Consider the following 144,179-nt stretch of genomic DNA (forward strand, 5'->3'; position numbering starts at 1 on the left):
GATGGGTGCTATCCACAGATGCATGCTGACAGAGGGGCGTATTGAAGTTCAGATCAAGCTGAAAGTGGCTATTTGAAAAATCCATTCTCTCTCATTCTGTTTTCTTAATATTGCATAGGGCAATTAAGCATATATTGGAAAATGGTGATTAGAGCACAAAAGTAATTTATAGCCAGTCAGACAATAAATAAAAATATAAGAACACAAACTAGGTAATGCTGTTGTAAAATGGTTTTTTTAATGTCATAGGACAGGGGTGTCGAACATGCAGTTCAGGGGCCAAATCAGACCCCTGGAGGGCTCCTTTCAGGCCCCCAAGCAATTGGCTATCATCTGCTTCCTTCTCCCTATATCATGCTTCCTTCTGTATAACAGCTTGCTTTGCAAGGCTTGCTCAATTGCACAGGAGCAAAACCTCTATTTTCTCCATTGGCTGAGACTCTTCCCTTGGGGAGGAAGGGGGGAGGAATAGTTTGTTTTGCCAGGTTCTCTCAATTGCACAGCAGAACTACTGGGCCAAGCCTCACTTCCTCCTATTGGCTGAGGCTCCCCCCCCAGTCCCCTGGGGAAGGAAGGAAAGAGCCAGAGCTTCCTTTGCCCAGTTCCCTGGATCCCATGCGAGAAATAAAAAGAAAGCTTCTTTAAAACCAGTGAGTGCTAACATTTTAAGCATGTTTTAAGTTTTTTTAAATATATATTTGGGTTTGTCTGTGGTCTTTATAAAGTTTATATCTCTGCTACCTAATCTTATATAGGAATGCACATGGCCCGGCACGGCATGGCTCAGCCCAACAAATTATTTATTTATTTATTTATTTATTTAATTAATTATTTAATTTACTTTAAATCTCTATCCTGCCCTCTCCGCAAGCAGACTCAGGGCAGCTAACAACATTCATATTTACAAGTTAAAACTAATAAAATATAGTTACAATTTAAAGCCATTACGTGATGCTGTATCACTGCAATATGAGTGAGTTCTTCTTTTCTGATGGTGATCACATGATGTGGGGTGGCAGTCCTCTCCCCGCTAGATATCCAAGGTCTGTTGGATCAGTTCAGTCTTGCAGGCCCAGCGGAGAGCAGAAAGATCTCAACAAGGTCTCATTTTTGTCAGATCTGGCCCTCATAACAAATGAGTTTGACAGCCCTGTTATAGGACATCATGCAGAACAACTGCCAGGTTTTTTTTAAAAAATTATTTGGTTGATGATCCACAGCAGGTTATTCTACTCTGCTGGTGTTCTCTGCAAATGATCTGGACAGCTGAGACCGTGAAATTGATCCAGAGCCAGAAAAGGGTGACTCTCCAGCAAACCTTGATGCCCTTAATGGCCATATATGCAGACAATGTCAAAACTTGCACTTGTTTTGCTACTGTGGAATTACAAAAATGCATTTGTCAAATGGGCAGATATGGATTTTCAGGTGCTCAACACATAAAAGCAAAATGTTGTTTGCAGTTTCAACTATCCTATGGAGCTTTTTTCCCATCTTTGGATTTTATGCATATAATATAAGTGCAGGGGTGGCCAACGGTAGCTCTCCAGATGTTTTTTGCCTACAGCTCCCATCAGTCCCAGCCATTGGCCATGCTGGCTGCGGCTGATGGGAGTTGTAGGCAAAAAACATCTGGAGAGCTACCATTGGCCACCCTTGCTATAGTGGGCTTAACGCAAGGAAGAGGCGAGGTGGTAGTGACCGTAGCTCTTAATATCAGTATAGTATAGGGCTGCACTCTAAGGCTGGAGAACTGGGCCAATGGGACCAACTATGTGCAACTAAGGGTTCCTGTGCAAGCACATTATTGGATCATTCAAACCAGCAGGGGGGCCATGAATGCAGCAGGGCAGCAAGGATTTGGATCCTACTGCCATTGTTCCTGAGTCCCCTAGCTCAGTCCTTCAGGCTCCAATGAGCCAGACAGGAACATCATTGATATCTATACTTTAGCTCACATACACAACAATGCAATTCTCTGTGGCATGAAACAAACAAACCCATAAAGAGGGTTGTATTTTGCCATGACGATGTATTTTTAAACCATGGATACCTTGATTCTACTAGTCAGCTTTATACTAACTGAGAATCTACCTCTTTTGTTCCATTGCTCGGCTTCTAAATTATTTTATTGACATAATGCAGCTGTCTTTGGGTGCCAACATTAGGCTTTCCAGTGGAAAAAAATAGGTGCAAAGTCAAACCACATGTACCACATAAAAATAAGTGAGGTGTGATTTGGCAAGTATTTTTCTCACACAACAGTTTGAAGGGAAAGGGTACATACTGTATTGTGTGGCTGTGTGATCTACATTTAACTCTAGACCTGATATTCCTTTGTAGAAGTCTAAAAGGGCAAAAGGTTATGCTGAGCTCATTACTGCAGACAGCTTTTAAATCAAAATGATAATATGGCCATTCCATACAGTAACGCATTCTACTAATGTCTCCCAACGTTCCTGTTCTCTCCGCAGCATCCATCGAATTTCCCATTATCTGTGCCGAAATTACAGGAAGTGCCGCGGCTTTTGTGTAGCAAACGTAAACTGCTAAAACCCAGTTTACATTTGCTATGCAAAAGCCGCGGCACTTCCTGTAACTCCGGTGCAGATAATGGGAAATCCGACAGACACTGCGAAGAGAACAGGAACGTGACCACGTGGTAAACTGTGTGCGAAAACGGTCCTAGTTTCTTTATATGAAACAAAGTTCTCAGGGCCAGATGAACTACATCAAAGGGTTCTAAAAGAGCTTGCAGATGTAATTTCTGAGCCTCTGGCCATTATTTTCGAGAATTCTTGGAGAACAGGAGAGGTGTTGGAAGATTGGAGGCCGGCAAAAGTGTCCCCATTGTAGGACGTAGATTCAGTTTTGCACTTGAGCATGGACAGGTGCCAAATAGAATTGCATATACAACAGTTGAAGGTTCCACTGAGATTTAAAAAAAATTAGGGGAGGGGGCTCTGACTTCTGCCTGGACTACTGAACCCCCACAGGACTGGGGAGGGAAGACTGCCTTTGAACTTAAGTGCCAAGAGCAGAGTTAAGCTCATCCAAGGGCGCTCAACCACCCCAGGCCGGGGGAGACGGCTTAGTGTACCGGCTGAAGATGAAGCCAAGAAACCAGAGGTGGAAGAATGGATCTGCAGATCAAAAGGAGAAGTCAGCTGACAGGTAACTCTTTGGGGGTTACTTTTGGGAAAGGGCTGCACTTCCCCAGGCAAGAAGGGGTGCCAGAAAAGCCCCTGGAAAGATTGGGCGAACCAGAGAAATCCCCGGGAGGGTTGAGGGTTGAGAAAGTCCCAGGAGAATGGGAAAGAGAAGGCTAGGAGGGCTCTTGAACTGTTTGAATTAGTTTGTCTGTGTGCCAAACATTTAGAACTGGATCCCGGGGCTGCAAGTTCTCCTCATAAGGAGGGATTTAGCACTCCAGTAGGCAGAACCTAATTTTCCTATCTAATCTGTGGAATCTCTCCTCAGGCTGTAAAGCAGAGAGAGAGAAAGAGATATTGGGCTGTGAAGCGAAGCCAGAGTCCACAGAAGTTTAATTGCCCCTGGCAGAGAACTAATAGTACACACCCTTGAATGGGCAGGTGTTGCAAACCCTTCCCTCCCTTGTCTGTCTTTTGGCACTGTTGGAAAGCTTTGAATTCTCCTGAGGGTCAGTAAAGTAATTAAATGGTTAAAGGTAATGAGCTCAAGAGAGATAGACTTGCTTCACTGAAAGATTCTGTGAATTTGGTGCCCTTCTCAATGCCACAGCCAGGCAAGAACTCATCATTTGATTTTTTTCAGTCAAGCAATGAAAGATTATTGTGCACATGAGCAATTTCTATGTTGATATTTGGTACCATGGATGAAAGAAATCTGAATTGTTTGCAAGTAACTGTATTTAGGTAGCAGGTGAGAAACCAGAAAAGAAAGCGGGGTGGTGATGGTTGAGACTTTTCACTGGGATGCATTCTGAGCAATGGGAGTCTGAGCCATAAAACGTATTCCATTGAGAAGACTCCTTTACTCCTTGCCGGCAGGAGTGATTGGCAGAGAAGGAGATTCTCAATGGGATAACAGAAATTAAGAGATTGTTGCCAAAACAGAGTAATGATATAATGTGGCGTAATGTTGTAAAAAAAAAAAAACAGGGGAAAAAACCAGAGTTGAAAGAGTCTGCAGACTCCTAACACTGTCAGTCTGACAGACTGCAGAGAAAGTTATGCTAGACCCCTCCTCGAAACTCCAAGGGAAAGAGCCCCAGGAGGGAGGGGAAGGTTGCTCACCTAAGTGCAAATGACTTATCAGAGCCTGCTGGAAGGGAACTCAAATCAAGGTGGAGAGATTGGCAGAAACAAAGCAGAGAAGGGCAAGTGGGAACGGCGTCACGCACACACACACACCCCCTCGGCAGCTGCAAAGAGACAATGTTTTTTCTGTCTGGAGACCGAGGGAGAAGTGGACATTAATGGGAATTTGTTAGTCCCAAATACTCATCAAGGTTTAGGAGTACCAAAGGAACTTTTGCCTGTTTTCATCATCTATGGGGAAAAGAAGCAGCAGAGCTTCAGAGAAAGAAGTTACATTTACACTGACATAAACTCATTCATATAAATGGAGGCATTCAGAGACAGCATTCAGAGATGGCTACAGAAAGAATCAGTCCACACAGAGGCACACTCGCTGGAAGGTCAAGAAGAACACATGATAGCAGATCTAGCCAGAGTTCCCCCCTCCCCAGCACAAAGAGGAAAGGGGAAAAAACATTAGCTTTCCAGCACACCTCACATGCTTAAGGGGGAAAGGCAGTGGGAAGGCAAATACAAGAGAAGAAAACCCGTCACACATGTGCACACAATCACAGACCCGAACACAGATGCTTCAGACACAAAAACCAACCCCATGAGGTAGGCTCCCAAGAAAAGGGAGGGAGCAGGACCAAGATGGGGAAGAAGTGCTGAGGTTGTAGCTCCAGGATACCCCAAGGATATTTAAAACAACCAGTAGTGAGACCCAAGTCACCAAACCAGTGCCTGCATTGTGAAGGGAGAGGCCCTTTTGTTTTGCCCGTTTGCCGCTGCCTCCTGTGCAAACCACCCCACCCCCTCTGAGAGTCTGGGCCATGAAGAAATTGCAGGCAAGGCTCATCAGACACAGAGCTTAGAGTAGACACAGCAGACGCAGCTTGTTTCTCGGCAGCAAAGCAACATAGCACTCAAAGAGTGAAAAGCTTGAGAGAGGAGTGTCCAAGTATACAGAAATTCTTTCAAGAATGTGAAATATCTATAGACGGCCATTTGACATTTCTGTATTTGGTTTTTTTTAACACATTTGTTGCCCTACAACACTTTTGGGAGGAAAATTTGCAGTTTATTGAAAAGAGAGTCACTTTAGGCATTTAGATATGCCTTACTTAGCAGCTCTCCCAGCCGCAATAGACCCAGAGAACAATAAGAAAGAAGAATACTGTCAAGCATGTTGTTTCTAAATACTGGTTTTATTTGTAACTAGTAAACAGGCCACATTTACAGCGGAGTATCACCTTTGTCTTTTCCCCTTTTCTTATTCTCCCCCCTTCTCTCCCCCCCCCCCCGGATGCATAATAAATCCATCTGTTTAGAGTAACCTTGTATTAACGGTGTAGAATGCCTCTCCCCCAGATTCACACAGCCATGCCTTATCAGCTCACATAGAATTTGTGAGAAATGGAGATGTTGTTAGTAGCTAACATTCCTTAGTCATAAAAGAGATAATAGAAAGTAGCCTTTGAACCCTTAACTCAATTTGCATCTTTATGTTGTCCTTTTGAAGTTATCTGTAACCCTGCCTTTTGAAGTTGGTCTATAAGATACTATTCAATATTATGTAGGCCATTACTTCCAAGGAATCCGTCCTTGGAGCAAGCTATGGGGTTTTACAATAAAGCAAGTTTTTTATTAAAGAACAAACGCTTGATTATTGCAAAATATCGATGCTTGACAAATACTGATACCAAGGAACAGCTTGGGGCAATAAGTCAGAGTAAAAGGCAACAGGCATCCCAGCAGGCATTGTTTTTCTGGCCTGAATAACAATTCAATTAGCTTGGAAAAGACCTACAGTGTGTGTGGGGTGGGGGGTGGGGAACGACCCTAGTATCTGGATGCAGAGAGGGATCCCCTGAAAATTAGTGTCAAATCAGAAAGGGGCACTCAGTCCTCTGCTATATTTAGGAGTTGTAGATGGTTCACAGCAGCCTTTAGTGCACATACACACACACCCCTTCCTCCTCGCCCCTACCACACACCTTTTGGAAACAGCTTGGCTCAAAATCTGAGAGTATAGCAGTGGATCAAAAAGAGAACAAAAACTATATCAATACCTAATCAATATGTTTGGCCTAGCAGTGCTTGGAATGAGAGAGGCAAAATGATAGTGCTTTTAGAAAATGATCTTTGTGTGGCATCAGCTTGCTGGGGCAAGAGGGAACCAGCTAGCTGACAAAGGGTTATTGACCTTTTGTAAGGCTAACCACAGAACAGCTGGGGCACCAGCAGCAAGCATGAAAAGAAATTCCGCTTTCTGCAGAAGGTAGCATAGATATACGCAAGTTGGTAGCAATTTAGCAATAAGGAATGTGTGTGATAATATCCTTAATAAGGAAACAGGGTGCAGATGGCACCAAGGAAAGGCCCATATAAGGTAGACGAACCTAGGAAGATGAAGCAACAGACTAGTACATCACATAAATTGTGGTTGATGCATGTTTTTGTCAGTGTCCCAGGGACCTGGGAAGCTGAGATGTGTTAAGGTAGTGAGTGGGTGGAGACACCCCATAAAAGACGGCAGGTAACTGCAGTCATTGCTCAGATTTTCTCTGAAGCCCGTGTACAATGGTCTAGGTGCACGTTAAATAAAGAAGCTGTTTTCCTGATCTTGCCTCAGACCTCGTTTGTAAGTATGGTTTACTATTAATTGGACAATACAGGACTTTCCCTGCTACAAGAGCATGGAAGGAAAAAGAAAAAGTGGGAGATGCTACGGGACTACATAGTATAAAAGTGGTTTGCTTTTCTTTTGAGGGCCAGGATTAAAGCTCAATTAGGAAAATAAACTATCTATAAACTATTAAGTATTTAGGCATTTATACATAGATAAATAACTCATCTTAGGCCCAGATGGCATTACCTTAAAGTCTGCAGCAGACTACCCTGACACTAAACCCCAAAATACACGGAACCCAGAATACAGAGAAGGAACCCTCCCCCCCAACATGAGGCAGATAGAATTTTTAGAACTCTCTGATGTACAGTTAGACAAACAAACTAACAATTACACAGATTTACCATGTGGAGACCTTGTCTAGTATTTCAAGAAAGACAATCCTAAGATTTCAGGATTTCCAGTTATTTATACATAAGGGGAAAAGGCCAAATGAATGTGGTGCTAAATCCTACAGCATTCTATGCATTCTCTGGCATTTCCTTTACAGCTAGTGGAACAAAATGGCTGACTCATGACATCACTTTTGAGGCTGCACCCGACAGAATCCTGTTGTCAGAGGGAGACTTGACACATGACGGGAGGTAACATGACCTAAGAAAAATCCCTATCCAGAATGCAGACTCTATATTGATGGAAGCAGTTTCATGAAAGATACACTGTTACATGGCAGGGACAGAAAGACACTTCCCCCAACAATTTCAGCATGGGCAGCAAAACCTGGGCTTAAAAACCTGGCCCTTCAAAGGACTATAGGGAAAAGAGCAATGAGTATGCCTTTGGGTGGTTCATGGTTTTGGGACACTCTGGAAGGGGAGAAAGACCTTCTAAATGCAAATGGGAAACCAATAGCTTATGAGAAACAGATTTTAGCTATTTTTAGAGAATGTGATGCAGCAAAAAGGGTCCATGTAAAAGAACACCAGTGCATAATGACACCTGAGGAACGAGGAATGCACCAAGCCAATGCAGCAAAGTGAGAAGGTGCAGAGAAGGACCAGAGGATGGTTCATGGGACAAGAGGTTCATGTTCCCTTCTTAGAAAGGTAATACATGGCTTTCATGCATTCACACATCTGGGGAGACTAATATGGGAAAGACACTGTCATGAACATTTGTAACCACAGGGCTATACCAGGAAGCAAAAAGAGTTGGGGCGTTTTCGCACAGGGCTTACCCCGGAGCGACATCCCTCTTCACCGCGCAGCGTCTGTGCGGATTTCGCACCAACTGCTCCGCAGAACCAGGAAGAGCCATGAAGTGCCGCAGCTTTTGCGTCGCAAATGTAAACCACCAAAAACCAGTTTACATTTGCGACACAAAAGCCGCGGCTCTTCGCGGCTCTGCGGAGCAGTTGGTGCGAAATCCGCGCAGACGCTGCGTGGTGAAGAGGGACGTCGCTCCGGGGTAAGCCCTGTGCAAAAACGCCCTTTGTTTAACATGCCAGTTGACAAATCCGAAGAAGGGTAGAGTAGTACCAGGAGCATTGCCCTTGCTTCTTGTAATCAGCATCCGACAATCCCAGGACTTCTTCGGCAGACTTCATTGAGATTGGTTCTCCCCCCTCCCCTCCGCATCTGGGGGCTGTTTTCACCTGGGACCTTTCGCCATCAGCAGTTACTGACTGGGGATTGAGGGGCTTTGCATCAGTCTCAGGGTAATTGGGTTCTGGGGGAAACGGATTAAAAGGGGAAGGCAAGCAGAGGGACGCAAGTGGTGCTGAGATTCCTGGGGCAGGATTTGGGTGAAGCGGTGTTTTTCCACCCTATAACCCCCCTTTTTGTGACCATTTGCAGTGCCCAGTTAGCCATTTAAAAACAAACAAATAAAACAAAAAGTGGAAATAGAAAGGGGGGAAGGGAGTGCTAGCTGCCCAGCATTTTGTTATTCTGATCTGGTTTTCATCAGGGATGTATTTGGGGACAGCCCCCCCCACCCATTCTGTGCAGTTCAGCTTGGGAAGAAGGGACTTGTGTTTTTGCAGGGCTGTTGTATGCTCAGAGACCCTGCTTGGGTATATCAGTGTGAGTTGGCAACACATCTAACATTGTTGTTTGTGTTTATTTGTTTCCTGATTTTTTTTCCTTCTGGAGGGGTGCCAATGTTAATTAGTAAATAGATATTGAAATAATAATAATGTTTATATAAAAAAATTGTAAAGAGAGTGTTTATCTCTCTGTCTGTCTATTGCTCTATCTATATACACACACACAATTTTGGCTTCAAGGTTACTTCACTGTAGTGTGTGTAGTGGGGGCTTTTATTTGGCAAATCTACCATGCCTTCCAAAAAAGTGAGCAATAAAAAGAAGGCAGCTCCTAGGCAGCCCAGGGCTGGCAGCCTCTCAGGACCTGCTCCCCTCAAGTAAAAAACAGCTCCAATGGCACCCCAAGGGGGCTTGTGCTCCATCGGGGGTGCTCCCTATAGCACAAGGGAAGCAAAAGGAAGGGAGGGGGCATATGACACCACCCCTTCTCCTTTGGTGCCCCACAATGTGGTGGTACCTTCTACCCAGCCACAGGGGATACCAGTGGATAGCGTGTAATCTTGCAGGGCATTTCACAGACTTTAGTCCAGCTCTCTAATTGAATGGAGCAGCTGGGGGCCTTAGCAGTTCCACGTCAGCAGTCAGCTCTCCCTGAGAATAGGGCACGTAGAAGACCACGATCTTCAGTAGACAATGGAACATCCAGTGACTCTGATGCTGAGAAGTCCAGTCACCCCTCTCGAGGTCAAAGGCATCACACAAAACACAAGAGATCCAGTAGGTCAACCAGGAGATACAGGGAGGCAACTGACAGCAGCTCAACCTCAGGTGAGTCGTCCTCTGATGAGGACAACATACATCAAGGGGGTGCTTACTGGTCTGCTAGGGAAACAATGCCTGCTCTGCCATCCTGGTTGAGGAGGCACAGGCTCCGGGAAAGCCACAGTGAGGTGTGGGGGATTGAGTAGCTTCAAGTGGATCCCCCATTGACTCATAGTGCTGACACTGATGACCCCCCAGGCCTTCATTTGACACGCAAACTCAGGGAGAGGATACTGGATGGGTATTACATGGATATATTTTCTCGACTTAGGCCAGAGGGGGCTGCTGGCAAGTCCAGCCCTAAGAAGGAAAAAAATGGGATGAACCGCAGTGTGGAATGTACCTTCCAGAATTGGCTGAAAGGATATACAGTATATATTGGCCTAGTCTCTGCTGCATACCCGGAGCAGGGCTGGCATTTGGCCAATCACTTAGGGAATGTGCTCAGAGCGCATTCTATGCTGGGGAGGGGCCTGCCATGGATTATGAGAAGGTGTTTTGAAAAAGTCCTCACATAATGATCTATTTCGGTGGGCCCTGGTAAACAGCAGCGTTTGGCTAGTCACTGCGGGCCCTTATGTGAGACCCAATCGGGTAATGGACAGAAAAAAGACCTCCTCTAGGAGGGATGCAGCCCGGCGCATCTGCTGGGAGTTTAACCAAAGCAGATGTCACTGTCTATGGTGTAAATATGAGCACCTGTGTGAGGCCTGTTTAGGGGCACACCCCAAGCTTGCATGCCCCAATGTGGATGGGTCCCAGCAACCCTTTCGCGGTACCCAACCCTCCAGCAACACCAATAGTAAATGGGAGGGAGGGTTGGATTCTGCCGGAACCTCTACATCTTCTTTAGGTTAATTAGGAACAGAACTTGGCCAGTACTCACATTCTAGTCAAGGCCCTTTCTCCCCTCCTTAGTAAATACTCTAACAAGACTGCAGCTTATTATATAAAATCAGGCTTTCAGAGTGGTTTTCACATCCCCTTTTTGGGCCCTAGGTTTGCTACAGACTACATTAACCTCAAGTCCACTAAAGAACTCCCAGAGATAGTTGCCAGGAAAATAGCCAAAGAATGTGCAGCGGGTAGGATCGCAGGTCCATTCGAGGTGCCGCCACTTCCTAACCTGCGTGTGTCCCCTTTGGGCATGGTCCCCAAAAAACCCCTGGGGAATTTCATCTTATACATCATTTATCATACCCAAAGGGTACTTTAGTAAATGATGCCATCCCCCCCCCGAGCTTTGCTCAGTTCGTTATGCTTCTCTAGACCATGCAGTGAGCATTGTCCGGTCCTGTGTCCCTGAGGCTCTGCTGGCGAGATGCGACATTCAGTCCGCCTTTCACTTGCTACCAGTCCACCCAGATGATTTCTGCCTTCTGTGTTTTAATTTGATGGGAAATGGTTTGTTGACAAGGCTATGCCAATGGGTTGTACTGTGGCATGCACTGCCTTTGAAAAGTTCAGCACGTTCCAGGACTTCTGGAGTTGGATCATGGAGAATTGAGCCACTTCTCAAAAGAGGAGCAGACTGGAGCATCTGTTCTGGGTGGAGAAGGTGATCCCAATGCCTGCTGCCTACTTTTCTCAGTGAGGGAAAAGGCCAAGACATGCATAGGAAAATTCTGAGGGGATTTACTTTGGCTGACGAGGAGTTCCAGTGGGGTTCGTTTTAGGCTTTGAAGAGTCCCCGGTGGAGAATCGCATTCCAGCATCTACAGAGGATGTCCATGGTCATTAAATTGACTTAAATTCATCACAGTTCAAGCTTTCTTTGAACTATTCTAATATCTAAACATCTATCTCTGGAAAGAACGGTGTTAAGGAGGATATATTGGGTTGCAAGGTAAGAAGATCTTTATCATTCCGGGACTAAAATCAATATTACTTGAGAAAAAGATTAAGATTTGGACTTAACTACAATATTCTAAAGTTGTAAAAAAGAGAAGAGGGTAATTTCGGAACTTTTGGAAATTAAGAAGCAAAGTTAAAAGACAAAAAATAATTATTGTTTGAAATACTTGTGATTTCTGCAAAAAAAACCCATTGTCACTGAGTTGCTGAACTGGAAGACGTCACAGGAAGTGGCGTCATAAAAGTATCGTGAGATCTCTCAACCATCGAGAACGTGAGTTCGTGGCAAGAAAAGAAGGAGTGAGCCATTGAAATAAGGGAATTTTTAAACCTCCTGGCCTTCTCTAGAATTTTAAAACCATAGAAGAATTGCGGCGGCCATTAAAGGAAGGTAAAAAAACTTTAGAAAAAGTTTTAGAAAAAAGAACAGGACTGTAAAAATCAGTGGAGCCGGCAGATATTATAATTATAGAGTGAAACATTTTGGATTATATAACTGGAACTAATTTTGGTGGTCTTTTGGAAAAAAAGGAAAAATTCAAAAGGGTTAGAAAAATCACGGACGCCATTTTGTGTATTTTAAAAACTTTAAAAATTAATATCTTGAGTTAGGAAGTTAGGTAGCCCTGAGAACGGTGATTTTTGGGCTCATTGAAAAGGGCATCTTCTAATTTACAAGACTCTGTGGTTTAATTCTAATTTGGAGAGATCAACTTAAGAGCCTATTTATGCAATGGGAAGACAGTAATGTCTGAACACAAGCCAGGACCGAAATTGACGTGTGCAAGGACCAGCTCACTGGAGGAAGGGAAAATGTCTAAAATACAAGACCAACTGGATGCCATGGGGGCAAGACCAGTTAAAGTGATGAAAGACTTAATAACTGATAATAAGAAGCAATTAATTAAGGAATTAAAAAAGATATAGAATCAAGTGCAGAAGTGGTGAAGACAGAAATTAAAAAAGAAATTGAGGATCTCAGAAAGGACTCACAAGTAACATTAAATAAAGTACATGTGGTTGAAAATAAAGTGAAAGATCAAGATTCCATTATTAATAAATTGCAGGAGAAATTAGTTCTGCAGGACTGTAAGTTAATGGAAAACCAGATACGTCTGAGAGGAGTACCTGAAAATGAAGGATCTGATTTAAGGACATATATAATAAGAATCATTGCTGAGTTTCTGGAGATGGACCCTGATGAATCTAACTATTTTTATGACTATATATACAGAGTCAATGAATAGTTTTTCAAGAAAAATAAATTACCAAGAAATGTGGTAATGATTTATGTCAAGAGAGAAAGATCTTAAGTAAACAATTTGAAAAAACATTGGAAGTGGACGAAAGCAGAGTAAGAATCATGAAAGAGTTGCCAACAAAGGTTATAAATGACAGGAAACTGTATAAAAAACTAACTGACAAGCTGCGGGAGAATGAAGTGAGATACAGATGGATATTGCCAGAAGGTCTAAGTTTTGAATATGGAGGAAAGAGGATTGCAATTACAAATGTACAAGAACTGAGGAGGTTTTTGGAAGAAAATAGGGGTTTGGGGGTTACAGAATAAAAAGAAGAATAGCTATGGATTACAAATTAATATCTTCGAATGTAAATGGACTAAATTTACCGCAAAAAAAAAAGGCTACATTTCATTGGATCAAGAAACAAAAATGTAGCATAATTTGTTTACAAGAAGTACATATTAAACAAGTGGATTACAAATTTTTATGGAATAAACAATTGGGCAAAGAATTTTTTTCATTGGCTAAAGAGAAAAAAAAGGGGAGTGATGTTCTATATTAAACAAGAATTAGATCCAAAATTGATTTTTAAGGACAATGATGGAAGATATTTAGCTGAGGAAGTGATGTTGAATGACAAAAAGACCTCATTGGGACTGTATGCCCCAGATGGGGCAAAAGACTTTTTCTTTAAAGATATTGGGCAACAATTAGACCAAGTGACTTATGAACAAATAATGGTAATGGGAGACTTCAATGGAACAATCATAAATACTTTGGATAGATCAGGAAAAAGAAATAATGAGGGGAAACTACCAAAGTCATTTTTTGATTTAGTGAAACAAGAAAATTTGGAAGATATATGGAGGTAATTTAATCCTAAAGTGCATCAGCTAATATTGACCCATTCCTATGTGTATAAGCTGAAACTAAGTTGGAACCCTCAGCTGGGCCAACAGGGAGAGGGCCAATTTCGCCGATCTCATGCTCCTCTAAAAAACGGTTAAAATGCTCCCCAATTACAAGGTCAGGTTTAATTTGATGTTGGGGCGGAATATAATTAGCATCCCGAGCCAGCAAATCACTACTTTGCAGGGCCTCTAATAGTTTACCAGGCCTTACTTCTAGCTGCATTTGGGGCATTACTTCCATTTCAGCCTTCGTAACAATTGGGGGGACAGGTATAGGCTTCTGAAGAAGCTCTTCTAAGTCCAATAATGTGTTCCTTGAGTGCTCAAGCCTGTCCAGCTCCTCTTTCCCCCAGTGTGCTTGGTGGACTTCTTCCAGCCTTTTATATACCCCACCCAGTCTAGAGAGTATGGCAGTTTGATCCCTCTCTGGGAGAAACACAAAGTTCTGGAGCAGTGTTTTTTCCTCGGCGTTCTCGAGCCAGCCATTTCCTTCTTCACAACAGGTTTCTGGACCTTCCAAGCTAGTTAGAGTGATGATGTCTCAGTCTCCATTTTCATATCAGAATGCTCATTCACAGGTTGCTTGCCTATGGCTTGTACGCCAGTAGATGATGAATTCCTTTGGCCTGAATTAGAGGAGCTGGCAAAATCCCTTATCTCAGTTCTGGTTTTTAAGTCTCAGGGAATATAGGTCCCGTACTATATTATCTTTGAATACACGGACTGGAAAAACTCCTCTTGTACTCAAGTTCATTTTTCCCTTGTGGAGCAGGGAGGGGACCCTGGCAGAAAAGAAAGAAAGACTTTCTGCATTTGGTTCTGATGGTTAAGCGGCTCTATTGAAGCGAGATCAATTGCAGCTGTATTAATCCCCAAGAGTTCACTGAGACGTCTCTTGGCCATGTATTTGCTTCCCCAGCTTGGGTATGATCCCCTGTATTTACATATCATCAGGCCAATTTTGTGTGACTGTAGAGTCAGTTGCTGCCGGCTCCCACCACTCTCTCTCTGTAACTTAGACTGCCAAGACTTCCGTGAGCTGCTATAATTTTGAGTAGTTGCTGAGTTAGTAGACAGGTGTTGACTGTTATGTTCTGAGAGAGACAGCCCTGCAATCGTTGTTGTGAGAGCTTTGAGTTGGGTTATAATCTCCCCCACTCCCTTAAAAACACAGTCAACAGTTCTTGCAATTAAATCCAGTATACTGCAGCTTATGAGTGGGGGCTCAGCCTCTCCCAACAGTTGCTGGCTAGGAGGCTTCCACACCCCAGCATCATCCACAGCCAACGCCCTCCTCTCCAGCCGAGGAGAAAGCCGAGAAGGAAAGCCACACTCCCCCTCCTCCTCCGGGGAATCCGAGTCCTCCACAAGAGGAGAAAAGCGGTTTGTTATCTTAACATTATATTCCACAGAATGTCCAGCTTGCTTTATCTTGGAGGGGGAAAAATCCTTAATTTTCGTCTGCTTGCATTTTGGTGAGGCTCCCAGCTCATCAGCGTCCGTGTCTCTGGGCCTCTTTGTCGCCATTTAATGAGGTTTAAGTTTCAAAATATAACTAACCTCCGCAAATAATATCCTCATGGAATATAGTAGGAGTAATTATGGCAACAAATAGGAAAGTACCAGTATAAATCAGCAGCTAAGCCTTGTCTTAGGTCTTTCAGTGCCAAGGCCAGAGATAAGAGCCACAGAAGCTGAAATAGCAGCTGCTGCCTTTATAATTCATAAACAGTTTTGAGTTAGAGAACATAGAAACCATTTATCACATCCACTCTCTAAGAAGTAAATTTTAAAGAAGGTCGAGAGGAGTGAAAAAAAAAAAAGAAGCCAGATAAAATCTCACGGACCACAGCAATCATGCAGCCTCCTCCACACAGGTATGCAGGTCCAGCTCGGCAAAGAAATTGTTGACCAAGAAGGAATAAAAAAGGAATTTTATAAATACTATGCTAAGTTATTTCAAGGTCAAAAGGTGGAGAAAAGGAAAATAGATGCTTATTTACAGAAAATTCAAGTAAAACCCTTAACAGAAAATATGGAAAAGGTCTTAAATGAACCAATTGAAAAAACTGAAGTTGAAGCTTCAATAAATTCAATGAAAATGGGAAAGGCACCAGGTCCAGATGGTTTTACAGCAAAATTTTATAAAGTCCTCGTAGAGATGTTAGTACCAAAACTTCAGAAGTTGATGAATACTATAAGGATTGATGGGAAAGTACCAAATACATGGAAGGAAGCAGTAATTTCGTTGATACCGAAAGAAGATAGAGACACTACAAATGTCAAAAACTATAGACTAATTTCATTACTTAACAATGACTATAAAATATATGCTAGGATACTAGCAGAATGACTCAAACAGCATTTGAATAACTTTATTAAAGAGGAGCGAGCAGGATTTTTTCCCAGGAGACAAATCAGAGATAATATTAGAACTGTTATAGATCTTGTTGAATATTATGAAAAACATCCTGAAAAAGAAGTGGCATTATTCTTTGCAGATGCAGAGAAGGCTTTTGATAATGTGAATTGGGACTTTATGTTTGCAGTGATGAAGAAACTGGGATTAGGAGAAGACTTTATAAGAATGGTTAAGGCAATATATACTGAACAACAAGCAAAACTCTGTATAAATGCAGATTTGACAGAAAAAAATGGTAGTTAGTAAAGGAACAAGACAAGGTTGCCCTCTATCTCCATTGATATTTATAATGACTTTAGAGATTTTGCTTATGCAAATACAAGAAGATAAGGAAATAGAGGGACTGAAATTAAAAGGTTTTTTCTTACAAATACAGAGCATTTGCTGACGATGTAATGTTTATCAATGAAAATCCCATATATGTAACACCATTGCTGCTTCGTAAGATACAAGAATATGGAGAATTGGCTGGTTTCTAGGTAAATAAAAAAAATCAAAAATTTTGTGTAAAAATATGACAAAGAGCCAACAGGAAGAATTACAAAGGATAACAGAATGTGAAGTTGTGGCAAAAGTAAAATATCTAGGCGTGGAAATTACCATGAAAAATATAGACTTGTATAAAAATAATTATGAGACGCTTTGGCATAAAATTGATGAAGATTTAATTAAATGGAATAAATTGAACTTGTCTATGCCGGACAGAATTGCTGCAATTGAGATTAATGTTCTACCAAGAATGTTCCTATTGTCAAGCTCGACTGATTCTGATCAATAACTGATGGGTTCCTGGCCTGCCACAAGCAGGCCTGGGTAAAATCATAATGAACCAAATGCTGCTAGTTTATTATCCTTTCCTGGCCCCTCTCTGCTTTATGACTGGTAATTACTGAGAGCAAAGCAATCAGCACCTTCCCATGAATCCTCTTACGGGAGGAAGCACCATCTGGGTGATACGATGCCAAACGTCTGATAAACACCCTGGGAATGTATCTTTGTGGCTATGTGTGAATGCTCCCCTGCTTCCCCTCCCCATAGGAATTCCTTTGAAGTGTACCTTAAAACTTATGCATCAATGTATTGGTTTCATTCTTCTCAAGCCAAGGTTTGAGCCAAAGTAGCGGTCTATCAAGAAACGTAGTCTTTGTAGCAACTTCGACTTGTCATTGAATCCGTCTGCTTGACACCTATTTCAAACAATTCCAATCGTGAAGGACAAGAAACAATTTAGTAAATGGCAAAGGAAAATCTCAGAATTTGTATGGGCCGGGAAAAAACCAAGAATTAAAATGAAAACTTTAACTGTTGCAAAAGAAAGAGGAGGTTTTCAATTGCCGAATTTAAAATTGTACCATGATGCTGTATGTTTGGTGTGGATCAAAGAATGGATAATGTTATTAAATAAGAAATTATTGGTTCTAGAAGGTCATGGAAATGTTTTTGGTTGGCATGCTTATATGTATTATGGGAAAAACAAGATGGATGGTTTTTTCACATCACTATATAAGAAGAAACTTAAATACTTGGTCAAAATATAAAAAATATGGAGATGAGAGAAAGCCATTATGGATTGTGCCAACGGAAGTAATAAAGCTGTCATTAGATACTGAAGATGAGATGCGGTTAACATTTAAACAATTATTAAAAATAAATGGAGGAAAAGTAGAATTAAAATCGGCTGAAGAACTACAGTATAAATATAATTAGTTTCAACTGCAACAAATTAAGAGCTTGGTGGAACAGGACATCAAAAACAAAGGTATAAGACAGGAGCAAACAGAATTAGAAAGAATGCTGTTGGGGGATAATGAAAAGTTGATTTCAAGAATTTATAAATTATTATTGAAGTGGACTACGGAAGATGAAGTAGTGAAATCTCAAATGATAAAATGGGCAATCAATTTTAATAAAAAAATAAAGATGGAATCATGGGAGTATCTGTGGAAGAACTCTGAGAATATTGACGTTACAATATTAAAGAAATTGCTTTAAAATGCTATATAGGTTGTATATGACACCTAAGAAACTGGCAAACATGAACAATCAGGTGTCAGACAGATGTTGGAAATGTAAAAAAAAATGAAGGTTCTTTCTACTGTATGTGGTGGACTTGTGAAAAGGCAAAACAATTTTGGCAATTGATTCAGAAAGAAATGTCAATAATTTTAGGCTATGACGTTCAGAGGTCTCCAGATATATTTTTGTTGGGATTACAAATGGAACATTTTCTGAAACATGACAGAACGATTGTGTGGTACCTGCTTTCAGCTGCAAGGACATTATATGCGCAGTTATGGAAGCAAAATAAAATACCAGAAAAATGGGACTGGATTTTGAAAGTTTTGTCTTGGAGTGAAATGGACAAACTCACAAGAATCTTAAAAGATCATGATTTGGAGAAATTTAAAAGTGAATGGAAGAAATTCCAAAAATATGTGGAAAAATACTGGAAAGTAAAGGGACATTTAGTGATTTTTGACAGCAGTTGAAAACCTGTGGACTAATGGACAAAAATACAAAGAAATAATTTTCTTTGGGTTTTTCTTTTTACTGTGTGATTTGTATTTTTTTTTCTTTTTTGATAAGGGTTAAAATATAAAAGTAAGGATGGACTATAACGTATCTATAGGGTTTGGTTTTCTCTTTAGTTTTCATTTTTTTATGTTGGTTATAAGGTTTTTAATATGAAGATTCTAGGATTAGAATTACTTTGGGGTTTTTTAGTAAATTTAGTAAACACCAGCGGGGGTCTGGAAAGGATGGGAGGAGAGGAGGGAAGGGAAAAAATGTAATGCATTGGTGTTAGTTTCATATTAATTTTTTAAGAGTATTATAACAATATATTGCAAAATAAAATTGTTTTACACTAAAAAGAAAAGTTCAGCGCGTTCCTGGAATTGGCTGCTAAGAAGCGCACAGGATGCCCGCACTTTAGTCATTACTTGGATGATTTTTTGATAGTGGGTCCCGCAGGCACACTGGCTTGCACCAAACGCCTTGTATTGTTCAAATCTCTTGTGGCAGAATTGGGGATCCCCCTGGCACCAGAGAAGACAGAGGGCCCTGCCTCTAAATTAACTTACTTGGGGATATAACTGGATTCAGTGATTGGGACTTTCAGCCTTTCCACCGATAAGCTGGTTGCCTTGAAAGCATTACTGGCAGGTGTCTTGGGCAAAAAGAAGTGTACCTTGAGGGAGATTCAGGCCATCTTGGGACATCTAAATTTTGCATGCAAGATGGTTTCTCCAGACAGGGCTTTTTGTGCCAGGCTGGCACGCTCCACAGCAGGTGTCACTGCACCACACCATTACATATGAGTGACAAGAAGCTTGAAGGAGGATCTGAGGATTTGGCTAAGATTTTTGGACCAATTTAATGGAGTAGCTATTTGGCAGATCCCATGGACTTGGGAGGATTCTCTGCAGGTTCACTCTGATGCTGCTGGCAGCCTGGGTTTTGGGGTCTTTTTCAGAAATTGGTGGTGTGCGCAGTGGTGGCCACCTCACTGGAAAAGACTGGAATTCTTAGAAACCTCACCTTCCTAGATTTCTTTCTGATTCTAGCAGCAGTCTGCACATGGCAGGACCTGTTTAAGGACAGGAGGGTGTTATTCTGATGTGATAACCAGGCTGTGGTCCAGGTCCTCAACCGTCAGACATTGCGCTCAGAGCAGGTCATGCGCTTGGTCTGTAAGTTTGTCATTACCTGCCTGGTCTTTAACATATCCTTCTCAGCACAGTACATTGCAGGAGCTAGAAATGGCATTGCAGACGCCTTGTTGCGGTTTCAGGAGGACAACTCTTTGGATATGTTATCTCTTTGGATATGTTATCCTCTTTCGCAGAGCTGCTACTGTGTATATGTTTTTCACCTTTTGAAGTTTTATTGTTCAGGACAGCCTTTTTTTTAGCATTCTATGGCGCTTTTCACAGCCATGAACTGCTGGCAGCCTCACGCAGTGACCCAGGCAATCGGGCTCTCATGTTACAGGATGTCTAAATTAACAAGTCGATCCTGACCATTCACTTGTGCTGGTCTAAGACAGACCAGTTGGCCCAGGAATCCTGCATTGTGCAGCATTCAGCACCCAGAGACCAGCCTTGCCCAGTTTGCTTCACATCAGAATACCTGACTGTCCAGCCAAATAGGCCTGGGGTTTTTCTAACACATGCTGATGGGTCATGTTTGTCTCATTTTCAGTTCACCTGTATCATGCGTGACTGCATTAGTAGGCTTGGCCTCTCTCTGGGCAAGTTTGGTACGCACTCCTTCCACATTGGGGCAGCCACATGTGCTGCTTTGGAGGGCTTCACTTCTGATCAGATAAGGGCGTTCATCAGCTTACAAGCTCTATGTACACAAAGGCCTTCTGTACTGATATTCTGACTTCACGCTTTCTACATTCATTACTTCCTGTGTCTTGTGTATCTCCTTGGTTGGGTTGTCTTTTAACAAACTCTCTTGTAGTTTCTTTAGGTCCTCAGTGGAAGGTCTTGATAGTTGGGCACAGCATCGTTTTTTGGACTGGCAAGTATGCCTCATCATCTGGATGGGACTTCAACTTGGGGCTGGGTGACCTTCTACACATTTGATGGCTCGGGCACAGAGGAATGAAGTAGTCATCTCTCATGCCTACCATCTTCAAGGATGTTCTGCACTGTGGCTCTCCAGATGTCATTATCATTCAGCTCGGGGAGAATGACATTCCAGCAGGAAAAGGGGTCACCTTGTCCCAGGCCATCATCGCTGACATCCAAGCCCTGCACATCAGGTTTCCTGGCATGGTCCTTCTGTGGTCTCAGCTGCTGGAATGGCAGGTGTGGAGCAGGGCTGTGTCCCCTGATAGAGTGGACTTTACATGGAGGAAAGTGTGTAAGGCTGCCTCAAGAGTGCTCCTGGGGGGTGCTGTGATTGAACACCCAGACATTTCCTTCAGGCAGTTGGCCTTGTTCACAAAGATGGCATCCATTTATTGGAATGGGGGATGGATGTGTGGTTGCATGACATTCAACAAGCTTTGCAGGATTGGTTACAGGCTTAGGAGCTTGGGTGGGAGCAGAGGGGCCTGGCAAGTCCCCCTCTTGCTCTTTGGCGGTTTGGGCATTGGGATGGATCCTTTGGGAGGAGGAGGCTGTGCCTGAGTGCCTGCTTCTTCCATTCTGGGGGCCTCCATAAGGAGCCTTGGGGGTACAGCCTCTCAGCCTTATGCCCAAGCGGGGGCTGCCGGCTGGCTTGCATCACCAGGTGGCAGGAGGGGGCCAGGCAGAGCCTGGTGCCCATCTGTGTCCCCAATGTCTTGCCACTCCTCGGTTTTCCTGGCAGGTGGGCCAGATAGTGGGTTCATTGTGTGACAGGCGGGTCACCTGATGTTTTGATCCATCCCTATGCTGTGCCCCCGCTCCTACTTCTGTGTGCTAATAAATAAACTGTGGCCCTGTTTTTACCAAAAGTATGCTTATAAGTGTGTTATTTCCCCCCCTCCAGCTACATCGCCCTACTGCCCTCCTTGAGACCGCAAGCCCAGCTGGAGCACTCACCTTCGCTGTCATTTGCGGTTCCTGGAGGTGGGCGATGGGGGGGGAGCCTGTAGCCGGCTTTCGCGCCGCAACCAGGGAAGTGGGGAGCCCAGCCACTCCAGACCAATCCACAGCTGCCACGGAAAGTGCTGGGATTGGTTTGAAGCCAATAAATTACAATAAAAGGAACTTTATAAAGAATAAAATACTTTTTATTTGGGAGATTGTGTCAAGCAGGCAGATTCAATGACGAGTCAAAGTGGAGACAAAGACTACATTTATTGATAGACCGCTACTCTGGCTCAAGCCTTGGCTTGAGAAGAATGAATCCAATACATTGATACACAAGTTTTAAGATACACTTCAAAGGGATTCCTACGGGGAAGGGAAGCAAGGGAGTGTTCACACACAAAGTATCAAAACTACATACATTCCCAGGGCGTTATCAGGCATTCAGCCTTGCATTGCCTAGATGGCGCTTCCTCCCGCTGGAGGATTCATGGGAAGGTGCTGATTGCTTTGGTCCCTGTAATTAACAGTAATAAAACAAAGAGGGCCCAGGAAAGGATAATAAACTAACAGGATAATAAACTAGCAGCATTTGGTTCTGTATGATCTTACCCAGGCCTGCTTGTGTCAGGCCAGAAACCCATCAGTTATTGATCAGAATTAGCCCTGCTTGACAGATTGACATAGAGTCAAATCTCCATGGAGCAGCACTCTCCCTCGGCACAGACCCTCCAGCCAGAATGCTAGAGGAACCAGGATCCAAGAAAGAAGTAGAAGCTGCCCCCAGCAATCACGGTGCCACCAACGACAGTTGGCCGGGGGGCCTCGGAGCAATATCAAAGATGGTAGCTGTTTGAAAACATGAGCGGGACAAGAGGAGAGGGGGTTTTTTTACTCCTCAGGCATGGCAGCCTCAGAGGTCCACAACCAGGCAAGAACGCCAAACCCAACACCTCAACCTGTTGTGGGAAGGTGATCCACCCGACCCCAATTTCAAGGAAGTCGAGGGGGAAGAATTGAAGCCACTGGACGAGGAGGGGCTGGCCACCAGTCAGAGTGGCCAAAGTACAACACATCCGGTTTGAGTTGAGAGATGCGGTGGGGCAAATATGGGACATGATGCACTTCATGAGCGACTTCTTTCTGCACAAATTACATCTGCAGCTCCGGTACTGCCATAAGGTCCTCCTTCAGCCCCAGCCCCACCAGCAGGGCAACCACTGCCACCACAGGGGCCACCTCACCTGCAGCTGCCACAACCACCACCGCCTGCTCAGGCAGCCCAACCGCCACCGGCTGCCTCACCAGGCCAACCAGCATGGTTACCTGTCCCACCACCAGGGATACCACTGGGGGCACCCCAGCCAGCACCCCCAGGCCCATCAACTCCCCAAGGGGCCCACTGCCCAACATGTATGGACCCACTGTTCACTTCAATGGAAACACAGGGAAGTTGCAGTTCATCATCCAAGCCCAGAGCTTCTTACGCTGGTGGGTTGCCTCATTCCTTTCGGAACAGTTACTCATCGATGCTATAGGCGCATGTCTAGAGGGCCCAGCAGCTGACTGGTTTGTGGCGCTATATGAAACCAACGTGCTCAAGAATTCCTGCAATCATTACTGCGGCAGTTCAAGGATCCTATGAAGGAAGCCAATGCCATCGCCCAACTAGAAGCCATAAGGAAAGGCAAATGGCCAGTGAGGGAGTACGCCCATGAGTTTCACCTACTCAAGGCCAAGCTGTGCAGTTGGGATGAGCAAATAAAAGTAGATGCGTACAAATGGGGGTTGTCAGCAAATTTGCTCCGGTGGGCATTGGTGCAAGACAACCCTGACACCCTCATGTGTTGGATACAATTAATAAATGAGGTTGACACCTGCTTACGACAAGTACAGTTACAAGAGGAGAGAGAGCACAGCATCTGAGAGAACTGAGTTAAACCTCGACCCCCACGGAAGTGAACAAATGTGGGCATGAGTGAGAGGCTGTGTTTCCAGTGCGGCTCTCCAATGCATTTTGCAGCCAACTGCCCATGTGAACAGAGTCCGCCACCACCCGCCACTCCCAGACACAGAACCAACCCAAAAATGGGGAAAGGAAGCAAACCACCTAAACCCTGGAGGGACTGGGGAGCAGCTAACTCTGGAATTATCCCACTTTAGCACTACCTGCAGGAGGCAGAGGGGAGATCCTCCCCATCCAATGACAATCGTGGAGCCCTGGCAGGGAGAGAAACTGCAGGCATGGTAAGAGTCAAAACTTCAGGAAAACTTTTATAACTTCCAGTATCTCTTTTCAACCCAGATTTAAAGCGCTACACTCACATGCAATCATTGCTGGACTCAGGCTGTACTAGAGATTACACCTAACCTGGTGGAGGCTCTGGGGCTAAAAACGATAGCCTTACCCCCACCCAATGACATTTGAGCAGATGGATGGATCCCTGATGAGGGGAGAACCGTGTACCCAAGAGACTTTACTCACCTAGGTGGGTCTAGGGGAACATTGGGGAAAAAGGCCATTCGTAATAGCCCCCACAGCAGTTTTTGAACTGGTCTTGAGTGCTGAGTGGCTCAGAGACCACGAACTCTACATTCGGTGGAAAAGCGGAGTAGTATACTTTGTGGATGAGGGTTGTAATGCCCATACTTGGGATGGCAGCTGGGGCCCTCACCTTCCCCTAATGGTGGAAAGACTTTGCCTCACCAAAGGGGAAAGGGCCAGCACTCCCCAGGAATACACAGACTTATACAAGGTGTTTGAAGGAGAGGCAGACAAGTTACCCCCTCAACAACCAACAGACTGTGCAATAGAATTGAAACCCAAGTGCAGTTGCCCGAAGCAAAACTATACTCCATGAGCCAAACTGAGAGGGAGGAATTACAAAGGTTCCTGGATGTTAACCTAGCACAGGGTTTTATATGCCCCGTGTCCTCCCCCCATGAGGCCCCGGTGCCCATTAGAAAGAAAAAAGATGAGACGCTAAGGTTATGCATGGACTACCGGGGGTTGAATGTGGTCTCCATGTCTAATGCGCATCCCCTGCTACTGATCAAGGACGTATTAAGCATGGCATCGCAGGGCAGGATTTTTACTAAACTGGATTTACGAGAAGCTTACTACAGAATATGCATCCGAGAGAGAGATGAATGGAAAACCGCTTTTAATACATCTGTGGGAAAATTTGAATACAGTCATTTGGACTTCAGGGAGCCCCGGGAGTTATCATGAACTTAATAAATGAAGTACTGAGAAAATATTTATTCAAAGGAGTGTTGATTTAGTTGGATGATTTCTTGATCTATTCAAAGGACCTCTCATCGTATATAAAGTTGGTGAGGGAGGTGCTAAGAACTTTATACGAAAACAAATTATTCATAAAGCTGTCTAAGTGTCAATTTCTTAAGGAGCAATTGGATTTCTTAGGGTACAGCGTATCTGGCAAAGGACTATCAATGGACCCAGCCAAAGTTCAGGCTATGGCAGACTGGCAGGCATCCCACATCAGGCAGCAATTACAACAACTTATAGGAACCTGCAACTTTTATAGAACCTTCATTCCTGACTTTGCACAAGTAGCTTTATGGACCTTTTAAAAATAAAAGTAGCGTTACGGACCTTTAACGGACGTTTTAAAAACAAAAGCTAAGGGACCAGGAGACACCAGACCAGGAGCTCCCTTAAATTGGACTAAAAAGTGCCAGAAGGCCTTTGACAAATTAAAATGTCTATTTATTTCTGATCCTATTTTAATTCACCCAGGTGAGACTAAGAAATTCTGGGTTCAATGCGACACATTGGATGTCACCATTGGATGCGTCCTCCTCCAACAAGATAAGAAGGGCCACTTGCGCCCCTGCAGATATAACTCTCAAAAATTTAATGAGACAGAAAGACTGTCTGTATGGGACAAAGAAGCTTTTGCAATTAAACATGCATTGGAAGTTTGGAGGCACTGGTTGGAAAATGCCAGGGTCCCTTTTGAAGTATAGACTGATCATAAAAACCTTGAGGTGCTACGCGCCAGAAAGAAATTGTCCCCCAAACAGGTGGACTGGGCTGGGTTCTTCTCATGTTTTGCATTTGAGTTAAAACATGTTCCAGGAAAAAATAACTTCTTGGCTGATGCCCTCTCCCAGTTACCCCAGCATGACAGCAAAAGGGAACCCACCATAGACTCTATGTTCACTCCGGCACAAATGCATAGCCAAACTAAAAGGGGAAAGGTCCCCCAAGAATTTACAAACAAAGCTCAAAAAAGCCACTGAGGAAGAGGGGCAAACTAACTTACCCCCCTCAGTGGTAGTGAATGCTGACGGACTGGGTTTTAAGAATGGGAAGTATGCGTGCCCCAATCCTTATGCTAGGAAATACTACAATACTACTACAATACTACTATTATAATTTTTGGATTTATAAAAACAATACATTCGGTGCAAAGGCAGTTTTGGTGGCCGGGAATGAAAAAAGACGTTTCCGATTATGTGACTTCATGCTTGGTGTGTATTATGGCAAAAAAGAGGAGCGGGAAACCCCCGGGACTCTTGCAGCCATTAGAAACAGCTACCAGACCTTGGTCTATAGTGTCTATGGATTTTATAACAGATCTACCAGAGAGTGAAGGAAAAATGGTGATATTGGTTGTAGTGGATACATTCTCTAAACAAGGGGTCCCCAACAACCGGGTCATGGACCGGTACCAGTCCGTGGCCTGCCAGCAACCGGGCCGCAGAGCAAGGCAGAGGTCCCACACTTCCCCCCGCCCACTCAGGATCCAGGTGGACAAAAGAGGCAGTGCTCCCCCCAGTTTCTACTGCAGAGATTCTTGGGGACTTGGGCTTCTATTGCCCTTGTTTTGTTTTGCTGATTTTCCCTCTCTTCAAAACAAGGGAAGATGGGGCACCTTCTTGGGGGGGCTATGACTCAGAAAGTTAGCAGGAGCAGGTGGAGGAGAGTCAGCAGGAGAGCTGGTGTGAGTTTAGTATCTCTAGCTTGCACAGGATCCATTCTATACACTTTTGAGTCTGAATCTGCACCTCATTTTCATAGAATGCACTTTTCTGGAGGCACCTTCTTTGTGGGGCCATAACTCAGACCTCATAAATTTATTCCTCACCAAATAAACAGGGTAGGTAAAAGAGAGTCAACCAGAGATCCCTGCTAGTTTGGTGTCTCTAGCATGTGGGGGCATTCTTCCACATCACAAACTTCACACACTGAACCGGTTCACCTAGAGTCAAAAAAAGTTCAAGATGGTCTGTGGTTCACAAACCGGGCATACCGCAAACTACAAAGTGGACCACATTTTCCCAGTTCATACCTACCCCTAGTCAGATTTTTTTTTTTACAGGAAGCTCAGTTATGAAGATTCAGTACCATACCAGGAAATCACATCTTTTATATTGCTTCTGAATAAAGATCACATTTCTCTTTTCCCTCTCTCTTAAATGCCACCAATTGTGAAAGATTCCCTCAGGTTCTGTAATAATTTAAACCATGAATTCATTTGTCATAAATATATGTACTGCAGGGTTTTTTAGGAACAACATTAAATTGTAATTCATTGTTTTGAAACATAAGCAAATGTATGTATAACTACATTAAATGACTAGTAACAGCAAATTAGGGACAAATGTTTCATGTCCCTATAGTGGTTAAATAATATATTTAAATGTTACATGTCCCTATAGTGGTTAAATATAGTGGAATTTACCACAGTACAAGAACTGGAATGCCATAAACTACATTTTTCTCTTTCATTTTACTTCTCCCAAAGCAAATGTTTATGAGCAGTCATAATAGATATTCAGTGCAATCCTATACAGATACTGCTATCTACCTATTAAAACTAATGAGCTTAGATTTGAAGATCGTATAGGATTGCTCTGATTATGTATTAAAGAAAAGAGGTTCTTAGGGTATGTCTTCATACACACTAACCACTATAAGCAACAAGATAGTGTTGAAACCAGGAACTGAAAATATCTCAGCAGAAGATGTAGAAACACATCAGAGCCAAACAATGAAGATCATCATCTCTCTGGCAGGAAGCATTTGGAGAAGGTGCAGATCCTGGTGCAAAGTGCATGGGTAAGTCTATATCTTCCATTAATACATTAAGGACACAGATAAGTCTCAATGTAAGACATGAATAAACTTAGAGTCATGAATATAAGTGCAACTTAGCTGCATGCTGCATTTGATAACTGGGGCACTCCCTCTGTTAAAAGGAAGTAGCTACCATTTGTCAAGTGCTGCTGTTTTTGAAAGGAAAAAAAAACACCAAAATCCCAACCCAGTTCCGATGGTTTTGCATTGTCTTTTGAGGACACATTATAGGTTATCACCCAAGGATGGAAATCCTTGTGGCTGCAGAAATATCTAGTCTGGATCCAATTATTATCACTGCATTAATGATATGACTATCTGTTTTTGGAAATTAATGGCTATGAGCCAGTCTTCTTTAGCCTCAATTTCACTATAATGCAATGCAATTGAGATATAAATAGCAATATAAGGTCAATGCAAATCTATTTAAATATTTTTATAAAATATTTGCTGACTTTTTAGTGAAAATTGGTTCCTAAAGAACTACGTATCAATAAAAAAAATGTAAGTGACATTAAAACACAATATAGCTTTTCCATTAGAAGTTCTCATGTGAGCAAAGCAGAAGAACATCTGGCTGAAGTTAGGTTCAGGTCCCCTTTGGCTGGTAAAGTTAAACAATCTTTTCCCCATTAGGGTTTGTAGAATCTTTCGGGATCAAGTGCCGTGTTCTACTGGAGAAAGTTTTCCTTCCAGACGTTTCGTTCTCAGCTGCGGAGAACATCCTCAGTGGCGTTGCAGCCGGAGCAGGCGCTCAGACCTTCTTGGCTGCTGTGCATTGAGTGGAGGAGCCAAGAAGGTCTGAGCACCTGCTCCGGCTGCAAAGCCACTGAGGATGTTCTCTGCAGCTGAGAACGAAACGTCTGGAAGGAAAACTTTCTCCAGTAGAACACGGCACTTGAGCCCGAAAGATTCTACAAACCCTAATGATGTTACCAGCCGTGAAAACCTGAAATCTTTGATAATCTTTTCCCCATTTATTACAATTTCACAGACAACAGAAAATCTATGTTTTGACGGCTGATATGCTCATAGATGTTATTCCTGGGACTTTTTTTTTTAGTTTTAAACAATTTATTGGTAGCATATGGTTACAAAGCTTATCTATTTCTTAATTTTTTCTTTTTTCACATTAACCCATATGACATTTCCATCCCCCCTCCCTCCAATGTTGACTTCCCCGAGGTTATAAGTTCAAATCCATACTAAAGGCACTTCTGACTGCTCAAAGTTCCGTATATATATTCTTACAACTAAAAAAATGTCCAATATTTCTTTACTTTCCAAGTTTTCTCCATATATCCTTTAAATTTTCTCCACTCCCTTTTGAATATCTCTAAATCATAGTCTCTTAGTGTTCTGGTTAATTTGTCCATTTCACACCACGATAAAACTTTCATGGTCCATTCCCATTTCTCTGGTATTTTTTCTTGCTTCCAAAGCTGCGCGTACAAAGTCCTAGCAGCTGATAACAGGTACCAAATTAAAGTCCTGTCTTCTTTTGGGTATTTTTCTAATTGTAATCCAAGTAAAAACGTCTCTGCAATTTTCTTAAAATCATAGCCCAAAATTTTGGTGATTTCTTGTTGTAGGGACTTTTTTTTTTACAGGAACTCCTTTTCATATTAGGCTGCACCCCTCTAGTGTAGCCTATTCTCCTGGAGCTCACAGTAGGCCCTATAATAAGAATCCTGTAAGCTATTGGAGGATTAGCTACATCAGGGGTGTGTGGCCTAATATGCAAAGGAGTTCCCGCTACAAAAAAAGCCTGGGTTATTCCCAAACTGCCTCCAGTGGTAGGAGCATACAGAATTATTCAGAAAGACACAGTGTGGGTGTGATGTCCAGAGTCAAACTAAGAGTGTGGGCGTAGTATCCAGAGTCTCAAACATGGCATCAATTCCCTGATCAGAAAATTAAGTGCGTGGGAGAGTCCAGGGCAGTTGTTTTTTTGTGACCTAACCAGCGCACAGAGAAGGGGCAAACCACATCCATTGCTCAGATCTCCTGGGGAATAAAAACGCAGTAGCCCTGTAATCAAGTTGCTGAAGCGTAAGGGGAAAAGGAACTCCTTGTATTACTCAGGCAAACTATTATATCAAATCCAGCTTTATTGAAATGCTCTCATGTTTTCTTTTTCTAGATTGTCTTAAAAAAATTTCTCAGTGTAGTGGTTTAATCCGTGAAGCAGAAAAATGCAGACCATTTTAGGGTCTGGGAGCTAAACTCTAAAATCAAACAGCTGTGCCAGTTTTAGCATATTCAGAAACATATTCATCCAATTGTGGTACAGGCAATTCAGAGTCCTTTGACAATTCAAGTCATTTTTAGTGCAGCTATGAATTCCTTTTTTCTGGGTCATTTAGGTTACAGCTAATCAAAGGTTCAGTGCCAAAAGAGTCACTTGCAGCACTTTGAAGTGAATGAACCTTTTGACAGCAAACTGGTAGGGTTGAAGGCTTTGATTTAACAACAATCAAATTGAAAGAGAAAGTCTTTATTTCTGGAAGGGTCAGACCTTCCATTTCAGCAGCATTCTCATGAATACAAAGTGAACAGCTTGCAAACTAACCGCGTTCTTACATGGTTGAACTGTATGTGTTTAGAGTCACAAAATCCACAGTTTAAGTTGATCCCTTGTCAAGTATACACAATCCAGTAGCAATATCAAGAGCAGCTTGATGACCAAGTAACAGTCTTATAATGTGTACAACATCCCACCCCCACCCCCACCCCGCGAGATCCATGCGGTAAAAATGATTTCATCTTTGAATCTGTACTCCTTATGTCTGTTTTAAAAATGGATGTCAAACTGACAGATGAGCATGAAAGGAAATAATTATAAAATCTGCAACAAATTACCTGTAAAACTCTAACTATCCCAACGGGATGACACTTACTTTTATAGGTTCATGGCTCCCCTTCTTTAAAGTTTGCTTAGAAAAGAGTAAAGTAATTACATCTCTTCTTTGATTTATTAAACATGACATATATGTTAATAGGAAAACAACTTCTGTCCTTTGCTAGGCAAGATTCTGGCTTAAAGCAATTTTAAAGATAACAGATACAATTTTATCAATGCCACTATTCTTAACCTAGACTCCAAGGAGGATTCTTTTCCGCTCCAGCTAAGAAGGTATGTTCTATCCCAGTACAGAAGTTGGATGATATTACAACCACAAATCCTCTACTTCTTTATACCATTATGACTTTGGAAACATATGTACCACCAGAGGGATGAATATTTCTATCATGCATGCTCCAGCATAGCTGTGTGGATCTCATGGGGACAGTTGGAATGTGTAATGGTAAGCAGAATTTTGGACCAGGGATTACCACTTCTAAGTTAAATTTGAGCAATGATGGCCATCAGTAGATCTTTAGCTATTAGTTTAAGATAAAGCAGATTAGGCAGCGATGTCTCTTATGGAATGTGTGTTAAGAATGTAGCTGCAGGAATTGAAACTTAAGCTTGCACCTTCTTAGAGTGGGAACCAACCTCTTCAAGACTGGCAACTCCCACCTTAGAATGCCATTATCTATTACTGTGCTTTGTGAGAATTGTTGTTGTAACTTTTAACCTTTGTAATTTGAAATGCCTGTGCACTCTGAATTAGGCGCGTTGTTAACTGTCAGCAACTGCCTATATAACCTTTGCTAAGTTTGAACAGGAGCAGTTTCTACACTGACCCAGTGTCTGAAGTATGCCATGCTACCTTCTATTAAAATGCTTATTTGAAATTACAAAGAGCCTCTTTTATTGAAGGACTTGGGTACTTGACAATTAGTGAGTTTTGTGTGGGAAGAATTCAGTTGAGTTTCAGTCATCATTGGTTGATACTTGCAACAAAAAAAAAGGCCTGCTCCTGGGCCAGAGTTGGTGGCCATTTGGGAAAGTGTGTACAACCATCTTATCCAAGAGTAACTAAGTAAGGTGCCTGCCCTGCATGCCATCTAGTTAGGGCATGAGTTTATGGTGAATTTAGTCCGTTTATATTCCAAGATAGTAACTCGTACTCCATTATGGTGCAGAGTCTTTATTCTCTTCAAAAAAGCTATACATCTCTTGTTCATTCCTTATTGTAACCCTTCTTCCATGTTGTTCAAAGCCCAGACCCTCGGGTAATATCCATCTGTATCTTGTGCCCTCTGCACGCAGCTTCTCTGTTAGTCTCTTATATTTCTTCCTGTCATTAATCACTTGTCTTGGTAACTCTTTCATTATTTTGACTCTACTCCCTTCTATTGTCCAGGCTTTTTGAAAACTTTTGTTTAGAATTTTTCCTGCCATGTCCTTGGACCTTAGTCTTATAACAATGTATCTTGGTAGGCCTTTGTCTTTTGCATATGCTGAGTTAACTCTGTAGACACTATCCAACATATTTCTAAATTTTTCAGGATCTTCCTCTAAATAGTCAGCAATGATTTTCACCATATAATCCATTAAATCCATCTCCTTCCCTTCAGGTAGTCCTCTCAGACGCGCTTGAGTTTCCATTAATCTGCAGTCATGGATTGTAACCTTCTCTTGGAGTTTTAGCAAGGTGGAAGCATGTATATCCACTTTCTCTTCAACTCCCTTAACTCTGTTTTTAACCATACCTAGTTCATCTTTAAAATCTTCAACTTCTTTTTTAAGATCTCCAATATCTTTTTAAAGTTCTTTTTAAAGAGCTGTTAACATTTTCTCCACACCCTTCATAATCCTGGCTTCCATGGTATCAAATTGGCTTTGCATTTTGTCCAAAGAGTGAGACCTTGCACGAGTTAATCTTCCTTCTGACATAAACCCCCCCGCAAAAAAAAAACCCTCTAAAGGTCTCCAAATCTGAATTCAGCACCAAGTCCAACAGCTTAGAACATGCTGTTTAAAATAAGACTAATTTCGTTTTTCTCCTACCTTCCTGGGCTGAAATATTTATTTTTAACAAATTTGGCAATTTTCCCTCTTTCAAAATGGCGATCGTAGTTTCTCTATGGTTAAAAATTCCTAGCCAGGACCTCCTTTTTGGCCTTTGTCTTCTCTCCTTCCTGGTTCACGTTCTCCAACTATTGCGATCTTTGTAATCCTTGTTACATTGGCTAACAAGCTTTCACTTCCTGGGTCACAATGCTCAGCTCTCGTTCACCAAATATCGCAGTCTTTGAATGCTTGTTATGTTGATTGCAAGTGCAGAGCGAAAACACAGGAGCCTACGTCACTGACCACAGGTATTCATAACAATTTCCTTCTTTTCCGAATTCTATTGAAGCTTTTAAATTAACAGAGTCCAAATTAAACAGTCTCTTATCTCCCTCTTATTTCGTCCCTGCTCAGGTTTTTTTCAGTTTCTACTGTTATTTAGATTAGATTAGAAATGTCCCAGAGTGGAGATAAAGATCAAAGTACCTTAGCGGCTATGTTCCTTCACCTTCGGTCTTCCTGTTCTTTTAAATGTATATCAGTTCCAAAAGAGAATGAGATCCAAACAGGCTTAAGCCAATTAGATGGCTCTTAATCCTTTGTAGATGTTGAACGACGCTCCCCCTCCTTGCCGGCTCTGCAAAGCTTCAAAAAGACAACCTTCGTTGTCAATTTTAAGCTGAGATCCATGGCTCCAGGTATTCTGGCGTCATCTTGGTCAAATCTCTAACTGAGAGATGTGGTTAGAGAACCCCAAAAGGATTCTTTACTACCCTGAACAAAGGATTAAGTTCCCCCTTATTCAGAGGGCTGCAGCTCTGTTGAAAACTCAGACCGGAAGTCAGCATGAGTTTAAACAGGGACAGAGATGGAGCATTTTTGCCTACTTTGATTGAATACTTCTGTTCACTTATGAATATGCCTGTAAATAGTTGTAAGCTTTAAATAAATCTTTTGATGTTTAAAATATTGAGTCCCTCTGTACCACATAGTTCCCCCAACCACTTGGAATGCTAGGAGTGAGGCAGAGGAACCCTGGGAAAGCAAAGTAGCCAGTTGCCAACTTTCCAGGGGAGCCCCAAAATCCCTGGGTAGTCCTGAGGTAGGTTCCTAGTGACACAAGAATTAGATTAGGAGGCTGTCCCACCTAACCAGAGCCCAAGACAGGGATAGTGGTGGCAGCAATACCTGGAGGCAGTGGAGTGGAATGGCCCCTTCAGGACAGAATCCCAGGAGGGGTTGGCAGAGCTGGGGCCAGCCAACTGACACAGGCCTGGTCTGCCATAACCCCCTCCTAAAGTCTTAAGCCATATGCTTCGCAATTCTACCATATGGATTCTTTTTAAGATTTCTGCATCTCAGAAGACTGCAGAAACAAGCTCTGTTGATTTTGAGGCACAAGTACTGATGAAGCAGCATCTTGAATCATGAACAGTTATCCTGTTGCCCACTTGGCCACTTGACTCACATTCTGCTTGCCAGCTGCAAATAAGGAGCCAATTTTTCAATGGAGAGTTTGTCTGTTCATTTACCTGATCATGGCTCTTCAGCAGGTTGCTTCAAGTATTCAGCTCTTCCTTCTGGACAGCAGAGTATAGCATAATTGGCTCTTCCCTTATGCACTTTGTCACTCTCCCTTACAGCACCATTGCTTCTCCTGGCAGACAGTTTAAATAGACAGTTAAATTAGCCACAAGTTATATAATGCACTCATAAATAAATACTGTGTTTTTAAAAATCCTACTCTTTGGCATTCATCTAAGTAACCCTTAATAACATAAATGGCTGCTGATCTGTTTGACTTGATTTTTTCCATGCATATTATGTAGGGGGGTGGGGTTGGTGGGGTTTTTTTTTGCAAAAATCTGTTCAGTCAAGCAATTCATTGCCAAACTGAACAGATATAGCTCACATCTGACTGATCCAGTTGAACATGGGTCATTGAATATGTTTTCCACAACATTTCCAGCCACCCCTGGTAGACTGTAAAACAAGTTTAAGCAAAACAAACATATCTTTGACTTGCGAATCAAGCATAAAATGCAGTTTCCTTGTTTTCCATTTAAGATCAGTTTATAGGATCAACCTGCCACCTGCAACTTATTCTAGTCTAACTGTGCAATCCTAAGTAAAGTTACATCCTTCTCAGTCGCTTAAAGCTTATAGGCTACTGTTTAAGACTGTGCTGTGAGAAACAGATCCTTGAGTGCTATTAAAAGATAGATAGCAGGAGCAGGTATTTCCTTTTCAGATGAGTTAGGCCTGAATTTGAAACCTTTGCTGTGCACAAAGGAAAGCATCCCTAAGCATTTCTGCTTGAATTTCTCTTTGAGTAAAAGTGGCAAAGGTACCATTTCGTTCTCTTCAGCATTAACAGTCATGGGGTGTTTTTACACTGACACTTTGTGACTCTCTATCACTGCATTGGAAATTCACCTTTTACATTACCTAACGTTCTCACAACTGTTTTGCATCATTGCTGCCCAAAGCATCTACATTTGTTTCAGTGAGATGAATTTCGGAGCTGCTGCTGTAACGTTTTTCTCGACACTAGTTTTGATCTGGTCTTTTCTCTACAGGCATTTCAAACTTGTACTGTAGAAGTTTTCATGTGTTTTAAAAGACTCCTCTAAAAGCCACAAGGTGCAGTAATTTGCATGAGAACTGACAGCACTTGAAATTTTTAGATATCATTGCTTGCCTCATCTAGTAATTTAAATTTGTATTGTTTTTACAGTGCTGACACAATTTCCAAGCAATTGTATACATTTAACTAAGCACTGGTATTCCGGCTGCCCTGTGATCTGAGACACGACCCCACCCCCCATTGAAACGCTTAAATGTAAAAGGAAAATAATTAAAGCGGAACAGTGGCAGGCGATTTGAAGGCTCTAAAACTCTGGATCAAACTGAATGTAAAAACACCCATGATCAGGTTTCTTGGGTCTCTTCAGGTCAGTACTATTAAAATAAAGACATAAGAACAGGTTTTTCTAATCTACCATGCCTAACTTCTAGCTTCTGAATGACTGACAGTTCTGGGACAGCTCAGCACTTGAAGAAGGTGTTCTACATCAGGGGTGGTCACACTTCCTTAATGTAAAAGCCACATAGAATAAATGTCAGATGTTTGAGAGCCACAAGATATGAATGTCAGATGCTTGAGAGCCCGAAGGCAGGCAGGCAAATAGATTGGGGGGGGGGGGAGAGAGAAGGGAGAGGTAAAAAGAAAGCAACTTTTGCTTTAAATGCATTCTTCAAACCACAGAAGTGATTCAAAGAAAGAAATGCCTTCTCCAAGCTGGCAGACAGGGTGGTGGGAGTTTTGAGAATCATACAATATGTATTAAAAAGAGCTACATGTGGTTCCCAAGCCACAGTTTGACCACCTCTGTTCTACATGTAACAGTAAGTACTCAAATGCAAGACAATTCCCCCCCAGATATGCCATCCTCCCCAAAAGAGGGAGTTGTTTTACATTTGCATACAAATTATATCCAATAATAATTTCTTTTTTTTGTGCACAATATTTTTAAGGAGGGGTCATCTTACATTCAGAGTTGACTTTCTTTTGAGTGAATACAGTAGAGCTTTCATTGCTATTTACTTCAGTGTTTTCCTGTTTTGAGGAGCCCCATGGTGTAGAGTGGTAAGTTGCAGTACTGCAGTCCAAGCTCTGCTCACAACTTGTGTTCGATCCTGGTGGAAGCTGGGTTCAGGTAGCCGGCTCAAGGTTGACTCAGCCTTCCATCCTTCTGAGGTTGGTCAAATGAGTACCCAGCTTGCTGAGGGTAAAGTATAGATGACTGGGGAAGGCAATGGCAAACCACCCCATAACAAAAGTCTGCAAAGAAACATCATGATGTGACATCACCCTATGGGTCAGTAACAACTTGGTGCTTGCACGGGGGACTACCTTTATCTTCCCCCCGCCCCGTTTTAGTCCAGATTAGTCTAAGGTCATCAGAGGTTTGGAACCAAGCTATACTAACTATAGTTAGTATGGCTATATGGCTATACTATACTATACTAACTATAGTCAGTATGACTACTGTCAATACCATTGAGGAAGACTGGAGTTGCTACACAGGCAAACCACCTCTGCTCCTCTCTTGCATTGAAAAACCCATGGTTCAGGTCACCATGAGGTGCTTTCACACATGTTAAATAATGCCGTTTCAATCCTCTTCAATGACCACTTGTAAAATCCAGTTGCAAAGTGCATTGAAAGTGGATTGAAAGTGCGTTATTTAATGTTTGTGAAAGTGCCATCAGTTTGTTGTGACTCAATGACACATTCACTTTTTCCTTACTTGTGGCTTACTTAGGTTAGAAGGGGATCTCCTCAGAGGTTACTGTGAGTCAAAAATTTGAAATTGGAAGGTTGTAAGACCAAAGGACTGCATTGTTTTATGTTCAGGATATAATTGCTTGCCATATTTGGAGGTTTTGCTAGAGTCCTTTTTGCCTTGATGCAATGGCATGTGGTTGGGCCTACAAATTGAATGTTTTATCCAAATATTCTTTAAACTGGGAATGCTGGACTTCTAAGCTTACATTGTCAGGAGGTGGATAGTTTAAAGTAGTGGGTTTGGACGCTAGAGTGATTTCAGCATCTTTATTAGCAAAAACACCACTGAAAAACACACATGACGATCTGCAACTATATATATATATATATAACCCACCACCAAAACACACACCCAGAATACAAACCCGCCAATCGAAACACTATGGAAACCTCATTCTCTAGAATATTAGTCCATAGAGATTATCTGATTGGCTGGCTTCACAAGAGCGACCAATCTGAGTGCAACTGCAAGGAGCCTCTCAAACAAAGGGTCTTCACTACACCCCTCCCCCCAAGACAGGGTTGCACCAGTTCACATACATAGTCCTGCAGATAGCGGGATGTAACCCACACCTGCTGGGAACATTAGTCCATCACTCTGTAGGGAGGCAAGAGTCCAGTGGTGTCAGTCGTGGAAGTCCTGGTGCCACATTAGGTTCTGTACAAAGTCCTGGGAAACTCCCTGTAGCATTGCTTGCTTCTGGATGCGGAATCACCAGCAGGTCTGGAACCAGCTGCATGGCTGTCTCCCCCCCAACAGTTGAAAACATGGGCTAGGGTGCGGTCTTTGGTGGAGTGTGCAATGATATTGGAGATGCAGATGGGTAGATGAGGCAGGTCTTCAAGCAGCAGGACATGATGGGCCATTGATAGGTCAACGACAGAATCTGGCAGTGGAAGATGGCTGAGGATGTCAGTGTGGCCTCGTGCCTTGCCCAGGTGGTGTTGCAGGTCATATGATTAGGCGGACAGGACAGCATCTGATGTGACAGGATCTGCAGTGTCTGTCAGTCTAGTGTGAAGAGGCTTGTGATCCATGGTGATGAAGAAGTTCTGGCCATACAGGTAGTCATGGAACTTCTTGACTCTTGTGATAGCCAATGCCTCCTTGTTGATCTGGTATAGTTGCGCTTTGCAGATGACAGTGTCCTGGAGAAGTAGGCTATGGGGGCCTCCCGAACACCAGGCATCCTGTAGCTGATACCATACAGTGAGACATCACAAGTGAGGACAAGGAGCTTCCTCTTGTTGAAGGTGCATAAGGACACTCTCCGATGACAAGTCCTTCACTGCAGAAAACACTGCCGCTTCTTTCTGCCTCAGGCTCAGGGGGCTGAAGACTTCAGGAGGTGGATAACTCACACCTTGGTTGGTGTTGGGTGGATGCTGGCAGCATCCACGAGGAACCTGTGGAACTCTGAACTGGACTTCTGCCTCTTGACCTCCAGCAGGCCCACTTCCTTTAGCTTGTGGAGGACCTTCCATAGTCACTCGGCCAGTTAAGTCTCAGAATCTCTGGCAATAAGGCTGTAATCAAATTATGGAATGATGCCTGGAATCCCACAGAGACCTTCCATGATGCTCTGGAAAATCCCAGGGGTGACTTTGACACCGAACTGCAGGTACTTTACTTTGAGCACTCTCCTGTTCATTATGATCATTTATGCTTCTGTGGTGGCATTCTTGACTGGCAGTTGCTGATAGTGGGCAAGGTAGAATTTGGCAAAGACCTTCCCACCATTCAGAGACACCAGGAGACACTGGTAAGCGTGCTGCTGCAGAGCCTTGTTCACTGTGCATTTGTAGTCCGCACAGATTCTGACTGTTCCATTGAGGGTGAGCAGTGTGACTATAGGCATCTCCCATTTTGCATAGGGAACCAGCTATAGGACTCTCTGCCTGATCAGCCAGTCCAGTTCCTCATCTATCTTTGGCTTAAGAGTGAAGGGAACTTAGCAGGTCTTCATGCCGGTCCTGTGCCAATGCCCAGTACTTTGCCGGTCCTTTTCAGGGACCGACGTTCCTGATTGTGGGAGTCACAGCTGGGTTGAGGTTGAAGGAAACTGTCGGGCCGGTGTATTTTCCCAAGGATTGGTCAAACACTGAGGGAAACTCTCTGCAGATGGACACAACGTCAACATGGGTGAACTGTTGGATGCCAGGCATGATGATGCCCAATGGTTGAAGCCATTCCAGACCGAGCAGGTGCTGTAAGCGACCTTGGACAGCCACCAAATGAAGTGGCCCCTTAACATCCTTGTAGATAACCTGGAATGTGCCAATGCCCAAGACTGGCACTCGGTGGCCCTGGAAAAGGATCTAGGGGTCTTAGTGGACCATATGCTGAACATGAGTCAACAGTGTGATGTGGCTAAAAAGGTAAATGCAATTTTGGGCTGCATCAACAGAAGTATGGTGTCCAGATCACATGAAGTGATGGTATCTCTTTACTCTGCTCTGGTAAGACCTCAGCTAGAGTACTGTGTTCACTTTTGGCCACCACATTTTAAGAAGGATATAGACAAGCTGGAACAGTTCCAGAGGAGGGCAACAAAGAGGGTGAGGGGTCTGGAGACCAAGTCCTATGAAGAAAGGTTGAAGGAGCTGGGGATGTTTAGCCTGGAGAGGAAGTGGCTGAGAGGTGATACGATCACCATCTTCAAGTACTTGAAGGGCTGTCATATAGAGGATGGTGTGGAATTGTTTTCTGTGGCCCCAGAAGGTAAGACCAGAACCAATGGGTTGAAATTAAATCAAAAGAATTTCCAGCTTAACATTAGGAAGAACTTCCTGACCATTAGAGTGATTCCTCAGTGGAACAGGCTTCCTCGGGAGGTGGTGGGCTCTCCTTCTTTGGAGGTTTTTAAACAGAGGCTAGATGGCCATCTGACAGCAATGAAGATCCTGTGAATTTAGGGGGAGGTATTTGTGAGTTTCCTGCATTGTGCAGGGGGTTGGACTAGACGACCCTGGAGGTCCCTTCCAACTCTATGATTCAATGATTCTAAGTCCTTGAGGAGCAAATCAGACAACCTGGGGCAGATGTGCTGGAACATGCTGGAGAAAACAATGGACACTGCAGACCTAGAGTTGACTTCCATCTTGTAGGGCACGTTTTGTATCCTGACAGTTACCTTGATCTTGGCACAAGTTGGTGACTGTAGCATCAGGATGTGTCAAGTCGGCTGATTCAATAACGAGTCTTCATTGAAACAAAGTATCTAGTTTATTGATATCATAGTTCTCGACTACAGTAAGATTGAAAGACTAAAGATCATACAGTAGAATGCAATCTTTTAAGGTACACTTCAAAGGGATTCTTGAGGGAGGGGTGCTATGCAGGGCACATTCACACACTGATGTTACAATTTCTTTCTCAGGCCTGGTATGGCCTTGAGCATCTCTTGGCTCCAGCCTCCCCTGATGCCAAGCCTGAGAAGGCCCGATAAACTACTTCACATATTCCCATTTCAAAGCAAGGCTACATAACAAAGAAAAGGAGGGGGGTGAGGAGAGTTCAAGCTAGCAGCAATGAAATACAGTATGGCTTTACCCAGGGTGCTTTTCCCCTGAACCAAAGTTTAGATACAGACTTGACCAAAGTTTTAAGCAGACTTGACAGGATGGGGATGCTGAGGAAGGGGCGAGAGCACCAACCCCACTGTGGCATGTGCTGGACACCCAGAGAGTCGCTGGACCGAGTTCCCCTCTCCACATTTAACAACCCTTGGTCACCCTGTGCCAGTGGCAACCGCGTACCTCCACCACCATGATGGATGAGGCTCCGGCGCGCAGAGATGCCATCCTAACCAGGCACATGCGCCGGGTGAAGATGGCCAACAAAGGGGGTGAGAACCTAGGACCTGGAGAGGAGGAGGGCGCAGCGGCCGCAGTAGTAACTGGTGCAGAAGCCGACCCCCCTCTGGGCATGGGAGTTGGGAACCCTGAAGTGCCGGGCCCGAGAGAGGAGGAGGATGAGATGGCTCAAGAATTCTGAGCAATGATCCGAAAGGAGGTCGAAGAGGTCGCCAAGGGATTGCGGGACGAGATGCAGGCGATGACCACCATGATGGCCGGAGAGTTCAACAGGCAAATCGACTGAGTCCTGGGAACGACTGACCTGAGAAGAGCCCCACAACCGCCTGCAGCTAGACTCCCGGCAGCACTGCTACAACCGCAACTGGCGGCACCCCTGGCTCCTCGAGAAGGGGGATGCAGGAGAGAGCTGGAAGCCACCTTTGACGGGGATCCCGAGGAGGTGGAGTATTTCACGATCCAGGCGAATAGCTACATGCACTATTGGGGGAACACCTTCCCCGACGAATTCAGTCGTGTGGACTATCTGGGATCGAAGTTGAAGGGGGCTGCTAAACGGTGGTATGTGAGCCTGTACGAGGCCTGAGCCCGGAACTGGACTTTGTGGCCACTTTCCTGCAAGCTTTGTTTCTGACAGAAACAGTAAAATCTCTTCAACTGACAGAAAAGGAATGTTCCATTACAATGGTGGTGGGGGGGAAAGTTCAGCAGAACAGACTCTCTATATTCTGTACTCTCTATACTCAAACCCCCTTTCCACCTGCAAATAGTCTTCACTCTTTCTATTCAAACTACACTACAGTGGGCTGTTTGCTTTAAGAGGCAGGAAGCCATTTGAAGGCTCCCTTTCACTCCCCCCCAACAGCAACCCTAACCCACCAGCAAATGGGAGGGAGTGAAAGACATGGCTGCCTATCTTCCTGCCTACTTGCCTATCTTCCTGTCATTTCTCTGTCTCCCTGCCTTCCTTCCTCTTTCATTTTATTCCATTCTCCCAAACTTTTACATAACTCTCACTTTATTCATTCCTCTCATTCCTTCTCTCACTCTGTCTGTCTTTGGCTGTTTCTACACTTGGCAGAAGATCCTCTCTCAGTGCTCATTTTAAAATGATCACCTGCGTTGCATATCATCTTCACTTCTGTCTTGCTTTGCATTTTCCAATGTCCTCTACACTCAGTTTGTTGAATAGGCATCGAAAATGGTTTCACCCTGGAGTTGCTCCTCACTTTACAAAAGTACTTTTGAACAGGAGTTTCCTGAACATCCAGATCTAAGGTTGTAATTGTAGAACTTTCCCTCAGAGTTTTCAAACTCCTCAACAAAGCCCTCTCCCACATTTTATCATTGGCTTGTGAGAGCACTGATTCAGGAAGTCACTAGGTGCACTGCTCAGAGGCACGTTGGTGTGTGCTCTTTTCCAAGCAGGGCTTCACTTGCAGGGAAAGTCCAGCTCAGAGGAGAACATGTTTCACCAAGCTGCTCTTGTCTACAAGGCAAAAGCAGCTGGGCAGGATGCTGGTGCAGCTCCTCTGAGCCAGGCTTCCCTCACAAGGGAGGCCCAACTTAGAGAACACACCCTGCCCAGCTGCCCTCGCCTTCAAGGTGAAAGCAGCCAGACAGGGTGTCGATATGGTTTCTCTGAGTGTGACTTGGAGGAGAACACCTCTGCAGTGCGCTCTTGGAGGTGCTCCATGCCTCCAAGAGTGCACTGCACAGTCCTGGCTCAGCTGAAGCCTGCCCAGCCCTCCTTCCATGCAGCGCCTGCTCTCCCCACAGGCAGGAGTATAGTGGCAGGGCAGGTGTGGGCAATTGCCCACTTTGGGAGCTCAAGCAGGCAAAAAAGGCAGCAGTGACATGCATACGACTCAGAGGCTGCCTTCCTTTGTAAAGGAAGGCAGTCTCTGAGTGGTGGAAAGGTGCCCAACTGCCCCCTTCACCTTCCTGAGTCCTGGGCAGGTGAAAGAGGTGGTACGTGGCAGCAATATGTGTACCACCACAATGGGCAAGGGTTCTTGCATGGGCAGCAGGACCCATGGCCAGAACATGGGAGTAGGCAAGATTGGCAGCAGGCTGGGGCACCACCTCGCCTATGGAGTACCCCCTCCCACCACTCTCTACCAAGCCCAGTTTCCCTTGCAAGGGAAGCTGGGCTCAGAGGAGAACACACTCTGTCTGGCTGCTCTCACCTTGAAAATGAGAACAGCCGACCAGAGTGTGTTCTCCTCCAAGCTCAGAGGAGAAGAGTGTGCCTGGCCCAACTGAATACTCTTGCCTTCAGGCAAGAGCAGCCAAGAGGGGCACCTTTTTCTCCTCTGCACTCAGCTTCCCTTGGCAAGGAGAAAGAGGTGGTGTGTGGCAGCAATGTGTGCACTGCCATGAGGGGGTCCTTGCCTGAGGTGACATCTCTCTCCTGCTCCAGGTTGTTGGTGGCTTTGCCACTTCTCTTCCCCCCACATGGAATAAAATCCCAGTTCCAACCAGACCCAAAGCAAAGCTTATTTTGAGTGGTTGGGAGTGTGTGTGTGATAGCAGTACCTTGACTGGGTTTCAAACCCGCCCCATCACCTATGACTGGGCAACCTTGAGAGACAGATGAATTGAACCTTCAGCCTCTGGGAGGGGCAAGGGCCTTCAGGTTTTCTTCCTTCTTTTGCAAATGTAGATGTAAAACTCTGCAAAAGGTGAGGAGCAATTTTTTTAATGTGGAAGTATTTTGAATGATGCAAGTTTGTAGCAGGCGGAATCAGTGCTCACTAGTCCTGGAGCAAAGCTGAATGGAGAAAGGGCCTTTGTCTTCTTCTTTCATGCTATCTTCCTTCTCATTTTTCTTTCTCTCACTCCTTCCTCACCCTCTTTTTTCTACCTCCCTTCTGTTCTTTCTCTTATTCTTTCTCTGTATCTCTGTATTTCTTTTTATTTCATTCTGGCTGTGATCACACACACTTAATAATGCACTTTCAATTAGGGTTGCCAGGTCCAATTCAAGAAATATCTGGGGACTTTGGGGGTGGAGCCAGGAGACTTTGGGGGTGGAGCCAGGAGACTTTGGGGGAGGAGCCAGGAGCAAGGTTGTGACAAGCATATTTGAACTCCAAGGGAGGTTGGGCCATCACATTTGAAGGTACTATGCACTTTTAAATGCCTCCCCTCCATTGAAAATAATGAAGGATAGTGGCACCTCCTTTTGGGGCTCATTGAATTGGACCCCCTGGTCGAATCTTTTTGAAACGTGGAGGGTGTTTTGAGGAGACGGACCAGATGCTATGCTGAAAATTTGGTGCCTCTAACTCAAACAAATAGCACATCCAAAGCCCCATATTCCTGCATATGAATTCTCCATTATACTCTATGGAAGTTGGTCTCCATAGAGAATAATGGAGTGCCCAGCAGACATTTCCTCTCCCCCCCCCCCCCCAGTTTTCTGATGAGTTCAAATACAAAGGAAACAAGGAGATCTGCTATTTTGGAATTGATTCTCACCAACAAGAAGAATTGGTTGATGAGATGGAAATAGTGGGCACACTGGGCAGTAGTGCCTTCCTCCTTACACCATCGTCTCATCCACACATTGAGACTTCTAATTTGTGCCTGTCTTTCCAGCCCTGCATGTAGAACAGGCAGCACTTCTGAGAAGGCAATCTTGGAGGTCCTGGCCTTGAGTCTGCTGCCTAGCAGCCTAAATTTTTCCTCCAGGACCTCACAACTGCATTTCCTCACATTGTTGGTGCCAACATGCACCACAACCACCGACTTCACCCCAGCACTGTCTATCAGCCTATCTACAACATGTGTAATGTCCGCTACCTTCACACTAGGCAGGCAAGTCACCATACAATCAGTACACGGTCTTGCCACCCTGCTATCTACTTGTCTAGGGATCAAATAAAAAAAACTACCAACCCCCCCTTCGTCCCTGCCCAGGGATGGTTCCTTGGCGCAAAAAAGATACCTGCTCACCCATTGAAGAAGAGGTCCCTTCTGAGGGCACATTCCCCTTATCCTCAGCACAGTGCCCTGTTCCCTCTTGAACCTCATGCTCCCTACAGCAACAGGGCTGCCATGTTCAGAGTGGGGCTCATCTAACAAGTCCCCGAGAGTCTTCTCCGAGTGCCTAACTGACTGTCTCTGCTTCTCCAGGTCAGCCACCTCGGCCTCAAGGGTTCAAACTTGTTCCCTGAGGGCCAGGAGCTCCTTGCATTAAGCACACACCCAAGACTTCTGTCCAGTGGGCGGATAGTCATACATGTGACAGTGCAAAACACTGGAAAGCCCACACCCCCCTGCTGGCATTCTACCTTCATGATAGCTTTTTAAAAATACAGTCCCCCTTTTAAATCCTTTTGTGTTTATGTGACTCTCCTTCTGGAAAGTCTACTTACCTTATTGGGAACACAAGGAAAATAGGGATCCTGGTTTCTGGTCCTTCCTGGACTTCTTACAGAGCCCCTAGGCTAAGAGCCAAAGGCCAAGAACCCTTTAGCTCTCGCCTTTCGGCTTGCACCAAAGGCTCGCACCTCTGGCAAGGTGCAGCCTAATAAATGCAAAAAGGGTGGAGCCTGCAGTCTGTCAGGCAATAAGGTTTCAAAGCAACCAGACCTTAAATTGATACAAAGTTAGGCTTTATTTGATACTCCATATGCACTAGAACGAAGAAATTGGGACTGATACCATGTAACAGTGCAACGCATACTTAAGAGGGCTACATCAAAGATTTCTAAACAAGAGCCACAATTCTAAACACTGCTGAGCTGAGGTGTGAAGGTTCACACGGACCCTCTCTCTTATCTTATTCCTATGGTTTGTCTTCCTGGGATGGCCAAGAGGCTCGTCCCTGGAGGCACTTTATCTTCAAAGGGGAATTCTTGCTTTTGTTAGTATTAGGGAGAGAGAGGTTCACATCAAGCACTGGCGACAATCTACAACATTCTATTTGACATGCAAGGTCTTTCTCATGGTTAGTAACAGCGGTTCAATATGGCAGCTATTAAGCTAAGCATGTTATTTCAGGAAAAGTTACATTGCCTGACATACTGCCCCCCCTAAGCTCCTGCTTGGGGTTTTTCTAGGTGCAGTAGGTAAAATCTTTTGAGAAGAAGAGGGGGCTCGTAGATCTGATGATTTCATCCATTTGTCACAGCTAGGTGGGAAGTATTTCCACCGTACTAAATAGTACAGAACCCCCCTCTTCAGTTTGGCATCCAGCACCTCCTGCACCTCATGATGACTCTGACCCCTCACTTGAATAGATTTGGGCTCTGGAGGGCGGGGGTGCCAAGACATAATTCCAGGATCTTTTCGAAGAAGGCTGCAATGGAAAACAGGGTGAATTTTACTAAACAGTTTAGGCAGTTCCAGTTCCACTGTCACTTTGTTTATTACTCATTTTATTTTGAATGGCCCCAGATATTTGTAAGCCAGTTTCCTGCAAGTCTGTGGCAGTGGTAAGTTCTTGGTGGATAGGAAAACTGTCTCTCCCACTTTGAAATCCCATTCAGGTGAATGCTTCTTATTGAAGTGGGCTTTATAGTCTCTCTTGGCCATTTCCAAGTTCTCCTGAATAACATCCCTTTTTTAGTGTCTCCCACCATTGCTGGCAAGAGGTAGGGGGAGAGGCTTCTTTGCTGCTGGGCAGCATGGGAAAAGGTTTCCCTTCATAACCATTCACGATCTGAAATGGGGTCGCTTTAGAGGAACTATGCAAGCTGTTATTGTATCCATACTCGGCAAAGCGGAGTAGCTTCACCCAGTTTGATTGTTGGTAATTTACATAGCACCTAAGGTACTGCTCCAGAAGGGCGTTCTCGCGTTCCGTCTGTCCGTCCGTCTGTGGGTGGTAGGTGGAACTCAGCCCCTGCTCTATGCCTGTCAGTCTGCAAAACTCCTGCCGGAAGTTGGCAACGAACTGTGGCCCGCGGTCACTAATGACTTTGTCAGGGAATGAGTGTAATTTAACAATATGCTGGAAAAATAAATACGCCAACTTCTTTGCCGTAGGGAGTTGCTTGCATGGAATGAAGTGGGCTTGCCTTGAAAAGGTGTCCACTACCACTAAAATCACTGTTTTTCCTTGGGACACCGGCAATTCTACAATAAAGTCCATCGACACTACTGACCAGGGCCGATTTGCCATGGGGGTGGGTTGAAGGAGTCCCGGCATCTCCCCCCCCCCCCCGTTTTTTTGCCATGATGCAAATAGGGCAGGTGGCCACAAACTCAGAAATGTCCTTTTTCATGTGGGGCCACCAAAACTGCCTATTGATCAGATGCAAAGTTTTTATGTAGCCAAAGTGGCCCGCCAGTTTGTTGCAATGGCAGTGCTGTAAAACTTCTTGGCAGAGGGCTTTGGGAACGTGCAACCTCCCCTCGTAGTACCAACCCCCCCGTTCTCCTTTCACAATCCCTTCTGATCTTTCTGCTCCTTCTCCCTCAGTTTCCTCAATTAGCCTACTGCCCCCCACGGCTCTGGAGCTTTCGTTCTTTTCCCCGAACGTGTTGTCACTGCTCCCGCCACTGTGGAGGGGGGAATAATGGAGTCTATCACCTCCTCCCTCTGGCTCTCATGCTGGGGCAATCGGGAGAGGGCTTCAGCTAAAAAGTTCTTCGACCCTGGGATGTGTTTGAGGGTGAAGTCAAATTTGGCAAAAAACCCGGCCCACTGGATCTGTTTTGCAGTTAGCTTTCTGCGGCCGGTGAGTGTTTCTAGGTTTTTATGGTTGGTCTAGATCTCAAACGGGACTCTCGCTCCTTCTAACCAAGACTGCTGGGTCTTTAGAGCGAAAGTCACTGCAAACGCCTCTTTGTCCCAGACTGACCAGTTATGCTGATCAGATGCAAAGTTTTTATGTAGCCAAAGTGGCCCGCCAGTTTGTTGCAATGGCAGTGCTGTAAAACTTCTTGGCAGAGGGCTTTGGGAACGTGCAACCTCCCCTCGTAGTACCAAACCCCCCGTTCTCCTTTCACAATCCCTTCCGATCTTTCTGCTCCTTCTCCCTCAGTTTCCTCAATTAGCCTACTGCCCCCCACGGCTCTGGAGCTTTCGTTCTTTTCCCCGAACGTGTTGTCACTGCTCCCGCCACTGTGGAGGGGGGAATAATGGAGTCTATCACCTCCTCCCTCTGGCTCTCATGCTGGGGCAATCGGGAGAGGGCTTCAGCTAAAAAGTTCTTCGACCCTGGGATGTGTTTGAGGGTGAAGTCAAATTTGGCAAAAAACCCGGCCCACCGGATCTGTTTTGCAGTTAGCTTTCTGCGGCCGGTGAGTGTTTCTAGGTTTTTATGGTTGGTCTAGATCTCAAACGGGACTCTCGCTCCTTCTAACCAAGACTGCTGGGTCTTTAGAGCGAAAGTCACTGCAAACGCCTCTTTGTCCCAGACTGACCAGTTATGCTGCTCTTGCAAAAATTTTTTAGAGATATAGGCGCAGGGTCTCAACCTCCCCTCCTCATCCCTCTGCATTAATATGGCTCCTACGGTCATGTCGGAGGCGTCGCATTGGACCACGAAGGGCTTAAGTTCGTCTGGGTGGGCGAGGACCGGCTCGCTTGTGAACAAGTGCTTAAGTTTGTTGAAAGCCTCTTGGCACCTTGGCGACCAGGGTACTTTGGCCCCATGTCTCTTGCTTCCGGCCCCATTCCCTTAGTCTTAAGTAGGTCTGTTAGGGGCAGCATCACCTGGGCAAACCCCTAAATGAACCCCCTGTAAAAATTTGTGAATCCGAGGAAGGATTGTAACTGTCTAAGTGTCCTCGGGAGTTCCCAGTCTAGCACTGCTTGTATTTTGACTGGGTCCATCGCCAACCCTTTCCTGGAGACCCGGAATCCCAGGTAGTCAAGTTTCGTTTGGTGGAATTCACATTTGGACAACTTCGCGTATAACTTGTGCTCATACAGGGTAGAGAGCACCTTCCTCACCAGTTGTACGTGGGAGGGTAGATCTTTCGAATAGATAATAATGTCATCCAGGTACACCACCACCCCCTTGTACAGGTACTCTCTTAGCAGTTCATTGATAAAGTTCATGAACACTCCCGGGGGCCCCTGGAGTCCGAAGGGCATTACTAGATATTTGAACTGTCCCATCGGCGTATTAAATGCCGTCTTCCACTCATCCCCCTCCTTGATCCTCACTCGGAAGTAGGCATCCCTTAAGTCCAGCTTGGTGAAGATGGACCCTTCCGACACCGTGCTTAGTAAGTCTCTGATTAGGGGGATGGGGTAGGCATTGGACGTAGAAATTCCATTTATCCCGCGAAAGTCAGTGCAAAGCCTAAGGCTTCCGTCCTCCTTTTTCCAGAAGAGGACGGGCACGGCGTGGGGTGTGATTGCTGGCCTAATGAAACCCCTTTTTAAGTTCTTGTCAATGAACTTTCACAATTCTGCCTTTTCCGCCCACCCCATGGAATACAGTTTGGCCTTTGGTAGTTCTTGGCCCGGGATCAGTTCAATGGCGCAGTCGGTACTGCGGTGGGGGGGCAGTTCATTGGCTTCCTCCTCACTAAACACTTTGCGTAAGTCCCGGTACTCCCTTGGGATCGATTGGATCTCAACTACCGACACACACATCTTTTCCTTCTTTGGGGGTGGATTTGGCCCCCATTTCTCTAGCCAGTGGTGGTGCTCGCACCGTTTGTCGGTGAAATCTATGGTTTGTGCTCCCCACTGTATATCCGGCTGGTGTCTGACTAGCCAGCCCACCCCTAGCACCACATCGAAGGAGGAAGAAGGGGCAAAGATAAAAACTTCCACCTCCCAATGTTCTATCCCTACCGGCAGGCCCTGAGTCTCTTCTACGCATGGCTCCCCTCGCATTACGGACCCGTCCATTTGTTTGAATTGGATCGGGTGGGGTAGGGGGGTTCGAGACAGTCCAAGGGTGTCCACTAGTCATGGGGTGATAATATATCGCGTGCACCCGGAGTCAATTAGGGCTCAGGCGTGCATAAATTGCTTGAGTTTTGGGTTCAATAAAGTCAAGGGGACAAAGAACAGGGCCCAAGTTATTCTCACCCGTAATGGTGCCGTTAGATCCACGACCTGCCTCCCGGCACCCCTCAGTGCAGGTCGCTCTCGTTTCCCTCCGGCTCGGGCTCCCACGACTCCTCGCTTAGGTCGTCCACAATTATAGTATCCTCGTCAAGCACCATCGAGGTTGCGGTGCTGCCCCAACTGGGCTCCTTGGACTTCCCTGGCATCTTCTTCGGTCCCACCACCTTCGGCTTCGGGTTAAGGGGGGGGGGCTCAAGGTTTCTCAGGGCAGTTTGCCTCCAGGTGTCCCGGGTCGCCGCATCAGAAGCATTTTCAACCCGTGGTGAGTTTTGGGGTCCCCACTTGGGCTGTTGTTTTCTTGACTTCGGTCTTTGCGCCCGACCGAGCCTCACATCCCCCCTTTCCCCCTTGCTGCTGTTGCCATTGCAGGGCTATGCGCTTCATGCTTGTTTCAACTTCTTTTTTTTATTATTATAACATTACACAACAACAAAAAGAAAACAACAACAATAAACAACCAAAGAAATAACAACTAAACAACAATTCAGCATTCACAACAATAACAACAACAAAAAAGATGTTATTCATAATCCTATATACATTTTATCTTCTGGAGCGAATATACAAGAAACTAAATATTTGTAATATTAATATCTCTGTTCAAGACCATTCAAATCCCATTTTTTTTGCCCATTCATACATTGGATACCAAGTTTTCTCACACTCTTCCATGTTCCCGTCATTCAATCTACATGTTAACATATCCATTTCTGCAGCATTTAAAAGATTTAACATAAACTCTCTTTTGGATGGTATCTGAGACGTTTTCCAATATTTAGCAAATAAGGTCCTCACTATTGTAATAATATAAAACAATAACTTTTTCGCTGTTTTAGATATAGGGATTTTACATATGTTCAATAGGTACAATTCTGGCACATGAGGAATATTAATCTTTAACATCTTTTTACACCAGAGCGAAACTTGCACCCAATATTTTTTGGCAAGGTCACATTTCCACCATATATGGAACAAAGAACCTTTTACTTTACCACACTTCCAGCATTTATCCGATACATTTGGGAAGGCTTTGGAAAGCCTTTCTGGGGTAAAATACCATCGATGAGCCATCTTATATAGATTTTCTTTTAGCTGGGCGGATTTTGTCAATCTCAAATTCTCTTTCCATATTTTCTCCCATTCGCTTAATTCGATGTTATAACCAAAATCCTGTAGCCATTTAATCCAATTTTCCTTCACATTTTCGTCTTGCATTTTCAAATCGAGTAGCCAGTTATATATTTTTGAAGTAAGCTTCCGGTCAGTTCCTAAAATAATACAATCAAATTCATTTAGCTTTTTGGAGAATCCTACTTCGTTGTCCTTTTTATATCTTGATTTAACTTGCATTTTAAGCCACCAATCCATATCCACATTTTCCTCAATTTTCAATTCATGTTTAGGATCCAGTAGCGATTCGTAAGTAAGGTGGTTTCCCCAACAAAAAAGGTTGGGGTGCACTGAAGCTTCCACAGGAGAGAGCCATCTGGGAGTACATCTGTATACTTGTTTCTTAACTTCAGCCCAAATCTTAAACAAAGACTTTCTTATTTCGTGTCTAAAAAAGATGCTCCCTTTTTTTGGGTCTTCGTACCATATATACGAGTGCCAAACTTTAACAAGGTCCGCACCTTCCACAGTTAAAAGTCTTTTATTTTCTAATAGCAGCCAGTCTTTGATCCAAGTCAAGATGCACGCTTTGTGGTAGATCTGCCATTCTGGTAGGGCAAACCCACCTCTTTCCTTCTTATCTTGTATGACTTTCAATTTAATCCTAGGTTTTTTGTTTTGCCAGACAAATTTTGCCACTATTTTATTAAGTTGTTTAAAAAAGGATTTTGGGAGGATGATAGGGATCATCTGAAATAAAAACAGCACTCTCGGCAGTATATTCATTTTGACTGTTGCAATCCTTCCCAGTAAAGAGATTTGCAGTTCATTCCATTTTTCTAAGTCAGTTTTAATTTCTTTTAATATTTTTTCATAATTATCTCTTACCAGAGTTTTCAATTCTGCTGTTAGATTTATACCTAAATATTTAATTTTTTTTTCATAGCCAAATCCTGATTCAACTTCTAATTCAGATATTTGTTCTTTCGTCATGTTTTTAGCTAAGAACTTAGTTTTTTGATAGTTGACTTTGAAACCTGCTACTTCCCCATATTGTTTTAAAGCAGACATCAACTTTCCAATTGAGGAGTTTGGATTTTCCAACGTAATTAATATGTCATCAGCAAAGGCCTGCGTTTTATAGATTTCCTTTTTAATCCTCACTCCTTTGATTTCCGAGTCTTCTCTGATCATTTGCAGTAACGGTTCCAATGCTAGAACAAAGAGAATAGGGGACAGCGGACAGCCTTGCCTTGTGCCTTGCTCAATCTTTATTGGGTCCGTCAGGGAGCCATTAACATTTATTCTCGCTTTTTGGCTTGCATAAATAGCCCTAACCAAGTTTACAAAGTTTTCTCCACAGCCAATTGATGTTAAGGTTTTGAAAATAAAGCTCCAATTTACATTATCGAAGGCTTTCTCTGCATCCAATGAAATTACCGCAAGTTGTTTATCTGGATGTTCTTTATAGTATTCCAGAACACTCATTAATATTCTAACGTTTTGTCTCATTACTCTTCCGGGAATAAAACCAGATTGATCTTCGTGAATAATATTCGGGACAATCTTTTTAAGCCTGTTTGTTAGTATGGTCGCATAAATTTTGTAATCCACGTTCAGCAATGAGATCGGTCTATAATTTTTAATGTCTGTAGGTTCAGTCCCACCTTTATATATTAATGTAATTAACGCCTCCAGCCATGATTCAGGTATTTTAGTTGTCTCTCTTATTCCTTCCAAAACGCGTTTATATGGTATTAAAAGTATCTCTTCAAAACACTTATAGAACTCAATTGGCAAACCATCTAAGCCAGGGGTCTTATTATTTTTCTGGCCTTGAATCGCTTCCACAATTTCTTGCATTGTTATCGGTTTTTCCAGAGATTCCCGTTACTGGATTGTAATTTGTTTCATCTTGGCTTGTTTTAAATATTCATCTTGCTGGGGCTCAGATACTTGCTGGTTCTTGTATAGCTTCAGATAGAATTTCCTCACGATTTCTTTCAGTTGTTCCTCTTTGACCATTTCTATTTGATTTTCGTCCTTCAATGATCTAATAACTTTTTTTTCTCTTTCTTTTCTCAGCTTGAAGGCTAACCATCTACTAGTTTTATTCACGTTCTCAAAGTAATTTTGTCTAGTCCATTTTAGTTTCTTCTCAAGCTCCTCTGATAGCAGTAGATTTATTTGGTGTTGCAAGGCGTGGATCCTTGTTTTAATCTGTTCTGTATTATTTACTTTTTGGATGTTTTCTTGTCTACGTAGTTTGTCCAATAGATCATTATACTTTTGGGTTCTTTGTTTCTTTTTTTTAACTGAGTAGGAAATTGCTAAACCTCTAAAAAAAGCTTTAAAGGCGTCCCATATTATTTGGATTGGGGTATCATGTTCCCGATTTTGTTCAAAAAACACTTTTATCTTTTTTTTTTAGTCCAATACAAATTCTTTATCTTTTAAGATTTGCGTATTTAGTGTCCAACGAGTCCTGGGGGTTGACTTTCCCAGAGTTATCTGTATTGGGTTGTGGTCAGCAAAAACTTTTGGCAGTATATCGGCCTGTTCCACTGCTATTGCCACTGATATTGACATCCAACACATGTCCAATCTGGACCATGTATCATGCACTTGAGAATGGAAGGTAAAGTCTGAAGTCTGGGGGTTCTTCATTCTCCAAGTATCCACCAAGTTGAGTTCATCTGCCATCTTAAAGAAGGTTTGGGGAAGTAGGCCACGCAGCCTTTCCCCCCCCCTTTCTTCCCAGTTTTTTATCTTTAAGAACGTCATGTACAGCATTGAAGTCTCCCAGGATACAATAACTTGTATTTTCAAATTCAATTAACTTCTTATGCAATTCAGCAAAGAATTTATCTTGGTTGTTATGGGGAGCATAGATGTTTCCTAAAATCATCTTTTTACCTTCCACTTCGACTTCCACCAACACAATTCTGCCAGAACCATCACAATAGAGTAGTTTAGAGTTAATCCATTCTTTCACATATATAGCTACTCCTCTTTTTCTCCTGAGATCGGAAGAATGGTAGAGGGTACCCAATTTTTTATTTTGTAGATATCTTTGATCTTCCTTTTTGATGTGTGTTTCTTGAATACATATTATATCAGACTGGGTCTTCTTGAGCTGAAGAAATATCTTACTCCTTTTATGCGGTTCATTTAAGCCATTGATGTTCACTGATATTATCTTTAGTCCCATCTTATCCATTGTTTTGTCCTAGATTACTATCTAATATTTCTCTTTTCTCTTTCGATGCTTGCGATCTTGTCATTATCTTTCCATTTTTCCTCTTCTTTGTACTTTGCCTATAGGTGCTGCTTGAAGCTTCTTCTCTTTCTTGCTCTTCTTCCGTTTCAGTCTCTTGATTATCAATATATTCCATCCAGAACTCTTGCACTTTCTCCGAGGATGTTATGTTGAATCTTTTACCTTGGTACACGAAAAAAATTCCTTCTGGTATCAGCCATTTGAAGGAGATGGATTGGTCAACCAACCACGCCACTAGCTTCCTGTAGCCTTCTCTTCTTTGTCTTACCCTCCAGGGAATATCTTTCATGATTTTAATCTTGTTTCCTTTCCACATTATCTCATTTCCTCTTGAAGTTCTCAGGATCTTCTCACATGTGGAGACTCTCATAAATCTTACGTGGATTTCCCTTGGCAGGTTATTCTTTTTTGTATATGCTGTTGCTATTCTTTTTATCCAATCAATTTCTAAGCCTATATCCTTCATCTCCTGTTCACCATCTGGGTTCAAAATTTCTTCAATTTTTTTATGTAAGTCTTAGCCCTTTTCTTCTTGCACATTTTGGAATCTCAGTTTATACATAGCTTGGTCCATTTCCATTTTGTCCAGCCTATCTTCTAGATCTGATGTGGTGTTTTTAACTTCTCTCATCGAAGCAGCCATAGTTTTCCCTTGCTCCTCCAGCACATCAACCTTAGCCGTCAACTTATGTGCTTGTTGTACGTTTGCTAGGACTTGCCTTTGAAATTCATCCATCCTTTCATTTGTTTTTCTAATATCTTCCTTTAATTCTGCCTGAATCTCTTCCAAGGCCTCCTGGTTCTGCTTAAAGCCCGCCAATATTGTGGCATGTAATTTTTCAACAGCATCCTGATTCAGTGCTGAAGTAGCAGATTTCCCCAGGCCAGGAGGGGTAGCTTGGGCTGGGGGTGCTTTCTTAATTTTAGGATCCATTTTATGGTTTAGACAAAATGTCTATTTTTCTCTTCCTCTCTTCCTCAGAAGCCACTATTATTTTTATTTTCAATTTTCAATTTATTAATATTATCCCCATTAAATGCTGGTTTTATCTCTCTTTATGTTCTCCAGAGTCAAATACCCCTATATCCAGACAATATTAATATGAAATCAAAAGTCAAAATAGGTTTTCAATACTTAACTATATCTATAACACAAACAGTATACTGTAATAGTCAATTACCCAAAAGGGTCAAAACCCAGAAAGATACAACAAAGTTATAATTGATTAAATCAAAGTTATTAGGTCAAATAGTTCATTACATTGCATTAAGCAGCAAGGAAAGCAAGAGAAACAGAATGGGGACAATTCTATCTAACTGAAAGCTTCACCTTTGTTTAGAATTCCAAACTACAAGTCTCAATTATAACAATTTATGGCAACGTCAGTAATCAAAACACCAGGGTGGAAAAAAAAAAAGATTAGTTCAATTGGTTCAACCTTATATCGAATAAGAAGAAAGACAAATAAACAAAGTAACGTCAGTTCAGTCTAAGTAGAGACTTCACCCTTGCTTGGAGTCCCAGACTACAAGTCCCAGAAGGCTTCTCTCCCTTCTTCCTTCTTCTTTCTTCTTCCCAGGAACCTCTGCGGCTTTAATGAGTTCTAGTCAAAGTTTCAGTGACGCCATATAAAGCCCAAGTAGCTCCAAACGCGGGCGCCAAGCAAGAAAGCAGCAGTCAAGAGTCTCAAGATAGCACAGAATAATCACCCACTCTTCAAGGAGGAGGCAGCCGCGGCGGGAGCCGCTAAGAACCACCTCCACCTCCTTTCTCCCACTCCGTCCTCCGTTTCCTCTCTTCACACGCTACCAGCCTCCGCCATCTTTCAAGCCTCCGCACTCCTCTAGCTCTTCCCTTTCTCTCTCCCCGTTCTCCGTTCTCTACAGTTCCAAAGTTCTCATTCAATCATTTCTTTTCATCTTTTTATTTATGTCCATCTTTATCACTTCCCCCTCCTTCCTTTCAACCTCCTCCTTCCTTCTTCACGTTCCCTTCCTCCGTTCCTGTCTCCACTCTTTTTTTTCCCTTCAGTCTTAATTAACTTCCATGCCTTCTGACCGTCCTCCCCTCTATTGCCAGTTCACCAAGATAAGAGGGTAAAAATAATAAGAAATCAACAAGCTATCGCGTGTCCCGTCTCTTCAAAGAAAATAAGAAGGGGGGGGGGGGATCCGTTCCTCGCTCACCTCGTTGGGTTGCCGCTGTCCGTTACCGCTTGGATTGTTTTCGGCTTCTTCGCTTTTCAGCCCGGAGGGAAACTTGCCTTCTCAGCACCAGGTATTTTGGCCCCTTATTCCCTATCCAGGCTGTTCCATACAGATTCTCTCCAAACCTTTTTACTTAGTCTTTCAGGGCTGAAATTTGGAATCGCTGTAGTTTCAGGCGCTCCTTTCTCCGGTGGCCCAGTTTAGGCTATGAAGCAGTTGTAAGCCTCGGCCCAGGGAAGGCAGGGGTTGAAAAGAGAAGCCTCCGCTACTCCCTTCAATCCTCTGCAAGCTCCCTTTGGCTACGGGGGTGTCCCCAGACACCTCCTTAGAAGGGACCCAGCCAGGGGTCGCTCCCTAAGGCTTGCAACCCAAGTGTCATCCAAGAGCGCTTGGGTAGGCACCTGCGTTACCACGCCATCTTGCCGGAAGTCCGCTTGTTTCAACTTCTCCCGACAGCTGCATCCACCCTACCAGCATGGTGGGGCGGGCCTGGTGGAAGGCCCGATCCAGGAGGCTAGCGTTGAGGCCTCGTTGGTATGCCTTGATCTTCATCATCTCGCTCCAGCCTCTGACCTTCGCGCAGTGAACCCTGAAGTCCACTGTGTACTCCCTTACTGACTTCGACCCTTGTTGCATATCACGTAGTGCGATAAGGGCCCGAGTCTCCTGGAGGGGGTCTTCGTACTGGAGCAGCCTGGCCTGTAGGAAATCCTCAACACTGGTTAGCTCAGGGCCACAGCTCTCGTACAGGCTCATGTACCATCTCCTGGCCGCCTCCTTCAGCTTCGAGCCCAGATAGTCCACCCGACTGAGCTCGTCAGGGAAAGTGTTCCCCCAATAGTGCATGTAGCTGTTGGTTTGTATGGTGAAGTATTCCACCTCTTCTGGATCGCCATCGAAGGTGACATCCAGTTCTCAGTTCTGCCCAAACTCCCAGGGCCTGGGGGTGATAGTCCCGGTGGTCTCGGAACTGCGGTGTGGCCGGTCCCAGCGGCGGCGGGGCCAGCGGTGCAGGTGCCGTTGGCTGCCCTCATTAGAAGTCGTGGAGCAGCAGCCTGTCGATCTGCCTCTGCACCTCCCGAGTCATGAGAGCGGTGTTGGCGTGGATCTCGTCCCTGAGGTCTTTGGCCATAGCTCTCATTTCCTTCCTCATCTTTTCCATGATGTCTGCTTCTTTCGAAGGGCTTCCATTCTCCACCTCCGAGTCGGTCCCTCAGTTGTGCTCCTCGTCCGACCCGACTCGGTCTCATTCGTCATCGGCCCAGCCCGGGTTGCCCTCATCCCCGGGGTTTTCGCTTTTTCTGCCTTGGGTCAGCCGAGTAAGGAGGGTCTCATGGTGCACTGGGGTCTCATCCATCAGGGTGGTGGAGGTTCGCGGTTGCCACTTCTGGGGAGTGATGAACAGCGTCTGGACGTATAGCAGGGATCCAAGCCCTCCAGTTCTCCGAGCCCCGGTGATGTGCCAGGGGGGAGTCTTCACTTTTCCCAAAGGTTCAGCAGGTTCTCTATTATCCAGAACTTTTTCAGCCATCCGGCTTAAAAGTGGCTGGTCCAGATAAGCCTTGACGGGATCAGTCCCAAAATGTCAGGCAATAAGGTTTCAAAGCAACCAGACCTTGAACTGATACAAAGTTAGGCTTTATTTGATACTCCATATGCACTAGAACGAAGAAATTGGAACTGATACCATGTAACAGTGCAACGCATACTTAAGAGGGCTACATCAAAGATTTCTAAACAAAAGCCACAATTCTAAACATTGCTGAGCTGAGGTGTGAAGGTTCACACGGTCCCTCTCTCTTATCTTATTCCTATGGTTTGTCTTCCTGGGATGGCCAAGAGGCTCGTCCCTGGAGGCACTTTATCTTCAAAGGGGAATTCTTGCTTTTGTTAGTATCAGGGAGAGAGAGAGGTTCACATCAAGCACTGGCAACAATCTGCAACATTCTACTTTGATATGCAAGGTCTTTCTCATGGTTAGTAACAGCGGTTCAATATGGCAGCTATTAAGCTAAGCATTTTATTTCAGGAAAAGTTACATTGCCTGACACAGTCTGCCTCAGGCAACACAGACACTCCTAATGAGCACAGTCACCAGCAATCACCTACAGCCCGCTCAAAATAAACAAACAGCAGTTCCCCAGCAACCACACAAACCACACAAACTCAGGCTCTCAGCAACTTCCCCCAGCTGTTGAGAAAAGGCTGTTTCAAAAAGGCAAACACTCACCCTTGCAGCAGCACACCTTCCTGTGAGGAAAAGCCCCCTACTTTTCATAATATGTGCACATCATGATCACCAGCATGGTTGCCAGGGCGCCTGGAGAAGTAAGCTTGCATCCGCCTGGCCAGTGAATGCGAGTGACGCTACCCAGGAACTACATAAGACTCCCGTGTACCTATCAACAAGTATATAAGCGCTTGAGTCAGGCACAAAGTGTCTGCAGCCGCGCTCTAAAGGTTCCCCGCCATCGCGTGAAACCCGCCGTGGTAAGGAGGAGGCTACGCCGCCACGGAGCTGTCCAGGCGAACGGTGTGTAGCGCTGAGCATGGACGCCACTGTGTTTTGCTAACACCACATGTAGCCATCTTCCTGCCTGGATGGGATTCATTCCTTCTATGTGGAAACCTCACGTACACACCTTGAGTCATTCCTAGCCCGCAAGCAACCCACCTAGTCTATGAATGGATTAATGGCTCCACTATTAATCCTGATTGCCCAGTGGTTTCCTAAACAACTGTCTTCACCCCGGAGAGTTGAGAAAGAGGAAGAATCTCTCCTGATACCATCAAGCCCTTTTTGTCTACACCGGAATACCTAGGTGCATATCTGATTCTCTATTGTCCCTTTCCCAGTTAATCCCATCTCCTCCCAATCACCCAACCATTCCCACATTGATACCAGCGGAGCTGCCCCCAGGCCCTGTCGCAACCTGGAAGTTTCCAGGATGCCCAGGATGAAGGTGATGTTCATTGGTTGAAGCACACACCCAATCAGGTGTCGCCATTGACTCACCATTGGTCCAGCCGATGTCCAGCCTTCTTGGTCATCCGCAGAACCTCCCATTACCACTCCCAGTCACCTCCCATCCCCTCAGGACTAAGGTGACTCTATATAACCTGTGGACTAGCTACCCACAGGTGTGCCTTCTACTCAGTAAACCCCCATTCCCGCTGGGTAGTAACACCCCCGATTCCTGATCAGTTTCGGGACCTTTCCCCCATTTCCTCATTCGTCGCCATCGGAGCCTTCCATTGGAGTCTGCGAGAGGTAGTATTGCCCTGTATGTCAATTCCTTTATGTTCCCCTATCGATCTCTCTATTTTTCCTAGACCTGTATGGATGTGTGATTGATTTTGTACCTTGTGTGAACGAACTATTGTTTCAAAATAAACCACAATTGATTTTATTAAATTAGAGTTCTTTATTGAGCATTGACTCTCTGATCGGTTGAGCCTGGTATACAATTGATAACAAAGATTCCGTTGTGGGGCTAGCTGTCTCTCACTCTAATTCCCCAACTTTATTTTGAGAGCAGTTTCCCTAACATTCCCTGCTCTGTCCTGGAGCTCAACTGTGAAGTGAAAAAGGAAACAAGGGGGTCTGCTATCTTGGATTTGATTCTCACCAACAAGGAAGAAGTGATTGAAGAAGTGGAAATAGTGGGCAGTAGTGACCATGTGATTTTGGAATTTAAAGTCTTAGGGAAGGGGAAAGCTATATGTAGTCAGATTTATAGGTTGGACTTCAGAAAGGTAAACTTCAACAAACTTAGAACTATGCTGGGTAAAATCCCATGGTCAGAAATACTTAGGAAGAAGGGAGTTCAAGAGAGGTGGGAATTTCTTAAAAGCAAAATACTGAAAGCACAATCACAGATGATTCCTATGAGAAGAAAAAATGGAAAAAGCCTAAAGAAGCGAAGGTGGCTCCATAAACCGCTCTCTAAAGACTTGAGAAATAAAAAATACTCCTTTAGGAACTGGAAGGAGGGCCTTATAACCAAGGAGGGCCTTATAACCAAATCACCAGTGCCTGTAGAGAAAAAGTTAGGAAAGCTAAAGCTCAGTATGAGCTTAGGCTGGCCAAAGATGCTAAAAACAACAAAAAAAGGGTTCTTTTTTTATGTTCACAGTAAGAAAAAGAGCAAGAATATGGTAGGCCCATTGCAAGGGCAGGAAAGTGAAATTGTAACAGTTAATGAAGACAGAGCAAAACTGCTCAGTTCCTACTTTTCCTCAGTCTTCTCTTCTGAGGGAAACAGTGCTCAGCATGGCAAAAACAGAACATATAATGAGGCTATCGAGTTCCAACCAAGAATCAACATAGGGGTAGTACATAAACACCTAGTTTCTTTAAATGAAACCAAGTCCTCAAGGCCAGAGGACCTGCATCCAAGAGTACTAAAAGAGCTTGTGGATGTAATTTCTGAGCCTCTGGTTATTATTTTTGAGAATTCTTGAGAACAGGTGAGATGCCAGAAGATTGGAGGTGGCCAAATGTTGTCCCCATCTTCAAAAGGGGGAAAAGGAGGATCCGGGTAACTACCGACCCGTCAGCTTGACATCTATACCTGGAAAAGTTTTAGAACAAGTCATCAGTCAGTCCTGAAACATTTAGAAAGGATGGCTGTGATTACTAAGAGTCAGCATGGGTTTCTCAAGAACAAGTCATGTCAGACTAACCTGATCTCTGAGAAAGTGACTACCTTGCTGGATCAGGGGAATGCTGTAGACATCATTTATCTTGATTTCAGTAAGGCTGTTGATAAGTTAACCCCTCTGGAATGGTGCCCCAGTTCATACTAGGTAGATTTGAGCCATGAGACAGAGAGGGAATGGGGATAGGATTTTAACCCTACCATCACTGCATGGATTTGCTAATTGATGTCCCCATCCTGTTATTCACCCCAGAGAAGCACAGCTAATGACATCATGGGATATGTCATATATAGAGATTTATGGAAACTGGTGCTAAAGAATCCAATGGTCTGTTCATATTTATAACTCACCTACAGAAGAAATTACATTTATTGGGCCATGAATCCTAGAAGAAGTATATCAGCCTGAAGCAGATGTAGATCAGGGGTGTCAAACATGTAGCCCAGGAGCCAAATCAGCAATCCCATAGCTGATTTCCCATAGCCAGAAAATTTGGGGTGGAGGGGTCTGGAAGATATTTAAAAATTAAGTGGGACTTGGCTGCTTCTTCCCGGTTCTGCTTTCGGCCACCACCCGCCCCCAGGCAATGGTCACTTCCCCCCTACTATTCACAAGAAAGCCCCTGCCCGCCTAAGCAGCCTGCAGCAGGCCACAGAGTCTGACTGGGGGAGAGGGGGGATGCTGACAGGGAAGTAGCTGTCCCTGTGGAGCCTTGCCACACTGCTCAGGCTCACCGCCCTCCAGCTTCCCCAGCCCGCCCAGCCCCAGCTGTCTCTCCTACTCTCTTTCTCGCTGTTGCTCTCTCTTTCTCTGTCACTCTCTCTCTCCCTCTCCCTCTCTCAATGCTCTTTCTCTCACTTCGCTCGTTGCTTTCTCGCTCTCCTCTCACTGTCACTCTATCACTCACTCTATTGCTGTCACTCTCGCTCTCCCCCTCACATGTGGAGTCTCTTTCCAAAAGTTTTTTTTAAAAAAAGCTGGAGGGAGGGGTGAGTGCACCATGGCACAGCTTAGCACCAACACAGCTTTACCCCATCAGACCAGAGGGAGCTACTGAAGCAAAGGAGGAGAGGCTGGGTGGTGGTAGGAGCTCGGCTGAAGTTTGGAGAGAAAGTGCAGCAGGTTCCTAGAGCATGGCTGTTCTCCAAGGCAGTGCTTCAGGTGAACTGAGTAGGATAAGGTGGGTGACTGAGGTCCACGGATTGGTTTCCTGATACCGAAGAGATGGGGAAGTCTTGGTTTTTCCAAAAAAATCCCAAATTAGAATATATTGGAGGCCCTCCAAAGGAGGGGCCCTCCAGAGGGAAGGGGGATTTAAACAGAGCAGCCTGGGCCCCCAGCCTCCCCCTATAGCTACAGTCCTGTGAATCAGGCCCCCAGAGGGCTCCTATCAGGCCCCTGAGCAACTGGCTGTCATCTGCTTTCCTCCTCCTCGCTCTTGCTTCCTTCTGCATAACAGCTTACTTTGCCAGGTTTGCTCAATCACACAGGAGCTACAGAGAAAACTCTCTATTTTCTCCATTGGCTGAGGTTCCTCCCTTGGAAGGAAGGGGGGAGTTTGAGCTTGCTTTGCCAGGCTCTCTCAATCACACAGCAGAGCTACTGAGCCAAGCCTCTCTTCCTTCTATTGGCTGAGGCTCCCTCCTTCCTAGTCCCCTGGGAATCGAGGGAAAGAGCTGGAGCTTCCTTTGCCCAGTTCTTTGGATTCCATGGGGGAAATACAAAGAAAGAACCTTTAAGACCAATGAGTGCTAATGTTTTAAGTTTTTTAAAAAATCTTTGTGTTTGTCTGTGTCCTTAATAAAGTTTTTATCTCTGCTACCTAATCTTAAATAGATGCACACATGGCCCAGCCCAACATGGCTCGGCCTGACAAGGTCTCATTTTTGTCAGATCTGGCCTTAGTAACAAGTGAGGTTGACACCCCTGTTAGATGTTTACATAATTCAATGTAACAGATCTGTCCAAGACACCCAGATTTGGTTATTCCCTTCAATGGATTGAAAATTCAATGATGTCAACTCACATTCTTTTATTAAACTAGATGTTACTATAGGAGAGGGGTAGGTTCATCAGATGGTCTCTATATTGTTATGTCCTGCCCTAAGAGCTTCAACCAAACCAATGGGCCGCATCTCAAAACTGCAATGAGAACTGTAAGTTTAGCAATTTCTGACTGACCTTATACACCAAGGCTGCTTCTTCACTAAGAACTATTTACAAAGGAGATTTTAGAAAGTCCAATAGATGGAATCTTATTAATCAACATGGCTTGCTTTTCTCTCATGAAATGGGTTGTTTCCCTGCGATCAGTCTTTAATCGTAACGATCAATTGGACAAAAGCATTGTTTAAGCCTAATTACAAAAAAAAAAAGGTGTGGTTTTACTAGACTTCTGCTGTCCTTAATGTTTTAAATGTTTTAATTATTTTAACTGTTTAAATGCTGAAACCCTATTTATGTGAGATTCTATGTTGTAAGCCGCCCTGAGCCACTTGCTGGGAAGGGCGGGATATGAATCATAAAATAAAACAAAATAAATAAATAAATAAAAATCAGTAAAACACTGAAGGCTTATTTTTAATAAACAGTAGTTGTTAAATGCTAATATGGTAACTGTTTATATGATTTTGTTTCTCAGTCTTTGACTTTAAAGTTGTTCAAACTTAAAAAAAAAAAAATTTGCACACCATCGGCAGTTTGAGTGACCTGTTGCTTTTTACATGCTGCATTCATTAAAAAGAACCTCTTTTGACACCTGAGTGTCTGACAGCTCATCATCTTTATTACCAGATAAGAGTAATTGTCTCCCTGGCAAGCCCTGGAAAGCGATGCAAATAAGTTATTTAACTCCCTTTGCAATGTCTTTATCCTTCTTAATTGTTCCCATTAATCCCTTGCAGCAGAAGCAAATGCACCATTTTTCTCCCAACTTTCCAACACAATCTGTCAAAATTTTGCTTAGCATATTGGTATTGGTGAAATTCAGGTTATTATTTGAGACATATTGTCACATTTCCCATTAATAGTTATGAGAGAACCCCTTTACATTAGTAGCTTGCATGTTTAGCTTATTCCTTGAGGATCATCATTGGGTATGCCCTAACGCAATTACAACTTCAGCACTTCTGACTAGTTGGATGGATAATGTATTGTTTCCAAGTCCACATGAAACCACCATCTATTTCCAATATCTCATTCTGTATTCCCAACTAGTTCAGCTCAAAAATTCCCACTGAAATTGCCCTGATCTGGATAGGCAGGCAAGCCCAAGCTCATCAGATCTTGGAAGCCAAGCAGGGTCGACTCTAGTAACTACTTATATGGCAGACCTCCTTGGAATACTAGCAGTCCTGAGGGCAGGGGCAGGCTTTATTCAGCCACCTCCTCTAGGCCTTCAGTAGGGGGTCAGTCACAAGAGGTTGCCATGACTTCCAGGTGCAGGCGCACATACAAAAAAACCCCTCCTACTGAAATTGTGTTATTCCTTGTGCAATCAAAGCTGGGAGTCTTAGTTTTTGTATCCTGAAACAGAAAATGTTGTCAGTTTTTTGTCAGTTTTCCCCATCAAACTTGCATGTTTTAATGTTATTTCTCCCCCTTTTGCAGACAAATGTTACGTAATATATATTGCATAAATGGTGTAAAAAACTGAACTGAGAGCAACAGTGACAAAAATAATTAGTATGAAAAAACTGACAACAAAGAAAATCAATTTTCTTTTATTTTTTTAATTTTTTTTTATTAAACTTATAATCAATATAAACATGTTTGTACAAACAATGCACTTAACCAAGGCTTCAAAAAGGAAAAATAAACTAACTAAAATAAAGAACAATGTTATGCATATTGCATTACTTAACTTAAAGGTATACACATTTCAATACTTATTGCTTGATTACTAGTACTTTTGCTTCTACAACGTAATTTCCTATACTTAGGCAGTTAACATTGTTCAAAACAGGAATTAAAAGTAAATCATTTTTTCAAATAAAACATGTCTAGGCAGAATCTTTTCTTCTGAAAGATATGAAACTACTGGATGCCATTGATTGATCACTTTATTTTCATAAAGTTTTTGGCGATACCTTCAAATTTCCATACACAATTTTAGTAAGAATAAAGTATTCCCATATTTTCTCTTTCCACGATTGTACAGAACATTGGTACTTTTCCTTCCATCTGATTGCTATCAATGATTTTGCTATAGATAGTAATAATGATACCATATTTCTTTTGTTTTTTGGTACTTCTTCTGGGTTCCAATTGTCTAATAAAATCACTCCTGGGTCAAAAGGGATCTTTAAGGATAATATCTTTGTAATTTCCTTACAGGCTAAATTCAAAGGGTGTAGTATCGATTTCTGATTGTTGAATGATAAACCAGATACTTCTGTAAATTGCTGGACGCAGTCTTACAATATTGGGAGTGATTGCTGTGGATTGGTAATAAATATCATAAGAACATAAGAGAAGCCATGTTGGATCAGGCCAATGGCCCATCCAGTCCAACACTCTGTGTCACACAGTGGCAAAAAAAATTTATATATATATACACACACACTGTGGCTAATAGCCACTGATGGACCTCTGCTCCATATTTTTATCTAAACCCCTCTTGAAGGTGGCTATGCTTGTGGCCGCCACCACCTCCTGTGGCAGTGAATTCCACATGTTAATCACCCTTTGGGTGAAGAAGTACTTCCTTTTATCCATTTTAACCCGACTGCTCAGCAATTTCATTGAATGCCCATGAGTTCTTGTATTGTGAGAAAGGGAGAAAAGGACTTTTTTCTCTACTTTCTCCATCCCATGCATTATCTTGTAAACCTCTATCATGCCACCCCGCAGTCGTTTCTCCAAGCTAAAGAGACCCAAGCGTTTCAACCTTTCTTCATAGGAAAAGTGTTCCAGCCCTTTAATCATTCTAGTTGCCCTTTTCTGGACTTTCTCCAATGCTATAATATCTACCACGACCCCAAGATCTCTCTCTTGGTCAGTGTCTGCCAGTTCACATCCCATCAACTTGTATTTGTAGCTGGGATTCTTGGCCCTAATGTGCATTACCTTGCACTTGGCCACATTGAACCGCTTCTGCCACGTTGACGCCCACTCACCCAGCCTCAACAGATCCCTTTGCAGTTCCTCACAATCCTCTCTGGTTCTCACCACCCTGAACAATTTAGTGTCATCCGAAAACTTGGCCACTTCACTGCTCACACCCAACTCTAAATCATTTATGAACAAGTTAAAGGGACCCAGTACCGAGCCCTGCATGGGACCCAGTACCGAGCCCTGCGCCACCCCACTGCTTACCGTCCTCCACTGCGAAGACTGCCCATTTATACTCACTCTCTGCTTCCTATTACTCAGCCAGTTTTTGATCCACAAGAGGACCTGTCCTTTCACTCCATGACTCTCGAGCTTTCTAAGGAGCCTTTGATGAGGAACTTTATCAGAAGCTTTCTGGAAGTCAAGGTAAACAACATCTATCGGGTCTCCTTTGTCCACATGTTTGTTCACCCCCTCAAAGAAATGTAACAGGTTAGTGAGGCAAGATCTTCCCTTACAGAACCCATGATGAGTCACTACATCATCTGCATATAATGCGACCGTGTGCTCTTTATGACCTGCTTTTTATGATCTGCTTTAATGTTATCTTGTTTCCTTATTAGTTCAGCCAGGGGTTCCAATGCTGTAATAAATAATAAGGGGGACAGGGGGCAACCTTGGTGTGTACCTTGTTGTAAGGATAGCTAATACAGCATTGGAACCCCTGGCTGAAGAGTAAGAGTTATTAACTTTTAGTTTCGTGACTGGGTTTGCATAGAATGCATTGATGGAGTTTGTGAAATTATTCCCAAAACCCATCAATTTTAATACTGTTTGTAGATATGTAATGTTAGCACTGTCAAATGCTTTATTTACATCTTGTGATAAGACAATGACTTTTTTCTTTATTGCTTCACAGTGGGATATTAAACTGACCACCTGTCTGGTATTGTCTACCAAGTTTCTATGTGGTAAAAAGCCTGTCTGGTCAGGTTTTATATAGTCAGGTAAAACTGTTTTTAGTCAGTTGGCCAGAATTTTTGTGAATAATTTATTGTCTGCATTAAGCAGAGTAATTGGTTTGTAAGAAGCTGGTGAGCATTGGTCTTTATCGGGTTTCGGGATGAGAATGGTCTCAGATTGTGTCCATGTTTTTGGGATTTGTCTGGTTTCAAAAATATGTTTACATAGGATTTCAAAAGGGCCGGCCAGTTCAGATTTAAATATTTTTATGAATTCCAGTGGGAAACCATCAGGACCAGGGGCAGTATTGTTTTTAAATTGAGATATAGCTTCTAGAATTTCTTTTGAGTTGATTGGTTTCTCTAATATATCCAATTCCAATTCCAAATACCTTTATTGACATGGAAGTAAAAAGTACAGCATAGCAAATTTACATGGAGTTTCAGCTATAAAACCAGTCAAACATCAAGAAGGGGAGCTAGTCTTTTGCTGAATGATTGTTATGGCAGCCAAAAGGTACTTTGCAACGAGGCTTGTGATATGGGAACTTTGGTCAGATAGTAGAAAAAAACCTAATTTAACTTCAGGTAATCAATAAAAATTAGACAAAATAGGTTTGATTATACAGTCCTGCACTTCCCCATAAAAATCACAGTGAAGTAAGACATAGGCGACCATTTCAAGGTGCCTTCCATTACATACCAGCTTTGTATTGGGGTATTCAATACATTCCAATGCCCCCCTCTATCCCCCCCCACCCGATTTTGTATGCAAAACAGCTAACATTTTGAATCTCTACCTCACTATATAAAACCACTCTTATATCCTTGTCTTCCATCCAGTTTTCAGGGTTTGCTGTATGTATCTGCAGGAGGAAATTAAGATTGTTCTTTTTCAAGTGAGTCTGTCAGTGATAGCTTCCTTTTAGCAGATTTTCTGTTTTGAGAAGTAGGAAGATCAATCTTTAGGGCTTGTAGGAGTCCCAGACGTGATTCTTTGTCTGTAGCAAAGTATTCATGTCCATTCTTGTACACCATCAGCTTTGCAGGGGTGATCCATCTGCAGGCAATATGGGCTTCTCTCAGCTTTATGGTGATTTATTGAAGTTTCAATTTCAAACAATTCTATTAGTAACGTATAGTAATAAATTTGAATTTCTTACATCATAAATAATTACTTTTTTTAATCTATCCCATATATTACTTTCTACCCACCCCTCCCCCTGTTACTTGACCCCCGCCGGTGTTCTATACTTAAAATATTAATATTAAAGGTACCCTTAATTAATAAGAACCAAAATTAATATCCACCTCCCTCTTGTACTTAGTCATTATCAAAAATTGTCCAATGTCCTTTTATTTTCCACTCTTTTTCTACGTATCTTCTGAACTTTTTCCACTCCATCTTAAATACTTCTAAATCATAGTCTCTTAAGGTCCTTATTAACTTCATCTCACTCCATGTCATGACTTTTACATTAACTTCATCTCACTCCATGTCATGACTTTTACAATCCAATCCCATTTCTCTGGTATTTTTTCTTGCTTCCACAACTGCGCATACAATGTCCTAGCAGCTGAGAGCAAGTACCAAATTAAAGTTCTGTCTTCTTTTGAAAATGTTTCCATTTTTTAATCCCAACAGAACAGTCTCTGCAACTTTCTTAAATTCGTATCCCAAGATCTTAGAAATCTCTTGTTGAATCATCTGCCAGTACTTTTTCGCTCTTTCACAAGTCCACCACATACGGTAGAAAGAACCTTCATGTTTTCTACATTTCCATCATCTATTGTTCATCTTTGCCAACTTTTTAGGAGTCATATACCATCTGTACATCATCTTAAAACAGTTTTCTTTAATACTCTGACATGTTGAGAGTTTCATAGAGTTCTTCCACAAACATTCCCATGTGTCCATCTGTATTTCTTTATTTACATTAATTGCCCACTTAATCATTTGAGATTTCACTACTTCATCTTCCGTAGACCATTTTAAAAGTAACTTATAGATTTTTGAAATTAATTTTTCATTATCTCCAAGCAGAACTTTTTCCATTTCTGTTTGTTCTCGTCTTATTCCTTCAGTTTTAACATCGCTTTCCACCAAACTTTTTATTTGTTGCATTTGAAACCAATCATACTTATTATTCAACTCTTCAGCAGTTTTCAATTCTATTTTACCGCTTTGTATTTCTCTCTCTCTCTCTCTCGGCTTGACTTCACGAACGAAGATTTAAGAAAGGTGCAGTAGTCCATGTCTGCTGCAGGCTCGCTGGTGGCTGACAAGACCAATGCGGGACAGGCAGGTCCGGCCACAGTGGCTGTAGGGAAAAGTCTGATTTGGGGTTGGTGCTGTAGCAGTACGATTCTTCCTCAATCTCCTTTTGTCCTCAAGACCAGCTATGCGTGCATTCTCAAAGGAAGAGACAGCCTGGTGGATGGTGTGCCTCCATGCTTTGCGATCTGAGGCTAGGTCAGACCACTGGTGATGGTTAATGCAACAGGTACCAAGGGATTTCTTCAAGGAGTCCTTGTACCTCTTCTTTGGTGCCCCTCTATTTCGATGGCCGTTGGAAAGTTCGCCATACAGGGCAATCTTGGGAAGGCAGTGGTTTTCCATCCTGGAGATATGCTCTGCCCAGCACAGCTGCATCTTCAACAGCAATGCCTTGATGCTTGTAACCTCCGCCCGCTTGAGGACTTCAGTGTTGGTCACAAAGTCACTCCAATGGATGTTGAGGATGGTGCGAAGGCAGCGCTTATGAAAGCGCTCAAGGAGTCGCAGGTGATGACGGTATAAAACCCACGATTCGGAGCCGTAGATGAGGGTTGTCATCACAACCGCTTTGTAAACATTGATCTTTGTGCCTTTTTTCAGATGCTTGTTGCTCCACACTCTTTTATGCAGTCGGCCAAATGCATGGTTTGCCTTTGCCAGCCTATTGTCAATCTCCTTGTCGATCTTGGCGTCTGAGGAGATGATGCACCCCAGGTAGCTGAACTGCTGGACTGTCTTCAAAACTGATTCACCCACAGTGATGCAAGGAGGGTGATAATCTTCCTGGGGTGCAGGCTGGTGGAGAACTTCTGTCTTCTTCAGACTAACTTCTAGGCCAAATAGCTTGGCAGCCTCTGCAAAGCAGGACGTCATATGCTGCAGAGCTGATACCGAGTGGGAGACGAGTGCAGCATCATCAGCAAACAGTAGCTCGTGGATAAGTTTTTCCATTGTCTTGGAGTGGGCCTTTAGTCGCCTCAGGTTGAACAGGCTGCCATCGGTGCGGTAGCGGATGTAGACACCATCGTCATCTTTGAAACATCATGCTAAAGAAGATCGTAAAGAGAGTTGGCGCGAGAACACAGCCTTGCTTTACACCTGTGCCTATTGGGAAGGGCTCCGAGAGATCGTTGCAGTGTCTGACTTGGCCTCGCTGGTCTTCATGTAGCTGGATGACCATACTGAGGAACCTTGGGGGACATCCTGAACGTTCCAAGATTTGCCACAGGCCGTTCCTGCTAACAGTATCAAAAGCTTTGGTAAGGTCGACAAAAGAAACGTATAGACCCTTGTTCTGTTCCCTGCATTTCTCTTGGCGCTGCCTGAGAACAAATACCATGTCGGTGGTGCTCCTGTTAGCTCTGAAGCCACACTGGCTCTCTGGGAGGAGTTCTTCTGCAATGGTGGGCACCAGTCTGTTCAGGAGTATTCTGGCAAGGATTTTGCCTGCGATGGAAAGCAGGGTTACCCCCCGGTAGTTGGAGCAGTCTGACTTTTCCCCTTTGTTCTTATGTAGAGTAATGATGATTGCATCACTATTTTTAATAATTGATTATATGACATCCCTTTTTCCTCTCCTGTCTCAGCTTTTATTCTTATTACTTCTGCTGGTACTATCCATAGTGGTTTTCTCTCATCGCCATATTTCTTATACTTCATCCAAACATTTAGTAGATTATTTCTTATATAATGGTGAGGAAAAAAACCTTCCGCTTTTTTCTTTCCATAGTACATATAAGCGTGCCAGCCAAATTTATTTCCATGATCTTCCAACATTAAAAGTTTTTTATTCAACAGCGTGACCCAATCTTTTATCCACACTAGACAAACTGCTTCATGATATAATCTTAAATCTGATAGTTGAAATCCTCCTCTTTCTTTAGCATCTGTTAAAACTTTCATTTTAATCCTTGGTTTTTTCCCGGCCCATACAAATTCTGAAATCTTTCTTTGCCATTTATTAAATTGTTTACTGTCTTTCACAATCGGAATAGTTTGAAACAAATACATTGTCCTCGGCAAAATGTTCATCTTAATTGCGGCTATTCTACCAAGCAGTGACAAATTAATCTTGTTCCATTTTATCATATCTTCGTCCATTTTACGCCATAACGTTTCATAATTGTTTTTAAACAAATCAATATTCTTCATTGTTATTTCCACACCCAAATATTTTACTTTAGGGGTAACTTCACATCCCGTTAACCTCTGCAATTCCTTTTGTTTATTTACTTGCATAATTTTACACAATTTTTTTGACTTTTCTTTATTAACATAAAGTCCCGCCAATTCTCCAAAATCTTGTATTTTGCCTAACAACAATGGTGTCACTTGCGTAGGATTTTCATTTATAAACATTATATCATCTGCAAATGCTCTATATTTATAGGAAAATCCTTTAATTCTCGTTCCTTCAATTTCTTCATCATCTTATATTTGCATCAATAAGATTTCAAGAGTCATTATAAACAACAATGGTGAAAGCGGACAACCTTGCCTTGTACCTTTGCTGAGTATCATTTCTTCTGTAAGATCTGCATTTATACATAACCTTGCACGTTGTTCAGTATATATTGCTTTTATCATTCTTATAAAGTTTTCCCCCAACTTTATTTTCTCCATTACTGCAAACATAAAGTCCCAATTCAAATTATCAAAAGCTTTCTCTACGTCCGCAAAGAATAATGCAACTTCCTTCTCTGGATGTCTTTCATAGTATTCTACGATATTTACAACAGTTCTAATATTGTCTCTTATTTGCATTTTAGGGAGAAAACCCGCTTGGTCTTCCTTTATAAAATTTATTAGATATTGTTTAAGCTGTTCTGCTAAGATTCTTGTGTATATCTTATAATCATTGTTTAATAATGAGATTGGTCTATAGTTCTTTACATTAGTGACATCTCTATCTTCCTTTGGATTCAACAAAATTACTGCTTCCTTCCATGTATTTGGTATTTTCCCATTTATTCTTATCATATTCATTAATTTTTGAAGTTTCAGTATTAATTCTTCTTTAAACGTTTTAAAAATTTTTGCCGTAAATCCATCTGGTCCAGGAGCCTTTCCAATTTTCATTGCATTAATTGCTACTTCAATTTCTATTTTTCCAATTGGATCATTCAAAACTTTTCCCATATAATCAGTTAAGGGTGCTATTTTAATCTTCTGCAAATACGCTTCCATCTTTTCCTTCTTTACTTTAACACCTTTAAATAGTTGAGCATAATATTAAAAAAATTCTCTCTTTATTCCTTCTTGATCTACCATCTCTCTTCCATCAGCCACAATTTTATGAATAATTTTACTTTCTCTCTTTTTCTTCAATTGCCAGGCCAAATATTTTCCAGGTTTATTCACTCCCTTGAAAGATTTCTGTTTTAATTTTTTCAAATTCCATTCCAATTCTTTATTTAACAGATGCCTCATTTGTGCTTGCAATATTGAAATCTCCCTTATCATTTTCTTTTTTCCTGGCCTTTTCCTTAATTCACATTCTTTTTTCTTAATTTCATTTTGAATGTCCAACATCTGTTTATCTTTTGCTCTCTTGTCTTTATTATTCAATGTTATTAGTAATCCTCTCATTACTGCCTTGTAGGCATCCCATACCATCTGAAATTCTATATTCTCTCTGTCATTTACTTGGAAGTATGCTTTGGTTTCATTTTCTAGAGATGTCACTATTTCTTTATTTTGTAGTAAATCTTCATTTAATCTCCATCTTCTTGACTTTTCTGACAGTTTTGTAATCCACATTATTGGGTTATGATCAGCTCCTATTTTCGGTAATATCTCTATTTTCTTTGTTATAAACCCTAAATCCTTAGTACCCCACAACATGTCAATTCTAGAGAAAGAGCTATGTCTAGCTGAAAAAAAGGTATAGTCCCGTACTTCAGGATTAAACTTCCTCCATATATCTTCCAAACTCTCCTGTTTGACCAATTCAAAAAAAGACTTTGGCAATTTCCCTTCTTTATCATTTTTTTTTCTTCCCAGATCTATCGTGTTCTGAATTGTTCCGTTAAAGTCCCCCATCAATAAGATTTGCTCATAGGTCACTTCATCAAGACGTTGTGTAATATTTTTAAAGAAAATGTCTTTAGCACCATTTGGAGCATAAAGTCCCAACAACAATGGGGTTTTTTTTGGCATTCAAAGAAATTTCTACCACTATATATCTTCCATCCTTATCTTTAAATACCAATTTCAGGTTTAATTCTTGTTTAATATAAAAGACTACTCTCTTCTTCTGTTCAGCTAATGTAAAAAATTCTAGTCCCAATTGTTTATTCCATAAAAATTTATAACCTTTTGTCTAATATGCACTTCTTGCAAACATACTATATTAAAATTTTGGGTTTTTATCTGATGAAACGTTGCCTTTCTTTTTTGTGGTGAATTTAGTCTATTTACATTTGTAATCCATCATGGTGCAAATTCTTTATTTTCTTCATAAAATCTACACAGTTCCTGTGTATTTGTGGTTGTAATCCTTTTCCCTTGAAGTTCAAAACTCAAACCTTCAGGTATTATCTATATATAACTAATTCCATTGTCACGTAGTTTTTATTTCAATTTTTTATATGCCTTTCTGTCAGTTAACACTTGTCTTGGCAGTTCTTTCATAATTCTTACTCTACTGCCTCCCACTGTCAATGACTTTTCAAAGTTTTTATTCATGATTTTTCCCACCATTTCTTTTGTCATAAATCTTATGACCACATCTCTTGTCAGATTATTCTTTTTTGCATAGAGTGAATTTACTCTATACATATCCCTTCAGGATCTTCCTCCAAAAATTCTGCAATTATTTTTATTATGTATTCTTTCAGGTCTGATTCTTCATCTTCAGGTACACCTCTCAGACGGATCTGAGTTTCCATCAGCTTGCAGTCATGAATTGTCACTTTTTCTTGTAATTTTAACAAGATGGAGTCATGTGTTTTCACTCTCTCTTCCACTTCTTGTACTTTCTTTGTTATTACCTCAGTGTCATTTCTGAGATTCTCTATTTCTTTTTTTAATTCTTTCTTTGAGTCCTCAATATCCTTTCTTATTTCTTTTTTAGAGGCAATTATCATTTCTTTCACCCCCTTCATTATCCTAGCTTCCATTGCATCTAATTGGGCTTGCATTTTCTCTATTGAAGCAGACCTAGCACGAGTATGTTTTGGGTCTGACATATAAAAGAAATCAAAAATTTTGATCTCACCAAATTAAATTTTAACCATCAGGTTTGATAAAGTGAAGCTTGCCCTTTCCAATGCACCCAATTTTGCTGTCCTCTGAGCCTCCTAGGCTCAGATATTAATGTTTAAAGTTTTTATTTCTCCCAAAATGACAGTCACAATTTTTGCTTCACTTTAAAAAAATTTCCTTTTTTCCCTTTTACCAGTTCAAATCTTCTTATTTACTATCCAACAGTAGTAATTTTTAATTGCCAAATCTGTTAACTCCACCAATTTTTAATCTCCCAATCACTTTAAAAACAATGTTAAAACTTAGTGCTCCCAACAACAATGGCCACCAATGTTTCTCTCTGGTATTATAATCCGAGAGTAGGCTGTTTGCTTCATTGACTTCCTTCTTCTTCCTCCAATACTTCCTGCTTTTCTTGCCTTCAAATCTTGTTTCACTGGTAGAGAAATCTCACGATATCTGATGTATTTCCTGTGTTGACTGTGAGAACTGCAGATCTGTGACGATGGTGCTGACTCCTCAACCACAAATAGACTAAACAATAAATTCCTTTCTTCTTTTAACACTGTCTTTAAAGTTTACAAAGTTCAAATTTAGCCTTTTATCTTCTTCTCCTTTCAGGCTTTCAGTATTTTCAACTCCCACCTTTTACTTTTGTTTTGTTTAACTTTAATTAGTCCCGGAATGAAGAGATAGCAAATAGTACCTTTTTTCCGTAGTTCATCCAACTCAACACCAGTCTTTTGCAGATTAGATGTTTAAAATTGTAAAAGAAGGTTTGGATCCTGCCGAGCGTATGCCAAATTAATGACTCTGGAAACTTCTGCAGTTGATGAATATGCAACTTTTCTTCGGAGATCCCTCAAAGAAGCCCCCCCCCCCCGCCCCCGGGACTCCCTTTCAGCAAAGGTAAGTTTTCTCAAAATATCTGTGCATATCTTGAACAATTCTCTAGCTGAGAAATGTAGGCAGTAGGCATTAATTTGCCTTTTACTACCCTGAACAGAAGTGCCAGCCTGCCCTCGTTAGGGAAAGCAACTCAGCTCTGCATTTTCCAACCCTGGAAGTCCTATTGAAGTTTCTTTCTTATTGCTAATGCTTCTGGAGGCAGGTCTGGGTAGGCCTGTATTCTAGTGTCTTGAAAAAGGAGATATCCCAGCTCACGTGGCCCAGCTCTTTGCCTTACATCTGCAAAAGCCACTAAGATGTCTCTAGGAGTTTTCCTCTGTGGTTTGTTTGAGCACCTTTCAGTAAGATAGGAATGGTGTCTTGTTCCAAGCGTAGTATTTGAGCAAGCCAGATAGTCATGTCTTTTAGCAGGGAGGATGCTTCTTCTGGGGTCTCATTGTAGCCTCTAAATTTCAGATGGTGGGAATGGGCTTTCTTTTCTAAAATCATTACTCTGTCTCTTAAGTCCTGAGTTTCTTTTTGAAGTTGCTGATTTTCCATTTGTAGAGTCAAGCCCAGAGTCATAACTGATTCTGCTTTGTCATCAGCTTTTTTTACTTGAAGGTTAAGTCTTTAAGCTGCTCAGTGAGTGGTGCGATTTTTTCATTAAGAGTGGAGTCAAGCTTTTTCATTAATGAACATTCTGTGGCTTGTAAAGAGTCTTTTAAGATTTCTTACCATTAACTAGGAGTTATAGCATCTTCTTGTGCTACTTACTTTTTAACTGAGCTTTCCGCAGCCATTTTTTTGTGTGTCGTCAGATTACTCCCGCTCCTACTCCATTTCCAGCTGCATCTTTTTTTTAACGATTGTTTTAAATGGCGATTTCTGCTAGTACTTGTTTCCTCCTCCTCTTTGCTGCATACTTTAGGTGAGTTCATGAGAATTCGAGCGGTTTTCAGTGGGTGTGGGAAGGTCGGGCTGGGAGCTGAAGTTTCAGGCATCCGCCATAGCTCGTCCTGACGCCCCGCCCCATCAATTTTCTTTTAGAAGGAAACCCTCTTGAATACTTGGCTATGTCACTGTCTGTTCTTGAACTTCTACAAATTCAAGTCAGTGACCCCTAACTGTGTGTTCAGGTGTTTCTAGTGCTCACCTCCTGCTTAAGCATTATTTCACCAAAACAAAGGACTGATCCTGGTCTTTGTCCAGCTTGCTGGAGTTGGAGGTGCTTCAAAAGAGGTCAGGACATATCAGCTTTGTGTCTGCAGGGAACGCCCATTTGGAAACAGATGTCTCCATCATAGAAGGATGCTCGGCTTGGAACTTTTCAATATTTTGTGATTGTCCCCAGCCTCCATGGCAGCCATTTTGTGGTTGACCATGCCCCACTTAGCAACTGTTTTGTAGAGACCCAGTACCTGATTTCAAACTCTCAATGCTGTGCACAATGTCAACAAGATTGGTGACCCATGATCTAAGTAGTTTTATTATGGAAGACACCTGGAGTTCCACAGTGCATGAGAAGCAGGATACAAATATTTTAAATAAATACATTACATATACTCTGTTGTAAGGATAGCTGCATTGAAAACAGGACAGCATTTTGTGCACCAAAAACTTTCCATTCATTGTAGAAAGTCTACATGCTGTATAAACTATTAATACTAATGATGTATTATCTTACAGTTTCCTTTCATATATCAGAAAGTATGTATATACCTTCTTTAACAAGCAAGTTATCAAAAAAAAAATTAAGTATGAGTTCACATATCCATTTTTATCATTCGATGCCTGCAATGTCAAGTGGAAAACTGCATGTGTGAAACATCTGTTATGTTTTCATATAATCTGACAAATCAAACACATTTTTGGGTACAGTTGGTGTGTTCCATTGTGAGCAAAGTGCTGAAGTACTATAATTTTTTTTACTCAGTTATGGGTACTCAGTTACAAAGTGCACGTCTAGCATCTCTACATACATATTTCAAAAATAATGTGCCAGTTTAGAATACCCCGAAGCCAAGCCCCATCTTTTCTCCCCTCTAATTCTTACACACTCAGGCTCCTTCATCTGCTGTATGCATGCTTTTTGTACTCTGGAATCCATGTGTTATAGTTGTTAAGCCATCAGCTTAGTATCGGGATTCCTATTTTCAGTTGCATCCTTCCACTGTTGTCAACACTCACTTGGACCACTCACTTTCTTTTAGTTTAACCTACCTAGCACAGTTGTGTGTGGATATAATGAAAAAGGGTAGAACTATGTACACCACTCTGAGCTCCTTGAAGAAAGGACAAAAGAAAAACGTACTAGCTAAATAGAAAATGTTTTCATGGCAGTTACTTTAAGCAAGGTTCCCACGCTAGCATGCTATTGGACCATTCAAACCAGCAGGGGGGCCGTGATTGGAGCAGTCAGCAGGGATTTGGATCCTACTGTCCATTGTTCCCGAGTCCCCAACCTCAGTCCTGCAGCTCCAATGACCCAGGCAAGAACACCATTAAATATACACATTTCTGATCACATATACAACAGGAAGAAATACAGTCAAGCAACTTGACCAAAAGCCATGAACGGGGCAAATAGTCCAACCAATCATCAAAAACTGGCTCCCTGTTGCCATCAGTGAACAGGAGGTATGCTGAACTAGGGGGTGTTTGAGCATCTCTAGTACAGTCTTCTTTGGTGCCAAAGTCTGCATTACATCTGTTTATTGGAAAATGTCATTTTCGGTTATGTTATTTACTTAAACTTTCCCCTCTTTCAACCTCTTTCTGTGAATTCTATGCATGACAGATAATGGGCAAAAGAACAGATAGACATGAATATTTCTGAATATTCATTTAGTTATAAAGGCTGTATCTACTTTAAAAGTATTCAGAGTGACATACACCAAAATCAATAATCTAAAACAATAAGCAGTTTTAAAATGATAAAATTAAAAACCAAAAATTAAATCACCAGAAACTGACAAAAAGGACACAGATATGTACAGGATTCTTTTCAGGAGTGGATTTAGCTGGTTTTATTCATTCAAATTATGCTAAGGCCTCTTAAAGTTAGTATGTCACATTTTCAGTATCATTTTATTTTGTTGATAGTTCCACTGATTTTAGTGGGAAACATGTTCACGCCTATAATTCTCCCACTCTTTCAGCTGGGATGAAAGACTATCAGTGTAGTCTAAGGAGTTATCAATATATCTAATTCTCAACATGTCTTGACTTCCAGAAAGCTTTTGATAAAGTTCCTCATCAAAGGCTCCTTAGAAAGCTTGAGAATCATGGAGTAAAAGGACAGGTCCTCTTGTGGATCAAAAACTGGCTGAGTAATAGGAAGCAGAGAGTGAGTATAAATGGGCAGTCTTCGCAGTGGAGGACGGTAAGCAGTGGGGTGCCGCAGGGCTCGGTACTGGGTCCCATGCTCTTTAACTTGTTCATAAATGATTTAGAGTTGGGAGTGAGCAGTGAAGTGGCCAAGTTTGCGGATGACACTAAATTGTTCAGGGTGGTGAGAACCAGAGAGGATTGTGAGGAACTCCAAAGGGATCTGTTGAGGCTGGGTGAGTGGGCGTCAACGTGGCAGATGCGGTTCAATGTGGCCAAGTGCAAAGTAATGCACATTGGGGCTAAGAATCCCAGCTACAAATACAAGTTGATGGGATGTGAACTGGCAGAGACTGATCAAGAGAGAGATCTTGGGGTCATGATAGATAACTCACTGAAAGTGTCAAGACAGTGTGCGTTTGCAATAAAAAAGGCCAATGCCATGCTGGGAATTATTAGGAAGGGAATTGAAAACAAATCAGCCAGTATCATAATGCCCCTGTATAAATCGATGGTGCGGTCTCATTTGGAGTACTGTGTGCAGTTCTGGTCGTCGCACCTCAAAAAGGATATTATAGCTTTAGAGAAGGTGCAGAGAAGGGCAACTAGAATGATTAAAGGGCTGGAGCACTTTCCCTATGAAGAAAGGTTGAAACGCTTGGGACTCTTTAGCTTGGAGAAACGTCGACTGCGGGGTGACATGATAGAGGTTTACAAGATAATGCATGGAATGGAGAAAGTAGAGAAAGAAGTACTTTTCTCCCTTTCTCACAATACAAGAACTCGTGGGCATTCGATGAAATTGCTGAGCAGACAGGTTAAGACGGATAAAAGGAAGCACTTCTTCACCCAAAAGGTGATTAACATGTGGAATTCACTGCCACAGGAGGTGGTGGCAGCCACAAGTATAGCCATCTTCAAGAGGGGTTTAGATAAAAATATGGAGCACAGGTCCATCAGTGGCTATTAGCCACAGTGTGTATATAACATTTTTTGCCACTGTGTGACACAGAGTGTTGGACTTGATGGGCTGTTGGCCTAATCCAACATGGCTTCTCTTATGTTCTTATGTCCCCATTTGTGGATGCTTACATACACAGACTGGAATCATAAACAACCCTTGGAACTTACTGTGAGGAGTCATTCTCCTCTGAGGACAGGAGGACATCTGGGGTATTTCCCACCATCTACCCAGGGAATTAGGAAATACATTTCTTCTTCCTCTTCCTGTGGTGGGAAAGCCCATCTCCTCAGTTCAGGGATGCCAAGAAGCAGTCCCATATAACAGCCTTACTGTAACTAAGAAAATAAACATTAAACTTGAACCACGTAGTACAACAACAGGAATAACTGTCAAGTGACAGAATAAACAGTAGATTAAAGTCAAACAAAACAAAGTAGAGCGGAAAAGAGATGGAAAATGTAATGTGATGTAATGTGAAAAGGAAGGAAAGATGTCCTCCAGTCCTCAGAGGAAAATGACCCCTCACGGTAAGTGCCAAGAGTCATTCTCCCTCAGAGGTGGAGGACATATTGAGTGCTCCCAGAGCAGTCATCTACATCTTGGGTGGGACATCGCTGTCTTCTGGGACCACATACATGTTGCAATGCTCTTCTGTCAAATGCTGCATCTGCAGAGTTATAAACTCTGAAATGTGTCTTGCCAAGTCACTGCCACTAGAATGATGATTGCAAGCATTCAGTTTGCTAAGGTGTACGAAGGTAGACACCAAAGACCAAGTGGCAGCCTTGCAGACCTTCCACTGAAGCATGTCTACTGAACGCTGCATTAGTGGCTGCGCTTCTGACTGAGTGTGTTGCTATGGCCAAAGGTACCTCTAGTTTCAGAGATCGATATGCCCAGGGCTTTTTTTTCTAGAAAAAGGCCAGTAGAAACTCATTTGCATAATAGGCCACACACCCTGACATCACCATTGTTTCACACAAGGCTTTTTGTAGAAAAAGCCCAGCAGAAACTCATTTGCATATTAGGTCACACCCTCCAATGCCAAGCCAGCCAGAACTGCGTTCCCGTGAGTTCCTGCTAAAAAAAAAAAGAAAAGCCCTGGATTTGCCTCTGTGATGTGCTGTTTGATCGTGTAGATGATAACTGACTAAAACATCTTCCACCCCAGGTTGGAAGGAGTGATGTTAATAAACGTGGAGATGTTTTATTCTTGCCAAATAGGTCTGGAGAGACCTACAGACACCCAAGTGGGCGGCCGCGAAGGCAGCTCCCGATGTACAGCACCCTACTGTGTACAATTCTGGTCACTGCATGTCAAAAAAGATATTATAGCATTGGAAAAAGTGTAGAAAAGGGCAACTTGAATGATTAAAAGTTTGGAACACTTTCCCTATGAAGAAATGTTAAAACGTTTGTAGCTCTTTAGCTTGGAGAAACGTCAACTGTGGGGTGACATGATAGAAGTTTACAAGATTATGCATGGGATGGAGAAAGTAGAGAAAGAAGTACTTTTCTCCCTTTCTCACAATACAAGAACTCATGGGCATTCGATGAAATTGCTGAGCAGACAGGTTAAAACGGATAAAAGGAAGTCCTTCTTCACCCAAAGGGTGATTAACATGTGGAATTCACTGCCACAGGAGGTGGTGACAGCCACAAGCACAAGCATAGCCACCTTCAAGAGGGGGTTAGATAAAAATATGAAGCAGAGGTCCATCAGTGGCTATTAGCCACAGTGTGTGTATGTGTGTGTGTGTGTGTGTGTGTGTATATATATATATATATATATATATATATATATATATATATATATATATATATATATATATATATATATATATATAATTTTTGGGCCACTGCGTGACACAGAGTGTTGGACTGGATGGGCCATTGGCCTGATCTAACATGGCTTCTCTTATGTTCTTATATGCTGAATGAACAATTGAGCTAGCTGTTTGGCTGTGGGTAGTAGTTTGCAAGGTATAAAGTGAGCCTGTTTAGAAAATGTGTCCACCACCACCCAAATCACCGTTTTCCCCATGGATGGGGGCAGGTAGGTTATAAAATCCATGGATATACATTCTCAGGGGCGTGAGGCAGGCAGAAGGGGTTGTAAGTGCCCTGGTGGAAGACCCCTTCTCTTCTTTGTCATGATGTAAGTGGGGCATCCAGCTGTGTATTCCCCCACATCCTTCCTAAGCCCCGGCTACCAAAATTGTCTTTGGATCAAATGCACTGTCTTGGCAAAACTGAAATGCTCCCCCAACTTGAAATCGTGCGAACTTTGGATCACTTGTTTGCATAAGGGAGGGGGCATGTAAAGCTTTTCCCCCTTCCGCCAAAGTTCATCCTCCGCCTTTGTTAATTGGAGATCTCAGCCTGGCAGATTATTCACAGTTGCTTGTTTCAGTTCCATTAGGAATCCCTCAGGAGGCTCGGCCTCCCTCCGGCTTTGCGCATGCGTAGTCACTAAAGCGCTCAGTTGGGAGGGTGTGAATAGTGAGTCAACAACTTCCTCCCTCTTGCTGTTGTGTTGAAGGAGGCGGGACAATGTGTTAGCTAGGAAATTCAGTTTCCCTGGGATATGACCCAATTTGAAATTGAACTTCCAAAATAGCCCCGCCCACCGCACTTGTTTGTTGTTGAGGTTTCGAGTGGCAATGAGGGTGGCCAGATTCTTGTGGTCCGTCCACAGTTCAAACGGCTCCCTTGCCCCCTCTAGGTAATGCCTCCATTTCTCTAGAGTGAGCTTAATGGCGGAGGCCTCTTTGTCCCAATCGGACTAATTGCATTTGATTGGGCTAAATTTCTGGGACAAATACGCACAGGGGTGCAGCTGGCCATCCGGCCCCTCTTGGAGCAATACGGTGGTGCAGACGACATCACTCGCGTCACATTGAACCACGAACCTTTTGTTCTTGTCAGGGTGTTCTCGGACGTAAACCTCACTTTCAGTTCATCAAACGCTTTTTGACACTCCCCTGACCACTGGAGGCTGAAACTGCCTTTTAAGGCTTGTGACACCTTCCCTTTTGTTTTTAACAGTTCCATGAGGGGTAGGGTGACCTTGGCAAAGTTATTGATGAACCCTCTATAGAAATTCGCAAACCCCAGAAAACTTAGGAGCTGTTTGCATGTTTGGGGAGGCTCCCAGTCGATCACGGCTTGCACTTTGTTCGGGTCCATCCCCAACCCCTTCATGGAGATGCGGTATCCTAAGAAATCGAGTTCAGTCTTATGGAATTCACATTTGGACAGTTTGGCAAACAATTTGTGCTCATACAGGGTCTGGAGCACCTCCCTCACCAACCGGATTTGAGAGGGTAGGTCCTGAGAGTAAATCAAAACATCATCCAGATAGCAAACCACACCCTTATACAGGTGCTTGTGCAATACTTTGTTGATTAAGTTCATAAATACTCCTGGGGCCCTCTTGAGGCCAAACGGCATGACCAGGTATTCATTTTGACTGAGTGCGGTGTTAAAGGCGGTTTTCCCACTCGTCCCCCTCCTTGATGCACCGGAAGTACGCATCCTGTAGATCGAGCTTGGTAAAATTTTCCCTTGAGATACTTCCCCTAGGAGGTCCCATATGAGGGGAAGAGGGTACGCATTACCCATGGAAATTGCATTCAAACTGCAAAAGTCAGTGCATAGCCGTAAACTGCCATCCTTTTTCTTTCTGAAGAGTACTGGGATGGCATGGGGGGACTTGGTGGGTCGTATAAAACCCCTGTGTAAATTTAGTTCCGGGAACTTTTGTAGCTCCTCCCTTTCTTCCTGGCTCATCGAGTACAACTTAGCTTTGGAAGTGGCTCCCCCTCCACCAGTTCAATGGCACAGTCTGTGTCTCTGTGAGGGGGTAGCTCGTCCGCCTCTTGCTCATTGAACACCTTATGCAAATCTTGGTATTCAAGGGATAGGCTGGGCACTTCAAATCTGGTGACACATAGCTTCTCCATCTGGGGAGGGGAATGCAGGGCCCACCTTTTGTCCCAGCGGTGGCCCTCACACACTGAGTCCAGGAAATATATCACACTCCCGCTCCATTGGACAAATGGGTCATGATCTGCCAAGCACTCTAGACTGAGGACTGCTTGAAATTTGGTGGTGGGGGCTAAGATGAAAGTGCAGGGTTTTCAGTGCTCCCCCACTCCCTGGGCATACACTTCAGTCCCCGTGCTACACGGCTCTTCCTTCATGGGGCTCCCGTCCATCTCTTCAAATACATAAGATTCTTTAAGGGGCATAGTTCTCAGCCCTAGCTCCTCTACCAAGCTAGGGAATAGTAAGTCTTTTGAGCACCCTGAGTCCAGTAGGGCTCCAATGCAAGTAAACTGCTTCGTAACAGGGTTCACTAGGGTTATGGGTACATAATACAGAGTCCCGGATAATCTCACCTGTAGTGGCGCGGCCATGGCTTGGACCTGCTGTTGCGAGCTCCTCACAGCAGGTCATTGTCGTTTCCCACCAGCTGGGCCTCTCTGTCCTCCCCCTTGGACTCCTCCAGGATCGGTTTCCTGAACTGGAGCACTGCAGACTTGGCCTTGGCAATTGGGGTCCCCAATCCTGGAAATTTTATGGAAAATTGTGAGGGGAAAAACAACAACCAAACAGATATTCATTTTCAAAACTTTTCATGAAAGGTCAGGATAGTTTCTTACAGACTTGGGCTGAATTGATTATCTATTAGTAACAGATATATGACATTTGTTTAGATTTGTAGACCTCTTAACAATGATAATGTGATATCTTTTCCTCTGGATTGTGCCAAGCACTCATCAATAGCAGCAGTTGTAGTATTAGATGATGTCAATCACTGAAGTGTGATTTATTTAGGAGACAGAGAAGTAGTGGCAGAAGCCCAGTCACTTCTGTTCAGCTACCAGATGAACTAAACAGATATTCTCCTCTTCAGCATGCTTGGGTATCTTTCAGTAATTTTGAAGGGATAGTGCATGACTGTTTATGACAAGTTACAGGCATCCAGAAATGCATGAAGAAGAAATGGCAAACCTTGGATTATGGTTTTTTTTCCCCAGTTGTCTTTTTTCTTTTCCCTTTTTTATATATACCATAATATGGGAAACAAATGATAAAAGATTTCATTCCCCATATTATTATGCAAATGAAAAAAAGGAAAAAGTCAGCAATAGAATGTTACAAGAAACAGGGACATTTACTTGGATCCCATCTGCTGATGACCCTGTAGTCAAAGTGGAAGTAAACCCAGAGATGCTGATCTCCATTACAATACTGCATCAGGACTAGACAACTGAAACTCAGATCAGGCAAGCATTAGAAGGGAGATACTATCAATAGCTAACATCTCCTCTTCATATTGCTGTGTGGAGGAACAGATTCACTCTGATCTGCAGGCCCTGTTCTGCCATGCCGCCAAAGTGTCTGGGCCACAGTGGCCATCCAAGGCCTCTGTATGGCATGTGCCACCCACCTGCTTTCTCTCTCTCTCTTGGTTCAACCACTGCTACCATGTGGCCTTTGTAGGAATTGCTCACTGAGAGGGCCAAGACTCACAGGTTCCCTTTCCCTGCACTGTTGTTCTAAGGCCTTGCCTTGTGCCTGTGTCTACTGCTACCCAGCATCTGGCTACCATAGAAATAGCTTACTGTCCCCATGGTAACCATTTGCCTACAGCTCCCCCCTTGCCACCTCCAGCAGACCCCAGTATGGAAATCTGTATACGTGTGTGCTTGGTAGGTCATTCATCCAATACCATGTGGTTGCCTGGTACCTTCTGTCCATGTCTAATATGTGTGCTGAGGAATCTCATGACTCATGGTAACAGCAGGATAAAGTAGGAGGTCCTGTTGGTGTTGTTATGGTGAATTTTTATTCTGAAGGAATTGCTCTGCTTTTCTTTTTTCAGGCTGACTACAGGATCACAATTGCATTATTCTGGAGCTGAAAATTATTATTTTATTATTATTACCTTTAATTTATATCTCATCCTCTCTGCAAATGGACTCAGGGTGGCTAACAATCTGTTCAAAACTTCAAACAATAAATACAATTAAACAGTTCAAAACTTCAAACAGTAAATACAATTAAAGCATTTTAAAACATTTTATGGTGCTGTTAAGCAACAACCTAGTCAGCTTTTCTTTTTTCAGGCTGACTACAGGATCACAATTACATTATTCTGGAGCTGAAAATTATTGTTTATTTTATTATTATTATTATTACCTTTAATTTAAATCTCACCCTTTCCACAAATGGACTCAGGGTGGGTAACAATCTGTTCAAACTTCAAATAGATACAATGAAACAGTTCAAAACTTCAAAGAGTAAATACAATTAAAACATTTTAAAACATTTTATGGTGCTGTTAAGCAACAACCTAGGTGGGATCGTCCTTTACTAACAGTGAGCCTGTAGTGATTCCAATTTCTCAGTAGTGTAGGGTGGCAGTTCTCTCCTGGTTTAGGTGCCAAAGGCCTGTTGAAATAACTTGGTTTTGCAAGCCCTGCAGAACTGAGAGAGGCCCCGCAGGGCCCTTATGACCTCTGGGAGTGCATTCCATATTTCAGCTGCTGCCACTGAGAAGGCCCTGAACCGTGTAGAGCACAGCCTGGCCTCCTTTGGTCTGGGGATGGACAATAGATGTTGCGTCCCTGAACGCAGTGCTCTCTGGGGAACATGTGGAGAAAGGCGGTCCCAGAGATAGACAGGCCCTGATCATATAGGGCTTTAAAGGTCAAAACCAACACCTTGAAACAGATTCGGAACACAATAGGTAGCCAGTGCAGTTTCTTCAGTACTGGCTGAATGTGCTCCCATCGAGGGAGCCCCATTAACAGCCATGCTGCTGCATTCTGCACTAGCTGCAGTTTCTAAGTCAGGGTCAAGGGTAGCCCCATGTAGAGAGCATTACAGTGATCTATTCTCAAGGTGACCGTGGTATGGATTAGCATTGCTAGGTCATCGTGTTCCAGGAAAGGGGCCAACTGTCAAGTCTGGGGTTTCAATAACGAGACTTTCTTGATAAGAAGTTCTAGTTTATTGTAACATGTTGCAGAACTGTAGCTGAAAGATTGCGAGACTGGCGAGCATACACAAAGGGCAAACTTTTAAGGTACAAATCAAAAGCATTCCTGAGGGGAGGGCACACTATGCAGGGTACATTCACACATCATTGTTACATTTATCGTTCTCAGGCCTTGGTTGGCCTTGGGCGCTTCCTGGCGCTCGTTACCTCTGAGAAGGCTTCATAATCTTATTCTCATGCTCTCGTTACCAAGCTATACTACATAACAAAGGGGAGGTGATGGGGGAAGGCAAGGATGAGCTAGCAGCAGATGAATACAGTATGGCTTTTACCCAGGATCCTTCTCCTGAACCAGCTTTTTGGGCCTAGACTACTCAGCAGCATAACAGACTTGACATACTGCCCCCCCTAAGCCCCCTCCACCGCGGGGGGAGGGACTCTGGTGGCTTCATGCTCCCGGACTCCTTGGTTGAAGGCACAGCGGTCGGTTAGGGCGGTGGTGGCCCCCGCGGGGGGAGGGTGCCAGCTGGACGGGCCGGGGTCCCGGCGGTTCAAGCTGCAATGAAAGACAGGGTGGATTTTACCCAAAGCGGGGGGCAGAGCCAATTCCACAGTTACTGGATTAATCACCCTTTTCACCTTGAATGGCCCCAAGTACTTTACTGCCAGTTTGCGCGAGGGCTGGGTTAGAGGTAGGTTCTTGGTTGACAGGTACACAGAGTCCCCGACTTTAAACTCTCCCGCCGGGACATGGGATTTGTCATATTGCTTTTTGTAAGCTTCTTTGGCAGCTTCTAAATTGTCCCGTATAAGCTGCCAGCTGTTGCTTGGCCCCTCCCACCATTGCTCGAACGAGGAGGGAGCACCTCGTCCGTCTCCCCCCGGGAGCAGGAGGAGGGGTTTCCCCTCATAATCGAACACCGTAAAGAAGGGGGAGGCTTTGGTGGAACTTTGCATGCTATTGTTGTAGCAGTATTTGGCAAAAGGGAGCAAATCTACCCAGTCGGACTGTCGTTGGTTCACAAAACACCTTAAGTACTGCTCCAGCACCCCGTTAACCCTCTCCGTCTGTCCGTCTGTCTGGGGGTGGTAGGCAGAACTCAGGCCCTGCTCCATTCCCACTAGCTTACAGAACTCCTGCCAGAAGGTGGCAACGAACTGAGGCCCGCGGTCGCTAATGACCTTGTCTGGGAACGAGTGTAGTTTTATGACGTGGTCAAAGAACAGGGCGGCCAATTTCTTGGCTGTGGGTAGTTGGGGGCAGGGGATGAAGTGGGCTTGCTTAGAAAAAGTGTCCACCACCACCAGAATCACTGTTTTTCCCCTGGAGGGGGGGAGTTCCACAATGAAGTCCATGGAAACTATGGCCCAAGGGCGTTTAGCGGTTTCTAACGGATGCAAGAGACCGGGTGGTTTCCCTCCCCTCATTTTTGCCATTATGCACATTGGGCAGCTTGTGACAAATTCAGAAACATCCTTCCGGAGGGACGGCCACCAGTACTGCCTGTTGACCAAGTGCAGCGTTTTTACATAGCCGAAGTGCCCTGCTAGCTTGGATGAGTGGCAGAGCTGGAGGATTTCTCTCCTTAGGCACTTGGGCACATACAGCTTGTCCCCTCTATACCACAATCCGTCCCTCCCTTTTTGCACTCCTTCGGGCCTCTCGTCCCCCTCCCTCCGGGTTTCTAGCTCTAGGCGCTCTCGGTTCAGCCCCTCCAATTCCTTCCTTTTCTGGGAGCGGGTGGTGACCATGGCCGCTATTTGAGACGGCTGAATTAAGGAGTCCACCACCTCCTCCTTTTGACTCTCGTGCTGCGGGAGCCGTGACAGGGCGTCGGCCAGAAAGTTCCTCATCCCGGGGATGTGCTTTAGGGTGAAGTCAAACTTGGAAAAGAAGCCCGCCCACCTGATTTGCTTTTCGCTCAGTTTGCGCTTCCCCGTCAGTGCTTCTAGGCTTTTGTGGTCGGTCCACACCTCGAATGGGAGCTTTGCCCCCTCCAGCCAAGACCTCCAGGTTTTCAGTGCGAACACGACCGCAAACGCCTCTTTGTCCCACACTGACCAGTTGCGCTGTTCGTCAGAGAACTTTTGGGAGATATAGGCACAGGGTCGTAGTTTCCCTTCCCCGTCCCTCTGTATGAGAATGGCTCCTACGGCCACGTCGGAGGCGTCGCATTGGACCACGAAGGCCCTCTGCTCGTCCGGGTGGCTGAGGACCGGTTCACTGGTGAACAGCCGCTTCAAGTGATCGAACGTGGCCTGGCACTCGCCCGTCCATTTCAACCCCGCCCCGGGCCGCTTCGCCTCTGGGCCCTTGCCCTTGGTCTTTAGGAGATCGGTCAAGGGCAGGGCTATTCTGGCGAACCCCTCTATGAATTGTCTGTAGAAATTTGCGAACCCGAGGAACGATTGGAGCTGTCTGCATGTCCTTGGGGGAGCCCATTCTAACACGGCTTGGACTTTGGCCGGGTCCATCGCCAACCCCTGCCCAGACACCCAGAATCCCAAGTAGTCGAGCTCCGTCCGGTGGAACTCACACTTCGATAGTTTAGCGTACAGTTGGTGCTCCAGTAGGGTGCTTAGTACCTCCCTCACTAATTTCACATGCGATTTCAAATCTTGTGAATAAATAATGATGTCATCAAGGTAAACCACCACCCCCTTAAACAAGTACTTCCGCAACACATCATTAATAAAGTTCATGAACACTCCCGGGGCCCCTTGCAACCCAAAAGGCATCACGAGATACTCAAACTGTCCCATCGGGGTGTCGAAGGCGGTTTTCCACTCATCCCCCTCCTTGATGCGCACGCGGAAGTAGGCGTCGCGCAAGTCCAGTTTGGTAAAGATCTCCCCCCCACCACCACCGTGCTCAGCAAGTCCCGAATGAGCGGGATGGGGTAGGCGTTGGACATGGACGCCGCATTAATCCCGCGAAAATCTGTGCAAAGTCTAAGCGAGCCATCCTTCTTCTTCCGGAATAGCACCGGGGCGGCGTGGGGGGCCGTGGCCGGTCGGATGAACCCACGCGCTAAGTTCAAGTCTAAGAATTTGCGGAGCTCCTTCTTCTCCGCCCACCCCATTTGATATAGCTTGGCTTTGGGCAACGCCTCCCCCGGGATCAGTTCTATGGCGCAGTCCGTGCTCCGGTGGGGGGGCAATTGGTTGGCCTCTTCCTCGCTAAAAACCCGTTTCAAGTCCCGATAAACCGCGGGGATTGGGTGCACCTCCTCCACCGACACACACGCCCTCTCGTGGGCTACTGGGGCTTTGGGTCCCCATGCGGGGTTCCAGTCGTGCATCCTGCACCCCGGGTCTAGGAACCGAATGGTCTGCGCCCTCCACCTGATCAGGGGTTCGTGCTTTTCTAGCCACCCTACCCCCAACACGATCGGGTAGGAGCAGGACGGAGCGATTACAAAAAATTCTTGATACCAGTGCTCCTCTATCCCCATGGGGTAGGGCAGAGTCTCACGGGTGCACGGCTCTCCGCACATAACGGATCCGTCCATTTGCTCAAACAGCATGGGGTGGGGAAGCTGCGAGCTTTCTAGTCCCAACGCCTCCACCACCTTGGGGGAGATTAGCTCCCTGTTGCACCCCGAGTCTATGAGGGCCCGAATTTGCATGAACCTCCGCAGTTTGGGGTTCAGTAATTTAACAGTCACAAAGTACAGTCTCCCCTTTACGCTCACCGTCAGCGGCGCCTCGTCGTGGTCGACCTGCCGTTGGGCGCCCTTCAGAGCAGCAGGTCGGGCTCGTTTCCCGCCGGCTCTTCTGCCCACGCGAGGTCGGCCAATTCCGTGGAGAGAAGCACCTCTTCCTCCTGCAGCTCCTCCTGCACCAGCGCACTGCTTTTCGCCGCATCCTTAGGGCGGCCGAGGGGCTTCCTCGGAGTGGGAGCGGTCGGCTTTGGTGGGGCCGGGGGTGACTTGGCCGGTGGGGGGTGAGGGCAGGCGGACGCTAGGTGGTTCGGGTCCCCGCACCGGTAGTACCTGCGGGGTCCCGCCGGGTCGGCGGCCGGTTTCTTCACTTTGGTCGGCTCGCCCTTTGCCGGGGTCCCCTTCTGGTGGGCCTTCCCCAACTGGTGTTGTCGCAGCATGGCCACTCGTTTCAGGTTGTTTTTGACCTCACCAGCTAGCTGGATCCATCCCACCAGGGTGGTCGGGCGGGCTTGCATGAGGGCCCGATCCAAGATGCTGGCGTTCAGCCCACTCGTGAACTGCTCAATTTTCATCACCTCGTTCCAACCCCGGACCCGGCCGACGTTGGCTTGAAATTTGGCCGCGTACTCGCGGATGGGGTGGGCCCCCTGCTGCATGTCACGGAGGGCCGCCAGTGCTCAGGATTCTTGCAGCGGGTCTTCAAACTGGGTCAGCAGGGCTTGGAGGAAAGTGTGCACATCATCCAGGATCGGGCTCCTGGTTTCGCACAGGCTCACATACCATCTCTTGGCTACCCCTCTCAACTTCGACCCTAGGTAGTCGACCCTGCTGAATTTGTCTGGGAAGGAGTTTCCCCAGTAGTGCATGAAACTGTTTGCTTGAATCCTGAAGTAATTCACCTCCTCCGGGTCCCCGTCAAAGGTGGCGTCCAGCTCTCGGCTCACATGCCTCGGCCCCACTAGCGGCACCGGAGGTGGCGGGGCAGGGGGGGGGCGGTCCTGGCTCGCGCCGGGGCTGCCTGTGCGGACGGTTGGGTGGGCCGATCGCGGGGCCCCGCTGGAGCCGCAGCTGGTCTTCTGGAGGTCGGGATTCCCAGCGCCCTCCCGAGCTGGATGGTTAGGTCGCGCACGTCATCCCTCAGGCTTCCGATGGCCCCGTCGACCTCTCGGCGGACCATCGACCGGAACATTTGGTAGTCCTCCTCATCTTGGTCCCGGAGCCTCCGCTCTCCGCAGTCGGCCTTCCGGCCTCCCGCCTTTTCTTCTCCATCGTCTCCCACCTGGACGACGATGATGCTGTCCGCTTCTCCCGTCTCCCCCGAGCCCGGGCTCGCGGCTTCAGACCCTGCTACCTGGATCGACCTGATGTGGCGGTTCAGGATAGCCTCTCGGCGCAGGGGAGCCTGGTCCATGATGGTGGTCGAGGTCCTCTGCTGATACTGCCGGGGTGATAGCACCAGCTGGAACTCCGGGGGGGACTCCGCGGCTCTTCTAGGGTCTAAGACGTGCCACGGGGCCGGTCCCTCGGATCCCGATTCGAGTGGGAGTTCTCCGTCATCCGGAATCTGGTCGGCCATCGGGCCTTTCAAGTTGCCGGAACGGTTAGGTCCCAAAAAGGGAGTCTCGCAAAATGTCAAGTCTGGGGTTTCAATAACGAGACTTTCTTGATAAGAAGTTCTAGTTTATTGTAACATGTTGCAGAACTGTAGCTGAAAGATTGCGAGACTGGCGAGCATACACAAAGGGCAAACTTTTAAGGTACAAATCAAAAGCATTCCTGAGGGGAGGGCACACTATGCAGGGTACATTCACACATCGTTGTTACATTTATCGTTCTCAGGCCTTGGTTGGCCTTGGGCGCTTCCTGGCGCTCGTTATCTCTGAGAAGGCTTCATAACCTTATTCTCATGCTCTCGTTACCAAGCTATACTACATAACAAAGGGGAGGTGATGGGGGAAGGCAAGGATGAGCTAGCAGCAGATGAATACAGTATGGCTTTTACCCAGGATCCTTCTCCTGAACCAGCTTTTTGGGCCTAGACTACTCAGCAGCATAACAGACTTGACACCAACTGCCGAGCCCACCGGAGATGGAAAAAGGCAGACTTGGCAGTGGCTGCAACTTGAGCCTCCATTGTCGGAGGGGACTCGAGAAGCTCTTGACCTTAGGGGCCGTTATCAGTGGCACCCCATCAAGAGCTGGTAAAGGGATCTCCCTTTCTGGGTCACCCCGACCCAGATAGAGAATCTCTGTCTCTGTCAGATTCAGCTTCAATCAACTCAACCTGAGCCAAGAGGCTATGGCTTGGAGAGCCAGGTCTAGGTTATCCAGGGTACAGTCAGACTGGCCACCCATCATTATATCATCTGCATGTTGCCAACATCCCAGCCCATACCTCCTGACAATCTGGGCAAGGGGGCGCATATAGATGTTAAATAACATCGGGGATAGAACCGCACCCTTTGGCACACCACATATAAGTGGGTGCCCTGGGATGATTCTTCCCTTTGACCACCCTTTGTCCTTGACCTTGGAGAAAAGAGGCCATCCATTGCAAAGCTGACTCCTGGATCCCTGTGTCAGCAAGGTAGCTAGACAGTAGCTGATGGTCAACTGTATCAAATGCCGCTGACAGATCTAATAACAACAGCACCGCTGAGCCACCTCGATCCAGATGTCACATGAGGTCATCCATGAGGATGATCAGAACCATCTTCATCCTGTGACCCGGACAAAAGCCAGACTGGAATGGATCCAGTGCGGAAGTGTCATCCAGGAATCCCTGTAGTTGAGTGGCCACCACCCGTTCTATGACCTTACCCAAAAAGGGCAAGTTTGACACCGGCCGATAATTTGCCAATATGGCTGGGTCTGCAGATGGATTTTTCAAGAGGGGGCGGACCACAGCCTCTTTAAGGGGTGTGGGAAAGATCCCTTCTGTGAGGGATCTGTTGACAATGGCCTGTAGTGATTCCCGTAAGACCTCCTGGCTAGCTTTTATAAGATCCAACCCACAGGTCGTAGAGCATAGAGCCAAAAGGATCCTGTCAACCTCCTCCAGGCTTAGTGGGGTGAAGGAATCCAGAAATAGACCAGAAGACATGCTCGGTGCCTTGAGTTCTTTCATTGTATCAATTGTGGTGGGGAGGTCATGTCGGAGTGATGAGACCTTATCTGCAAAAAACTCACAAAAGCCTCACAGCCGATTTCCAGTTCTCTAACATTTGGTTTACCTTGTGGTAAGGTTGTCAATGACCAAATTATACTAAATAATTGTGCCGGGCGCGAAGTCGCAGATGCATTCCGGGTCGCAAAGTAAGTTTTCTTTGTGGCTCGGAATGCCATTTCATAGGTCCACATAAACGACCTATAAGATGTTCTCGTAGCTTTGTCATGAGTACGTGACATCATGAGTACGTCATGAGTACTGTCTTTCTAGTAGTCTTAGTCACCATTTCATCAATCACAGCTCTGGGGTATACAATGGCGTGGATCGTGACCGGGAATGAAGAGGACATCAAGGAGCAATCTCGTTGATGACTGCCGAGAGCTGGTTATTCCAAGTCTCTGACAGCTCATCCAAAGAGTCACCAGAGGGCCAGGGATCCCACAAAGCCATTTGAAAGTGCATAGGCTTCATCTGGCTTCATAGGCGAGCCAAATCCTGCTCACTGCCTAAACGGGGTAGAGGTAGAGTATCCACCTGGGCCTTTAGGGCATAATGGTCAGACCATGGCACTGCATTAGCAGAAATCTGATCCACTACAACTACTGCCGCAAAGATCAGGTCTAATGTGTGTCCAGCTTGATGCATGAATGTTGTTACATATTGGGAAAGTCCTAGTGCTACCATGGAAGACACCAGGTCCGTCGCCCAAGTGGAGGTCACATCCTCAGCATGGATATTGAAGTCACCCAGGACAGTAAGCCACGGGTGCTCCGGTGCCCAGCCTGCCACAGCCTCCATTAGGGACAATAAGGCACTGGCCATTGCGTTAGGCGGATGGCACACCAGCCAGATTGCCAAACTCTCCCCAACATCCCACATCAATCCAGCACACTCGATGCCCATGATCTTTGGGGATGTGAGCACCTGAAAGGAGCAAGCCTCCATATGAAGAAGGCCACCCCTCCCCCCGCCTGCTAATCCGTACCTGGTGAAGGACGGAGAACCCAGGTGCAACCACCTGGGAGAGAGCTACCATCTCCCCGTCTCGCACTCAGATCTCCGTCACGCAAGCCAGATCTGTGTCCTTCCTGATTAGAAAATTCTGCAGGACTGAGATTGTTTATGGACATTGCACAACACCGAGGACGGAGGCGAGTATTTCCACTTGGCCCCCGTACCTGCTATCCTTAGGATGGGACACAGGCTGGAAGGTGAGCGAGCCCTCTTATGTCTAGGTCTCCTTCTGTTCCAAATTCGCCTGTTCCCACCACTGTACTTTCCTTTCCCAGGAGCACTGGAATCCCCTGACCAGATAACTCTCTCATAATAGGACTGCTGTCATAATAGGATGCTGCCATAACAGGATTACAGAGATGTCCTGTCCAATGAGATGACCAGCTGACATATTACTAGTAAGCTACATAACAATGCATCTAGTGGAAATTGCTACTGTGAAAAATCCAATCTTGCATGCAATTGAATCTGATCAAATGCTGCTGGCAGTTTATTATGATTGTTGAGGCTGTTGCACTGTTATCTTAGGGTACAATCCTAAGAACCCACTCAGAAGGTTTGCAGCATTGGGAGGCTGGTGTGTTCAATGCAAGATTATCTCAACATTCAGTAGTATTGTAACTTAAAAACTCTACTACACAAAAGAACCCCAGGTTGGTAAAAAGCCTTTAAAATAATTGCTTGTGATTGGAAACAGTCATATCTCTTACAGGATTCCCACCCCCCCACCTCCCTTATTGTCTTACACACAGAATCCTGGTTTCTTAACTTTGGAAAAAGACAAGGGATGGAATCACCATCACATTGGCTTGAAATGAAAAATGAGTTTTTATCTTCTAATGCTTCCAACCAATCTGCAAATTATTTAAATGAAGACAAAGCAGCCCTCCTCCCAACATCTGCAAGCAAAATGCTTATATTCCAAGTGCAGCTTTTACTGGCATAAGAAAATAATAAGCAGAGTTCAATTTGTGTCAGCACAGCTCAGGAAAATAAGATATCATGTCTTGCTGTCTGCTTGATGTCAGCTTCTCAGATTCAGACCCTAATGCCTCATCTTAAACTGGCCTTACTGAAGGCTGCCGAACAGCAAAGTTCAGCCAAAGTTCACAGAGCTACTGCAAAATAGCTTTCCCCCTTCCACTCCCCCATCATTATGAACCTTCTGCTTTATACTGTACACACTTGATTATATCTACACTTGAAATATATATAACTCTATTAGTCTCTTCTATTCTTTTACTATGTAGTACATTCCTTCCTGGACTTAAGTTGTTTTATAGCTTCCTGCATAAGGCTTTTAAGCTGTGGCATACAAAGAGGGTTGTGTCCCACGGACAGTTTCCTTTGTCAAGGGGAAAAGGGGGGCCAGGCTTCCTTCAACCTGTTATGGCATTTTTAGTGACCATCAGAAAGTTTGGATTCAGGCTGAAGGCATTTGATACTGTGCCAACCTCTCATCCATTCTGGTCCCCACATATCTAATACCTCTTCAACTTCCATTACATTTCTCCAGACCTCATTTTGGGCAGGAGCTCACAGGAGCAGACCTCTGGAACCTCTATTGTTCTCTTTCCTTCTTACCCCCCCTCCCTTCAAAAAAAACTTGCTTCTGAGCTCCATTGTTCAACCCCCTTGTGAGAATTTTGCTGAACTCTAAGATTTGACAAACTTTCTAATATTTTTTCTTCACAAAAATACGGAAATAACCAAAACATAAAGCAGACCGATGGAAATCTACATCATGCCACTGTGGCCACATAGGAGAAAGGGATTTAAAAAGTATGATGGGAGTTAAGATGTTAATATGACAATTCTAATTCATGAAGCATTTTAAGGTAGATGCTGAGGTGATATAATTTAGTACACTTTCCAGGGGGTAGAGAACACTTCATTCTTCTGAGAATACTCGGGACAATATTCTTTAATCTGTAAAATGTGACAGATTCTAAAATATCTGGGGAATATGACATCTGAATACAGTCATTCTTCTTGTTTACAATTATGATTTCTGGCCTAACCAGGAGTCCAAACTACTTAGATCTATGGAGCACTACACATTACAATAAATATGGAGCTGCAGTCAAAGGACTGAATCCTACAGATTTGTTCCACTAATAGTAGTGCTTCCATAGAATCATTTGGAAGGGCCAGACAGGCCAACTAGTCCAACCCCCTGCTCAATGCAGGACCAGCCTAGAGCATCCCTGACAAGGGTTTATCCAGCTTCTATTTAAAGACTGCCAGTGAGGGGGAGCGCACCACCTCCCTTATTGCTGATTCTATTGTTGAACAACTCTTACTTTAAAAAAAAGTTTTTCCTAATATCCAGCCATTACCCTCTCACCCTTAATTTAAACTCATTACTGCGAGTCCTCTCCTCTGCTGCCAACAGGAACAGCTCCCTGCCCTCCTCTAAGTGACAGCCCTTCAACCATGTCCCCCCTCAATCTCCTCTTCTGCAGGCTGAACATTCCCAAGTCCCTCCATCTTGCCTCATAGGGCTTGAACTTCAGCCCCCTGATCATCCTTGTCACTCCCACTCCATTCTGTCCACATCATTTTTGAAGTGAGGCCTCCAGAACTGCACACAAGACTCCAGATGCAGCCTGACCAATCAGTGGGGTTATGACATCTTGTGATTTGGATGTTATGCCTCTGTTGATACACCCCAAGACGGCATTTGCTTTCTTTGTTGCTGCATCACACTGGCTGCTCATATTTAACTTTTGGTCCAACCATACTTGTTTATACACAGTGCTAACCCAGAAGTGTATCCCCCATCCATTATGCACATTCTTCATTTTTGTTAGTCAGCACTTAACCATGTTAAATTCCATATTGTCCACATCTGCCCATTTTTCCAGCATGTTCAGATCTCATTGAATTCTGTCTCTATCTTCTGGTGTGTTCGCTGCTCCTCCCATTTTGGTGTCATTTGCAAATTTAATGAGTTTCCCCTCCATGCCCTCATCCAGATCATTGATAAAAATATTGAAAAGTACCAGGCCCAGAATCAAGCCCTGTGGCACCCCACTGGATACCTCCCTCCATTCAAATGAAATGTCATTAACAACTACTCTTTCAGTGTAGTTCTCCAATCAGTTCACAATCCACCTAACTATCCTAGAGCGCTGGATACTGGTTGGATATCAGGAAAAACTTTTAATGGTAGGAGTTTTTCAACATGGAATCAGCTACTGAGGATGATGATGAGCTCCCCCTTACTTGGCAGTCTTTAAGCAGCAGCTGGACAAACACTTGTCAGGGATGCTCTAGGTTGATCCTGCATTGAGCAGACTAGATGGTCTGTATGGCCCCTTCCAATTCTATTATTCTATTATTACTTCTCTGAATGACTGGTGCTTGCCTGTGGAGCAGGCACCAGTGTATGCCAGCCCCCCCCCCCAACTCCTTTGAGGAAGCCCAAAGATGGGGGGAATCAATTGGGGCTTAGCACAGTACTGCAGGCCAATTGAGGACCAGCCTCCTGGCCAGGTCTGGTGGTAGTCACCCTCCCTCCTAAGTTTGGCCCATTCACCTGCTGTCTTTTTAGACCATGTGGGATTAGCTGGTCACCGGTTTTCAGGGTTGGATAAGGATTTTTTCAGCATAACTCAGATTGGTCAAGAGGGAGAACTGGTTTTGCCTGCTATACAAGGTCAGAGGGGGTGAGGGATAAATAGGCCTGGCAAAGCTATCTTTGTCTCTCTTTTTTGTGCTTCTCTGTGTTTTCTTGCCTGGTTTCTTTGCTTGGAGGTGGTTGCTGGCATCGCCCTCTACACTTGCTCTGGCTGTTGTCAGGAACAAGTTATAACTGGAGATGGCACTGCTTTGATGGTATTATTATCTTTGCTTATTAATGAATCATTATTATCATGTTTTTGCCATTGCATTTATATGATGTACTAACTCCATACGGTGATTGTATCCATGAATACTAACCCCATTGATTTTTGTAGCTATTTAGTATTTTGTGTGCTTGAGATGTTCCAGGTCTGCAGATGGAAGGGAACATGGGGAGATAATAACTCTAATCTAGTCTCCCTGGGTAACGCTGATAGGAACCAATGGCAATGGGAAGGATGTGTGGAATGTGACCTTGATGGGAGGTAACACTGAGACCTGCGAAAGAACTTGATATTAATACAAAGACTCTTGGCTGGCACAGAGCTGTTATGTTGTACCCTTTAAGTGTTAAAGGTCCACCAATTCACTTCCATCTGGCAAGACCTGATCTTGCTATGCTTGTCATTAATGTTGGCTTCAAGTCTTATCATTAAAACTTCTTTTGACCCAACCTAAGGAGCCTTGTGATTGAACTTGGGCAAAACCTTACAGCTGTTGAGTCAGAGGTGTGCGCTGTGAGCCTTTTAATTGCAAGGCCCCTCCTCGTCAGAGGCAAAAGTAACTCAACTGTGCTGGGAGAAGGAGCTAGGACAGGATTGCTGGCAAGGTGTTATGTTTTTCTTTTCCTAAATTGCTGGTGAGCATCAACTGAGGTTGCTGTATGACAGAACTGTGAGGGTTGCTGTGTGAGAGAACTGTGTGAGTGCTTGAAGCCTGCTGGAGAGGGGTTTCTTATTGCTTCTCTGTGTTTTTTTGTTCAGTTTGTTGCTTTGAGAGGAGGGTGTGTTTGCCTGGGGGTAGTTGCTGGCCCTGCCCTCTATTGTTGCTCTAACGGTTGAGGCAGAGGTGGGAGTTGTGAGCTTTTCAATTGTAATGCTCCTCTTTGCCAGAGGAAAGTGAGTAACTATTCACAAGTAGTCTTGGGAGGCAGTTTGGCAGTGGAGTTATCAGGGAGCTACAAGATAAACAGAACTAATTTGGATTGGATTAGAAATTTGAAACGAATTGCAGCAGCATGGCCGGTAAATGACAAAGAGGCAGTGACATGCAAAGTCTGTAAGATGTTTGTATTCTTACCTGTGAGTAACAGCAATTACAATTGCATTGAGTTTAAATTAGTAGCCCTACTGTAGGAAAAGACAAAGGGACTTGAGGCATGTTTGTCCACACTGCAGTTTATAAGGGAAGGTGTAGATTTCATGGAGAGAAGTGCTCGAGAGGGCAAAAGGAGGAGGATTAAAAGGTACATCAGTGAATGGAAGAGCACCCTACGCAGGAAGAGGGCACATGGGAAAAAAATTAATCAAAAGAAGCAGGACCATCCAGAGACATTCTGAGCCTCTGTTGCTAAGCAATCGGTTCCATGATCTCCCCATATATATTGATTCTGGACCATGGGAGCAAGGGCTATTTCCCCATCCTCCCTAAAGCATGAAGGAAATTTCCCAAACCTCAATGGATGGCTCAAACTTCTGCTCCCCAATCATGGGAGGATGCAGGATTCCCTACTGAGAGGGGTAGAGGTTAAAGTGTGCCGACCGAACTTATAATCACCAGAGATATGCAGTCTACTGGATGCACACGTCCAGAATGTGACTGAAGGGTTAGAGAGACTCATCAGGCCCCAAAATGATTCTCCTTTCTTGCTGAAAATACTGCCTGGCACAGCCCAGAATGCATTAAAAGAGACTATGCGGCTCTGGGTCAGAAGGTGAAGGATTTGGGAGTGCTGGTTGTGTTTTCATCTTCTTCTCTAAGGCCATGGCTTGGGAAGGGAAAGACGTATACTGCAAATAAATGACTGGCTACATAGATGGTATCATCAGGAACGATTTGGAACTTTGGAGCATGGCTCATGCTTTTGAGATGAAGCTCTTCTATTGGGAGATGGTTTGCACCTCACAAAGGTAGGAAAAAAGTATTTGGTAAGAGCCTTGCTAACCTAATAAGGACTTTAAACAAAATCATATGGGGGAGCGAGACAAAAACTCAAAGCCTAGTCTGATCCCAAGAAGGTTGAAGTTTTGCAGGGAGTGGCACATCTGCTAGGTAACATCAATTCACAGCTAAGTACAGAGACAAAACCCTCAAGGAGCATGGGAAGCAAGCAGGAGGAACTGGAAATCCAAACACACAAAGGGGACTATGACCTAATAGGCATTACTGAAACTTAGTGGGATGACACGCACAACTAGAATATTAGGATTAAGGGATACAATTTGAGGGACAGAGAAATATGGAAGGGCAGATGAGCTGCATTAGATGTAAAGGAGGCATATCCTTGTGAGGAAATATGTGAATCTGAGGATGGAAGTTCAGTTCAGAGACTCTGGGTAAAGATAAAAGGAGTAAAAATATTAGTGATATTATGATGGGAGTCACCACCAAGCCAGGCAGAGGACTTGGATGAGACACTCTGAGAACAGATGATAAAGTTCTCAAAGAGGAGGGGCACTGTGGTCATGGTGTGAGAAGTAAACTGAGAGCAGCAGTCCCTTGAAGACAGAAGGGCTGCCAGGTGTGGGTGGTGGGGATTTAAGAGGACGGAGGGAGAGGTTGGGGGATGGCGACTGTACCAGAAATAAAGACAGTGACTGACCAGTGTCTGGTGGCTTTTTGTGACACATGGGCCGTTTTCGCACTAGCGTTTGCTCCGTCGTAGCGCCCCATTTACCTCCGGATCTTCTCTTGGATTTCGCACATGCTGCTCCGGCGCTGCGGTTTGCTCCGGCGCTACAGGGATTTTACGCCGGAGTATGTTTTCCAGCATGTTGCCGGAGTTTCCGAAAACCTCCGGATCCACTCCGGATCCACTCAGCGGAGTTTGCTGTGGGAAATCCATCCACGCCGGATCGACTGCTTTGTGGGCGTCACCCTCCCCCTTTTCCGTCCTCCCACCCCATCCACCCTCTTGGCCAATCATCACCCTTTCGCGGCACTTCCCCGAAGTGCCGGCGCGTCCATTTTTTTTTTTTTTTAAAGCATCTCAGTTTTGCGTAATAGCGATATTACGAAATAACAACCCCTCCCGGAATAGCCTCGATTGCAGTTTTTTTGCAATGTTGCGCTGTCTCTCCGCTGTTACACCATTTCAACAGTGGATGCATTAATGTTTTTTTATTTTTTTTTACTTCACTAAACCGAAGGGTCATTACGAGTGATGTTTCGTTACTTCGTAGTTGCGTTACAAATAACACATTTCGGCGGATACGTGATTATTGATAATATGCATTATTATTGGTAGGGTGTTAGGTTTGCGAGACTCTGATGGGTGCTATGGCGAGGGTCTCGCGAGAATTGCGGACGATACATTATAGTTGAGGGTGTTGGGTCTCGCGAGAATTGCAGCTGCGGAGCTAGAATCAGGGAATCGCCCACATCATGCTGCCGATGCTAGTGGCCAATCATGAGGCGAGAAGCAGCTGTCCTCACAATTTGCAGGAGCCGAACAGAACACTGGGAGGAAGAAGGGACAGATATTGCTGGCCGCCATTGAGCATCTTACTCCCGCCACCGCACAGCAGGTCCGTTTAAGAGAAGCTTGACTTTTATCTTTTATCGCAATAGCGATACTTCGTACTAACGAAACTACAAAACGTAAGTGGTTGGCCGGTGATAGGGAGCCATGGGGAAAACCTTAATGAAACCGCCCCTAGATGAAGGGAGACGTTGGTGTTTGGCACTTATTATACCCGCGACACTCCTCCGCCTTCTGCCTCCCTCCCCCCCCCCCCGCTTGCGTGGTACTGTTGATTTCTCTGCATTGCTATAGGTTCAAGCGGCGTGAACCCAAGCAGTGCGTTGCAGGAACAGGAACACAGCCAGGTTTTTACTGATGGACATCCAGGCGAGGAGTCATTTCGGGGTAAGTGCGGCCTGCAGTGCTTCTGATAAGTCTTATGTGGAATGTGAAAGCTTTCAGTGGAACTTAGATGCATTGCCCAGCTTACAATTGCTGAGCCATTGACCCTGCGTTTCCTGCTTCATGTATGAGCAGAACTGCTCCCGAAGACATGTTATAGCACAGATTTTTAAGGTAAGCATGGGCTTTGCAGCACTAGCCATGGAGAGGAATGAGTGTGGTGTCAATTTCAATTCCAGGTGACTTTGAGGAGGAAGAAGGGTGCTTTATCCAGAGGGGAGGACCTGGAAAGCCGTCTGGATCATGAAGATGCGATGGAGTGCTTTGACCGAATGCTAGCTTCTGAAGAACGCAGGTTCACTTTGCGGGGAGAGCGTGACACAGGCTTGGTAAAGAATTTCGAGCAGGCCACAAGGTAGACTGTGGATGTTATGAGGGCAGCTGTTGATATGCTAGGCAGCATTGCCCAAATTTTTAGGGAAGGTCGGGCACAGGGAAGGGTGCGTGAGGCACCAGCCACTGCAACATCTCCTCCATATGCAGCATCTCCAACTCAGGTCGTGATCAGAGAGCTTGGACTGCAGTACTACAGCTTTACCACTTTGTGCCACGGGGCTCCTCTAGGATCTCTGGTATTTTATGGCACAATGGCCTGGCCTGACGAAGTGATATTTGTGTCAGATCCAGCCCTCATTCCAAATGACTTTGTCACCTCTGGCCTAAGATAAGTGTTTGTCAGGTGCTAAAGACTGCTAGTGTGAGGGAGTTCACCACCTCCCTAGGCAGCTGATTCGACTGCTGAAATGGTGACCCATTAGGGTTTTCAAGGGAAGAGCCATTCATAGGTAGTTTCCCCTTGCCTGCCTGTGTCACCACCCTGGTATTCCTTGCTGGTCTCCCATCCAAACACTAACTAGGGCTGACCCCTGCTTAGCTTCTGAGATGGAACATCAGGCTAGCCTGAGCTGCCCAGATCAGGGTGGAAACCTAAAAAGTGTGTGTGTGGCGGAAATCCTCAGAATGTGTCAGAAGTCCTGATTTTTTGAACTGCACGGATGTCCTTTAGAAATGAAATATCGTGTTTTTTAAAAGTCTATTAGCTTGGAACCATAGGGCTCAGTACGAAATAAGGCATAGTGGGTTTTGGATAAGGCTTTTTCTTCCTCCCTTCCCCCGAATTCTTTTTCTGCACTTGCTATAGTTGCTTCACTTGCCAAGTCCTTTTTCCACACATAAGTGACTTTTGCTTTAATCAGGGAGGCCACCTGTCTTTCAAGAAGATCCCTAATAAAGTCTGAATGTAAACCATTTGAACCCTTCACAAGCCGAGATATCAGCTTCTCCTTGAACCCACCCAAAATAAATTGGGAAACCAATTTATAAATAAATTGGCAGCTTCACCTAAAATGTGACTGCAGCGAAACTCATGGGCCACTGCCTTCAGATATAGCTTGCCCGGTTTTGGCAGAGCCTGCTGTCTCCTGCACCCTGCTCAAGTGGCAGTGTGGCGGGTTCCCGTAGGGGCAAGATGATGTTATTTCATTGATTACATGTTGTGCATGTTGTTATTGATGATGTTATCTCAGTGCTTATACCTGCACGGGCAGGCTGTTCCTACCTTAGCTATTATTACGCAGCAGCTGTGTACAGCTGATGTTGTGTTCTTGTCCGGTTAACGCACTTTTAATAAAGTTATGTTTTGCAAAGGTCCCAGCTCGGTGTTTAGGTAAAGAAAAACGATATCTTCAGGTTTCAACATTAACAATGATTTATTACAAACGACAAACTTATATACAACTTTTAACATATCTACAACTTTATTCCTCCAACCCCCCACCCCTGGGCCGCTCCTGCCTCCGGACATGCCGCTCCAGGGCGTCGATCCGGCGTGTGAAGGCGCTCACTGGAATTTAGAAAAGAAGCAAGTAAGTGCAACGCCCTCAGTAATGTACGCACAGCAGTCCATCACTCACAAGAACCACCCATCATGCAAAATAGTGAGCACTCACACGCTGAGCGGCAGAGGGCCTCCAGCCGGGCAATGGCCTCCAGCGGTGCCTCCGGTGCTGGGCGCCGCTCGAGGGCCTCGATTCTTTGGGTGAGGGACTCAATTTCCGCCGCTGCTGGGCGCCGTTCGAGGGCCTCGACCCGTTGGGTGAGGGCCTCCATTTCCGGCGCTGATGGGCGCCGCTCGATGGCCTCTATCCGGCGCATCAGGGCCTCGAGACGGGCAATGGTATCCTGTGCTTGCTGCACCGGCTCCTCCACCACTGAAATGCAAGCACACCATGCATGCACATTAGAAAATTATAGGCATGTGTGCATTGTATAGCACATACAATGCACACATAGCATGTGTGCATTGTATAGGCATGTGTCCATTGTATAGCAACATTAGTTCGCAGTGCCCTGAGAGGCAGCTCAGCAAACCCACCTGCCTCTCTGGCCGGATCACCGCCCTCCTCCCGCGGGACTTCTGGGCTCACACCGCCTAAGATTTGCAAAAGTAATCATTAATTTTTTTTTCTGAACGCCCTGCGCACATCGCTTTTTAATGCCTCTAATGTGCAGTAACCCAGAGGTGGCTGCTTTGTCAGGTAATGTACCTTCTTGCTCCTCAGTACCCTGCTGCTCATCCTCCTCTCCCCCCAAGGGTGAGCCTGGCCGCTCTGCCTCGCCTCGTGGCCCTAGAGACAGGTAGTTAGTGCACTCCTGTACTCATCTGACAGGGCGGCTAACAAGGGCTGCAACATCATATTTATTAGAAACTTGCATGCCATGCCTATTGATTTCTATCTGCGGCTCAGCTCAGCGAACTCACCGGCCTCCTCAGCGCCTCCCGCCTCCTCAGCGCCTCCAGCCTCCTCAGCGCCTCCGGCCTGCTGGGCTCACACCGCCTAAGATTTGCAAAAGTAATCATTATGTTATTATCTTGAACCCCCTGCGCACATGGCTTATTAATGCGTTTACTGCGCAGTAACCAAGAGGCGGCCGCTTTGTCAGGTAATGTACCTTCTTCCTCCTCCGCACCCTGCTCCTCCTCTCCCTCCGATGGTGGGCCTGGCCGCTCCGCCGTGCCTCGTGGACAGGTGTCAACTAGAAAAAAACCAAACAATGAAACTCATACATGCAAGTGGTGTGAATGAAAGCACACATCATATGTGAAAAATGCATCGTAACCTGCAGGTAATATGTACTGGATCAGGACGGCACATCAGGAAATAGAATGGGGTGGGGGCGGGGTGTTGGATCCAATTAAGGAGGTTTCTGTGATCACCCATGCCCCCCCCCCCCATTCCACCAGGAATGCTCAGCAGAGCATAGGAAGGTTTGGGTGTTTGATCCACTTAAGGAGGTTTCTGTGATCACCCATGGCCCCCCCCCCCATTCCACCAGGAATGCTCAGCAGAGCATAGGAAGGTTTGGCTGTTGGATCCACTTAAGGAGGTTTCTGTGATCAACCATGGCCCCCCCCCCCATTCCACCAGGAATGCTCAGCAGAGCATAGGAAGGTTTGGCTGTTGGATCCACTTAAGGAGGTTTCTGTGATCAACCATGGCCCCCCCCCCCATTCCACCAGGAATGCTCAGCAGAGCATAGGAAGGTTTGGGTGTTTGATCCACTTAAGGAGGTTTCTGTGATCAACCATGGCCCCCCCCCCATTCCACCAGGAATGCTCAGCAGAGCATAGGAAGGTTTGGGTGTTTGATCCAATTAAGGAGGTTTCCGTGATCACCCATGCCCCCCCCCCCCCCCATTCCACCAGGAATGCTCAGCAGAGCATAGGAAGGTTTGGCTGTTGGATCCAATTAAGGAGGTTTCTGTGGTCACCCATGCCCCCCCCCCCCATTCCACCAGGAATGCTCAGCAGAGCATAGGAAGGTTTGGCTGTTGGATCCAATTAAGGAGGTTTCTGTGGTCACCCATGGCCCCCCCCCCATTCCACCAGGAATGCTCAGCAGAGCATAGGAAGGTTTGGCTGTTGGATCCAATTAAGGAGGTTTCTGTGGTCACCCATGGCCCCCCCCCCCCCCATTCCACCAGGAATGCTCAGCAGAGCATAGGAAGGTTTGGCTGTTGGATCCAATTAAGGAGGTTTCTGTGGTCACCCATGGCCCCCCCCCCATTCCACCAGGAATGCTCAGCAGAGCATAGGAAGGTTTGGCTGTTGGATCCAATTAAGGAGGTTTCTGTGGTCACCCATGGCCATTACATTACAGTAATAATGCAGTAATAAAGAAGGGAGGGGTGTGTGTGGCGTTTTTGTGTTGTGTGTCTGTGTGGTGTTACTCACAATCATGATGACGGTCCTCCCAACGGGGCCGCCCCGCCAACTCCCAAAGACGCACCATGGCGTCATGGTACGGCGTCCTGCCTGACGCCCTGGGGATACCGCCCCAAGCTTCAAGGCTAGCCATGAAGCTGCAGCGGAGGCGTTTGATTTTTGACCGGCACTGCGCGGCAGTCCGGTCAAACCCCCTCCGCTGCAGCCTCCGGGCTATCGCCGCATAGATGTGGCTTGTGTTGAGGTGGGTGCTCGACATCACCTCGGCAGCGTGCCCGCTCCTCTCAACAATATCGAGCATAGCCAGCACCTCCTCCCGCTGCCAGAACGTCCCTCTCCTTCCCCTGGCTGCCATTTCGAAATAACGCTCTTTCGATGTTGCGAAATAGCAGCCTCCCCTTTCTGATTTGATTTATCCAATCATGTGGAAGGCATATCCTGATTGACAAGGCAAAAACAGACCCAGGCCAGAAACACGTGTCAGAAACCCCTGGTGCACCAAAAAATTACCCCCCCCCCACAACCACCACCAAAGTAAATGAACGCAGTGCAGTTTATAATGCTCAAAACTTTATTCGCTGTAACGGGAAGCAGCCTAAGTAAACGCAGGCATAATGATACGAAATATGTAGTATTACTGGGTGGAAGTATCTACTCCGGAACCACTCAGCGGAGTTTGCTGTGGGAAATCCATCCACGCCGGATCGACTGCTTCGTGGGCGTCACCCTCTCCCTTTCCGTCCTTCCACCCCATCCACCCTCTTGGCCAATCATCACCCTTCCGCGGCGCTTCCCCGGAGTGGAAGATTAACATGTTTAAGATTAACAGTTTTGCGTAGTAGCGATATTTCGAAATTAACAAGGGAAAAAAAACCCCTCCTGGAATAGTTCCCCCCCCCCTTCTCCAGTATACATTATACATTATGGTCGATACATTATGGTTGATAGCATGTTTGGTCTCGCGAGAAATTCATGGGTGTTGTGGCGAGGGTATCGCGAGAATTGCGACCGCTGAATGAGGATCAGGGAATCGCCCACATCACTGTTAATTAGCCAATGCTTGGAGGCTGCAAATGCTAGTGGCCAGTTATGAGGCGAGTGGCAGCTATCGTCACAGCTTGTATGAGCCGAACAGGACACTGGGAGGAAGAAGGGACAGATTTGGCTGGCCGGCATTGATCAGCTTACTGCCTCCACCGCACAGCAGCTCCGTGCAATGGCGTCCAGCGGCAGGGCAATGGGGGCTCGTGGAGTTTCTTGGCGGGAGGCAGAAACAGAAGCCTTGTTGTCCATTTGGGTTGAGGATAAGATCCAGAATGCGCTGGCCTCTAACCGCAAAAACACCTATGTCTACGAGGCTATATCTAAGGCCATGCATGCCATGGGACACAGGAGGTCGGCGCTTGAGTGCCGAACGAAGACCAAGGGCTTGCGCGCGGACTACAGGAGATGCGTTAGCCACAATGCAAAGACTGGAGTATCCCCATTTTACTGCGCTCACTTTGATGTGCTGCACCGCATCCTTAAGGATGATAAGTCCGCGCGTCCCCCCGACATGAGGAGAAGCTGGACGGCGAAGTATTACAAGGCAAACAAGGAAAACTTGCCGCTTCTGGGATCAGATAACATCGTTTCCGCTGACCTGCAAACAATCAACGCCGATGATCTCCGCACGCACACCACTGTGTCACCTCCAGGTGAGTATCAAGGCGATGCAGTGCCCCTGAGCCCTGTACTTTTATGTGTATGGGGTTCCGTTCTCGCCCCTAAGGAAACCCACGCAGAGGATTCCTCAGTATATATGTGGGTCGCTGTGGGTTCACCGGTGATTGGGAGGCATGGGGGAAACCTTAATGGAAATTCCCCTAGATGAAGGGAGACGTGGATGCTTGCCTCACTGTACTGTGCACTTATTAGACTCGCAAAACTTCTCTGCCTTCTGCGTTAACACTGCTGATTTTCCTGCATTCCTATAGGCTCAAGCATCGTGACCACAAGCGATGCGTCACAGGAGCAGGAACAGAGCCAGGAATTTAGTGCTCAACAACCAGCAGAGGAGTCCTTGCGGGGGGGTAAGTGCCTCTGATTAGTCTTATGTTGAATGTGAAAGCTTTCAGTGGGACTCGGAATTACTGCCCAGCTTACAATTGCTGACACCGATGCTGCTCCTGAACACATGTTATAGTGAAGAACTTTACGGTAGGCAGGGCTTTTCAGCACCTTGCACGTTAAGGAATGAGTGTTGTATCAATTTCAGGTTGCTTTGATGAGGGAGAAGGGTGCAGTATTCAAACTGGAGAATCTGGGGATGCTGTCCTCTCGGAGCAGGAAACAGAGGAAGGAGGTATGTTTCGGGGATTTCTGCGTAAACTGCAGCAGCGGTGCCAATGCCTGCAGCACAGTAGTGCAGCTTGTAACATAGCTGAAACAATGGGTGCACTGCCAGAGTTCTCCAGGTAATGTACTCCATCCATCCTTCTTCTTTCAGATGCTTCAGGAGATCATCTGCCGGTGTCATCAGCACAGCAAAGAAAGGAAGAGAGTGCGCAGAACGAAGCTCAACGTCAGCGAAGGGTTGCCTTGCTTAATAATGTGGCTAAGGAGATGATGATTCAAAGCCGTCAGGATCATGAAGACACAATGGAGCGGTTTGACCGTATGCTTGAAGCTGAAGAACGCAGGTTCTCAGTGCAGGGGGAGCGTGATACACAAAACAGGGAGGCTTTGGTAAAGGCTTTTGAAAAGGCCACAAGGGAGACTGTGGATGTTATGAAGGCAGCTGTTGATATGCTAGGCAGCATTGCCCAAATTTTTAGGGAAGGTCGGGCACACGGAAGGGTGGGCGAGATACCAGCCACTGCAACATCCCCACCATATGCAGCATCTACACCATCCGTCACACGTAGGCAGCTGCACCTGGATTGTGACTGCAGCTATAATCGGGGCACTCTGCCGTCAGATATGGAGTACCCAGTTTTGGCAGAGGAATCTATGCCTGAGAGTCAGCCACTCCTCTCTGTGCCTGAGAGTCACAACCCCACGTCTGTGCCTGATACTCAGACCCTACCGTCTGTGCCTGAAAGTCAGAGCGTCCTGGCTCCTGCACCCTGCTCCAGTGGCAGTGTTGCGGCCTCACGTAGGGGCAAGAAACGATCCTGCACAGGGAAGCAGAGGGTGTATTTTGAGCCCTAAAAGCACTCCCTTTGGAACATCTGATGATAACTCCATTGGATTATTGTTAGGCTGCCCCTAACGTGCACTGCTGTCTATGACAGATGCTTCTTATGTTGCTGTTTTCCAGCAATGTCCCCTTCATGGGTACCAGAACCAATGCCCATCAAGGGAAGGTGTGAGTTGCAGGCATTGTTTACATGTTGTGCATGTTGTTATTCATGATGTTTTTTCATTGGTTATACCTGTTTATATGATGTTATTTCATTGTTCACATGCTGTGCATGTTGTCATTTATGATGTTATTTCATTGTTTATGCCTGCACAGGCAGTGTGCTCCTAGCTATTGCTTTGTTCCTCTGATGTTTACGCACTTTTATTAAAGTTATGTTTGCACTTCTCCCTGTTCAGTGTCTAGGTAAAGGAAAACGACACCTTAAGGTTTCAACAGTAACAATAATTTATTTGAACAAACAGCACATTTAAGAGAATGAAACTCTATTCCCCAACACCCCCACCCCTCCCAGCACCCCCACCCCTGCTTTGTCAGGCAATGCACCTTGTTCCCTCAGGCCAACCAGCTGAGGACCCTCATCATCCTCTTCCACCAGGGGTGGGCCTGGCTGCTCTACCGCGCCTCGTGGACGGTTGTCGACTGCGGTTGGATATAGAAAAGAAAAAAGTAATTAGACTCATGTGAATGAAAGCACACAGCAGCTGTGAGAAATGCACTGGAATCTGCAGTGCCACTTATTGGACCAGTAATATCATAACAGGGGAGGGTGGATGGTGGGGGGATCCGCAGAAACACCATGCATTACAGCGTTTTTCTTAGCTTTAGCAATAGCATAAGAAAATGTAAATTTCTTGAGCCTTCTCATTTATGGTTGTAGGATTGCATATTACATCTAATAGGGGAGGGCTGCAACCACACCTGGATCAAATTTTATTTGATTTAAAATATTTATAAAAAACTTTCCCAGTAGCTATATTGTTCAATAGCAAATTAAAATACAAACAATAATAATGAAAATATAAACAAAGCACAAAGAAGCCATAGAACATTTTAAGTGATTTATTTATTTAGTATCCAAATAGTTCCTGATAAGAATGGTTTTACACCAGCAAGGCTTATCAGAACTGGGATGGGTGGGTGTGGGTGGTAGTCTCTGCACAGACCTGGTGCCTCCCCATGGCACACATTCCACCAGTAAGGCATATCAGAAACTAGAAGGGTGAGGGTGGGTGGGGAAATTGTACTGTACTGCCATAAAGCAGTAATAAAGAAGGAAGGGGTCGCTGCCAGAAAGTGCAAAATCAAAATTCATCCATCCAATCATGGGGAAGGCAATTTATGATCGGCAAGGCAAAAACAGAGCCAGCCCAGGAGCACGTGTAGGACCACCGGTGCACCGAAATATTGCCCCCCCCCCAACCGCAACCAAAGTAAATGAACACTATGCAGTTTATAATGCCCAAAGCTTTATTCGCTGAAACGGGAAGCAGTACAAACAAACGCAGGTATAACGTTAAGGCGATTATACATAGAACGATTGAAACAGCGTAACTTCGCAGCACCGGAAAAGCAGTCTTTCATTCAAGGGCAGCGGCAGCGAGAGGCATGGGGGACGGAAAGCCGAAGAATCATCTCCTTTGATAAATATATTCTGCGACAGCATCCCGCACAGTTCTCCCACTCTCTAACTGCCTCCTGTTTATAACCCTGAAGTCTGGTTCTTCTTGGTCTGGGAGGAGCGTTATCTCCTTATCTGGAATGTCCAGGTTGACCGCATGTCCCTTTCCCTCACAAATATTGTGCAGAGTCACAGATGCGGTCACGATGGAGAAAATACTCCGGTACTGCGCGTTCATTCGCGTTAGCAGGACACGCCAGCGAGCCTTAAGCCTCCCGAAAGCACGCTCCACCACGTTCCTGGCCCTGGCGTGTTGCTTGTTAAAGTGCTTCTGCACGGGCCCGACGGGTGTCCTGTACGGGGTCATCAGCCACGGTCTAAGGGGGTACGCTCCGTCGCCCAATACAAGCGCAGGTATGGTTACATTTCCCAAAGTCACCGCGGGGTTCCCCGGAACCCAGAGCCCTGCATCATTGCCAGAGCAGAGATGGCTGTTCGCGAGAACAAAGGCATCGTTGGTCTTTCCGCTGTGGCCGAACTCTGCATCCACGAAGCGTCCTGTGTGATCAACCGTGCCTTGGAGGATCATGGAGCAGAACATCTTCCGGTTGCAGAACTCCTCCGATTTGCCCCCAGGCGCCCGTATCGGGATGTGCGATCCATCCAGAGCAGCCACCGTATGCGGCATACCGAGCTTACCGAAGCCATCCATAATCTGTAGAGAAATGGAGTACAATGGATCAGGGATATTTCAACTTCCACTGTATTAGCAATAGAGAATCACATCAGGGTCAGATATATCGATGTTACGTTATAACGCAAAACTAGGGAAAAGAAAAAAAAATACACACCGTTCCGATGTCGTCACCGAGGCACACGACCTTTGAGAACAAACGTTTCTCGATGGCTTCGCAGATCTCCATCACAATCCCATGGACGGTGGTAACGCCGATCCCGAACTGCGTGCCGACTTCCCGATAGGCGCTTCCGGTAGCGAGGTACCACAGCGCTACCGCGAGCCGCTTCTCAGGGTGGACCGGAGACCTCATCCTTGTGGTTTGCCTTTCCAGCTTGTCCTTCAAAGCGGCATAAATCTCCATAAAGGTCCCTCTGGTCATCCGGAAGTTATCCAGCCATTGCTCGTCGCCCCAGTACACAAGCACAAAGTTCTCCCACCAGCCGAGTTCACGGGGGAACACCCAATACCTGGGCGCGAACCGGATACCGGCAAGGTAGTGCCATCTACGTTGCTGGCGGCGACTGCCACCTCTAATCAGCCGAAGCCGGGCGTCAGACTTCCTAGAGGCGGCCAGAGATTTCGGTGATCCAAGTCCATGAGCGAGGAGTTTTTCTCCGGTGCGGAGCACTTGGCGCGCGGCGTAGATACACAAAATCAGAATATCCACTGCTGAATAAAGCAGCGCCATAGTCTCGTCATCAGGATTCTCCATTGTGAATGCTTCTGACGATACGAGGCAGTGTGGAGGACGCCGCTGCGGCCAGTATTAAAACAGAGCCGTCACGTGATGGTTTGCCCGCGAAAAAGGGGATTCTCTATCACGTTGTCGCGTTGTCGCGTTGTTACGTTGTTACGTAATTACGCAACTAGAATGACGTTTAAAAAAAAATGATTGACAGGGCATCGACTCCAGTCGATGCCACTGGGAAAACGCCGGTGGGAAAACGATTTGAGCCGGCGCTTCAGGGAGGGCGACTCCGCAAAGAGTCACTAGTGGGAAACCGAAAAAAGTGATCCGGAGATAATTGCGCCGGGGAATAAGGGGAGCAAACGCTAAGTGGGAAAACGGCCATGGGAATTTTGAATTACCCAGATATCTGTTGGAAGCCTAATTCTGCTAATAATGAAATGTCTTGGGGAAGGGAAAAACTGTACAATGTACATAGTCAGGCATATAGGTTGAGTTTCAGGAAAGCAACTTTTTGACAAATTTAAAGTTATGCTGGGTAGAATCCCATGGCCAGAAATACTTAAGGAGAAGGGAATTCAAGAGTGTCTTGAAAGTGAAATATTGAAGGCACAATCAGAAATGATTCCTATGAGAATGAAAAAGGGGAGGAGCCTAAATAAGCCAAGGTGGACTTGAGAAATAAAACTCATTTAGGAAATGGAAGGAGGGCCTTATAACCAAGGATGAATATAAACAAATAGCCAGTGCATGTAGAGAGAAAGATAGGAAACCTAAAGTTCAGTAAAGCTCAGCACCCAAACAGTGCTTGTGAATGGTTCCTCATCTTCTTGGAGAGGAGTGACAAGTGAAGTTCCTCAAAGATCTGTCCTGGGACCTGTTTTGTTTAATATTATTATTAATGGTTTGGTGATGGAATAGAGGGAATGCTTATTAAATTTGCAGATGATACTAAATTGGGAGGGGTAGCAAATGCAGTAGAAGACAGAAACAGGATGACCTTGACAGGGTGGAAAACTGGGCTAAAAGAAATAAAATGAATTTTTAACAGGGATAAATGTAAAGTTCTGCATTCAGGTAGGAAAACTCCAATGTATCATTATAGGATGGAAGGAGACCTGCCTTGGCATTAGAGTGTGTGAAAAGGATCTAGGGGATCAGTGGACTATACACTCAACATGAGTCAGCTGCCTGATGCGGTAGCTAAGAAGGCAAATGTGATTTTGGTCTGTATCTACAGAAGTATAGTGCCCAGATCACACAAAGTGATGGTATTGCTTTACTCTTCTTTGGTTAGGGCTCACCTAGAGTATCATGTACACAGTTTAAGAAGGATATAGACAAGCTAGAACATGTCCACAGAAGGGCAACAAAGATGGTGAGGGGACTGGAGACCAAGCCGTACAAGAGAAGGCTGAAGGAGTAGGGTATGTTAGGCTGGAGAGGAGATAACTGGGAGGTGATATGATCACCATCAAGTACTTGAAGGGCTGTCATATGGAGGATGGTGTGGAGTTGTTTTCTATGGCCCCAGAAGGATGGACCAGAACCAATGAGTTGAAATTAAATCAAAAGTTTTTGACTAAGCATTAGGAAGATCTTCCTGACAGAGTGGTTCCTCAGTGGAACAGGCATCCTTGGATGGTGGTGGGCTCTCCTCCTTTGGAGGCTTCTAAGCAGTGGCTAGATGGCCATCTGACAGCAATGCTGATTCTGTGAATTAGGCAGATCATGAAAAAGAGGGTAGGAAGGGTTTAGTTCCTGTGGCCCTGGGAAATGCTGACGACCACTTTGGGGTCAGTCAGCAATTTTTCTCCAAGCCAGTTTGGCAAGGGATCTGGAGGTTTTTGCCATCTTCTGGGGATGGAGCAGGGGTCACTGGGGATCTGTGTTTGTGGGGGGGGGGGAGGCATTTGTGAAGTTCCTGCATTGTACAGGGGATTGGACTAGAAGATCCTGGAGGTCCCTTCCAACTCTTTGGTTTTGTGATTCTATGAAAGGTGGTTAGGACTTAACTGGGAAGGCAAGTAAAGCATGGGTTGAAGGAATTTTTAATTGGTAAGCACCCTGGGATATCAGTGATGGGGGGATCCTCAAACTGGGTACCTATGGACTTTGTAGTCAGGGTATCTCGGTCGGGGGCCTCTTTGGAGTTGGGGGGTGATATGATGAACTTTAAGGCTTTGCAGTCATGGACTGGAATGTGACTTCCTTCCCCTCTTTGCACTGGTGTGTGGGCTGTGATGAGTAAGGTCCAGAAGGATCCTGGACCTGGCTCTAAGCTGGGGTGGGGTGGGGTTGCCCTGTTAAGAGACTTGCTTTGAACTACAATACAACCCATGTTCTAATGTGTTGAGGTGGTTGAGATCAACTTATCTATATATAAAATTCCCCTATGGAGGTGGTGAAATGGAGCTCTCCCATTTGCTTACAGGTGCATTCCATGCACTCAAAAAATAATTGGCCCATCATGCACCAGTCACCACCTCTGGGTTCCCATTGGCTGACTCCACTATCCCCCACCTTCTGCAGACCTGGGAACACTGAACAAATCACCAACACAGTCTTACCTTACAGGCAGACACATCTCCGACACTTCTCTGTGTTCTCTCCAACAACCTGTTTGAAAGAGGGCTGCCACTCTACTGCAGCTTCATGAAGCATTTCCTCAGAGGCCTTGGCAGCCACCTCTTTCCTGTCACTCCCTCCCCACTGAGGAAGCTGCTAGGCAGAGGCTGTTGCTAGGAAACCAGAGTTGCCGTCAGCTGAATATAATGCCATAGAGTCCATCCTCCAAAGCAGTTATTTTCTCTGTTGTCTGGAGTTTAGTTGTGATCCTAGGCTCCACCTGGAGGCTGGCTATCCTTGGCCAGGCAGCACCCTCTGAGTTACTTAATGACAATTGACTGGTATGACTAAACTAGGCCTGGCTGCTTGCTTCTGTTCAGGAGCAGCCCCCCTAGGACAGCTAGTGTGACTTAGTAGTTGCCAACTCCAGGTTGGCAAATTCCTGGAGATTTGAGAGGTGGAGCCTGGAGACGGTAGAGTTTGAGAACGGTTGGGGCCTCAGGCAGGTACAATGCCATAGACTCCACCCTCCAAATCAGCCATTTCCTCCTGGAGACTCACTGTTGCTAATCTGCAGGTGACAGCTGGAGGTCACTCAGGATCACAACAGCTCTTCAGATAGCAGAAATCAGCACCCTTTGAGGTGGGGGTGAGGAGTGAATGCCTTCATTTGGGTGGGAGGGAAGACAGCAAGGGTAGAGGGCACTCACCCACAGCCTCTTTCTAGAGTCTGTTGTAGAGTCTGTTGTATTCACAACAGGTCTTTTCCATAGCATATAAATAAAATTTCCCGTTTAACCCATAATTTTTATTTCACTTTGGGGGTGGGCAGGCATATTCACAGCATTTACTAATATGTATGCAGTTTAGACTATTGCCATAGACATTAGCACCATCAGGATTTCACCCCAAAGATTTTGTTTCTGATGAATTGCTGCTATTGCTTCAAAGGCCTTATGACATCAGGTTTATTGATCATATATTATCAAAAATAATCTCCTTTGCTAATTATATGTTCTTAAAGATAATTTCCTTTATCTTTGCCACTCCAAATAACCAAATAATTTTGAATACTAGATTTTTTCCTCCATCTATGAATTACTAACACGTTTTCACTAAAACAGCTTTTTTCTTTTTACTGATTCAGTTTTTACTTATCTGGTATCAATTACTGAGATTTGCAATATTCAGTGTCTGTACAGATGAAACACTTTAATACCTTAGATGGCTCATTTTTTTGCTGGCAGACAGAATGGCATGCTCTGAAAGGGCTGATTTTTTCTCTCTTCTTTTTATGCAAAATTCAATCAAGATTAAAATTCCCAAATGTGTATTCTGGATGACTTCCAAATGCATTCAGTCTTTATTCATTATTGGATATTGTCTTGATTAAAATTCCTGCTGGTTTATTCTATGGTTGAGGAGTAATCTTGTATCTTAGCTTTTGGAATGTATCAGTGTCATGTGATAGCTATGAAGTCCAAATTAATATAGAGCATGGGAAAAGATTTAGAACATCCAGATTTCAGCAACAAAGTTCATGAAAATTTATTTTCTATCAGTCTTATATAACAAGAGGCACTTCAGGCTCTCTGCTGGGAGGAACATACGTTTTATTAAAGCAAGATCTTTTGAACAGTTTTGGATTTAAAATGAAAACTTTTAAAACATGTGAATCAGAAAATAATTTATTTAGCTGACAACCCCACCTCCAATACCAAAGGTGTGCATTTTCTGCCTTATATTCATTTAAATGTCCTTCCCTTTTTTTGCCTCCTCCTCCTCCCATGATTGGTCTATGGCTCACAACCAGGTCTTGTGTCCCCTTTCTTTTACTGAAACTAGATATGCTGAGGACAGAATTTAAAAGAAAATAATTGGACTATCTATTCATTGCTATACTATGTCTAGGGAAGTAATCCTAGCTACTTCATTGCTATTATGTTACAGGAAGTTGAAAACATTCATTTTTATTGTTCTGGCATCTGGGGTTTTTTTTGTTTTTTATTATAACTGGTTTATTTTTAACCTGACTGATGCAAGGGGATTTAATAACAGAGTGTCTTTCTGCTGTTTTATGGTTCTTTTTTAAAGTCTGTTTTTGTTTTATTGCTGATTTTGAAAAAAAAAATATTCGATTTAGCTGGCTGTATGGCAAATGTTAAACATTATTAATGATGAGCTCAGCATAGGGCTCAGAAACTCAAGAAGAATCTTTTTCCTCCATTACCTTAGTTTCCCCTTCCCAGCACACCCTTTGGCATTCCAGTCATTCACAAACCCAAAGGCTCTGACTTGTCTCTGGTGCACTAGATCAGGAACTATTTCATTAATTGTTGTATTGAGTAACCCTGTTATAAGAGAAAGAAGCATTTTCATCTAATGCACCAGCTAACTTTCATAAAATATTAGCACTACTTTTCAATATGTAAGGAACAGAATGAATTAGGGTTGCCAGATTCAACTCAGAAAATATCTGGGAACTTTGGGGGTAGAACCCAGTTCCCATTCCCTAAAACAAATAAATAAAAATACAGCAGTGCAGTTCTCCTGAATACAGTCTTATTTTCCTCATCCCCCAGCAGCTAAACTTCCACTAAATGAAAGTGAACACACATGCTCTCACAATGCAGCAAAAATAAACACAGTTAGCAAGCACACACTTTTGTGATCTCACTGGGACAATTTATTCACGTTGCAGAGTATAACTGTTGTATAAGTGGTTGGAATTGTATCTATTATATGGAGTTCTTGCCTGGCTCATTGGAGCCTGTAGGACTGAGCTTGGGGAATCAGGAACAATAGGCAGTAGGGTCCAAATTCCTGCTGCCCTGCTCCAATCACGAGCCCCCTGCTGGTTTGAATGGTCCAATAGCATGCTAGTGCAGGAACTTTGTGTATATATTTAGTTGGCCCTATTGGCCCAGTTTTCAGTCTTTTGAGGCAGCCTTATACTAAGCTGTATTCAATAAAAGAGCTATGATCACTACCACCTCGCCTCATCATTGCATAGCCTTGCATTGCTATATTATAGTGGCAATGAAGGTGGGATACTGGTAAGCCAGGCCAGCAGCCACTGGCACCGCACCACTGCATCTGCATCCAGCTCCATGCATCGCACACCAACGCTGAAGATGGCTGCTATGCCAGGAACGATTCCAGAGTTTAACATGACCCGTCCCAAGAGATGGGAGACGTGGTTGGAATGACTGGAGAACTACATCCATTACCAGAGGGTCAAGGGGGCCAAGAAGAAATCACTGCTACTCAGCTCTTGCGGCATGAACACCCTGGAGCTGGCTCAGGGTTTGATGGCACCCACCACCCTCAAGGATGCCACCTTTGAGAACATTATTTCCACCCTTATGATCCATTTCACACTGCAGCTGATGGTACTGGTCCACTGCTTCGACTTCTCTGAGTGCTGCCAGCAACTCAACGAGTTCACAGGAGACTTCATTGCAGCCTTATGCTGACTGTTGCTCCACTGCGATTTTCCCCGGCTGGAGGAAGCCTTGAGGGACTGGTTAATTTCCGGGTTGTGGAAGAAGAAGCTTCAGCAGAAGCTGCTCGGAAAGGACAACATGGACCGAGCCACATCTTCATCGTCAGAATCGGATGACTCGGGGGACTCAGGGGAAGACAATGCTCTCAAACTCCATCACACAGCAGAGAAGTGCCAGCCCCCACATGCGACTGAGACTGCACCTGCCTGGGAGTGTGCCAGCTGTGGTGAGCATCACGAGTGCCGCTTCTGCTGATTCTGGGACTCCGTCTGCCACCATTGCAGTAAGACAGGCAACTTTGCTGAAGTCTTCAGCTCAAAATCAACTCCCACCCAAGAGAGCGCCACCCTTTGGAAGAGCAGAAAGAATGGCTGCTACCATGAGGTCACCATTGTGGAGGATATCAACACCATCACTGTGTTGGTCGGGCAAGCATCTCTGGGATCCAGCCATTCTTTGACGATGTGCTGATCACTGCAACCACCGAAGAAGAATTTGCCTCCAGTGCTCCAGTTTCAACAAGGCGGGGCTCAAGGTAAAGAGGGAGAAATGCTTGCTGAGGGTCCCCGCTATAGACTTTTTGGGCTACATGGTGGATGCGAGTGGGAGCCACCTGGCCAGGGACAAGATCACAGCCATTTGTGACACACGAGCCCCCATCAACAAGGCCGAATTACAAGCGTTCCTTGGCTTGTTCAATTTTTATCATGCCTTCCTTCTCGACAAGGCGGCAGTAACAGAGCCCTTGCATAGGCTCCTGGACAAATGGGCCCCATGAGTTTGGGGTCGCAGGCAAGCTGCCGCCTTCCAGGCAGTTAAGGACCTTTTAACTTCAAACAGCTTGCTGGCACACTTTGACAAGCAGCTGCCTGTCGTCTTGGCCTGCAACACCTCCTCCTACAGGGTGGATGCTGTCCTGGCCTACATGCTACTGGACAGCCAGGAGGTCCCGGTAGCTTATTATTCAAGGACACTCCAGAAACTGCAATGTAACTATGCACAAATAGATAAGGAGGGCCTGGCAATTGTGGCAGGAGTTTAAAAATTCTATGATTACCTTTACAGCCGGCCCTTCCAGATGCTGTCGCCCCAGGTATTGTGGTGGTCCATTTTCTTAGCTGGGTACCAGTACAGCCTCCAGTACCACCCAGAAAAAGCCATGGGTCACATGGATGCGCTCAGCTGCCTGTCATTGCCGTTGGAGGATCAAGATCCTGCCCCTGCGCACAAGATCCTGCTGCTGGAGTCTCTTCCGGACCACCCAGTTCATGCCAGGGACATCGCCTGCTGTTTGGCTAAGGACAAAATCCTCTCCCAAGTTTTGGACTGGGTGTGGATGAATAGTCTACAGGCTGGATGGGTCTGGAATTTGCAGTGTTCACATACTGCAGGGATGAACTATCCATAAAGGGTGTTTGTTGTGGGGGAGCAGGGTGGTGGAGTCCCTGGCATTGCGACAGCGAGTTTTCACGGTGCTGCATGAAACCCATCCGGGGATCATGCGCATGAAGGCACTCACCTGCAATTATGTCTTGTGGCCTGGAATTGATGATGCAATTGAGTCTTGGGTCACCCTATGTCAGCCCTGCCAGGAAACATGCCCGACACCTCCCCGGGCACCCACGCAACACTGGGAGTCCATGCACAGCCCCTGGTCCCACCTTCATCTGGACTTTGCGGGGCTTTTCCAGGGCCAAACGTTCTTTTTAATTGTGGACTCCCACTCAAAATGACTGGAAGTGCTTCCGGTGGCTTCCACCTCCTCCCAGGACGTCATTGGTGGCCTCCGCCTGGTTTTTGCCATGCATGGCCTCTCGGACATATTGGTTTCAGATATGGAATGGCCTGCAGGGGAGTTCCAGGACTTTTGCACCTGAAACCTCATTAGGCATATCAAGTCAGCCCCCTTCCATCCGGCCACCAATGGCCAGGCAGAAAGGATGGTGCGGACAACTAAAGGATTGCTCCACCGCATCATCCACAGGGACTGGGAGACCCTCCTTGCAGCATGCAATCCCCTCCATAGCCACAGGCTGCAGCCTGGCTGAACTCCTCATGGACCGGTGGCTTTCCACCCTGCTGAACCGGCTGCACCCAGACAGGGCCTTAGACCTGCAGGAGGATCCGGAGGTAGTCAGCATGCCCCACGGGTTAGATACAGGGGACCTAGTTATGGCTAAGAATTATGGGGGGGACCCACATGGATTCCGGCAAGGGTTGCCAGAGTGCTGGGGTCCATGATGAATGAAGTAATGACTGGGGGGGTCCACTCTAAGGTGGCACATAGACCAACTGAGGTCCTGCGAGGCCCCAAAGAGAAGGTCAAGGACTACAGTCCTGTTGACCAGCCGACCACTCCCACTCCTTCCCAGACTGTCATGGCTAAGTCAGAAATATGGGGGCCCGCCCTTCAGGCAAAGCCGGCAGTCATGGAGACCAGGGATCTGCTGGCCAAAAGCAACGCAGCACCAGCTCCTCCGCTTACCCCCGCCGCAACCCCAACCACTCCACAACCCACTCCGGAGCTCAGGCGGTTCATGTGGGAGCATCGCAAGCCAGCCTACCTCAGGGTCTATGTTATCTAGGCTTATGAACCTGGGGGGAATGGATGTTTTATATGTGGTTGGAATTGTATCTATTATATGAAGTTCTTGCCTGGCTCACTGGAGCCTGTAGGACAGAGCTTGGGAACTCAGGAACAATAGGCAGTAGGATCCAAATCCCTGCTGCCCTGCTCCAATCACGAGCCCCCAGCTGGTTTGAATGGTCCAATAGCATGCTAGCATGGGAACTTTGTGTGTATATATAGTTGGCCCTGTTGACCCAGTTTTCAGTCTTTTGAGGCAGCCTTATACTATGCTGTATTCAATAAAAGAGCGATGATCACTATCACCTTGCCTTATCATTGCATAGAACCCACTATATGATAATAACCATCTGTTGTATTTCAACCAACTTCTTCAGACTAACAGAAAAATGAAAGAACAACCTAGAGGGTGGAGTTTTCCTCCAAACAGAGGGACTGAGAAGAGCATTGCTCTGCCTGCTCACCCCACCCCCTGCAGCTTTCCTCTTGATGATATTTAAAGGCACACACACGTTCAAAAATGCAAACAGCTGAAGCCTCCTCTAAGCCTGCCATGGTTTGAAGACACATGGTGGCTGTTGGGGCAGGGCTGGTGGAAAGGAGCCTGAAAAACAAGAGTACCAACCCCCCCCCCCCCCCAGACCTGGGGACTGGCAAACCTTGATTGAATCCTTTGTCTCTTGCCGTGCCTTTTTGTAGAAAGTTCTATATATACCTCACTTATCGTGGAGAGCACAAATGTAGGTACTGGGCTGGGAAGAGAGAGTCTTTCTCCTTGCTGTTGAAACAAGTTGTCCAAAGCTGCAACTCAGTGTGTGTTCTAGGACTCTCCCCAACTCTATGAGTAGCTATACATAAATAGATACATATAGCCAGTACACTAGCAAGAGCCTCTTGGGGGTCAGGAGCGACATTATGTGATATGTCACATGCTGTTTATACCTGAAAAGGATGTCACAAATCTCTAGGAATTCTGTCTTACAATATCTGTGAAATTCCTCGAGTATTGTGATGCCACCGCTGGGTACAAACCAGAAGTTATGTCATTACAGCACACATCACACAATATCATTCACAAGCTCAGCCCAACAGACCCAGTGAATCCTGGAGTCCAGGGTAGGAGGGTGCTTGCGACCAGTGTTCCCTCTAAGTTGAGTTAGTGTGAGCTAGGTCACATTTTTTTAGCCTCTGGATCACACATTTCTCTCTTGGCTCAAGGAAATTGACCCTAGAACGAACTAATTTATGCAGTAGCTCACAACTTTAATGCCAGAGCCTCACAAAGTAGAATTTTGCCTCACAAGACTCTACAGCTTGGAGGGAGTATTACTTGCCACTCACATGAGAATGAAAACAGATATGTAAGCAGGTATGTGCAAACAGTCAATATTTCAAACCAGCTTACATTGTATTTAACTGTGAAGAGCAGGCATTCCCAGTGCTTATATGCATCAGCAAGTCAAAAGTAAATAAGATCATGATAAAATTGGTTTTGGGAAGAATATCATTTTTAGTTAGAAAAGAAATTATTGGGAACCAAAGGGCAATAAGCTTCTCTTGGAATGCATTCTGTTTGTATATTAGAACTAAATGCATAAAGTTTACCCAAAATGGAATAATTCCACAGAAATTATGTATATATTTATTTATGTTATATTTATATCCCGCCCATTCCATACGGACTCAGGGCAGCTAACAGCATAAAATAGACAATAAACAAAACAATATTAAAACAATAAAACAATCAGATAAATAACAATGGTGCTATTTCAGGCAGATCATATAATATTTTCTTTCTCATGCACACAGATCCTGGGCAGTTAGTAATAAAAGCACTATGAATCCAGATGTGGCGGCAGCCCCCTCTCCCATTAGTTGTTTTATGTCATCCGAAACAGTACAGTCTTGCAGGCCCTGCAGAACTGCGATAAATCCCGCAGGGCCCTGATAGCTTCTGGAATTGGGGCCACAACCGAGAAGGCTCTTGCTCTGGTGGAGTTGAGCCTAGCCTCCTTTAGCCCAGGGACACCCAGAAGATTTTGAGAACTTGATCACAGTGCTCTCTGGGGAACGTGGGGCAAGGCGGTCCTGCAGATAGGTAGGTCCTAGGCAATATAGGGCTTTGAAGGTTAATACCAGGACCTTGAAATGGATTTGGTACGCAACAGGCAGCCAGTGCAGCGCTCTCAGCACAGGCTGAATGTGCTCCTGACAAGGAAACCCCATTAGTGGCCTGGCTGCAGCATTCTGCACCAGTGAATCCTCACAAGCTGCAGCTTCTGAATCTGCACCAGCTGCAGCTTCTGAATCTGAGTCAAGGGCAGCCCCATGTAGAGAGCGTTACAGTAATGGATTCTTGAGGTGACCGAGGCATTGATCACCATTGCTAAGTCGCTGCGCTCAAGGTAGGGGACCAATTGCCATGTTCACCGAAGATGAAAAAAAGCAGCTCTGGCAGTGACTGCTACTTGGACCTCCATAGTTAAGGAGGACTCCAGGAGAACTCCCAAGCCCTTAACCCTCAACGCTGGCATCAATGGCGCCCCATCGAAGGCTGGTAGAGGAATCACTCTTTCCGGGCCGCTGAGACTTAGATAGAGAATCGTCTTCATTAGATTCAGTTTTAGCCAACTCAGCCTGAGCCATGATACCATGGCTTGCAGCGCCAGGTCCAAATTCTCTGGGGTGCAGGCAGACCGACCACCCATCAATAGATACAGCTGGGTGCCATCCGCATACTGATAGCAACCCAGCCCATACCTCCTGACCATCTGAGCAGGGGGAGCATATAGATATTAAACAACATTGGGGGAAGAACTGCCCCCTGAGGCACCCCACAAATAAGTGGGTGTCTCTGAGACAGCATTTACCCAATCACCACCCTTTGTCCCCAACCTTGGAGGAAAGAGGAGAGCCACTGTAAGGCAGACCCCTGTATCCCCACATTGGCAAGATGGCTAGATAGCAGCTGGTGGTTGACTGTATCGAATGCAGCTGACAGGTCTAGTAGGAGCAGTACTGCCGAGCCGCCCTGATCCAGATGTCTCAGGAGGTCATCCATGAGGGCAACCAGCGCTGTCTCCATCCCGTGGCTTGGGTGGAAGCCAGATTGGAACAGGTCCAGTATGGAAGCGACCTCCAGGAAACCCTGTAACTGTGTTACCACCGCCCTCTCTATAATCTTACCCCAAAAGGGCAGGTTTGACACCAGCCGATAGTTGGCCAAATTAGTTGTGTCTAAAGATGGTTTCTTCAAGAGAGGGCGGATCACAGCTTCTTTAAGAGGTGTGGGGAAGACCCCCTCTATGAGGGATCTGTTGACAATAGAATGAAGTGGATCACATAATGCCATCAGGCTAGCTTTTATCAGCCAGGACAGGCACGGATCCAAAACACAAGTTGTAGGGTGCACAGAAATGAGAATCCTGTCAACTTCCTCAAGGCTGGGTCAAAGTGATCCAGAAATGGACCTGAAGATGTGCTCAGAACCTCAAGTTCATTTAGTGTTTCAACTGTGGCAGGGAGGTTGTGACGAAGTGATGAGACTTTATCTGCAAAAAAACTCGCAAAAGCCTCGCAGCCGATTTCCAGTTCCCTAACATAATCCCACAGTTGCAACCTTCAGGTTTGTACTGCTTTTCCAATATGCAGCTAACACTAATATTGGTGTTACCAGTAATAATGATGTTCTTTCTGCAATTATTTCATGAGAGAGGTTACCTGGCCAGCAACCCAAAAGCACTGTTTCTGGGAAGAAGGGGAGGGATTTTCCAGTTAATTTCATCTGCAATGAGTTCTCAGAAAGTATTGACTCTAGGACATGACCACCAAGAGTGTAGAAAGTCAGCATCCTGGCCATAATTTTTCCAGCTACTATAGTTTTTAGCAACTTTCATATTAAGTAGTTATTTCGGAGTACAGTACCAGTGTGTAGCCATTTTTGGTGCTTGAAACCTGACATTGAACATTTTAGAGGTGAAACAAGGGGTATCCCAGATTTTATCCCTATCATCCTGTTGTATTCTTTGTTGACAATTAATTTGCCATAACTTCAGATTATGTGCCAGTTTTGCATATGCTTTGTCTAGTAATATTTTATACAATTTAGATACAAAACCCTTTGTTGAGGACTTACTATTTTTTAGCAGAAGTTCAAATTCAGGGAGGTAATGATTTGTTTTCAATTGAGATATATACATATGGACCATATTCCTAATTTGAAAAATATGTATATCACAGGATCGTTTCCCCTAATTTAGTTTCCATATGCAATTTATTCAACATTTTACCTTTCTCTAAGAGATCAAATATGTGTGTTAAGCCCTCCCTACGCCAGTTCAAAAACGCCTGAAATTCTACACCTCGGGGGAAACCATGACTGATTCAAAAAAAGCAAGGAGGGAGATATACTAGGGATTAGATGTTTTCAATGTCTGTCCCAAATATTTAACAAGGTTTCTAGAAAAACAATAGTCTTTAAGTTGGCATCTGCACTAGGGGAGATTCCAAAAATATTCCTCCAGGGAGCAAGGAGATGTGTATGAATTTTCTATTTGATTCCAGCTGTCTGGAGTGTAGTTAATGAACCTTTGTATCATGTTGGCTAAGTTCGAAGCCACATAGTACAGGGGTGGCCAACGGTAGCTCTCCAGATGTTTTTTGCCTACAACTCCCATCAACCCCAGCCATTGGCCATTCTGGCTGGGGCTGATGGGAGTTGTAGGCAAAAAAACATCTGAAGAGCTACCGTTGGCCACCCCTGACATAATATACTGCTAAATCAGGCAGATCCAAACCCCCTATCTTAGCTGCCTTGAATAAACTGGAAGAAGGGAATCTGTTTTTTGTTGGACCAGAAGAAATCAGTTATCAATTTCTGCCAGGTGTCAAGAGTGCCTCTTGCCATGATGTGCATTCTTCACTGCTATGACCTGTAGTTACCTTATAGGGTTCAGCTTGCCTGCTATCTGTCTGCTTCACACACTGTACCATTCATTAAGTATCTCTCTACCCTGTACTAGACAAAGCCAAAGTCGACTTATCTGGTTCACAGAGAATGCATTTGCATGCTTTGAGAACATTGCAACTGTACTGAACTGAGGGGGGAGGGAATGTGATTGGTGGGGTTTTGCGCTTAAATTTTCAATTGTGTAACAGATGGACCCTAGGTATATGTAGGAGGGCTTTTGCCAGCCATCACCAGTTTTAGCAAGGATCTTCTTGCCTGTCATGTTTTCCCTTCAATAAAAACCTTTGATGAAACAAAGAAGTGTTGAATGGGGAAGATCTTGCAGTACTTGACACCAGGAACCTAGGGTCACCTTAAATATAATAATTTGTATGGATCTGAATAAGAACAGAAATTTAGGAAGAATAAATGTTTTAACCAAAGTAATCTTGTCTGCTCAAATGTTAAGCCATTTTTTAAAAACTTGCATTCATTTCCTGAGCTACTTTACTGAAATTGTATTGAAAGGGTATCAAGAGGTCTAAAGGTATCTGAACTCCTAGGTAACGCCAAGAGTCAGATACCCAATGGAAGTGGTATTTGGATTTTAGAGCTGATGTGATCTTATCTGAAAACCAAATTGGGAACAAATCTGTTTTGCTTTGATTCTGAGACTAATGTAAATGCAGAGTATTCCTGCAGAGCTGGGAGCGAATCCTCTAGTTTTGATACATAGAGAACAAGCTCATCAGCATATAAACTGACCTTATGCTCTATATTTCCTGTTGTGACTCCCTTGATGTGAGAATTTTTATGAATTGCCTCTGCCAGAAGCTCCACAGTGAGAACAAACAGCAAGGGCAAGACAATAGGGTTGCTAACAATAGGGTTGCCTGACAATAGGGTTGCTAAGTCTTATTCAAGAAATATCTTATTCAAGAAATATCTGGGGACTTTGGGAGTGGAGCCAGGAGACTTTGGGGGTGGAGCCAGGAGCAAGGTTGTAACTAGCATAATAGAACTCCAAAGGGAGTTCAGGCCATCACATTTAAAAGGACCACACCCCTTTTAAATGCTTTCCCTCCATTGGAAATAATGAAGGACAGGAGCACCTTCTTTGGGGGCTCATAGAATTGAACACCCTGGTCCAATTTTTTTTTAAGCTTGGAGGGTATTTTGGGGAGAGGCACTGAATACTATGCTGAAAATTTGGTCCCTCAAAAAACAGCCCCCCTGAGCTCCATATACCCATGGATCAATGCTCCATTATACTCCATTGGTCTCCATAGGGAATATTGAAGTGTCCAGCAGAAATTTCTGTTCTCCTGCCCCCACTGCTTTCTGATGACCCTGAAGCAAGGAGAGGGCCTCCAAACCGGGAGATCCCCTGCCCCCACCTGGGGATTGGCAACACTACCTGACGGATACTACTTTGAAGGAAAAAATTCTAGATGAAACATCATTTACTTTTATTTTGGCCAAGGAAGTGGCATAAATAGCTTCAATTGTGTTTAGAAAACTGTTGATTATATTCATCTTAGTCAATAGACATCAGAGAGCCAGTTTGGTGTAGTGGTTAGGTGTCCAAACTCTTAACTGGGAGAACTGGGTTTGATCTCCCACTCCTCCACTTGCACCTGCTGGAATGGCCTTGGGTCAGTCATAGCTCACATAGAAGTTGCCCTTGAAAGGGCAGCTGCTGCAAGAGCTCTCCCATTCCCAGCCACTTCACAGGGTGTCTATTGTGGGGGGAGAAGATATAGGAGATTCTAAGCCACTCTGAGTCTCTGAGATTCAGAGTACAGGGCAGGATGTCAAGATCGACTGATTATGACTAAAGACTGGGGGATCTTGGCCTAAGTATTAGGCCTGGTTAAAATCATAATGGATCCACTGCTGCTAATGTTCTACCTTTAGTTCCTTCCCTTCCCCCTTTTCTTATTTTGATTTGCAACTGTGTGAAAGAAATAGTCGGCGCTTTCTCAGGGCCTGAGGTGGGAGGAAGCCTTGCATGATAATGCAAGGACAGGCGGCCAGCTATCACCTGAGAAAGTATCTAGTAGTTATGTGTGAATGTTTCCTCCTGAACCCACCCCCCCGGAGGAATGTTTTTGAAGTGTATCTTAAAACCCATGTATCAATCTATTGGTTTCATTCTTAGCAAGCTAGAGGCTTGTGCCAGAGTACCGGTTATCAATAAATTTTGTCTTAGTATCAACTTTGACTCGTTCTTGAATCCGTCGACTTGACACAGGATCCAATATCATCATCATCATCATCATCATCATCATCATCATCATCATCATCATCATCATCATCGTCGTCGTCGTCGTCGTCGTCCTCCTCCTTCAAGAATCAAATGCTTTCTAGATATCTAAAGGCAGTGAAAGAGCTTTTAGTTTAGTACGCCAGCAATATTGAATCATTAGTGTTCAATGGATGTGGTCAACTGAAAACCTCCAAGGCATGAATCTGGTCTGATCAGATCTAATATAATCAGGAATCATTTTTGTAACCTACTAGTGATAAGCATTTTTTTTTAATTGCATCTGCATTTAAAAAGGCTATTGGCCGATAGGAGGCAGAGTCTGCTAAGTCTTTATGTTCTTTAAGGATTAAAATTAAGTTAACATCTGACCAGGTAGGAAGCATTGTTTTGTGTACCAAGATGTGATTACATAAATCATTTAGAGGATCAGCAATATCTGCAGTGCAAGTTTTATTAAATTCTGGACTGAATCCATCATTCCCCAGGTCATGTTCAGTTTTAATTGCTTTATTGTACATAGAATTTCTTGTTTATTTATTGGTTGGTTTAAGAGGGTTTCATGAGGTTCTGATAATCTTTTGAGACACATAGAAGATTGAAAAAAATAATTAACAGACTGATTATTAATTTGCTTAGCTGCATAAATATTTTGCAAAATTCAAGTCAAATTTTAGTTATTTGATTTGTTCCAGCATGTAAAGTACCCAAGTTGTCTCTTAGTAAGTGTATTTATCTCTTTGTCCTCTTCTCCTTTACTCTCCAAGAGAGTATTTTTAGATCCCCCTTCCTGAAACAATCTGGGCAAAGCATCTTCTAAAAAATTCAGTTGTTCAGAATTGGGTGCATAGACAAATGCTAAGGTCAGTCTATGACCATTAATCATACCTTTGAGAAATAAGAATCTCCCCTGCTCATCTTGTAGCTTTTCTAATTGCTGGAAGGTTGTTGGGTGGGGGTATCCTGAGCCTAAGAGGAGCTCAGGGTTGACATTGAGCTGGATACCAAGTAGTTTTACGAACCAGAATTGAGTTGGACCTAAGATGTTGTTATTGTATAAATAAGGATATAAAGTTTTGGGCTTTAACATGTATGCAGTCATTTTCTTTTATTTAGTTTTATTGTTGAGACTCTGGACATTTAGGAAAGTCACTTTCAAGGTTTTATCCAAGGTTTTGGGCTGTGACCAGAACTACAATAAGGTATGTAGAGACAGAGCTTAGTAAAACCCATCTAAATATACACCCTCAAAGAGGAGGACCTAGCAAAGTATGAAGGAAGCAAGATCCATGAAAAATATCCCAAAACTTACAGGGTGCCTTTGACTTTTGAATACCACTTTTACAATTGATTTTGTAAAAGGGGTGAGAGATTAAAATATCAGAGTGCTATTAAGCCAGCTAAACAGATTGAAAATTCACATCTCTCAAGGTTAGTCTATATTATGAACTGTAACCCCCCAAAAAAACTTCATCCCCTGTCTACTGAGATCCCCTAAGAGCTGCCACCTAGAATCACAAGATATAAATGTGCCAGAATTATTAAGTGCATCACAAAGTTAAGTTGCTGTTGTTGTTGTTAAGTGCTTCACAAAATTATTAAGCACTTCACAAAGTGCTTAGGAACCAATCAGTTACTCTTTCAAGAAAAATAGTGTAAGTTAGAATCAATTATTAATTAATTATTAAATCACTAATTAAATTATTGTCTAAACCTAGATGTATGAACAAAGCCAACTTCTCAGATGAAATTATTTTTGAAAATCTTAGAAAGGCCACCTCCTCCCTCCCCATTCACAACAGAAACCCTAATCCCAATCCTTTTATACCCTTTAAAAATAGTCAAGAAAGATCTAAAGGAACAAAAATCAGAAATGTCTTCCACTCCACATACTGACAATCAGCCACTTGATCAACAGTTGTTTCCCTTATATAACACTAGTTGATAAATTAATTAAAACCCACCACTTACAGCTTGTAAAAGTATGACGAGCCTACAACAAACAGATGGAGGCTGTAGTCTCAATAACCTTCCCTCTCCTCACCTCCCTCCTAGTCTGAGCTGTGAATATCAATTTAGTAACAGAATTCCATAAAACCTGGTTAGAAAGAAAGCTACATACATGCTCCAAAGAAACTCAGTAACATGACCAGAAGTTCTGAAGGCTGTAAAAAGACTTATCTATTGGATGTGCTGTTTCAAGGTCTTCTGCAAAGAAGAAGATGATATTGGATTTATATCCCGCCCTCCACTCCCAATTTCAGAGTCTCAGAGTGGCTTACAATCTCCTTTACCTTCCTCCCCCACAACAAACACCCTGTGAGGCAGAGAGGATTCTCAGAGCAGCTGCCTTTCAAGGACAACCTCTGCCAGAGCTATGGCTGACCCAAGGCCATTCCAGCAGGTGCAAGTGGAGAAGTGGGGAATCAAACCCGGTTCTCCCAGATAAGAGTCTGCGCACTTAACCACTGCACCAAAGTAGCTCTTAATCAGTTGAGTTTGACTCTTTGCGACTTAACCACTACACCAAACTGAAGTGGGTGATGACAGCTTGCGTTTCTGTGATGGACACTCTTCTTCTAGCTCGGGATCCAAATGCAACACACAAAGGAGATGCCTGCCACTTTCCTCATCTCAGGCCAAGAGCTGCCAACCCTGATGCATGACTGAGGGTTTCCTTGATGCTAGCCATTTGCATTGGAGAGTTCTTTCTTATAAATAAGCAATAGTTCCTTTTAGACTGTGGCAAATCATTGGAGCAGCCCCTTGGTGCAGAGTGATAAAGCTGCAGTACTGCAGTCCAAACTCTCTGCTCACGACCTGAATTCGATTCCAGCAGAAGCTGGGCTCAGGTAGCTAGCTCAAGGTTGACAGCCTTCCATACTTTCAAGGTCAGTAAAATGAGTACCCAGCTTGCTGGGGGGGAGGGGGGAAGTGTAGATGACTGGGGAAGGCAATGGTAAACGACCCCGTAAAAAGTCTGCTGTGAAAACATCATGATGCAACATCACCCCAGAGTCAGTAAGGACTGGTGCTTGCACAGGGGACTTCCAACAAGTGAACCCTGAAGAGAAGATCTCTAACACTCCCCAGACTTTCGGCTTGGGTGCGCAGAATCTCTTCAATGAAGCCCCCTTACCTAAAAATGGATGCGTCTTTCGGGACATAGACAGTGACCTGAATAAGATTACATTAGCCAACTGACAACTAAAGCTTATTTCCTGGAACTTAGGGAGTTGGTATAATAAGCTCCATGATCCAGACTTTTTATCATTTTTGTATGGGCGTGACATTCTCTGTTTACAGGAAACATGGATATGCAACTCTGATTTTCCTGGCTTACACCTCCTGCAACTAGAATACATTCAAAGGATCGAGGAAGTGGGGGTTTAGTAACTCTGGTTTCAGTAGACTTAAAAGTAGATATACAAGTCCTGGAGAACAACTGTCCCATTAACTTTCAGACTTTACTTTTTAAAGGAACCTATTTTAGAATAATGTATGTATATGTATAAATGTGTATATCCCCCCTAAGGGCTTACTCCTCCAGCAAGGTGGAAGCATATGGGACTTACATTGGAAACATTGGCATCGTTAATTGTATGTTTCCCAAATGCTTATGTTATTTTATGTGGTGATTTTAATGCAAGAGCAGGGCCAGGTCACCTAGAGGTGAGGGATGGTATAAACAAGCAGATAGCATCACATGCTCACCTCCTTGATCATTCTTTGAAAGACCTAACTATAAATAAATTTGGTCTGAAATTGCTGGAACTTCTTTCGTTGACCAACCTGCATATTTTGCATGGCACCACATTTGATTTAACTGGTGGTACTTTTACCTATGTGGCAAATTGTAGGGCTAGCACTGTAGATTATATTGTAGTATCTCCATCTCTAATTAATTTTGTGACTAGGTTTGAGGTCTTAGATCTTACCTTGAGTGACTGCTGTCCTTTACATTTGCTTCTGATTACTATTGATAATGTATTATCAAAACCAGCCAAAACTTTGCAGAGGATGTCATACCTGGTTGTAGGAGACTTAAGCGGTCAGAGAAGCAACATAACACACTATCTTATACCTTGGCAAGTCCAGATATGAACAGCTTGAAGACATCTCTTCTGCAGAACAAACCAGACGTATTTAAAATATCTGATGAGACTAATACCCTCCTTAAACCCATACTAACAACTATACAAATAAGATTTGGCATGCCCAGAACAGCTGGTATGACCGTGAGTACAAAGACCTTAAAAAAGAACTGCATTATACTATGAGACAAGTTAGGAGACGTGGAGAAGAGACACAGATGTCAAAGTTTTGGGGCCTCAACTTTCCTTAATGGGAGAGAACAATAATCCTTCACTGGAGATCCCCCTAGATTGTAAGGATTAACCAACTTGGCCACCAGTCTCTGAATCAGAGGTAAGAGGGCTAATAGCCTCACTGGCCTCTAGAAAATCCCCCAGAGAGGACATGCTACCCCCTGAGTTATATAAAGCCTTTCCTGACTGGTGGGCCCCAATTCTGGCCAGAGTCTTTTCCAGATTAACACTTCAGGGGCAATTCCTCCTGGCGGGAAACTGAGTATTGTAGTGCCCATTCACAAAAAAGGAAATAAACTAGATCCACAAAATTACAGACCTATAAGCTTACTTGATATTGCAGCAAAGCTTTATAGCAAACATCTGTTATCAAAACTGGAGGATTGGGTGACCGAGGAGCAAATCCTTCATCCCGCATAAGCACGATTTAGAAAAGGCCTCAGAACTATCTCCCAACTGGCCTATTGAGGCATAAATGGGCCCACAAATACGCTATTTGTAGCATTCGTGGACCTAGCTGCCACGTTTGATTCCATCAATAGGTCCCACTTATGGTCTAAGCTCGCTAAATTGAACATCGCTAAGCTTTACAGTAACACCTCTGCACAAATTAGGGTGGGCACTTCAGGCTCCCTGACTAACAAAATTCCTATATGTAAGGGAGTCAAGCAGGGATGTGTGATGGCCCCCTTACTATTTAATCTATACATTAACGACATAACAGAGAGCCTGTCAGGTCCCAAGTTCACTCCTCCAACTTTAGGATAGCAGAAAGTTTTGGTCTTGCTTTACGCAGATGATATGGCCATAATATCCTTGAACAAAATACAGTAGATCTCAGAAGGCTATTACAACATCTAGGGTCATACTGTAATGACGAAGCCCTTAAAATCAACCATGCAAAGACTAAAGTCATGGTCTTCAGAAAAAAGGTCAAAATCTTCTGCTGGAGTATAGCGGGCAATCCAATCAACCAATGCAGCTCCTTTAAATACCTGGGGGTAACCTTTGAAGAGACACTGAATTGGAATGCTCACCTGGCATCAATAAAATCCTCAGCACTGATGTTTGTTGGGTCAGTTCTCCACTTTTTTTCATACAAAGGGTGGACGCTTGATAGATCCGGCACTAAAATTATTTAAAAGCAAGGTTTTACCACATATTTTGTACAGTATCGAAATATGGGGGGGTGGAATGAAAAAGCTTTATCTAGTCTGGAGGTAATCCAGAATAAATTCCTAAAACAAATTCTTGCTCTTCCTTGAGAGAGCAGCACCAGCTGCTGTAACTTTTTGAGGTTGGCCTTTCTGGGGAACTTTTAAGGTGTTAATTGAAAACTTTGTTGTTCAGGTTCTGTTTTGTTTTGCAATGGTCAATGGCTATACACAATAATTTTTTGACTGACTGACAATTTGCTACCACTTTGTATGTGGTAGCTTTTTGAGGCAGCAGGATGACGGTAAGGTCAGGGTGAGAGTGGGAGTGGAGTGGGATCCAGATGTGCACGTTTGAGCATGCTTTTTTGGTCCAGTTATGGGGCATCCCTGAGGCAGCTTATACTGACTATCTGAACTCAGTCAGTGGGTCCAACAGAGAAGGCATTTTAGCAGGGCCAGCCCTAGGGCATATGGTGCCCCAGACAGACTCATGGTCCACCCCCCCCCTCCACGGCTATTATGTACTGTTAGCTACAGGAATTGACTGTTCTGAATTTACTGCTCCACAGTAGTTTCATGGGCATCTGGGATACTGTGGGTCAGCCTATGGACTCTGAGTGATTTGAACTCTGTACAGCAACCAATGAGCAGTCTTGACGTGAATCTTGACTGCTGTGATTTGGTATTGACTGAGGGGTGTTATTGGGAATGTCTTATAAGCAGGGTCTCGACCCTGCTATGTTGCTTCTTAGTATGTAGTTGCTAATAAAGCAACTTCTCTGTGAACTCCAAATGCATCAAACTCAGTATATTACACTGGCAACAAGAATGGGATCCTAATCAGGTCCACACAGCCGGGTTGCCACTGTCCGGTAACCGCTGACCTGGCTGGAGAAGAAGCCACCCAGCCCAGAGGGGCAGAAACACTCGCCGCTGCCACCATGGCGACCCACAGTTCGATGGCTGGCCAAATGGCAGAGTTCAACCCCACCTTCCCCAAGAAGCGGGAGACCTATGTGGAGTGCATCGACTGCTTCCTATGGGCAAATACAATCACAGATGACAGCAGGAAGCGAGATGTGCTCCTCAGCATCTGCAGTGATGCCACATTTGAGATAGTCAAGGGTCTTGCTGCCGCAGCAAAAGTCACAGAAAAGACTTACGAGGTGGTTGTCAAACTGCTGACCAGACATTTCTTGCCTCTGCTGTCCATCACTGCCCAATGGTTCCTGATCCACAAGAGAGATCAGGGAGTGGGAAAGATGGCTGCTGTCTACGTGGCCGCTCTTCGCCAAATCGCCGGCAACTGCAGCCTCAACAAGTTGGAGGAAACACTGTGGGACCGATTTGTCTGGGGCCTCTGGGATGAAAGGCTGCAGCAAAAGCTTTTCACAAAGGAAGAGCTAACCCTACAGATTGCCTTCAATGAAGCTACCACATTTGAGAGAGCAGCCAAGGCTCGCACCAGTTGCTGGATGGAGGCCGTCCACCAAGAGGAGGTGGCGTCAGATGAGTACAAGGAGGAAGTACAGCCCACCCAACAAGGCTCCCCCAGGTGAGTAAGCCAGGCAGGCAAAGCTGCTTCCTACTGACCAGGACCATAGGAGTCCACACCGCACCTCCTGGCCCCCTGTGCAGGTTGCGGAGAGCCCCACAAGCGCTGAATCTTCAATTTCTATGATGCCAAGTGCAGGTATTGCGAGAAGATGGGACACATTGCTCGCATCTGCTGAGCTAAAGGGGACTGGAGGCACCTGACTGTGCACCAAGGAGAGGCAGAACTACACACCACTTCCCTCCACCGGATTCAGGTACTGAACTTGCCTGAGAATACTCCCAACAAAATAAAAGTCACGGTGCAGATTAACAAGCCCCCCTGCTTAATGGAGATAGACTCAGGGTCTTCCATATCCATTATTTTGGAAGACACATTGAAGGAACTCTGGCCCATGGGAGGTCCACCGCTACGGCCCGCTGGGTTCATCTTAAGGGACTTGCAAAAAAACCCGGTGCAGATAAAGAAGTGGGGCCATTTCTGAGTAAAGTTCAAGCATTTTGATGGCATGTTGGACTTGTTTTTAGTAGTGTGCAAGCTCACCAGCCTACTAGGGCTAGCCTGGTTCAAACCCCTAGGGATATAGGAGCAAATCAGACGCTGCCCCAAAGTTTTTCACACATTTGTAAAGAGTTCCCCAAAGTTTTTGATGGGGCACTGGGTTGCTATAAGGGTCCCCCAGCTTCCCTACAACTGGGTCCAATGGTGCAGCCCATAAGGCTGCAGGCTAAGTACGTCCCACTCGCTCTCTCTCTCTCTCGGCTTGACTTCACGAACGAAGATTTAAGAAGGGTGCAGTAGTCCACGTTCGCTGCAGGCTCGCTGGTGGCTGACAAGACCAATGTGGGACAGGCAGATCTGGCCACAGTGGCTGCAGGAAAAAGTCTGATCTGGTGCTGGTGCTGTAGCAGCGCGATTCTTCCTCAATCTCCTTTTGTCCTCAAGACCAGCTATGCGTACGTTCTCAAAGGAAGAGACAGCCTGGTGGATGGTGTGCCTCCATGCTTTGCGATCTGAGGCTAGGTCAGACCACTGGTGATGGTTGATGAGACAGGTGCCAAGGGATTTCTTCAAGGAGTCCTTGTACCTCTTCTTTGGTGTCCCTCTATTTCAATGGCCGGTGGAAAGTTCACCATACAGAGCAATCTTGGGAAGGCGGTGGTTTTCCATCCCCGAAATGTGCCCTGCCCAGCGCAGCTGCGTCTTCAACAGCAGTGCTTCAATGCTTGTAACCTCCGCCCTCTTGAGGACTTCAGTGTTGGTCACAAAGTTACTCCAGTGGATGTTGAGGATGGTGCGAAGGCAGAGCTGATGAAAGCATTTTCCAGCGCCTCTGAAAGAGGCCTTGGTCCGGCCCCTCTTGAAAAAACCTACAGCAGACCCGGCCGAATTGGCAAACTACCGACCGGTGTCCAATTTACCATTTTTAGGTAAAATTATCGAGAGGGCAGTGGCGTTACAGCTACAGAGATTTCTAGATGACGCTTCTGTCTTAGACCCGTGCCAGTCTGGCTTCCGACCGGGCCACGGGACGGAGACGGTCCTGGTCGCCTTGGTGGACGACCTCCAGCGGCAACTGGATCGAGGCGGTGCGGCAATACTGATGTTACTAGATCTGTCGGCTGCGTTTGATACAGTCGACCATCGGTTGCTGATCCACCGCCTCGCCGACATAGGGGTTGAGGGGCTAGCCTTACAATGGCTTTCCTCCTTCCTCATGGGTCGGGGACAGAGGGTGGCGATTGGGGGTGAGCGATCCCAGAGGCGCACACTAGACTGTGGGGTGCCCCAGGGAGCAGTTCTCTCCCCGATGTTATTCAACATCTATATGCGCCCCCTCGCCCAGATTGCCCGGAGATTTGGGCTGGGTTGCCATCAATACGCAGATGACACCCAGCTCTATCTACTAATGGACGGCCGGCCCGCCTCCGCCCCGGGGAACCTGGATCGGGCTTTGCGGGCTGTTGCAACGTGGCTTAGACTGAGTGGGCTGAAGTTAAATCCAGCGAAGACAGAGGTTCTCCATGTGGGTCGTGGCACTCTGGGGAAGGAAATATCTCTCCCGGCCTTTGACGAGGCGCCGCTGAAGACGGCGCAGCGGGTAAAGAGCCTGGGCGTCTTACTGGAGCCTTCATTATCAATGGAGGCCCAGATAACAGCCACTGCCAAATCAGCCTTCTTCCACCTGAGGCGGGCGAGGCAGCTGGCCCCTTTCCTAGAGCGTCAGGACCTAGCAATGGTGATCCACGCGACGGTCACCTCAAGATTGGACTACTGTAACGCTCTCTACATGGGGCTGCCTCTGTACCGGACCCGGGAGCTGCAGCTAGTGCAGAACGCGGCGGCCAGGCTGCTACTTGGTCTCCCAAGATGGGAGCATATACGGCCAGGGCTGCGCGGACTGCACTGGCTGCCAATCGTATACCGGATCCAGTACAAAGTGCTGGTCATAACCTTTAAAGCCCTATATGGCCAAGGACCGACCTACCTGAGGGACCGTCTCTCCCCATATGAGCCCCAGAGAGCACTGAGGTCAGTGGGGAAAAGCAGACTGAATATCCCTGGGCCAAAAGAAGTTAAACTTCAAAGCACCCGCACCCGGGCCTTTTCTGTTGCGGCCCCACAACTCTGGAACCAACTCCCAGAGGAGGTGCGGGCCCTGCGGAACTTAGACCAGTTCCGCAGGGCCTGCAAGACCGCCCTCTTCAAACAGGCGTTCACCAATAACTGAATTAATGTTTACCGCCAGATTAGTAACGTTTACCGCCAATGTTGACTTAGGAATGTTTTAATTAATTATTGATTATTGACTGATTTTAATGTGAATTTTAATGTGAATTTAATGTTTTTATTACTATTGTTTACCTGAAATGCTGTTAGCCGCCCTGAGCCTGCTTCGGCGGGGAGGGCGGGATATAAATAAAATTTTACATTACATTACATTACATTACACTCAAGGAGTCGCAGGTGATGACGGTATAAAACCCACGATTCGGAGCCGTAGATGAGGGTTGTCATCACAACCGCTTTGTAAACATTGATCTTTGTGCCTTTTTTCAGATGCTTGTTGCTCCACACTCTTTTGTGCAGTCGGCCAAATGCACGGTTTGCCTTTGCCAGCCTGTTGTCAATCTCCTTGTCGATCTTGGCATCTGAGGAGATGATGCACCCAAGGTAGCTGAACTGCTGGACTGTCTTCAGTACTGATTCACCCACAGTGATGCAGGGAGGGTGATAATCTTCCTGGGGTGCAGGCTGGTGGAGAACTTCTGTCTTCTTCAGACTAACTTCTAGGCCGAATAGCTTAGCAGCCTCTGCAAAGCAGGACGTCATATGCTGCAGAGCTGATACCGAGTGGGAGACGAGTGCAGCATCATCAGCAAATAGTAGCTCTCGGATGAGTTTTTCCATTGTCTTGGAGTGAGCCTTTAGTCGCCTCAGGTTGAACAGGCTGCCATCAGTGCGATAGCGGATGTAGACACTATCGTCATCATCTAGATCTACTGCGGCTGTTTGAAGCATCATGCTAAAGAAGATCGTAAAGAGAGTTGGCGCAAGAACGCAGCCTTGCTTTACACCTGTGCCTATTGGGAAGGGCTCCGAGAGGTCGTTGCAGTGTCTGACTTGGCCTTGCTGGTCTTCATGTAGCTGGATGATCATACTGAGGAACCTTGGGGGACATCCTAAATGTTCCAAGATTTGCCACAGGCCTTTCCTGCTAACGGTATTGAAAGCTTTGGTAAGGTCGACAAAAGTCACATATAGACCCTTGTTCTGTTCCCTGCATTTCTCTTGGAGCTGCCTGAGAACAAATACCATGTCGGTGGTGCTCCTGTTATCTCTGAAGCCGCACTGGCTCTCTGGGAGAAATTCTTCTGCAATGGTGGGCACCAGTCTGTTCAGGAGTATTCTGGCAAGGATTTTCCCTGCGATGGAGAGCAGGGTTATCCCCCGGTAGTTGGAGCAGTCTGACTTTTCCCCTTTGTTCTTGTTTAGAGTGATGATGATTGCATCGCGAAAGTCCTGTGGTAGTTTGCCTTGTTCCCAGCAGGTGACAAGTACTTTGTGAAGTGTGCTATGTAGTACTGTGCCCCCATGCTTCCAGATCTCTGGTGGGATTCCATCAACTCCCGCTGCCTTGCCACTTTTCAGTTGCTTGATGGCTTTAACAGTCTCTTCTAGGGTGGGGATCTCATCCAACTCTGTTTTCACTGGTTGAAGTGGGGTGAGGTGGATTGCTGAATCTTGAACTACGCGGTTGGCACTGAAGAGAGCCTGAAAATACTCCGACCACCGGTTCAGTATGGATTCCTTGTCTGTGAGGAGCACTTGGCCGTCTGCACTACGCAAGGGACACTGAGCCTGATATGATGGGCCATATACTGCCTTTAGGGCTTCGTAGAACCCTCTTAAATCACCAGTGTCTGCACACAGCTGGGTTCTCTCTGCAAGCTTGGTCCACCACTTGTTCTGAATGTCTCGAAGCTTGCGCTGGAGGTTGCTACATGCAGCGCGAAAGATTGCTTTTTTCCCGGGACAGGAGGGCTGAGCAAGATGTGCTTGGTAGGCAGATCTCTTTTTCGCTAGTAATTCTTGGATCTCTTGATTGTTCTCGTCAAACCAGTCCTTGTTTTTCCTTGTGGAGAACCCAAGGACTTCTTCAGAGATCTGCAGAAGTAGTTTTTAGGTGTTCCCAGAGTGCTTCTGGAGAAGGGTCTGTGGGGCAACCGGCGTCCTCAATTCTTGACTGGAGTTTTGCCTGGAAGGCAGCTTTAACTTTGGCTGACTGAAGGCTGCCAACCTGAAGCTTCCTCCGAGGGATACCTCCTCTCCTGGGTGTGGGTTTAAAGTGAAGATGGAGATTGCAGCGTACAAGACAATGATCCGTATGACATTCTGTGCTGGGCATTACTTGGGTGTGTAAGACATCTTGAAGGTCTCTCTGGCGCACCAGAATGTAGTCGATAAGGTGCCAGTGCTTGGACCGTGGGTGCATCCAGGTTGTCTTCAGGCTGTTCTTCTGCTGGAAGATAGTGTTGGTGATGGTGAGCTGGTGCTCCGTGCAGAATTCTAGCAGGAGGCGCCCGTTATCATTGCAGTTGCCAATGCCGTGTTTGCCAAGTACTCCTTTCCAGGCTTCCAAGTCTTTACCTACTCTGGCATTGAAGTCGCCAAGGATGATCACCTTGTCCTCTGTAGGGGTCTTCCGTACGAGGTTGCGTAGATCAGCATAGAACTTGTTCTTTTCTGCAGGATCTGCTTGAAGGGTTGGGGCATACACACTGAAGAGTGTTGCATGCTGCTTGTTTTGAAGTGGGAGGCGCATGGACATGATGCGATCTGAGTGACCTGTTGGCAGGTTTTTGAGTTTGGAGGCAATGGAGTTCCTGACCATGAAGCCAACGCCAGAAAGGCGGCTCTCAGCCTTTGACTTACCTGACCAGTAGAGGGTATAGCCAGCACCGTGTTCTTGAAGACTACCTTCCTCAGGGAAACGGACCTCACTGAGAGCTGCTATGTCGATATTCAACCTGAGAAGTTCGTGGGCAACTAGAGCAGAGCGTCGTTCAGGGCGACCACTGTCTACTATGTCAAGCATGGTTCTGATGTTCCAACACGCAAGCTTAAGTCTTTGCACACTTTGTGAGGCAGGTGCATGCCTTTTCTTTGTTGTTATTTTTTGACTGCAAGTAAGGATGTTCGTTGACCACGGCTAGCCAACTGGGGTGGGGGAGACGAGCTTTGTTTAGGCCACCTTTTCTAGGCCCCTCTCCGTGTGGAGCAAGCAGTGCTGTCCCTAGATAAGGCTGCTTGGTCGTTCAGGGTGCTGCCGAAAGATGCTTTTGTCTCCGGGTCAGCATCAGGCGACCAATACCCTGAACCGCCTACATGCAGGATCGGGACTGCGGCTTCCAGTGGCATCTTCCACCTGCCGTTTCGCCCCTTGCCCATCGCTGCAGGACTTGGTGTGTTGTGGGTTGTGGATGTGGATATGCCCTTCAGGCCTGCGCAGAGGAATTTTTAGGTGAAGCACAGTGTGCACAGTACTGGCTCCACCCTTTCACCTTGGGGTCATCTGCCATGGCCCAGTAAGCTGGGACGCCGGCAGCGAGTCCTCCAGGTGGTAGGTGTTACATTAACGAGCTCTATCTGCCCGGGTTTGATGTTAGAGTTTTTCTTCTCTTGGCTGGCGAGGTTGGTGAGCCCAGCCTGCCCATCCGGTTATACCGCCGGACATTCGGTCACACCATGACGTGGCAAACTCTGTGAGAAACGGGGGGGACCAGCAGGAAGGTGTTGCCACAGATGCAGTAATGCAGGAGAGGCCATTGCAGTGACCATCTGCCAGGCATAGCCGGACAGTGGCCACGCGGCGTTCACTACACCGGGAAGGAGAGGCTATGTATTGCGCATACACTTTCCCTGGGGGGGCAGGATACGCAAGAGGGAGCCCACCCCTCCCCCCCCCACTCGCACTCAAGCCCAAAATAGAGTCTGAGTTAGACCACCTAGTAGCATAGAGAGTACTGGGACCAGTCTCACAAGCACTCTGGGATACCCCAATAGTAACCCCGATAAAGCCAAACGGGGATGTCTGCATCTGTGCGGACTACAAATGCACAATCAGTAAGGCATTCCAAGATCACGCATACCCCATCCCCATTGTTAGCCATGTCTTGGCTTCCCTGGCAGGCTCAAAAAATTTTGGGAAGCTGGATCTGGCCCAGGCTTATCAGCAGCTCCCTGCAGATGACAAAATAGCAAAGGTGCAGACAATAGTTGCACATGGTGTGTGTGTGTGTGGGGGGGGTCAGAGTGAAGAGGGTGCAATTTGGGGTAAGTGTGGCTCTGGGGATTTTCCAGAACCTAATAGACACTATTCTTAAAGGGATTCCAGGAGTCCAGCCCTTTTCGATGACGTTTTGATAGTGGCCCCCACTGAAGAAGAGTTCAGCCACAGCCTGAGATCTGTGCTGCAACGCTTCAGGGAAGCCGGCTTGAAGGTTAAGCACAAAAAGTGTTCCCTGAGAGTTCCACAGGTCAAATTCCTGGGCTATGTAGTAGATGTAGCTGGCATACACCCCATGCCTGAGAAGGTCCACACCATAGTGGAGGTCCCCGCCTCTAAGGTGGGGCTTTTAAATTTTTATCATTTGTTCCTCCCACACAAAGCTGCTCTTGCTGAGCCGCTCCACAGGTTGCTGGATAAAAAAATGCCCTGGGTTTGGGGAAGAAAACAGGCAACCGCTTTTCAGGCCATTAAATACATCCTTTTTCCACCACTTTGACAAGACTTTGCCTGTGGTCCTCGCATGCGACGCTTCCTCCTACGAGGTTGGGGTGGTCCTCAGTCATCAGTTCCCAGATGGTCAAGAGGTGCTGGTGGCCTACTACTTGTGCACCTTGTCACCAGCAAAGCGGAATTACTCACAAATAGACAAGGAAGCGACTGACCACAAGCCACTGTTGGGACTGCTCAATCCCGCAGATCCTGTCTGAGCCGGTCATCCACTGGAATTTTTTCCTCAGTACAAACTAGTATACCAGTACAAACTAGTATACCATGCCAGAATTTCGATGGGCCACATAGATGCCCTGAGCCACCATCCACTCAGCACCATCGACCCTGACCCGGCCCCGGTGCACCACATCATGCTGATAGAGATTCTACCAGAGCAGCCACTACACGCAGCAGATGTGGCCAAACACATGGTTTGCAATTGCCTTCTCTCCCGAGTGCTAGACTATGTGGGGAGGGTGGCCCACCAGTTGGGTGGGCCTGGAATTTACAGGTTTTGCTTCCCAAAAAAATGAACTGTCGACCCCCAAGGGGTGCGTACTCTGGGGAAGCCACGTAGTAGTTCCCCCACTGCTGTGGATGCAAGTCCTTGAGGGCCTGCACGAGACAAACCCAGGAATCGTGCAGATGAAGGCCCTTGCCAGAAGCTACAAGTGGTGGCCCGGCCTGGATGAGGAAATTGAGACATAGGTAAAGAGGTGCCAGCTCTGCCAGGCAATGCAGCCAGGTTCCCTGAGCACACACGCAAACCCTGGGCATGGCTACATTTAGACTTTGCCAGCCCCTTTCATGACCAAATTTTCTTTATACTGGTGGACTCCTACATCAAATGGTTGGAGGTGATACCCATTGCCTTAACCTCAGCTTGAGCCACCATCCGGGCCCTAAGACAGGTCTTTAGCACTCACAGCTTGCCTGACATGGTAGTAAATGACAATTGAATCGCTTTCACCTCTGTGGAGTTCCAAGAAT

This window comes from Heteronotia binoei, chromosome 21 (assembly GCF_032191835.1).
Source record: "Heteronotia binoei isolate CCM8104 ecotype False Entrance Well chromosome 21, APGP_CSIRO_Hbin_v1, whole genome shotgun sequence".
NCBI classification, from domain to species: Eukaryota; Metazoa; Chordata; class Lepidosauria; order Squamata; family Gekkonidae; genus Heteronotia; species Heteronotia binoei.